We start from the raw sequence: 119,005 nt of genomic DNA, 5'->3' as shown, positions 1-119,005 counted from the left end.
GATCCAATGAGATCATCTCTGTGAAGTGTTTTAACTTGAAGCCTGGCACACAGCAGACATTTCTTACAGGTGTTTTATGTGGGCAGATTAGCCTGCCCAAGGCTACATAGTATGTTGGCAACTTCCGAGCTCCCAGCCCAATGCTCTTTTGAATACCGCCCTTCGTCTTCCCGGTTTTCATGAATATTCACACTAGCAGTGTAAACTGTTCTGGACTTTTACCAAAAGCTGTGGCCAAGGACCCGGTATCCCCTGGTATACCCCTGGTATACCCCTGGTATGGGGAGGATTGTCATCAGTTCCAACTAGAAGACCTTGGTGCCCAGAACCTTCCTGAGATGGGGGGAAGCTGGTGTCCTCCTGTGAGCACCCTACTCACATATTATCCCATACGGCCCAGGCGGCCCCTTCTACTTCTTTGGAATCCTTGCTCTTCTCCTAGGTGCTGGCTGACACCCTGCCCCCTGAATTTGGGCTTAAGAAGGGGATTCAGTCAGAGGTAGGGGAGTCTCAACCTCCTTCTCTCAGCCCTTGGGACCACAGAAAAGCAATCACACAGAGTGCTCAAGGCCCTGCTGGTCCTAATGCTGGCCCTTGAGGGACCAACAGAGAGCCACAGCTTGGACGCCCCAAGCCTTGCATTTGTCCTGGGCTTTGCAAACTTCCAAGGAGCTTTTATCTCCTCTTTTCTCTCCTGACACCCCTAGATAAAAGTAGGGCTGAGGCTAAACTCTGACACCAAGGAGGGTAACAACCACATCTGACCCGCTTTTGTGGGCAGAGACCTTGCTTTGCTGGACTATGGGTCCCTGGTCTCTGGCATCGACCCCAGTACCAAGTTCCCTAGGAGTTTAGTAATGTTTGTGGAAATGAATGATTTTTTAAAAATTAAGGTACAATTCACATACCATAAAATTTACTCTTTTAAAGTGTATAAGTCGTTGGTGTTAACACTGTTCCACCATCACCACCATCTAACTCCAGGACATTTCATCATTCCAAAAAGAAACCTCATACTCAATTCCCTAGGCCATTTACCCCACACCACTCCTCTCTTCCCACCCAGCAGGGCCTGGAACTGAAAATCTAGGCTCCCTACCTAACGAAAGACTTTTGTCTTTGAATTTGCAAGTTCCAGAGATAGTAGGAAGGTATGGTTTGGATGCCAAAACACTGGCAGTTGTATGGGACTTTAATGATTAGTAGGAATGGTGGGCAGATTGTTTGATATCACAGAACCTAAGAGAAGGAAGCATTGTTGGCTCTCAGCCATGATGAGTTCACATCTCCTGAAAGACAACAGGTGGCTTTGCTGCCTGCCGGGTCCCAGGGCTGGGAGGAGCTCCAAGGTACTGGGGTCCATTCAGGGGCCAGGAGAGACAGAGGCAGTACCCCCACTTGAGGAAGAGGCAACCCTTAACCCTGGCAAGCCTGGGAAATACTTTCCTTTTCCACTTGAACTTCCAGCTAAATTTATAAGCTTCAGAGGACACAGGAAATCTCCCTGTTTCTTCTTCTCTCTCCCCAATGTGGTTTGGTTATGGTGCTTCCAGCTAGGGAAAGACTTTATTTCTCAAGGGTAGGTTCTACTGCTGAGACAAATAGAAACCCAAATCTAGGGACACCTGGGTGGCTCCTTGGTTGAGCATCTGCCCTCGGCTCAGGGCGTGATCCCAGAATTCCAGAATCAAGTCCCATATTGGGTTCTCTGCACGGAGCCTGCTTCTCCCTCTGCCTATGTCTCTGCCTCTCTGTCTCTCATGAATAAATAAAAATCTTTAAAAAAAAAAAAAGTGGCTTCCAAAGTCTCAAAGTCTCAAATGATTGCCTCCATTCCCATCAAAGGGAGGGGGGGAGAGCACACAGGTTGTTACAGCCAGGCCTGGAAGTGGTGCACCTCCTTTTTGCTCTAATTTCACGAGCTGGAACTCATGGGCACAGCCACCCTGAAAGTGGCCACCGTGAAGTCTAGCATATACCCAGGGGGAAGAGGGATGCTGGTAAGCTAGGTCTCAGTCTCCCTGGTTCTCTTCCTGTGCCTCTGCTTGTCTCTCCTTGGCCCCCTGGCAGACTCCTGTTCTGCTTCTCTCCTGTAACACTACTGGCCCAGGCCCTTCACTGCACCCACATCCCCAGTGTCAGCTGGAAGCACCCAGCCTCATGTGCAATGCAGATGGCTGTGAGGGGCTTCTTCCAGGCCAAAAGAACCCACCCTGACACAGCCCCAGCCATAGCAGGGCATAAGAAGACGATGGGCCCAATCAGACATCTGCTCTCTTGGGCATTTATTGAGGGAATTTGAAAACAGGGCATGTGATAAGGAGAGCTAGAGGTTAAAGGGCATGGACAGAGGGCCAGAAAGGTCTGGATGGCCAAATGCAAACCATGCTTACAAGGAAGGAGAGACCCTGCGTGCAGAGAAGGCCAGAGACTGGGAACAAAGCAGAGAGGATGTGGATACAACTGGCGCATACCTAGTGGCCCTTGAGCCTCCCTGAGTCAAGGAGGTTTCTGACACCTGTCCAGGAGGTTCTGAACGCTAGCTCTATTTTTATTTAGGTTACAGAAGTGACTCTTTGTTCCTAAAGTGGCACTAAACTGAGATCCAGCTTGGCAGGGTCAGCCAGCTCTTCCACAGTCATTCTAGGCTGTGAGGGTCCTGCTGGGAAGCATCTGCCTAGCTAAAGACATTTCCCACCCTGCCACTTGCTTCTGGGTGGAGCTAAGTTCTCCTGAAGGTACGTGAACAGAAGGGATATGCAACACTTCTGGTCTGAAGCAGTGAAGAAGCAAGGGTGACTTCCTTCCCTCGAAAAAAAAAAAATCATAATAGGCAGGCTTGTGGGGGAGTGGTAATTGTGGCCTGTATGAGAATAGCCTCAGAGCATGGTGACAGAGGCAGGCCAAAGGGGTCAGAAGGTTGGCCACATGCAGGGGATGGAGCAAACAGGAAAATAAACTAGGGATAATGTAACATGTTTCTCACTGACAGGAGGGAGAACAAATAGGAAGAGGGGAGAGCCCGAATGAACCTCGTGGCATTAAATACAAGTCGGTTACTCGGTGGTAACTCCAGGTTCATCATATTCAGAGACAGAAATAAATATAGATGTAGGATCTACTGAGAGAGCCCAGGAGCAGCAATAAGCACCCCTTATACCTAGATGTTGGCTTCTAAACACCATTCTCCAGTAAACAGAATCCTGGAGAAATGTCTGGTTCCAGGGAAAGTATAAGGCAAGCCCAGAACATTTTGTTTTGAAGGCAGGCCTCAGAGAATGATGGGGAGATGCCAAAAAGAAGGAACACAGAAGCTAGTTTGAAGGGCTCTCACCAGCCAATAGTTTGGGCCTTAAAATAAATGACAATAGATTATAATCCACTGAAAAAAATACGAATCCATGAGCCCACACAGATACAACTAAACAAATTGAGGGGAAAGCTATTATAATAGAATGCCAACTAATAAATGTAGGAGAAATAATGAAAATAAAGAAATGACCATTTTGCAATGATTAAAGCTACTCAGCCAAGAGGCATAAACAGGTGGTGAACATCATGGTGAAAGTGGGATACAGAACCGTGTATTTACATTGTTTCATAGTGATTCCACACAAAATAGTTATTAATTACAAAGGAGGAAAAAAAACTTTACAGCAGAGAAACCTCGCAGGCGCCACCTTACTCAAATGATCAACATTATCACCTGTAATAGGACCAATAAACATCACGGGCCACCCAGTGGACACATAAGAAGATGACAGCACTAATGTGACATCACCACCAAAGAGCATATCCTGAATCAAATCAGGAGGAAGCTTGGACAAACCGAGGCTAAGGCGCATCCTCTGTTACCTTCAGGAGGGTCAAGGACATCAGACTCATCCATTTCTCTCCATGTTTAAAATTGTTCCAAAATAATTTTTTAAAAAGAGGCAGGAATCGGGGCCCCTGGGTGGCTCAGTTGGTTAAGCAATGGCCTTCAGCTCAGGTCGTGATCTCAGGCTCCTGGGATCAAGCCCTACGTTGGGCTCCCTGCTCAATGGGGGGTCTGCTTCTCCCTCTGCCTCTCCCCCACCCCCCACACTTCTGCTGGTGCTCTCTCTCTCTCTCTCTCTCCACCTCGGCGTTGCCCCAGCTCCTGTGCCCTCGCATGGTCTTCTCCACGTCTACCAGTCCTGCTCCAGCTGTCTTCTCCCCCCACGTGCCCCCCCCCCAGTGGAGCTGGCTCCCGAGGCTCAGTCCTACCCCTTCCCACTTGCCCTCCACCTGGCACTTGCCAGAACACACAAGCTTTCTCACGTCCTCGTCCCAGCTCCTGCTGCTTTCCACCTGGAACACCCTCCCTGTTTCCAGTCTGTTCAGTAAATCCCTACTTCTTTTTCAGGCTTCAGCTCCTGAGACACCTTGATGAGGCCTTGCCTGAACCCCTCCCTAGGCCCCAGGACACAGCCTTCCATCAAAGCGGACAGAGCCGCCCTACTCGTTGTACTAATGGGCTGACACTCTGGTCTCCCCAGAGTACCGAGCTCCTTGGTACCCACTGGAAGAAATGTTCCCCTCCCACTGCCAGCTAAGTCAGACCTCAGCCTTCACCCCCTCTACATCCATTAATCTACTGTGGGGTTTCTCTCAGGCTAGCTTGGCCCTCGGGACCATTCCTGAGCTGTACAGGGGAGAACAATCATCACAGTTCTTGGTTGCCCAATTGGCACTCAACAGACAGATGCTGGAAACAAAGTACTCCCGGATTCTCTCGGCTTAGAATTAGTACCCCAGGCACCCCCCAGTGGCATTCAGCCTGCCGATGACATCACAGTCATTTCTTGAGGGTCGACATGGGCAGGGCCCTGGATACACAGTGCATGTTCTTGACTTGCAGGGTTCAAGCTCAGCTCCTTGGGGCAGCCTTGGCCTCATCCATACCTCTGAACTCAACCCAGTACAGGCCTGGAGACAGCCTGGGCACTCTGCGAGCCCCTGCTGCTAGGCCAGGACCACCCCCGCCCCTGGGATCTGCAAGCCCGACCCAGTGCTGTCTGGCACCATGACCAGAGTCCAGGCCGAGTCTGGAATGAGAGCAGCCCATGAAGACACACCACCAAGAAAGCAGGACAGAAAAGGTGTGTTTCTGTGCCTGGTGGTTTCTCATTCCCAATTCAACTTCTGAGACAAAAAAAAAACCCAGAACCTGATGTACAGAAGTAGAGTTCTTGGATAACATCCTCTTTATTCCCCACCACCAACCAGACACATTCTACCCCACAAGATCCCTGAGGCCCATTTTATGGGCTGGAAAGTAAAGGCACTGTGTCAGAGTGCCCCTGGAGGTCAGCGACACCCAACTTATGAAGACCCACAACTTTCAGGGACTCCACCTAGAGATGTAGCAGAACAGAAAGCCGTTCTCTCCCTTTGTCTTTGGTCTTCAGAGCGCGCCGCTCCGCCAAGGGTTTCCGAGGAAGCCCCTGCCCCAGTGAAGCCGCTGCTCCGGCGGCCAGTGGCATCAGCAGACAGTGAACAGGTGCAAACCAGGGCTGGGCCGGCCCTCCAGCCAGCACCCGCGTGTCAGGACCGGGATGGCTGTGCACTTGCATGGGGCCCCTCAGAAGGCCAAACAGTACAGCTGAGTCTAGTGCCAGGGGCCAGATGGAGGTGAGGGCTCAAAAAAGCACCCCCAAACAGGCTGCCCGGCTGGAGACCCATGGGGCCAAAGGGAAGCATGGTCCAGATTTCATAGCTGAACGAGAGGTGGTGATGGGGCAGCGGCCCAGCTGGGGTGTGCCCTGTGGGGGGATCCTGGGGCTGCACCCCCGGCGCGCCTGGGGCGTAAGGCGGTGGCTCTTCCGACCAGAGGGCTGCCAGGCGTCAGAGCTTGCTGCGGGGTGCCTGGGTCAGGGGCCGCTGCAGCCGCCACACCACCTTCACTGGCTCCGCGGCCCCGTCCAGCTCCCGGAGGCCACCCAGGTCACCTGTCTGCCTGTACTGCTGCAGGGCCGGCTGCAGCACGGTGACGGGAACGCTGAAGTTCAGGTGGGGGTACGTGGCCCCGGTGTTATTGTCTCTGGTGTTGCTGGCCACGATGCCTGTGCAGGAGTCAAAGAGGAAGCAGGGTGTGAGCCTGTGGCCCAAAGGACGATCGGACCCCCATCTCCAGGCCGGGGGCCCTAGGACTACTGGGGGCTTGAAGCCTCCTTCCTGGCCTCGGGCCCCCCATGCCTCGGGGCCCCCTCCCAGACCGACTTTCCCCTCAACGCTGTCAGGACCTAACACACAATGTCTCACTTACTTTGTGACCTTTCTCTCCAGCTAGTGTCTGCTTTGTGGGCTCTCCGCACACATGGGCCTCACACCTACAGACTGGTGCCTGACCCGGGGGCATCAACAGGAACGTGTGGGCTGAATGAATAGATGAGTTGTGCCTTGTGGGGGTGCGTGTGTGTGCGCGAGTGTGTGCATGGGGATGTGCTTTTTTAGGCAGATTTACAGCAGCATTGCCAAAATAGGAGAGTCCTTCTATGCCCTTCAGCTCCTCCTCCTGTCACCGTGAAACACTGATCAAAACCAGGAAAGCAACCTTGGAACACTATTGACTGAGATAGAGTCACGTGTGTGGATGTCACCAGTCAGATTCTATAAGCACTTTTTCTGTTCCAGGATCCATCCAATCCAGGGTCCCAGAAGCCTCTTGCTGTCATGTCCCCAAGTCCTCTCCAGTCTGGGCCAGGTCCAGTCTTTCCCTCTCTCTCTCGTGGCCTGGACACTTGGAACAGCACAGGTCAGTTGTTCTGTAGAACGTCCCTCAGTGTGGGGTCCCCCGATGTTATCTAGTGGTAAGTGTGCGATTGAGACTAGCGCCCCGTGCCCTTCTCAATGTGGCCTATCGGGAGGTGGCTGATGTCTGTAAGCATGTCCTGTGATGCCAGCTAATCTTGATCACTTGGCAAAGGTGCTATCTGTAGGTTTCTCTCACGTAGGCTTACTGTTTTCCCTCTTGTAAGTACGAAATAATTTAGGATCATGCAAATATCTCATTTCTACTTTCCACTCATCGGTGGGTCCTGTGTGCAGCAATTCCTTCTATGGTCTCCTAATAGCAGTTTTCTACTTCCCTGGTTTCTTCTGCATTTAGTAATTGGAATTCTTCTGTAAGGAAGCGCTGCCACTGGTCTCTGTCTTAATATTTATTCAGAGAAGCCAAGATCTGGGCTTTTGGTGTGCTCACTGCAACTGGGGTGTCACTGCTTCTAACCCTCTCAGCAGACAAAGCTAGATATAGATATAGATATAGATATAGAGATAGATAGATAGATAGATAGATAGATAGATAGATAGATAGATATGCACTAACTCATGCCTACACACACATTGATATTATCACTACCTCCACTTCTTTGTGTATGTATTTCTAAAAGTCCGCCAGTCTATGGAGGGAATAAATGCAGACTGTGACAACTAGCTCTAAGTGTATCACCAGTGAATCATTAACTGTGCTAAAGGGGAAGCGGAAGAGAGGAGTTGACCTAAGAAATGAGGGAAAACAGTGTTTTGCCAGGACATGTTAGGGCTAAAGGCAAAAAGAACTCTATGCACTTGAACGCTGTACTCTAGATGGTAGATCTATTTCATGCAGGGGTGTGAAGTATAGATTCTGCATGTACTTTGTGTCCTACAGTTGAAGAACTAAGGAAATCCATTCCAGCTAGCATGAGCAAGGCAAGGTTTCTCACTAGGTCAGAAGTAAGGGAAGGGGAAGCATCACATGACCTGGTGCAGGCATACAGCTGGAGGTAACCACATGCACTCAAGGTTGGCTTTTTTTTTTAATGTACAGACTGTTTTGTTTTGTTTTTTTAAACAGAATTAGTTACCATAACGTTTAAATCGAAAGGTTTAACAACCACATATTTAGAGGGGGAAAAAATGGGTCCAGAGCTGCTAGTGAACAACTACAGAATCAGGCAATGTTAGCCTCAGAGTCCTATGGGATGAGGCAGCGGGGTGCTGGAGCAGAGTGGTGCTCCCCCCAGTCACCCTTAACCCTCTACTCCGTGCTGTTTTCACTCCCTCATTCATTCACTTGACCTGTGACCCCTGGACTAATCCAACTCCTAGTTTCACAGACCCAATGAGATCAGGTGACTTACCTAAGGTGGTGCAGTGGCTTAGTGGCAGAGAAGGAACCCGACTCAGATCTCTTTCCACCTTGTTGCTCAGCATCTGTCCCTCTCCACTCTCACGAGCACAAGTGCCCGAAAACCTTGGCTAACTACCTCTTGGCCATAAGGCCCATCTCCAGAGGCCGTGGGTGGCTCCCAGGACAGGGTGCCCGGCACTCATTAAATGGGACTGAGACTCTGGCAAGGGGAAGGCTGGGAGAGGGCCAATGAGCTGGTTACCCAGGAGGTCTCCTGTGCAGGTGGAGAAGAGGGGTCCCCCGCTGGAGCCGCCGTGCACAGCACATGTGGTCTGTAGCATCACTGGTGTGTCATCCACCCGCACCACGGCTGACAGGATGCCTGAGGTCACCGAGGGCCCGCAAGCCTGGCCAAAGACGCCAAAGCCCACCACACTGACAGCTTCACCTGCCCGGAAAGAAAGGAGGGTGAAGGTGGGGAGTTGCCTCTGTCTGACACGACTCACACACGCTCCCCAGTCTGCTCCCTGTCCTCTCCAAAGTTCCAAACCTTCTCTGCCCTTCAGGCTGCTGCTCAGATACTTCTGCCTCCAGGGAGGGAGTCTGCCCCAGGTCCCTCTCTGGAAGAGGCTGGGACATCCACTGAGCTCCCAGCACCTGCTCACCCCTTGTTCTCAGCCTCAGGCTGTTCTCCAGCCCTCATTTCCCTGCTGGATGAGGGAGTCACTCTTCAGGGTCCCTGGCACCCAACTCTGTGCTCAATAAATGTTTGTGACATTAACACCCATCTCCTCCTTGGATTAAGAAGTCTCTTGGTGAAAAAAAGTGGTGATGATGACGACCAACTGCCTGCCAACTTCCTTTCCCAAGTGCTTTGAACACACAGAGCATGCATCTAAGTGCTTTACAGGCAACGTCTCACTCTCTCCTCACAATGCCCAGGAACAGGGAGCATATCCCCATTTTACAGACGTGGAAACTGAGGCAAAGAATATGGAGTTGCCTGTCCAAGGACACAGGGCTAGCAAGTGGCAGAAGAGATGGCCACTTAGAGGTGTCGTCTGTCCATCACACTGCGCCTGCACGGTGACACGTCAGGTATCCAAGGCAGCATGCCGTGCCATCGGAGCCTCAACAGGGGACCACCACCCTGGCCAGCCCGCAGTGTTCTGAGGAAACCCCCTGCTCAGCCCCTCCACGTTACACTGCTGCAGGGCTTTGCTAGGGATTCCATCTGCGCCTCCCCCACCCCCGCCCCCCGCCCTGGAGCATGCTGGCCACAAGCAGGGAAGCCTCCAAGAGCAATCCCAGCCGATGCACCAGGATGCTTCACTGCAGCTTCACACTGTCCCGACTCATTACTCCAGCAGGGGGTGGGCAGGGAACCAGCCTAGGGCACTGGCCCGCCAATCTAGAGGGTCAGAGTGCCCAGCGCTGACTTCGCTCCCTGAGGTCTTCCCCAGACCAGAGGACCAACTTTGTCCTTTACCTTCGTGGAAGTGCTCAGTCGGCACAGGCAGGGGGATCCCCTGTAATTCCTCCTCCAGGCTCACGACCGCTATGTCATAGGGAGAGGTCTCCTGGGTGGCAAACACCACATGTCCCCAGATCATGGCACTCCTAGGGGCAATGGAAACAAAGTGATGGGCTAGCTTTCTGACCCTTTAGTGCAGGGAGGATGCCAGGGAATGAGAGTGACAGAAGTCACAGATCTGGGGGTTAACGGGTCTGGCACCAGCCCTGCCACGTACCAGGCAGGCATCTGGGCCTCAGCCACCCTGTGGTACATTTCCAGACATGCTTCGCCGACTACAGCAGCCTTCTACATAAGCTCCCTGTGCCTCCCCACACTCTGAACACCCGGTGAGCACTATGGGCCAGGGCTGGTGTTGATGCTCTGTGAACACCATTTCATTTTGGTATTTAGTTCTCATGAAGCCCTAACAACTAGGCACTGGAGGGCCACCTGGGTGGCTTAGTTGAGCATCTGCCTTTGGCTTAGGTCGTGATCCCAAGGTCCTGAGATCGAGTCCCACATTGGGTTCCACTCAGGAAGCCTGCTTCTCCCTCTGCCTGTTTCTGCCTCTCTGTATCTCTCATGAAGAAATAAATAAAATCTTAAAAAAAAAAAAAAAAAAAGAAAAGAACTAGGCACTGGTGTTATCGCCATTTTAAATGGTACGTTTGAGGGCCGGAGAGGTTGAGTAACTTCCTCAAGGTCACACACTAAGCGGCAGAAGCCAGGGCACACATTCCCAATGTTTTCCTTCATTGCCTCATCTCAGGCAATCAATCCTGCCAGCTGGTGAGGCAGACACACCATTTCGATCCTGTGTCCCTAACTACATACATAAGCACTAGCACTTCTATGGCCCACTTCAGGGGGCCAGGCTCTGTTCCAAGACTTCACAGGTCATCCCAGGGGGAGGCAGCCTACAGACCGGCCTGGGATCACACAGGGGCTTCCCGCTGCACTCTGCAGACATGGCTTCCAGCAGACCTAGTGGGCTCCCTAGAAGCCAGCATGTGTGTTGGCAGGGCCGGGGGATTGGGCATCTCACATACGGGGAACTCTTCATTATCAGTCTTCCTGCCCTGTTGGACACCAGCAGGGAAACCCTATGTCAAGGCCGGGCTGGGTTGACACTGGAAATTCAGTAGAGGGATGTGGAAATGCCTGGGCTGTGGGGCTAGGCTGAGCCAGGTACAGAACCTCAGGCATGAACACCAAGGTGCTACACTGCTCTGCTCCTGCGTGGGGGACCTGGGACTACAGCAGAAACCCAACAGGTACTAGAAACCAGAGCCAGGAAGCCACGGCCACTGTCCCTACTGCCCAACAAATGGAAGCCAAGGACGCCAAGAGCGCTCTTCCCTGCAGAGGGGGAACAAACGAGGAAGCCCCAACCTAGAACCTGGCTGCCAGGATCACCCGAAGATTGTTCAAATACACCAGTGTGCTGGGCCCCACTCCCATTCTAATTAGGTGGAGCCCCACACTTGTCATCTTTAGCCCGATGGGAAGTTCTGTTTAAGACCTAAGAGAGCAATCAAGTAAGAGTAAGAGGCCCGTGTCACGAGCCCAGGAAGGCAGCACCCTGGGCCTCTGGGGCTTCACTGCCGCTTCTAGGGGAGAAAGCGGGCGGGGGAGTCGGCTTTCAGGGGCCCAGTGGTGCGGGCGTGCAGGGCTGGGAGGCCCAGCAGTCGGAATTCAGAAGCTAATGCAGGCTGGGGCGGGGGGGGGGGGGGGGGCTCCAAGATGCCGAGTCGGGGATGCCGGGGCTCCCCCAGGGTCCCCCAACCCAGAGCTGCCGGGCATCTTGGCCAAGCCCCATTCGCCCCTTACTCTAGGCCCGGGCGCCAGGGAAGGGCGGGGGGGGGGGCGGGGTGGGCACTCAGGTCTCTATCCGCCCTCCACCCGCTGAGCAGCGCGCGACCGCCGCAGCCCTGGGGCGGGGGCAGGTTGGGGCAACCCCGCGGGCCTTACTTGGGGGGCGCGGCGCGCACCAGGACCCTGGCCGCCTCCCGGGGGGCCACGTGCCGGCAGGTCACCACGAGGCGGGGCGCCACGGCCACTCCGGAGCCCCAGACGGCGCCGCACTCCACCAGCACGGCCGCGGCTGCCCACGGCGGCCCGGGCGCCCGGAGGGGCAGGCCCCACGGGGCGCCCACCTCCGGCGGCAGGAGGGCGGCCAGGGCCGGGGCGCCGGGGCCCGGGCGGCCGAGCGCGGCCCGCGCGGCGCGGAGCAGGGGGGCGGCGGCGCACAGCAGCGTCAGGCCCACCCACTCGCGGGCCTTCCAGCAGAGCGGCGCGGCCACCAGCGCCACGAGCGCCCCCGCGGGCCGCGCCGCGAACACGCCGCCGCCCTCGGTGCCCGGCAGGCAGCGCGCGTCGGTGAGCAGCAGCGGGCCCGCGGCGTTGCTGAGCACCCCGCGGCTGAGCGTGTTGAGGAAGATGTCGGGGCAGAAGGCGCCGAACGGGGAGCCGCAGGCCAGCAGCGGCGCGCCCTTGGGCACGGCCCCGAGGGGCGCCACGGCCACGGCCGGCCCGCGCTCCGCCGGCTCGGGCTCGGGCTCGGGCTCGGGCTCGGGCTCCTGCTCCTGCTCCTGCTCCTGCTCGGCCGCCGCCGCCGCCGCCGCCGCCGCCGCGCCCCGCCGCACGCGCAGCAGCGCGAACCAGCCCAGCGCCCTCAGCTGGTCCTCCTCCTCCTCCTCCGACACCTCGTCGTCCGGCGCCGCGCTCGCGAAGCGCCACTGCTCGGCCGCCTCGCCCCCGAAGAGGCGCGCGAAGTGGGCCCGGAAGGCGGGGCAGCTCAGCAGCAGCAGCAGCTCGGCGGGCCTCGGCGGCTGCGGGGGGCGCGCGCGGGGGCGGGCCGGCGGGCCGGGCTCGGGGGCCGCGCACTGGGGCGTGCACAGCCCGGCCCGGCCCCGCTCCGCGCCGCCCGCGGGGCTCGCGGCCGCCGGGCCCCACTGCACGTGCAGGCGCAGGTCGTCGCCGCAACTGTCGCCGCGCAGGAAGGCGGCGCCGGCCGCCGTGAGCGCCGCGCTGCCGGCGCGCAGGAAGGGGGTGAAGATGCCCCCGTGGCACAGCACCAGGTCCGGGCCGCGGCTCACGATCACCCCGCTGCAGCTCCACGAGCCCGCCGCCGGCTGCCCGGCCCGGGAGGCGCTCACCACGCAGCCGGCCCTCTCGGCCGCCCTCATGGAGGGCCCCCACTGCCGCGCCATGTCCGCCGCGACGGTGCGCACGGGCCTCCGGGGGAACGCGGGAGCCGCGAGCGAGCAGCGAGCGAGCGCCCCGCCGGGCCCCGCCGGCCCCGGGCAGCGCCCCCGAAGCTGGCGGCCACAGGCGCGAACGCTGACTCAGGCCTTCCTCGTCGGGCGCGATTGGCTGAGCCGCAACTCGCCCGCCCCAAGGGCCGCGCCGGGGCCCGAGCCCTGATTGGCTGCCCGGGCTGGCCCCGCCCCCCGCCCCGCCCCCGTGGCGGAGAGGTGCGGAGGGCGACGAGCTCAGGGACCGCGAGCGGCCGCGGCGTGCGGTGTCGCCCGGAGGGGGAGGCATAGAAACGACGCGGCCGGACTTGCCCAGACCCGGGCGGGATCCTGAGCCGTCGGCCTCTGACCCCTGGGATGAGAAGAGCAAGGAAATCCTGGGCCGCTTGGCCGCCTCGGTTGAGATTTTGTAAATAAACCGCACAGCCCTCCACCGGGTGGCGCGCGGCTCGCAGGGCTACACCTAGGGCCTTCTGAGGCCAAAGCCCAAAACAGAATTCGTGAAAACTGGGTTTGCGCAAAATAAAATTGCCCTTTAAAAACTATGATGGGGCAGCCCTGGTGGCGCAGCGGTTTAGCGCCGCCTTCAGCCCAGGGCGTGATCCTGGAGACCCGGGATCGAGTCCCACGTCAGGCTTCCTGCATGGAGCCTGCTTCTCCCTCTGCCTGTGTCTCTGCCTCTCTCTCTCTCTGTCTCTATGAATAAATAAATAAAATCTTCTAAAAAAATAAAAATAAAAAATAAAAACTATGATGAACAGGGGCGCCTGGGTGGCTCAGTGGTTGAGCGTCTGTCTGCCTTCAGCTCAGGGTGTGACCCCCCGGGGTCCCGGGCTCCCGTCCCCTATCAGGAGGCCTGCCTCTCCCTCTGCCTCTCTTTGTCTCTCATGGATAAATAAAATCTTGGAAATAAAACCATGATGAACAGGAACTGAAGTCAAAAATTTTAATTACACACCCCTGTATTTTTGCAGCATGCACATTTCCTCTAAGATTTAGAACCAGCACCTAGGGATTTATCAGGGCCAAACGCTTTTTCAGTAAAGGGCCAGAACGTCAGTACTTCAGGTTTTGCGGGCCATAAACTCTCAAATACCAAGTGTTTATTTGAAGTAGGCAAAAGCTAAAGGAATGGGTGGCCAGGTGGCTCAGTCAGTTAGGCATCTGCCTTGGTTCAGGTCCTGATCCTGAGCTCCTTGCTCAGCGGAGAGCCTGTTTCATTCTCTCCCTCTGCCAGCTGCTTCCCTGCTTGTGCACTAATTAAAATATTTTGGAAAAAAGATCACAAGATCCTGAGCCTTTAAAAATAATAAATGGGTGGCTCTCTCTCTCTTTCATGAATAAATAAAATCTTTTTAAAAAATTCAAATTTCAGTGTCCACAAGGAAAGTTTTACTGGAACACAGAGACACAGGGAGAGGGAGAAGCAGGCTCCACGCAGGGAGCCCGACGTGGGACTCGATCCTGGGTCTCCAGGATCAGGCCCTGGGCTGAAGGCAGCATTAAACTGCTGAGCGACCTGGGCTGCCCTGAAATTTGAATTTTGTCACAAGACAGCATTCTTTCTTTTCCCTCACAGGCCATACAAAAACAGGCAGCAGCCCAGATTATTTTGGTACATTTTTCTGTCAGCATTAACAAAAATTATTCAGTCAGTACTTAAATCACCTAACCTTTCTGCCTCAGTTTCTGAATAAAACTAATGCCGCTCAGGATATTCCCCAGCACGACACAGGGTAATGTTTGCAATGCCCCCAGTGACACAAAGCTGTCTGAGTTAAATGACAACGCATCATAGTTTGAGATGGGACGGAAATTAGCAGTCTTCCCATCTGTCTTCTTTTGGTTCTGTGACACAGACAATGCCTCGATCGCAGGAAAAACTGTCCCAACTTCCTGGCAATTAAGAGTTTCTTTCTCTCTAGAGTCCCATGATTCTCCCTTAATGACGCTCAAGCCTCCAGCATGAACTGTTTTGCGTCAGGTTTTTCTGTTTACAGCATCAGAGTATAGAGTTCCAAGTCACAGCCAACAGCCGAGGTGAGACCCCCTGAGTGCTGGGCTCCCTGAGTCTGTACTTCTCATGTTCCACTCTAACTCAAACGACGCAGACAATGCATATAAACATAGAACCCATGGCATCATCTTAGTAACAGGGACATTAGTTTCAGCCTCTAATACTTTTTAATACTCGATCAAAAAGGATCTGTTGCATTTTGCTTCCCATTCTATTTGTCATATTACCTTAGTCTTAGAATCTCATTTGGGTTTTCTAAAAACAAGGCTTCCTACAAGCCTAGTAAATGCACAAGCACACGCTTCATTCCTTCTCCTACTTTACCAAATGTAGCATTCAGCTGAATCTCTCCAATTCTGTATAAAATGGTAAATAGCTAAACTGGACCCAGTCCTTGCTAGTATGTTAGTATGAGATTTTGTTAAAAAGTATATCCCTCCCCCCCAAAAAAAAAGCATACCCCCAATCCTGGGATCATCACATGTTCAAAGCTTCTCAAATGGTACTAAATTTATCACTTTGAATAAAATGTGTGAATTGGCCTAGGTTTTTTTTCCTCCTAGTAGCAAAGTCACTTCTCGTAAGTAGGAAATAACTTTTGCTTCCCCACCCCCACCACACACACAACAAACATCAGCGGATGTTCAAACTTGGAACAAACCAATGCAAATACATGAAAAAAATAAATGGAACAAGACAGCAAGTTTGTTTTAACTTTTTATTAAAATGCTTAGATACAGACTGACTTTCTTTTGTAAATGACCGTTTTAACTTCTCCTGATATAGGACATATATGCACTCTGATAAAACAGAATGAAAAGTCTCAATTTATGGGAATTCCTGTACAAAGCTCTGATCCTTACTGTTAAGAGCCAAGCTCCTCACAGCGGCTTCTTTTGCGATCTTATTATAGGAACAGTGTTTTCTGTGGAGCAAGAAATAGACGGATGCCAACTGACTTTTCAATCCCCTCTTTCTCCAGTGGTCAACCACTTTCACAAAGAGCTGATCTGTGTAGAATCCACAGTTTTCTAGCTTGCTACAAAGTGATTAGGGACAAATGGGAAAAAAATGAAAACAAGAAAACTAGCACTGCAATCATACTTCTCATGTCTCTGGATAAAGAAGTATGGGTTACCTTTAGCCAAAGGAATTAAAAGTATGCAAGTTAACTACCTAGTTCATTCACCATTAGCTAGATTTGTTCATTTAAGGCTTTCACCCTCTTTCCACACCCACAATTTTGTTTTAATCCAGCTATGCCTGCTAATAAAGAAAAGGCATGCTCTTCCCAGATTTATCCTTTACTGAGCCTCTGCATTTGGTACCTGGCAGTGAGAACATATGCTTTTCTAATAGGTCAGTACTGAAGACTAACAACGAGAAATCCCTTAAAGAACAATACTCTCACCTCTGGAATATGTTATCCACACTTTCCTTACCCTCACATTAGACACAAGAATCCACTGAATTTAGTTCAATCCTTTGCAAATAAAGCATCATCACCACAATTTTGCTTTGAGGAAACTACTTTTAATCTCTCATTAAATAAAAATGAAGATATCCACTTATCTTAAGAAAGGATCTAATATTGGTTAAGATCATGAAAACCCAATTTTACTTGTGGCACCAAGAAAAACGAATGCTATAAAAATGATCCTCATCACACTACTGGGCATGCTGAGGCTTTTTATACTGAGCTCTTACTGACAAGTGATGCTGGCTCAAAAGGAATAGCACTACACAAAGCTCTTAGAGTTTCCCCAGCTTACTTCTGGAATGGTGAAAGGCAATTCCATACCAAAAAAAAAAAAAAGGTAACTGATAAAAAGAGCCATGAATAGTCCCATAAAGAGACCAAATCCTGCAAGTGAGAATTTTAAAGCCCACTAAGTAGTGCTCACTTCAGCAGCACAAATAATAAAGCCCACTAAATAAATCTTTCCTGGATCCAAGCAAATGCTACAAATACCAGATTTTAAAGTTCTCAACTCATAGAATTAAAAGCCCATCGGCTGTAACTGTCCTGTGGGACTCACCTATTCAAAAAATTTTCCCCTAGAATCTGTGCAAAAGTAACAGACACACCTGCAGTGTAGGACAACATGGGAGATGTTCTCTTTCATGAGGCAAGAGTCATTTATGAAACTGAAAATGAAAAAGGTGCTATGGAGAGAAACGAAGTTTCCCAACAGTATAAAAGCAAAGACTAGCTGAAATTTGTAACTTTAGAAGTAAAAATAATAAAATAACCCCTCTCTAAAGAAGTCCTCCACAGTGAACAATCTGCTCTACATACCACAATGAGGAATGATCCTGGCTTCCGTGGTGGAAACCTGCTACAAGCGCCAGGCCAGGCCCTGCCCTTCCTGGCTTCTCACTGCACAAAGTGGGGCCACCTACTGCGGGGCAGCCAGACACAGGGGAACTTCTCTCACTGACCTGCTAATGCAACAGGAGTAGGTTCATTTCACGGGAGTTCTGGCCTCCGATGTGTTTCTGTGCATAATATTATGAAGTATCTAAATGCCATTCACTAGATCAAAAAAAAAGGAATAGAAAACTTTGGACCAAGGAAATTTTTAACTCAAAAAGTTAGGAGGGACACCAATTACATTAACAACACTTTCTTTAAAAAATAGAATCACTTTCTTTTGAAATCAACCACAGTGGTGAGACGTGTTTTTCTTTTCAGGTGCCCCATGTTGGCACACAGCTTTACTCAGCAAATCCTGCCAGCTTCCAAGTCCCGGGATGCTGACCTGCGCCGGCACGTGGGGCAGCGTCACCTCCCAACAGTGTGGAGAAGAGCACGTATCACCACTGGGCAATGAGAGAGCTGACTGACAGAGACTCTTGGCTTCTCAACGCCAGACACAGTTGAAGAGCTTTCCTTGTTCTATTAGAAAAGTTCATGAGGAAGCTGTGAATAGGATCAGTCCAGAGAAGGAAAACTCTTTTATTTTCACTGTCCAAACATCAGTCAATATACTGGGAAAGCCAGCGGAAGCCCTCGCCGTAGCCTTGCCTCTTGAGCACACTGCACATGAACACTTCCATGGGGCGTGCGTTCAGCTCCTTCAGGGTCACGTTCCCCTAAGGGAGGCAAAACCAAGAAAGGCCTGTTAGCATCTCTGTGGCAGAAAAGCTTGAAAGAGTGATCACCAATCACTGTCTTCATTCCTCAAAAGCAAATGGAAGTAGGAATTCACTATAGAAATGTGGTCCAGGCCATAAAGAGGACTTCCCCAAACTCTCTTTGTAAAGAGCCTTTTCTTTGAACACACTAGCATCTGGCAAGTTATGGCAGCTAACCAGGAAAAAGACCCACAGAATCAGCATGCTCCTTAATGGGCAGAGGTCTAAGACACTTTGGAAATAAGGACATTCTTGGGGGGCCTGGGTAGCTCAGTTAAGCGTCCGACTCTTGGTTTCAGCTCAAGTCATGATTTCAGGGTCATAAGATTAAGCTCTGTATGGGGCTCCTCACTCAGTGGGGAGCCTGCTTGGTTCTCTCCCTCTGCCCCTTCCACCATCATGCATGTTCTCTAAGAAACAAAAAAATCTTTGAAAAAACAACAACAGGGCAGCCCCGGTGGCCCAGGTGGCCCAGCGGTTTAGCGCCGCCTGCAGCCTAGGGCATGATCCTGGAGACCCTGGATGGAGTCCCGCTTCGGGCTCTCTGCATGGGGCCTGCTTCTCCCTCTGCCTGTGTCTCTGCCTCTTATTCTCTGAGTAAATAAAAAAATCTTAAAAAAAAAAAAAAAAGAAGAAGAAGAAGAAGAAGAAGAAAAAGAAGAAGAAGAAAAGAAAAGAAAAGAAAAGAAAAAGAAAAGAAAGAAAAGAAAAGAAAAGAAAAGAAAAGAAAAGAAAAGAAAAGAAAAGAAAAGAAAAGAAAAGAAAAAACAACAAAAAAAGAGGGGCTCGTAGGTGGCTTAGTCAGTTAGGCATCTGCATTTTTGGCTCAGGTAAGGATCTCAGGGTCCTGGGATCAAACCCCTCCTGGGACTCCCTGCTTGGTGGAGAGTCTGTTTCTCCCTCTGCCTCTGTCACTCTCCTCACTCCCCTCACTCGTGCTCTCTCTCTCAAATAAAGAAATAGTCTTTTAAAAAAGGACATTCTCATTAACATAAGTATTCAGGGACGCCTGGGTGACTCAGCAGTTGACTGTCTGCCTTTGGCTCAGGGCGTGATCCCAGGGTCCTGGGATCAAGTCCCAAATTGGGCTTCCTGCGAGGAGCCTGCTTCTCCCTCTGCCTATGTCTCTGCCTCTCTCTCTGCCTCTCATGAATAAAATCTAAAAAAAAAGAAAAAAAAAAAGATTTCTCTGAATTAGATTTAAAGAGTCAAAAATTCTTAAATTGATAAGTATGCCTTTCCTACCAATTTCTTCATCCTCATATACCTGAAGAAAACCTCATCAGAAAACAGTGAAAGAACAAGCTCCTGCCTTCAGAGTGACTATAACTCACCTATGGTAAACCCTAGGCCCAGTTAAATTTCTGAAAGACAAGTAAAATCTAGATAGCAAAACATGAATGCCCCCGCCAAAACTGTGAAATCTGTATGAATTCATATTTCCATTCATATGTATCAATTAATTCATATTTCCTTAATATGTGCCCTGAAGATTTTTCTCTTACCTTTCCTGTGGTCTGTCCATAAAGCCCAAATATCTCCCGGAGTTTTTCTTCACTGATTGCATCTGTTCTGTCTATCTTGTTACCCAAGATCAGGATTGGCACATTGGATATTGTCTCATCAGTCATTAGAGCCTAAAGACAACAAAACAGAAGTAGGTGAGGAATCTACGAATGCCCACCAGATACGAAAACAACTCAGACTTTCACTTGTCTATAAAGTATCAAATGTAAAGTGAAAATCTGATCATTTTTATTACCTAAGTGATGAACTAAGTCTTGACATTATAGAACATTCTTAATATTAGGTAAGCCCTAAAAACTACCTTGACGATAGGTAAAAATAACCAGCCTCAAAACTGCAACTTAAGGCTGTGTCTATTTACAACCTTAACTCACAGATAAATCACTCAGCCACAGAGCATCCTCAGGCTCTCCTCTGAGCAGTCCTAGAAGACTGAATGCTCTGGCTACAGAATCTCCAAGATGGCTACACGAAGTCCCCAAGTATTCACTGAGTGCCCAACGCGTGCAAATCATTATCTCAGGCACTGAGAGGAATACAAAAAGAAAGGCAAGACATATCCCTGGCTTCAAGAAATCCTCACTCTGTGTTTTTACATCTGTCAACAAAGTAAGACAAGTGGATGATTAAGTGTCACAATGAACAGGGACAGAATATAAGTACTGAAAGACATTTGGGGAAATCAAAGGGCAGGGAAAATGGTGAGCTTAAGGAACGTGTTAGCAAAGTTGCAGAATACAAACTAAGCTCTCAAAGATGGACAGGATTTGGATAGAAGGAAAGGAGAAGGAATAATTTAAGCAATGGCTTTACAGTAGGAAACGAATTCAGAAAGCCACATGGACAACTCCCTGTCTTTATGTTGAAACATCATAAAACAGAATGGGAAGCATGATCAACATCATGGTGCCAGTCTAAGAAGCTAGCTGCAATAGATCCTAAAGACTCCAAATCCAGAAATTACTGGATAGAATCTGTGTGTAATGAGGCACCTGGTGGCTCAGTCGATGAAGTGTCTGCCTTCAGCTCGGGTCACAACCTCGGGGTCCTGGGATCCAGGCCCACATCAGGCTCCCTCCTTCTCCTTCTCCCTCTGCCTCTCTCTCAAATAAATAAGATCTTAAAAAAAAAAAAAAAAAAGGAATGTGTGTGTAAAGAAACACAATGAATTCATACAAAGCATCTATGTGTCCTTAGATAAGAGACACTGACTTGACCTAAGATAGCAGAGTCCAAGGAATAGTGCAGCAGGGACTGTGAAGAAAGAAGAGAAGAGACTGATGTCTAGATGATAAGACAGAGAAGAGGGACCTGAGCCAGCACAGATTTTTAAGCCTGGGAATCCAGTGCCCATTCACAGGAAAGGCTTGGAAAGAAGTAGAACTGAAGGGATAAAGGGAAATATGCTTTTGACCATTTTTGGTTCTCAGAAATGCTAGACAAAATCAGAATGAGGATGTCATTCATTGACTGAATAGTAACCAGATACCTACTATATGTCTGATGCTTTGCTAGGTGCAAGGGTTTCACAAACAAAACTAGGTCCCTCCTAGGTTCACGATTTGATAGAGACCTACAAGAAAACCAGTAAAGATCATAGACTCTGATAAGGTGGAGAGTCTAAGACCAAGAGATCAGGGAAGGCTTCCTAGAAGAGGTCGTGGCTGAACTCTGGGATCTCTTAAAGGACATTTTTAAATTTACCAGTGAAAGTGGGTGGGGGTCAGACGAGAAAGTCAGGCAGGGACAGCCTCTTGTGCATACTGAAAGAAGGACAAGTTGTTCTCTATGTTTGGAATGTAGTTCAAGGTAAGCAATAAAGAGAAAAAAAGCTGGAGAAATAAACAGAGGAGAGATCAGGAAAGATCTTATGTGCTAGGCAAAGGATTTCCAGACTTTAGCCCAAAGATGATATCTATTGAAGAATATTAAATAAGCCAATGATAGATCTAAAAACGTTCCTTCTAGCATTATAAAATGTGGCAGGGTGGTAGCAAAATCTACAGTCATTCACAGGACCACATATCCAGGTAGACGATGGGGAAGAGTTCCATTCTGGGAGACCAGAATTGGTAGGTAGAGTTTTCTAGTAGGTAACATTCTGTATGAGGCTAGAGCTAGAGAGGTTTATACAAGAGAAATCCATATGGGAGTCATCGGCATGTGGGAGGACCAGTGTCTGGGAGAAAGTACAGAATCTGGGGGACGCCAAGATTTAAGGGTTAAGCAGAATGGGTGATTGTGAAAGAATCTGAGCCGTATTAGCCAGAGAGAACACACCAAAACCAAGAATGCAAATGGGAGTTCAAAGAAATAAGAGAATGCCAATGCCAAGAGGTCAAGTAAGGGAAGGAATGCCCTATAAGCCACTCTACGTGAGACCAGAGCTATAGATTCAAGAAGTATACTTACAAATAAATGTGTAACAGGTTCAAATTGCCAGGGAACAAGAATGCAGAGAGACAGTTACAAATTAAATAAGAGGTGCAGGGTGACCCACTATGGGTCAACAAAGGGTAGGATTAGCAAAAGGCAACATTACAGAGAAACTGAGAAGCCAAGAAGCAATGTTGAGAAAGGAGAAAATCCAACAGTATCAAATGCTGCCCATGACCAAAACTGAAGGCTGAGAACAGACAGTGAAGGTCTGTGAAGTCATTCAGTGAGAGAGTGGGCAGGCACAAGTGAAAACCCAGATTCAAACACATAAAGAACCCTTAATCTCTCTTAGGGTTTCACTCCGCCAAGGCTTCGGAAACAGACCATCCGTGATCCCTATAATGCTAGGGCAACAGGCACACACTGGGGAGTATATGAACAAACTGGACATAGTCACCCTATGATAGATACAAACAAAGTTAACTTATACCAGTTCAAGCTGAGTTTGCTCAGGACACTGAAAAGCAGGGTCTTAGATTTTAAAACACTTTCTTCCTGTAACTAGGAGTTTCATCAAATGTTAACTGGAATGCTGAAGTACTAGCACTACTGACCTGTATTCCTTAAAAGAAATAGAGGCCAAAAAAGGAAAAAATATAATCATACATTTAGCTCAACTTTGGATTCCATGAGGCGAGGATGATCTGCACAGTCCACCAGAAAGACAATCCCATTAATTGCTGGGAGGTAATTTTTCCAAACCCGGCGTGCTAAAAGACAAAGTTTGTAGTTGCATTAAAGTTTTTTTTTTTTTAAAGTATTCTGAAAATTATATCTATTTTTTTGCCCTAAAATGGGCATACCTTGGCTCAGTTTCAATAGGATTCAACTCCATGTGGATTCTCTAAGCCCTAATAAGTATTAAATCAGAACAAAGGGTATATACTGATGATCCATGAATTGAATCTGATTTTTTCAAATTAAAAAATCAAGGTTTTCTGCCTGATTTTAGGAAAAACTGTAACATCTGGCAACCCTACACATACCTACCCACACATCACTCATCAGCTGGAACTGAATGGTATCCACCCCTTTAGAAGAGGTCTGGGCTCTTCCATTTGGCAGTTTCCACCACTCCCTATGGACACCTAGTCACTTTTACTCAGTTGAATGACTTACCTCAACCCTGAAGCCATTTGCAACCTGAGTTAAATTCATCAGGATGCAAATGACCTGTCCATATACCATCCATCCTAAGTTAAATCCTAACTAATCAGTATGTCTGTGTACAACACACTAACTAGCTCCATCCATTTTCAGGGGATTGGGCTTCACAGCTGGTTTAAGTCCCAGGCAATTACCCCAGTCTGCCAATATTTAACCCAGGAGGACTTATAAATTTTTGTTTATGACATGAAGTGATAACGGTTTGGGAAGTGATGCTTTAATTATAATAAGCCATTTAATTATATAAGCCATTCATTTCTGGCACTTTCAATGGATGAATAAACAAAGAATCTCTACATCAAACAATTAATAATGGTTACCTTCGAAAAGTGGGATGGGGAAGGAGAGGCTGGGGGAACTTCTACTTTTACCTTCCATATTTATACGCTGAGTGTGTACTCACTTTGTTACATGGACCCTGAACCAATGGAGTTTTATTTTGTTTTTTGTTTTTTTTTTTAAGTTATCTCTGTACCCAACATGGGACTCAAACTCACAATCCTGATACCAAGAGTCCCATGTTTTTCTGACTGAGCCAGCCAGGTACCCTGAGCCTGGCCTACTTTAATAGGCTAGATTTTTAAAGTTTTTTTTTTTTAAAAGACAATCTTCGGGATCCCTGGGTGGCGCAGCGGTTTGGCGCCTGCCTTTGGCCCAGGGCACGATCTTGGAGACCCGGGATCGAATCCCACATCAGGCTCCCGGTGCATGGAGCCTGCTTCTCCCTCCGCCTGTGTCTCTGCCTCTCTCTCTCTCTCTCTGTGACTATCATAAATAAATAAAAATTTAAAAAAAAATTAAAAATATAAAAAAAAATAAATAAAGACAATCTTCAAATACATAGTATTTTAGCAACTTCTGTAAAATGGTGACTAAATTATAATAAAGTATTTCTATGAAATAAACTTTCCTCAAACAAAACAAAACTACATATAACACATTCTCCCTTATAATCTATCAAAACCTGAAAGCTAAATTTATCACACCAAATAATACGTAAGTCTCCTTTCAGAGGTCTAAAAACCTCAACTCTCATAATAGTATTATCTCTGAATTTAAATTTGTAAGCAGTTACAAATCCTTATGAAAGAAGCAGAAAAGCCACCATACACCCATTCTTACCCAAATGAAAACAATACAAGCTCATTATACAAAAAAGGATGCAAGATCATCTATCTAAAATCCTCCATTGAAACACACCTACTGCTGGTTTTGTATATATTCTTCCAATCTTTTTTCTGTAGTTATTTTATGTGATTATGACCACACTACATATGATTTTGCGGGATATAAATATTATGTGACTAAAACAAATGTAATTATATGTTAATGAAATCACTGACTATAAAATCATTTGGATCACTCCTTAGATTTTTGGTTAAAATTACTTAGCTAGGGGATCAGCGGTTTAGCACCTGCCTTCAGCCCAGGGCGTGATCCTGAAGTCCCAGGATCGAGTCCCACATCCAGCTCCCTGCATGGAGCCTAATTCTCCCTCTGCCTGTGTCTCTGCTTCTCTCTCTCTCTCTCTCACAAATAAATAAATAAAATATTTAAAAAATAAATAAATAAAATTACTTAGCTAAAAAATAAAAGCTATCAATATTCTGTTCTTTTACCTATTTTAAAAAGCTATAATAGGGAGCATCTGGGTGGCTCAGTGGTGGAGCATCTGCTTTTGGCTCAGGTTGTGATCCCAGGGTCCTGGGATTGAGTCCCACATCAGGCTCATCAGGCTCCCCACAGGGAGACTACTTCTCCCTTTCCCTTTGCCTCTGTCTCTCTCATAAATAAATAAAGTCTTTTAATAGTTTCTATTTCCTACTTTCCACAATATTCCCACATCTTAAATGTTTTACTTCTAAAGCCTAGAATCTTGCCAAATGGAAAAGTGTCCATCAGAAAAAGGTGCCCCGGGATGCTGTGTGGCTTAGCAGTTGACCGTCTGCCTCCGGCTCAGGGCCTGATCCCGGGATCCAGGATCAAGTCCCACATCAGGCTCTCTGCATGGAGTCTACTTCTCCCTCTGCCTCTTTCTGTGTCTCTCATGAATAAATAAAATCTTTTAATAAAGAAAGAAAAAGATGCCCCATTATACGTATCTCCAAAACCCACACAAGATACCTGACAGGAGTCTAAGAACCAAATGGAGATGACTTGCATAAGACAGAAAGTACTGTGAGAACAATAAGATAGAAGGAAATCTACCAACCGCCCCACATGGATAGAGTATACAAAACAGATCAGAGTGGTCACATGTATATCACTGTATTATTTTTGCAACTTTTAACATATTTGAATTAAGTACAAATAATAAAATATTCTACCCACTTATACTCCACTGAATAAAGGATATAAAAGAGATAAGATTAAATTTGATACTATACTAGATCTTGTTCCAGAAGAAAAATGCTATAAAGATTATGGAGACAATCGACAAAAAGAGAAATACATACTACAGAGTAGATAAAAAATAAAACTTCCTAGGTTTGATAACTTAAATATTAGTATGTGTTACATAGAGAAGGAAACTAATAAATCGGGGCAAAAGGCATAAAGGAGTGGAGTTCTCTGTAATTGGGGCAAAAGGGATAAAGGAGTGGAGTTCTCTGTATTTATGCAACTTTGGACAAGTTTGAAAGTACTTAAGAACAATAAGTAAATAAAACAACTTTAAGATCTCAATAATTTAAAAGGTAATAATGTCACACTACTTTAAAAAAAAAATAAGAGGGTATAAAAGAACCATAAGTCAATACCATTCTTCCACTGAATTGTCCTCTTACCTTGCTCATGCCCACCAAGATCAAAAGTTGTAAAAGTCATTCCAGCAATTGTCAGCTCTTCTGATGCTGAAAAATTGTCAAAACAGAAAAAAGAAATAAACTCCTCCAAGCAAAAAAGACCCAACTCCCAATACTGTAAGCCAATATAAACGCAAAACTTAATGAAGCTTTTACCTTATAAAGAAAAGGATACAAGGGTGAAAACATTCTTAAATTATTCTAAAAAGTCATTTCTTTTTCTCCAATATGCCTGCTACTTCTTGCAAGTAGATATGGGAAATGTGTCCCCTTACAGAACTAGTGAGAATAGATACTGACAGAGTCCTAGAGGGTTAGATTTAGGGGCATGTGACCTGAGTGTGTCCTACAGGGAATTTTTTCAAGTGAGCTGTCTTTTGGGACTTCAGTTAATACAAGAACTGCATCAACTGAGGATTCATCCCCAAACTATGACACTGACCTTCAAATATCAAAAGGTCACCTGGTATTTTCAAACTTACTCGGATGTAATGTCGGAACATGTTGGCCCAATCGGTCATCTTTGAGCATGTGTAGGAGAGTGGTTTTGCCCGCATTGTCCAAACCCAAAAATACAAGTTTTCCAGATTTCTTGTAGAGTCCTAAAAAAGAAAAAAATTTTAACATAATTTTGTTTTCTACTTACCAAAGGCTGCTTGTATTTTTATTGAAATGTACAAAGTTTGAAACCTATGATATTTATTTCAAGGAAACGGCTTTACCTAGGAACTGGAGCACACTGCTGAAGCCATTGTAGATCCACTCAAAGATGAAAGACATTATTAACGGTTACTACCTGTATAAAATATGAAAGCAGCAAACATTAGCTTTCTGAATGTTAATACAGTTCTGGAGAAGTTAAGTCTTATTCTGTAACCCTGATGCATGTTTACTGTCCCATATTTTCAAGTATAAGAAAATAAAGGATTTTGTACTCTGAAGGGAAGTCTCTGGGGTCCTCAGATCTGCACAAACTCCTGGTTTTCTAACAATTTTCAATCTATGATACTCTAAGGACTAGGAGTTAAAGCTATACTTTCCTCTTTTAATGTGTACTCCTCCAAGCAGCTGATCATCTACATCCCCTGGATACACTGTCAACCAGTTAACAACACCTCTAAGAAATCAGTCACATCAATAATCTAGATAAAAATGTCACACTGGGAGCGCCAGGGTGGTTCAGTTGGTTAAGCATCTGCTTTCGGTTCAAATCATGATCTTGGGGTCCTAGGATCCAGCCAAGCCGGTATCCAGCTCCTCCATGAAGAAGTAAGAGAATCCTTTCATAAAGTGAATAATCAAGATCTAACCCATTTTACAAAGAGGGATTCTCTTAAAATAAGAATACTTGCTCAGGGCGTAGAAGTAGATAGCTAGCCAAGTACACACGTTAATTAGTACTAATATTAAGACCACTTTTCCTGTTTTCCATAAACCTAGACAAAACAAAAGATGCCTCAAAGCTACTAAAAGATCTACATACATATATTGGCAATAAGCAAGATCTCTGAAAGAAAAGGGTAACATCTAAAGCCAGTGGTGGTGTCAAAGTTCTCAGGGTCAGCATTTTCTGGTCACTGAACTTTTACCTAAATATCTCATTTGGCACAGAAAAAAAAAAGATCCCCCACTTTCACTCCTCTCCATCAGCAAGAACATGTGAGCACAAGGCTACACTAAATGTGATCAACTGCTATCAAATACAATTTTCATGAACTTTTGTTTTTTTAGGGGGGCCTGGGTGGCTCAGTGGTTCAGTGTCTGCCTTTGGTTCAGGTCGTGGTCCTGTGGTCCTGGGGTCCTGGTATGGAGTCCCACATCAGGCTCTCTGTGGGGAGCCTGCTTCTCCCTCTGCCCATGTCTCTGCCTGTCTCTGTGTCTCTCATGAATAAATAAAATCTTAAAAAAAAAAGGGGGGGGTAAACAAACATTTACTTTTGTTACTCTTAGTAGTGACTTTAACAGGGTTATCCACAAAAACCCACCTATATTCTTCATTCAAAGAATGCTAGATAAAGAAGTTGAAAAGTAGGGACAATATGTTAATTTGGGAGCTCTTGGCTGACTCAGAGGAACTTGTGACTCTTGATCTTGGGATCAGGAGTTTGCACCCCACATTAAGGGTAGAGACCACTGAAATAAACCTAAATATATATATATTTTTTTCTGTCCAATTACTGGGTTTTGATTTTTTTTTTTAATTTTTATTTATGATAGGCACACAGTGAGAGAGAGAGAGAGAGAGGCAGAGACACAGGCAGAGGGAGAAGCAGGCTCCATGCACCAGGAGCCCGACATGGGATTCGATCCCGGGTATCCAGGATCGCGCCCTGGGCCAAAGGCAGGCGCCAAACCTCTGCGCCACCCAGGGATCCCTTGATTGTTTTTTTAAATCAAGCCTGACCTATTGGCTTTAGGGACTGTTTAATACTTATTTTCTACGGCTCTTATCACAGAAGACCAAATGAGGCTTGGGAGTTTGGGTGAGAGTCTAAGGCAAAAGCTTTCATAAAAAGATACTATGGGGGGATCCCTGGGTGGCGCAGCGGTTTAGCGCCTGCCTTTGGCCCAGGGCGCGATCCTGGAGATCCGGGATCGAATCCCACGTCGGGCTCCCGGTGCATGAAGCCTGCTTCTCCCTCTGCTGTGTCTCTGCCTCTCTCTCTCTCTCTCTCTGTAACTATCATAAATAAAAAAATATAAATAAATAAATAAATAAATAAATAAATAAATAAATAAATAAATAAAAAGATACTATGGGGTTGGGGTTTTTTTTGCTCTTTTCAGTAACATTAAAATATATTTTGGCAGCAACCAATTTAGCATGTTAGATAATTTGTCTTGAAACTTAGCACTTTAAGAAGTTTAATGACTTAAATACACGTAGAAAGCTCCTGCTTTTAAGTTCCCACTGTAGGTAAGTAAAGGAACAATGTGCCTCTTCTCTACAATTCTCCCAAACCAGGCATCTTTCCCTACTTTCCTCAGTCTACAACTTGGAGAAACGTGGCTCATCTTTACAGAGACCTCTGATTAAGATCACTCCCACTCCCATCACTCCTTTAAAACCCATTGTTACATATTTACTTGTACTACACTGGTTTGTGGTCAATACCGTAAAGTTTTACCACATCATTTTAGAATTCTTCCAAACCCAATGAATTCTCCAAGGGTGACAATGGGAAAACCCTCCTTTGAGGAATTTTCCATGGGAACTGAGCTGGTCTGATTTTCCAATTTATCTTCCCTTGACACTTCTGCTTTAAAGTCCTATAATTCGGGGCGCCTGGGTGGTTCAGCAGTTGAGCATCTACCTTCTGCTCAGGTTGTGATCCCGGGGTCCTGGGATCGAGTCCCACATCAGGCTCCCACAGGGAGCCTGCTTCTCCCTCTGCCTCTCTGTGTCTCCCATGAATGAATAAATAAATAAAATATGTAAAATAAATAAATAAAAGTCCTATATTTCTTCCCTCCAAAATGATCTATGGAAAAATGCTTGAAGAAACTCTTCAGGTGATGCTAACAGAATCATAAAAACTATTATTGGACCCAAAGCGTTGCACTGTATTGCCCCTCAAAGTCAGAGAAATGGCTTTGAGGCTCCTCCATCCTTGAGACCTTAGGATTTGTACCCCTCGTGAGTAGTTCTACACTTTTTTTTTTCTTAAAGATTTTATTTATTTATTCATGAGAGACACACACAGAGAGAGGCAGAGACACAGGCAGAGGGAGAAGCAGGCTCCACGCAGGAGCCTGACATGGGACTCCAGGCCGGGACTCCAGGATCACGCCCCCGGGGGGAAGGCAGGCGCTAAACCGCTGAGCCACCCAGGTGTCCCATGGATGGTATTCTGATAATTAGCACTCTATTTATTCCCTGTCCTTGATCCACTCTATCACCTTAAGGCACTTCATGGCATCTTATGGCAAATCAGCATACTCTACAACTTAAGAACTCTCAACTACCACAGAAGCACTGCCAATGTACCCCAAATTAAAATTCGCAAATTTTCAGGACTGAAGTAGATAAAAAAGAGGAGGGGATCCCCGGGGGGCTCAGCGGTTGGGCGCCCGCCTTGGGTCCAGGGTGTGGACCTGGAGACCCGAGATCGAGTCCCGCGTCGGGCTCCCTGTATGGAGCCTGCTTCTCCCTCTGCCTGTGTCTCTGCATCTCTCTCTCTCTGTGTCTCTCAAGAATAAATAAATAAAAATCTTAAAAAAAAAAAAAAAAAAAAGAGGGTCACCAGCCATCACCGACCATCAGCCACTAACAGTGTATACGTTCCTTCCTGTACACGCTCGCTACTTCCTCCACGTACTCGTCACAACTTTGAAACACCGTTCCAGGCCGACCCGGGAGGGACAGCAGGTTTTCAGCTAAGAAGCTGTGCCGAGCTGCAGGATAACTAGTAAAGGTCAAGCCCCCAGTCACGGCCTAGGCCGACGGAGGACGGACGAGAGCAAGGGGGAGACTCCGGCCGAGGGCCGCCGGGCGCCAACCCTCGCAAGCGCGCTCCCGGCCTCGGCGACGACCCCGACCAGCGCGGACTTCTACCGAACGCGCGGAGGAATTTTACCACGCACCGAAGTGAGGGAAGAAAAGAGGAAGGTGGGGGGAGGAAATACCGGGCTCGACCCGGGGCCTCACGGACGAGAACTCAGGGCTGAAGGCGGGGAGGCCGGACGCGCCCCGGAGCGACCCCCCGAGCTCCTCCTGCGACCCGCGGGGCCGCGGCCAAGGCACAGCCTCTGGGGCCTCGCGATTCCCCCTCGGGCTCAGACCACGCACAGTCATCAGGACGCCCGCCCAGGCTAGGGGCTCGCCGGGCCGGGCCGGACCGGGCAACCGCTCCGCAAACCCGGGCGCACGGGACACACAACGGTCACCCGCCCGGCGGCTGCGGGACCCCGAGGAAGGCCGACCGGCCCGCAGCCCGAGCGCTATCGGAACGCGGCGGCCCGGCCGGGGCGGCCCATCCCCGCCCAGAACCGGCCCCGCGGCCCCGCAGAACCGCCTGCGTGTCACTTCCCCCCCCCAACTCCGCCCGCGCCGGCCTCCGCCCCGACCCTCCCCGCCGTCCGCGGCAGCCCCGCCGGCCCCCGGCTCCCTCCCCTGCAGCAGCCCCCCTGCTCACGGCCGAGGCGGGGCTGCTCCTCCGGCGGCGGCGGGCGGCGGGCGGCGTCGACCCTCCCTCACAGCACACAGCCCAGCAGCACTAGGGACCGCCAGCTACTCGCCGGATATACGCAACACGCCCCTCCCCGGGGACTTCCGGGCGCATCTCGACCCCGCCCCCTCGTGGCGTCACGGCGCTCCGCCACGCCGGGGCCGCACGGCGATCCCGGGGCGGGCCCGCATTTGGCCACGCCCCCTCCCGCACGCAGAGCGGGACGCGCGAGACGTGGCAGCGCCGCGGCCCCGGGGGCGGGGCGGGAGCCGGGGGGGGCGGGGTCTCGCTCCGGATCTCGGGTTCGAGTCCCGCTGCCGTCGGACGGAGTCGGGGGCTGGGGGGCGAGGGGGCGGCGACCGGAGGCTTGGTCGGTTCTCGGAAAGAAGCGTTTCCCCGACAGCCCTCCACCCTGGGTGGGTCCCAGAAAGCCCGTCCTTTCCGTCGCGGTTCTCTGGGATAGCCTGTGTTTGGGAGGAAGGGCTAATATTCTGAGCGCCTAGGGTCCAGGCGGTGCTCCGAGCCCTTGGCGTGGATCCTCCCTCCATTTTTTTTTTTTATTTGACTTCGATTACAGCCCTGATGAAGCAGATACTGTTATTATCCTCATTTTTTGCAAATGGGAGGACCAAGGTTCAGAATAGTCCAGTAGCCGAGCCCGAGCTCGTAGGCGAGCAAGGCGCAGAGCAGCGCGCTGGCTCCGTCGCTGCGGCCCTTCCCTAAATGAGCATTTCCTCACTTAATTCTGAAGACACAGCCCTACGAGTTTGGTATTATTACTCCAATTTTACAGATAGGAAAACTAAGTCAAATAATGGGATGGATGATGTTTTTGGATAGTTAAGGCCCAATATAAACATCTTAATTCTCCTTAAATACAACTACAAATTTAACATAATTCCCATGAAAGTAATAATAGGATCAGTAGGTTGTGTGTATGTTAAACCACCCTGTTTTGTTCCCGCCTAAAATTCAAATGGAAAAATACGGCTATTCAGGGAACAAACAGGATCTGAAAATGAACACAAGGACGGGGAGCTAGCACTGTCAGATACTCCAATATATTATAGATGCTCAGTAATTAGAACACCTTGGGGAGGAGCCCCTCGGTGGTTCAGTCGGTTAAGCATCTGCCTTCAGCTCAGGTCGTGATCCCGGGTCCTGGGATCCAGCCAAGCCGGTATCCAGCTCCTGGCTCAGCGGGGAGTCTGCTTCTCCCTCTGCCCTCACCCTGCTCCTGCTCTCTCCATCTCATAAATAAATAAATAAAATCATCAGGTGGCCATCTGGCAACTCCAGTAATATTCAGAGGGCACTGGATGAACAAGCTCACCCCTTTACCCCTTCTTTTCATCCTGTGAGTCTTCTGCATTGAGTTTGAATCCTGTCCAGATGCAGAAAGCCATGTTCTGAGGCTTCTCACCAGCTTTGGTGAAACCAGGGCAACTGTGTCCACAGGACTTGGACCTCCAATGTGTGTGCCCTGGAGGTATAGGGCTCTCCTAACGCAAGCTGTTGCATTAGATTACTGGCCGTGACTGAAGGCTGGCTGCAAGAGGTGGAGGTGGGGGGTGTCCCAAATCACAAGGATGGCTTGGGGGGCTCAGGAGGAAGGAAGGAGAACACAGGCAAATTATCAGGAGAGCTGCAAACTCTCCTTACCAGATAAGCAGCTTTGAGCAAGTTGACAGATGCCCCAGGCTACAGGATACGGCACTTCAAAATGGGTGAAAAGATGTTGCACATGTAAGCAATTATTTCTTTCTGCTCAGTGGTAAAAACCAGAATACCATCTGTGTCAATATGTACAAGTTTGTTCAAATCTTGCGACAAATGTAAACATTTGATCTTTGTCATCTGGAGGATTTCATACAATGTTGATTAGAAAAATCATCCTGAAAAGCAATCTTTTGTATTGTATTTTTATTTAGAGAGGGAAGAGGGAGGGGCAGAGGGAGAGGGAAAGAGAATTTTTTTTTTTTTTAAGATTTTATTTCTTCATAGAGAGAGACAGAGAGAGGCAGAGACATAGGCAGAGGAAGAAGCAGGCTCCATGCGGGGAGCCTGATGTGGGATTGGATCCCAGAACCCCGGGATCACAACCTGAGCCAAAGGCAGGGGCTCAACACTGAGCCACCCAGGAATCCCAGTAAAGAGAAAATCTTAGGGACGCCTGAGTGGCTCAGCTGTTGTTTCTGTTCAAAGCCATTGGAGACACATCAAGTTCTTAGTGAACTCCCCCTGTGGGCTCAGTGCTGTGCTGGAGGACAGGCATGAACACGGCCTCTGCCTGTGAAGAAATGGCAGAGAGTCTAGGGATCCCACTTCCATGCTCGCAATGTGTTTTAATAAGCTAGGAGGAGAGACAGGGCGGCTAGGGAAGTAGACTTGAAGCTGGAATGCAGTGCAGCTATGCCATCTGCCTCCACAGGGAAGGGGCAAGGAGACAGGTCAGGGGACAGTGGCCTCAGGTGCATGAGCGCAACAGCAAGGAGCCACAGGTCACCCTGGAACATCCACACTACCGCTCTCAGGTGGAGCCTTGGATGTCAGACTAGAAGAGGCCCTCCCAGGGCAACCAGGTCAAGCCCCTTATTTCCCAAGATTGGGAGTTGTACATTGAAGGTGACCCAGCTGGTTAGCCTCTTGAGACCACCTGATGTGACTTGCCAGGTGAAGGAGACCAGCTTGTCACTGTGGGAAGAGCCATGGGGCTTGGGATGGTGTCACATTCCCAGCCCTTTGCAAAGGGCCTGGCCCAAGGCACTCAGAGACCTCAGGGAGGTCACTTGGCCTCCCTAGTTCCATGTTGCAAGTGCATTAAATGAGATGAATTACATAAAGTATATAGAACAGGGCCTGATATTTACTTAGCAAATACCAATTGGAGCTACTTATTTTTAAGATTTTTTTTTCGAGTAATCTTCTGCACCCACCATGGGGCTCAAACTCACAACCCTGAGATAGAGAGGCAGATGCTCTATCAATTAAGCCAGCCAGGCGCCCCACAAATGGGAGCTATTTTTGTTGCTGTGGTAGATGTTTGCTGATTATCTCATGCTGATTATATTACAACCTGCTGAGAACTCTTTCTCTGATTTATGATTAGAGTAGCGGTTTTCAAACATTGAGGAATGTTAGGATTACCCGGGGAGGGGAGAACTGGTTCAAAATTAGATTTCAGGGCCTAGCCACACCCAATTATAATTCAGTAGGTATTATATGTATATACTACTGTTTTACATATATATAAGGCTATCTATCATCTATAATATGTATATTGTATTTACTTCTTTATTTTTCACAAATATCTCAGGTGATTCAGTGCTCGTGGTTCAAGGACCACCAGGAGGGAGGCTGCCTTGAGCCGGGAGCCCTCTGCCACTAGCTGTGCTAAGCACTGTCCTTGGTGTTCTATTTCATTTGATTTTCTTAAAAAAAAAAAAAAAATTAAAATAAGTCACACATGCTTTTAGAAAAGCAATTTAAAGAGCGCAGAATCTCATCAAGTGGAAGGAAACTCGCTGGACCCCACATCTTCCATGCTCTTCTCTACATTCCTACCTCCTGAGATAATCATCATTAACTGTGGTTGGTTTTGTTTATTTCCAGAAATTGTGCCCATACAAGCATATCCACTAATGTAGCTCTTTTCCCCCATGCTTACTTTGTAAAAAAAAAAAAAAAAAAAAAAAAAAAAAACCAAGAAGATCATAGGATAGAGCAGGGGTTGGCAAATGACTTCAGTAACATGTTGAATAGTAAATATTTTCGGCTTTGTGGGCCATATGGTCTCTGTCCCAACTACTAAACTCTCCCTTGTAGCTTGAAGGCAGGCACAGCAATTTGCAAATGAATGGGTGTGGCTGTGTTCCAAAGCAGTTTTAGTTACCAGACCAGACTGGCAGCAGGCAGCAGGCGGGATTTGGCCCACCGGCCATAGTTGGCTGCTAGAGTACAAGGTTCTCTTATCACTTGTATATTTTGAATATCTTTTCCATATCAGCCCATGCAGTGACTATTCTTTAACTGCTACATGGTACTGATAACATATTTAGCCACTTCTGAACTGGACAATTAGATGTTTTTCCGGGTTTTGCTGGACTAAACAAAGCCACCATACACTATGCACTTGGTTGACTATTCTTAGTCAACTGGAATGAATTCGCAGAGCAGAATTGCTGACTCAAAGGGTGTGAGTTTAAAATTTTGATGGACACTGCCAAATTGATCTCAGGCTTCTTTTTAAATTCAGATTGGCACATAACCTTGTGATTTTTTCATTGCTTAATCTTACTTCTGATGAGTATTTTCTGTTAATTTAAAGGTTTTGTAATAACTAAAGGAAAGATTCCAAAGACTAGCAGAGGGAACAATGAACTATATAGTAGTGAACTCAAGTTCCTAATTCTTAAATATTTGCCCACCACAAAGCAACTTATATAGCATTCTTGTCATTGTAAAAGCTAATTCCCTTCTGCCCAGACTCCCAGAAAGCAATAGGGGCAGCTCTTTTTAAATATAAGGAACATTCTGTGTAAAAGAACAGTTTAAGCCCTCACAGAGTAAATATACTGATCAAATAGGACATAAGTGCCTTTATAGCTGTAGCACATGCAGGCTTAGGTTCTGATGGTGAAAATGAAATTTGAATTTCCAGTGGGAGTTCTCAATCAGACTCTTTACACAGCTGGGCCTCTTTCAGATTCCCTTATCTGGAAAAATGCATTGCTCACACTCACTGTTGTTGAGATTACAATTATGAACAACCAGCCTCCATCGAGCAAGCCTCTTACCACTTTGGCACTCTGGAAATCCTTCATCTACATTCCTTCCATCCTGTGATGGCTTCATGATCATCTTACAGATGGAAAAACTAAAGCTCAAATAGGTTAAGTAATTTAACCATGGTGATATAGTCAGATTTGACTTCTAAGTCCGTGGGAAAAAATTCAATCATTTGCTGCATTGAAAACTGTCAAAAACCTTGCTGATTCCTAACTAGTGGGCCAATTTTTTTTTTTTAAGATTTTATTTATTTATTTATTCATGAGAGACAGAGAGAGAGAGGCAGAGACACAGGCAGAGGGAGAAGCAAGCTCCATGCAGGGAGCCTGACATGGGACTCGATCCTGGGTCTCCATGATCACGCCCCGGACCGCTGAGCCACCGGGACTGAACTGGGCCAATTCTTATGAAGTCTTGCACATTGTATAATCTTTCTTTATATATATATTTTTTGTTGTTTATTTATTCATGAGAGACACACAGAGAGACAGAGACACAGGCAGAAGGAGAAGAGGCAGGCTCTGTGCAGGAGCCCAACGCAGGACTCAATCCTGGAACTTCGAGATCACGTCCTGGGCCGAAGGCAGATGCTCAACCACTGAGCCACCCAGGTGTCCCTATACAATCTTTCATTACAAAATCTATTTCTCATCCTGACAAATAAATCACTTAAGAAATCACATAGGATCATGACTGAGACAACATTTAAAAATACACTTAAAAGGGAGTAAGAGAAACATTGCTAAAATCTGAATGCTGATGTTTCTGATTCGGGTCCAAACAAGATAGCATACATAGACCCATTTTTCCCTGCCCCTCATGGCTAAGCACAGCTTCAATCCTGGAAATGGCAAAAGAGACAATCAAAGGAAAACTCTGAAAGGTGGCAAAAAGGTGAGCTGATTTGGGACCAGGACCAAAAAACAGCACAGTGGCAAGAGCACATACATCCTACCACCCAACTAGAGAGTCTTTCTCAACTCTTGACCTAGTAAAATAGGCTCACTCCTCTCCTTTAGAGAATGGGAGTCTCTCTGGTCGGCATGATACCACTTGGCAAGGGTGGGAAGACTAGCCAGGAATAAGCCACCAATAAGTCTGGAGGTATTTTCCAGACTCCCTGTTTCCATCAAGAGCCTCCTAGGTGGGTGGGCAGGCTGAGCCCAAGGGAGAAACCCAGCTATAGCAGGTAGACTAGTCCAGGAAGCCTCTTTATCCTTGTAGGCTAAATAAGACTCCTCCCCAACCCAGGGACACTTGCCTGAGTTGGGAGGATCAGTTGAGGGATCCACATGCCCTTCCTCCAGAGATACCCGCCAGTGCCTTGAAGCAGCACCTGCAGGAACCAACAGAAGCCCCACAGCACCAGAGAAAACCAAGCACACCAGAGTTAACAGTCCGAAGCCACTGAAAATTAAACCACCATGAAACCACAGTCCATAAAGTAGGCTGAGCCCCATGTGCTAGGCCTTGGTGGAGGATGCCTGCTAAAATACAAAATTTACGTAAAATTTACATAATAGACAACATGTCTAAGACACAACTAACCCATCATATCGTGAACGAAGAAAATCACAACTTGAGTGAAAAAAGACAACGGACGTCAACACAGTAATGAATCTTGAAAAGGATTTTAAAGCAGCCATCTTAAAACTGCAATTAGACTGTCAATTAGAAACGCCCTTGAAGTAAGTTAAAAAATAGAAAATCTCTGCAAAGAAATAGAAGTTATAAAAAAGAACAGAATAGAAACCATAGAATTAAAAATACAGTAATCTAACAGTTCCATAATAACAGGAACACCTGCTGGCTAGGTTCACCATGAGCTTGGAGATGACAGGACAGGTTTCACAAACTCAAGGACAGAACACAACACAACTCATCCAGTCTGAAACAAAGAGAAAATAGGTGGGAAAAACAAAACAAGAGCCTATGGACTCATGGACAGCAGCAAAAGATCCAACCCTTGTATCATTAGGGTCCCACAAAGAGACACTGCTTCAAGGCACTGGCGGGTATCTCTGGAGGAAGGGCATGTGGATCCCTCAACTGATCCTCCCACAAAGAGAGGAAGAGTACGGTTGGGGCTGAAAGAGTATTTGAAGAAATACTGCTAAAAAATTCCCACAACTGGTGAAAGACACAAATTTACAGGATAAACACCAAGCAAACACCAAACAGGATAAAAAGCAAAATAGCAGTAATTATCTTACATGTGAACTAGTACAGCCTTTTTGGAGAACAATCTTGCAGCTTCTTATGAAACTAAGCATGTGGGATCCCTGGGTGGCGCAGCGGTTTAGCGCCTGCCTTTGGCCCAGGGCGCGATCCTGGAGACCCTGGATCGAATCCCATGTCCGGCTCCCGGTGCATGGAGCCTGCTTCTCCCTCTGCCTGTGTCTCTGCCTCTCTCTCTCTCTCTGTGTGACTATCATAAATAAATTTAAAAAAGAAATTTAAAAAAAAAGAAACTAAGCATGCATCCATCATTTCACCTAGCAATCACAGTGATGGGTGATGCTGACACACCTATGTGTCTGGGAATGTTCACAGCAGCTTTACATGTAATAGCCAGAAACTAGAATAAGCCTACTATGGAATACTACTTAGCAATAAAAAGGGATGAATAAAAAGCTATGAACTATTGATACATGCAACAATTTAGAAGAATCTCCAGGGAATTATGCTGAGTGAAAAAAGCCAATCCCACATGGCCACCCACTGTGTGGTACCATTTATATAGTATTCTTGAAATGACAAAATTGTAGAAATAGAGGACAGATTAGTGGTTGCCAAGGGTTAAGGATGAGGGTGGGGAGAACCTGTAAGAGGAAGGTGTGGTTGTAAAAGGACAAGACGAGGGTATGCTGTCAGAACTGTTCAATGTCTTGGGGCACCTGGGTGGCTCAGTGGTTAATCAGCTCAGGTCATGATCTCAGGGTCCTGGGATAGAGCCCTGCTCTCTGCTCAGCAGGGAGTCTGTATCTTCTCTTTCCCTCTCCCCCTACCCCCACTCATGTTCTCTCACACACTCTCTCTCAAATAAATAAAATGTTAAATAAAACAAAACAAACCTGTTCAGTGTCTTGTAGGATGCCAGAACATACATGGGAGATTCAGTTGTACAGAACGATTTGCCATACAAACGAGCATAGGTAAAACTGGAAAATCTGAATAAGATCAGCAAACCATATCAAAGCTAGTGTCCTAAGTGGTCATATTATACTATCGTTTTGCAAAATCCTATCTTTGGAGGAAATGGGAAGGTATAGAGAGACTCTCTTTCTTACAATTGCATGTGGATCCACAATCATCTCAAAAAATTTCAATTAAAAAAATTTACTTAATACAGGCCATTACATGAGTAACATCTTATTTACAAATGAGGAAACCAAAGCTGGGTAGTGGGTTAACTGACCTAAGATTACAGAGTTAAAAGCAGATGGGCTAGGATTGAAAATTCAGGTCTGTACAGCTCCAAAAACCACGACCTTAATCACAAAGCTATTTGGAGTGGATATCTCAGAATACAACACAAATGACTTAAGAATCCAATCTGCTGATTCAAGAAGTAAAAAAAGTAACTATATCATTTCAAAAGGTGAGCAAAGTTTTGCTTTTCACTAGGATAGAAGTTTAAAAGCTTTTGCTTTATAATGAGATGCTAGGAATCAGTAGGAATATAGTGTCAGACTACTGTAAACATAAGGGATTTTATTCTCAGGTTCCTAAAAATAAAGTCAGTTTTAGTCTAATAATTTTGAAATTAAATTATAAGATCATGGATAGAAAACAAACACCAAATAGCACGCATGCCTGTTTGGTAATGTCAGGCTTCAGATTAAAGTAAAAATATTATAAATGAAGTTTCAGCAAAATAATTTTATTTTCTAACAAATGGTAAACATATACATCCAATATGCACTCATCTTGCACATTTATTCACAAATGACTTCCAAATTACAACTGCTTTGATATTGAAGAGTGTACTAACAGTTATCTTAGTTGAGATATGAAGAATGCTTTTAGATATATAACATCCTGAATATATTGGTCACAGCAGAATTTTGCTTTAGTTAGATTAGTTCTATGAATTTAAAGTTTTGAAAAGCTACTACTTTGCATCTAATACTCCACATGAATAGGATGCAGGAATATCAAGCTTGTATTCCACAGAATATTCCTTAGTTTTTCTGGTGATGGAACCACTTATCCACTGCATTCAGAGAAAAAAAAAAAAAAAACAAATTAGAATCTCTATTAAGATTCAAAAATTTTTAAATAATAATAAAAAAATCAAAATACAGTCAAACTATAACAAAGAATACCATACTTGCTTTAATGTATCCTACCATGGATTACCTTAAAACAAACTTACACCTAAGTTTCACCGCAGCAAAAATAGGTAATTTAATCACAGTGTTTTGGGCTTTCTCACTCTTGATACTAATCAATATATATGTGATTCTCACCAGAAGACTCTTACAGAGAATGCTTTTTCTTTTTTAATTTGAGAGTGAGCGAAGTGAGAGGGGTCCTGACAGAGTTGCCCCCTACAGAGAACTCTAAACATAAAGGGAGAGAAAACTGCTTTCTGGGTGAAGCAGCTGGTGGCCTGATGGGGATCCAGAGCCCCACCTGCTCCAACATCCATAAGGCATCTACCTGAAACCCAGAGGGGAACAGTGGGTCATGGTTTGGGAATTGCTGTGATGGGGGGTGGCGTGAAAGGTGGTGTTACAACCATCTTTCTTCCCACATACTTATGGAACTCTAAAAATGTTTCTTCCCCTCCCCCTTCTCTTTCTCTGTGGATGTGGTGTGTAATATGTATCTGTAGATAGATATAATTTTCCCACACATACACTGTTTAGTGTAATTTTACTAGAATATAGATCTTACCATCTGTTGGTACTGTGCAGGCAGATTCGCATGGTGGCGGTAACTAAAATAAAATATTAAAATATATTAGTCTAATTCCAGAAAACAAGTAAGCTAAAAAAAAAAAAAAGTATACCAATAAAAAAATTAAAAGGAATCTGAACAGAAGAGAACTTTCCCAATTTTTAGGTCCTAAAAATAATTTATAACATATAGGAGGTTCATTTGACTACCAAAAACCAATTCAGGCCTCTTAGCTTTCAATTGCACACGGGAGAATAAATAGAGATGTTGCCTGAAATAACTGATTGATGCTTATATAATGATTTTATATATACATACATATACATAGAAAGTAGACAGAGTATTCTCATTGAAAAGTTATATTAGCTAATGGTTTTTGTCTTCCAATTTTTCTTATTCACCTCAACTTTGTCAGGATTCATATATAAAGATAAATCTAAATATACAGGCTTCAATGTTTTTTCCTTGTACCATACCCCATTTACAAGGCAGTACAAAGTCAGACTTCATTTTCTTTTGTTTTCCTTATTGGATATCATAAATGAGAATAAGATTACCTCGTTCAGTCTTTTGGTTAATCTAAATAAAATAATTAAAAATAATACAAGCTAAAATTCTTTCCTTCATGAATAGTCTACTACCGTACAAGAAAGCCTTTTCTAGCATTATGAGCCACTCCTGCATGGTGCCTGAAACTTGGCCACTTTCTTAGTCCTTGCTATAACCAAGTCCAGTAAGTTCTGGTTAATTGGTACACAGGTATTTGGGTTAGTTAGTACATTCTGGAATCATTTTGATTGTTATAATTGTACTATTTTCCCATTTGGAATTGACTGGGGCCCTTCCCAGCCTCTCCCTTCAGTCCACTGTCTACTTGGGTCCACTCATGGTTTGTGGTTTCAAGACCTCACACAATAACATGCATGCAGGAGGAACTCCAATATTTGTTGAGAGAAGTACTTTCTCTCCCCATTAGCATCATATTTTTTTAGCCACCAGGTATGCTCTCGTTCAAACAAAAGTTTTACATACAGCATCCACAATAGCTTTGGCAGCATCAGGATCACACTTGAAGGGGCTCTCAGACACCGTAGTATTCATGCTATCAAACAAAACAGAAGTAGTCATGAGTCACAGTAACAAAGCTGGTCTCTTACTAGTTAAAAAACAGTAGGTTGAGATGGTAGACCAGATGAGATTCAAGTCAGGTTTTCCTGAATCTCAAGTTTACTCAAGGTGCAGGACACAAAATCAGTATATACAAAAATCTGTTGCATTTTCCACACACAGTAATAAACAATCAGAAAGAGAAATTAAGAAAACAGTAACATTTACAGTTACAAAAAGAACAGAATATCTAGGAATAAATTTTTAAAAGTAATCTCTATGTCCAACGTAGGGCTTGAACTCATAACCCCAAGATCTAGAGTTGCATGCTCTCCTGACTGAGCCAGCCAGGCATCCCAATTTAACCATGGAAAGAGCTGTAAGCTGAAAACTATAAGACCTTAATAAAAAGAAATTGAGGAAAATACAAATAAATGGAAAGAAAGTCCATGCTCATGCTCATGGACTGGAAGAATTAATAAAATATCAAAATATTTATACTACCCAAAGCAATTTACAGATTCAATGCAATCCCTACCAAAATTCAGTGGCATTTTTCACAGAAACAGGACAAACAATCCTAAGATTTATGTGGACCCACAAAAGACCCTGAATAGTCATAACAATTTTGAGAAATAAGAGCAAAGCTGGAGGCATCACACTTCCTGATTTCACGCCACAGCGATCAGAGCAGTATGGTATTAGCATAAAAACAGATACATAGGGATCCCTGGGTGGCGCAACGGTTTGGCGCCTGCCTTTGGCCCAGGGCGCGATCCTGGAGACCCGGGATCGAATCCCACATCAGGCTCCCGGTGCATGGAGCCTGCTTCTTCCTCAGCCTGTGTCTCTGCCTCTCTCTCTCTCTCTCTCTCTGTGACTATCATAAAAAAAAAACAAAAACAGATACATAGATCAAAGGAACAGTATAGAAAGCCCAGAAATAAAATCCATCTGTATAAGGTCAATTTTGTTTACAAAAAAGGAGCCAAGAAGATACAATGAGAAAATGGCAGCCTCTTCAACACATGGTGTTGGAAAAACTGGACAGCCACATGCAAAAGAATGAAACTGGACCGCCGTCTTCTATCATACACAAATGCTAAGTCAAAATAGGTTAAAGACTTGAATGTAAGACCTGAAACCATAAAACTCCTAGAAGAAAACATAGGCAGTAAGCTCCTTGACATTAGTCTTGAGGATAAATTTTTGGATTTATCCAAAAAGCAAAGGTAAAAGCAAAAATCTGTAAGTTGGGAGCACTTCAAACTAAAAAGCCTTTGGCACAGCAAAGGGAACCATCAACAAAATTAAAATGCAACCTACTAAATGGGAGAAAATATTTGCAAAGCATATATCTGATGAGGGGTTAAGATCCAAAATATATAAAGAACCCAAACAACTCAATAGCAAACAAAATCTGATTTAAAAATGGGTAAGAGGGATCCCTGGGTGGCGCAGCGGTTTGGCGCCTGCCTTTGGCCCCGGGGCGCGATCCTGGAGACCCGGGATCGAATCCCACGTCGGGCTCCCGGTGCATGGAGCCTGCTTCTCCCTCTGCCTATGTCTCTGCTTCTCTCTCTCTCACTGTGTGCCTATCATAAATAAATAAAATTTAAAAAAAGAATAAAAAAATAAAAATAAAAATAAAAATAAAAATAAAAATAAAAATGGGTAAGAGGATTGGACAGGAAATTTTCCAAAGAAGACATACAGATTACCAATAAATACAAAAAAAACATTCTCAACATCATTCATCATCAGGGAAATGCAAATCAAAACCACAATGAGGTATCACCTCACACCTGTTAGAATGGCTGTCACAAACAAGGTATGAAATAACAAGTGTTAGTAGGATGTAGAAAAAATGAAGCCCTTCCGCACTCTTGGAGGAAATGCAAACTGGAGCAGCCACTATGGAAAACAGTATGAAGAGTTCTCAAAAAAATAAAAATAGAACTACCCTATGATCCAATAATTCCACTTCGAGTATTTATCTGAAGAAAGCAAAAACACTAAATGGAAAACCTCATGTTTTGTAGCAGGATTTACAACAAGACACGGAAACGACCTAAAGGTCCTCCAATGAACGAACGGATAAAGAAAATGTAGTATATACACACACAATGGAATATTACTCAGCCATAAGAGAGAATGAGATCTTGCCATTCATGACAACATAGATGGAACTTGAAGGCATTATGCTAAGGGAAATAAGTCATACAAAAAAAATAAATACCATATAATCTCACTTATATGTGGAATCTAAAAAAAACAAACAACAACAACAACAAAAAACCGAAGTTCATGGATATAGAGAACATATTGGTGGTTACCTGAGGTGAGGTGAAGGGTGAGCGAAATGGGTGAAGGGGGTCAAAGTTGCCAATTATCAGTTATGACTAAGTCATGGGTATGTAACGTACAAGCATAGTGACTATAGTTAATAATACCATATCGCATATTTGAAAGTAGCTAGGACAGTGGATCTTGAAAGTTCTTATATCAAGAAAAAAAAAATGTTGTAACTATGTACAGTGATGGATGTTAACTGGACTTACCATGATCATTTTGTAATAAATACAAATCGACTCATTACACTGTATACCTGAAACTAACACAATGTTATGTCAATTACATCCCAATGAAAAATAATTTTTTAAAAAGTTGAAGATGGTAGACCAGATGAAAGTCAAGTTTGATTTAGTTGAAAGCTTTCTCCACCTATATTATATATTCTATTTATTTTGCCACGGCATAGTTATTCTTGTTGCCACTTTTATTCAAGTACCCAAAACAAGTTCAAATTTAGAAATGCCCTGTAATGACTGAATGCCCTGTAATTCTCACTGAAATAACTAGAAATGCAAATTAAAATGAGAAACATATCCTTCCTAATTAGACAAAAACAAAAAACTTATCAGTTCCTATCAGTGCTAGTGAAATATCTGAGATAAACTGTCCTAGTGGGAGCAACACCTAGTTCCCAGAGAAATATTTCTGGAAAATACTCTGATAAACTGTGTCCATGTGCTTTGATAGAAAAGTTTCACCTCTTAGAATTCAGAGATTTAAACAATGATCTAGGGATGCCTGGGTGGCTCAGCGGTTGAGCGTGCCTGCCTGTGGCTCAAGGCGTGATCCTGGAGTCCCAGGATCAAGTCCCACACCGGGCTCCCTTGATGGAGCCTGCTTCTCTCTCTGCCTTTCTCTGTGTCTCTCATGAATAAATAAATAAAATCTTAAATTAAAGAAAAAAAAGAAAATGCAGACAATCATAAAATGAAAGCCTTCCTCTCCTCTCCAGGTGACTGTCTTCAAAGGCAATTTATAGTTCTTATTTCCCCCAGAAGAAAAAAATTTAGATATAAATACAGATGCTGGCATGTGGGTGGGTGGGTGTTTATCTTGCATAAATGGGATCATATTAAATATACTACTAGGAACTTTGCTTTTCTCCCTTAACATATTTTGGATATCATTCCATATCAACATATATAGAGATTTTTGAATGTGCTAATTACTATTCTATTACATAGATGTACATAACCATTATATTACATAACATTTTGTTATTATAAATGACACCATTTTATACATGGATCTTGGTGAACTATGGATATATTCCTAGCAGTGGTGGTATGAAGAAATACATGCAATTTTATTTTATTTTGTTTTATATTTTAAATATTTTATTTTTTATTTATTCATGATAGACACAGAGAGAGAGAGAGAGAGAGAGGGAGAGGCGCAGAGACACAGGCAGAGGGAGAAGCAGGCTCCATGCAGGGAGCCCGACGTGGGACTCGTTCCTGGAACTCCAGGATCACGCCCTGGGCTGAAGGCAGGAGCTAAACCGCTGAGCCACCCAGGGATCCCATATATGCAATTTTAATTTCTGGGCTGGATCCTGTCAAACTGCCCTTTACTAAGATATCTATAGCTTAGCAGCTACATATGTATGTTCTTGGTATCCCTAGCTATCATCTATTTTTTTTTTTAATTTTTGCAAGTCTAATGGGTGATACCATCATCTTGCTGAATTGCATTTTTTTCCCCAAGATTTTATTTATTTATTTTATTTGACAGAGAGAGAGTGAGCAAGAAAGAGAACATGAGCAAGGGCAGAGGGAGAGGGAGAAGCTCATCCTCACTGAACAGGGAGCCCGATGCAGGGCTTGACCCCAGGACCCTAAGATCATGACCTGAGCTGAAGACAGACAATCAGCTGGGCGACCCAGATGCCCCTGAATTGCTTTTTAAATTATGAGTCAGACTATATACCTTCTTCTATGTAAACTTCCTTCTCTTACCTTTTTTCTCTATCGAGTTGTTAGTCTTTCTTACCAACTTGAACAAGCTATTTAGCCCTTTGTTGTGTTTTGTTCAAATAAAAAAATACAACTGGGAAAAACTGTCTCTTGATACATAAAAATATCCGTATCTTGTATGGATTTTGAGTTTGTGCTCTGTTTCGAAAGGCCTTCTCTGCTATAAGCTAATAAAGAAATTCAATTATACTTTTTCGAGAATCTTTTCACATCAAAATTTATGTGTCTGGAATTGAATACTGATATAAGGGCTGCAAACTCAAGTACTAACAGACCGCACCCTGTTATCATAAAAGTGGGGAAAAGCTAAATGTAAGAAAGGTGCTGAACTACTTCTGAGGGGCACTCAGGGAGCCACCTGCCCAGTTACAGCACCTTTGAGACACAAAATGAAACAGCCAGGGGCACCTGGGTGGCTCAGTCAGTGAAGCAACTGCCTTCAGCTCAAGTCATAATCTCAGGGTTGGGCCAGGCCTGCATCAGGCTCCTGATTCTCCCTCTGCCTCTGACCCTCCTCCTCATTTGTGCTCTCTCTCTCTCTCAAATAAATAAATATAATATTAAAAAAAAAAAGAAAAAGAAACAGGCAGCACATGGTGGCAGATGCCACTATGCATCTCTGATAAAAGGATATAGGAGGGCAGCCCTGGTGGCTCAGCAGTTTAGCGCTGCCTTTGGCCCAGGGCCTGATCCTGGAGACCCGGGATGGAGTGCCACCCACATCAGGCTCCCTGCATGGAGCCTGTTTTTCCCTCTGCCTGTGTCTCTGCCTCTCTCTCTCTCTCTCTGTATGTCTCTCATGAATAAATAAAATCTCAAGGAAAAAAAAAAAAAAGAGTATATGAGCAAGATCGAGATCTAGCCTGTTTTCTTAAACAGCCAGAGGTCCAAAACCCTCCACCTGTAATACTTTGTTATAAACTAAATTCCCCTACCTCTGTGGGTCTACCAAACTCTAAAGGACTGAGTGATCTGACTTTCTTCTTCAACATCAAACTTTCAGGAAAACAATATTACTAAACAGGACAAAGATAACTCCACCCCACCACCACTACCTCATTTTCCCCCCCAGAATTTTCCTGGCTATTTTCACATGTAAATTTCTTCTAATGAAACGGAAATGTTATTTACAATGTTATTTACAAACATAGCTTCCTTTTCATTCAACAGATTTTATATTCTTCAATAGTCTTAAAGTTTTCTTCTTCTGGGTCCTACCGATGTCTTGTTTATACCGTGGTATGTTTTATTTCTTAAATACTATATTCTGTATGGGGCCTTTTCCTCCACTATAGTTTCTGTTACCATTTGTATATAGAAAGCTATCAAAATGAATACACATATATTCATTTTGTAGTTGGTCACCTTGCTGAATTCTTTACTTTTCCTATTGTTTTCTGGTTACAAAATCATATACCTGTGACAGTTTGCTCCTCCTTTTCCAATATTCCTGCATCAAAACACGTCATTTCCCTTATATACTTCACTGACTACTATTTCAAGAACATTAGTTAAGTGGTGATAATGGGCATTCTCTTGTCAATCTTTACATACCCAAGAGGAAGTATATGATCCTGACCATGGTTTGGGGGCCAGACAGGCTTGGATGTGAGTCCTAACTCTAAAACACTTATCAGGGGAGGACATTGGTTAAGTTTAATTTCCCTGCTACGTGCTTGGCAAATATTCAACTGCTCACCAAATATTAGCTATTATTATTAGCAGTAGTAAATTTTGTGTACGTGGTAGATACTGGTTTTAGCTGCAGCATATCTTACATATTTATATCAGAAAAACTTTGCACTCAACATTGTTTTATTCACTACATTCGGAGCACCCCAATATGAGGAAGCCTTTCGATACCCTCATGAAGCTCTGATCTCACTCTCCCTTTATGGTTTTAGTTTGTACTTGTTCAGAGAGTATCTTACGAGTACTTTTCAGTTGCTTTCATATCTACCTTCCCACTCACTTTAGCACTGAATGACAAAACCAGTTATCTCTGTTCTAAGGGAATGTAATGATACAGCGTGCTTATGTCATTGAAACCTTTGGAGCAAGCTGATGTGCTTGTTGTGTTAAACATGCAGAGAAGAGTTACTACTTACCAACTGATTCCCTTTCCATCGATTTTCTTCGTCACTAATGCTCTCCAATGGTCATGAGTGCTTTTAATAATATCAATTGCAAAATCCTGTAATTTGAAGAGATATGCCTTACAACGACAGATAAGTGTTCTTTCCTTGTTAGCAGTTTCCCAAAGCCTGATAACTCTGTCTTTTCTGAATTCACTTCCTCATGTCAAAAACAGAAGAGAACATTTAAATGAATAAATCAACATTAAGGCTGTCTCACTTATGTCTTTAAACACTTGTTTTATGATCATATAGTCTTTAAATGGTTAATAAAAGTTACATTAGTCTCAATACAAACAGGCCTAAAGCTATACGTCAAAATGATGCATTACCTTATCTTTAAATTCTGCATTGAAAGCAAACTGATTCTCTGGTTTTCCATCAGGAACCTTGTACCTTCTAAACCAGTCCACAGTAGCTTCCAGGTAGCCAGGTTTCAGCCGCTTGACATCATTAATATCTAAGAAGAGAATAAGCAGGTTGCAAGATGCATATATAATTATTCATGCAATAAAAATCTCAAGTATGTACTTTGAGAGAGCTATGAGATAGATTATCAACAAAGTAAAAGATAGCATAGCATTAGAACTAACCACCATGTTATAAAGAGAACACATACACATAAAAAGGAAATCATCTAGTGTATTAAGGGATCAATACAATAGTAACTTCTATTAAAAGAGAGGGAGGAAAAATGACTGAGAGGGAGGAAAAATGACTGGGGACTGCATAAGAAAGGAACTGGTTTGGCAAGTGTAGGTAATTTCTATGAGAAGGGCAGCAGATACTAAAACAGACAGCCTGAGGGCTATATTCAGAGGCACACACCCCAATTACCAAAGATAAGAAAAAAGGGATTATACTGAAATCCCTTGACCAGTGACCTGTTAGATAAGGCTAGACTTCTCACTCTACAGGATAGGCATCTATATCACAATGCTGTGGTTCTGGCCAACAGAAAAATGTCCTGTTTAAAAAACTTTTCAGAGTGCCTGGGTGGCTCAGTCAGTTAAGCAACCAACTCTTGATTTTGGCTCAGTTCATGGTCTCAGGGTTGTGGAATCCAGTTCCGTGTTGGGTTCTGCGGTTCTGCAGTTAGCACAGAGTCTGCTTGAGATTCTCTCTCCTTCTGCCCCTCCTCCAACTCACTTACTGGTCTCACAACCTCTCTCTCTCTCTCTCTCAAAGAGGATCAATGTATTCAACCTAGTTGCTTTAGTGGATAAGCAGTCCTCTTCCATGGCTCTGTGTCTATCTCTCCCAAAGTTGTGGCTAGTCAAGAGTTCTCCCCATCTAGAAACTCCAGTAAACTCTTCAAATTATAATGGATGGCAGACAGATACTGTCTTGAGTTGACATTGTAGGAAAGCATGCTACTTGCACCATGGGGCAGCCACCCAGAGAAAATTTTCAGGGTTCTAATAGCTTCTACTGCAGGGAAATGATGCCCTAGCAAAATGCCACTGACACACTGACAGTTGTGGGTGGCTTCACTAACTGTGGCTGGAGCATGCCACTTAGCACAAGTGCTCTTATGTAAGTAGCACATATGAAAATAGACATATTGGGGATCCCTGGGTGGCGCTGCGGTTTGGCGCCTGCCTTTGGCCTGGGGCGCGATCCTGGAGACCCGGGATCGAATCCCACGTCGGGCTCCCAGTGCATGGAGCCTGCTTCTCCCTCTGCCTGTGTCTCTGCCTCTCTCTCTCTCTGTGACTATCATGAATAAATAAATAAAATCTTTAAAAAAAAAAAAAGAAAAAAGAAAAAAGAAAATAGACATATTGATCATGAGAATCACTGTACAAAATTTTTTTTTTGTACAAAATTTTAATACAGAACTATCTGAAACTATATTTATCCTTTTTCTGACTCTCTCTGACTCTTCTTCTGTCATCATATTACCTTCTGACTATAGGTGAGAAAGGTTCTCTGCTTTCAAAGACTCATGATTAGATGGGGCCCAGCTGGATAATCCATGATACTCTCCCCATCTCAAGGATCTAACCTTTTTTTTTTTTTTCAAGGACCTAACCTTAATCACATATGAAAGTCCATCTGCCATGTAAAGTAATCTATTCAGAGTTTCTGGGGACTAGGAGGTAGACATCTTTAGAAGGGGCGCAGCCTTATTCTGCTACTATAAAATCCTAGAGGTTTTGACAAATGCATAGTATCATATACCCACCATTAGTGTCACCATTTGTGGCAAGCAGAAGACTGTCCCCACTTAAAGATGTACATACTCTAATTCCCAGAACCTGTGAATTTGTCATGTTACATGGCAAGGGGGAATGAAGGTTGCAGGTGGAATTAAGGTTGTTAATCAGCTGAACTTAAAACTGGAGATAATCCTGGGTTATCTGGGTGAGCTTAATCATAAAGGTCTTCATGTGGAAGAGGAAGGCAGAAGAATCAGGGAAGAAGAGATAAATACTTGACTTGCAATTGCTGGCTTTTAAGATGGAGAGAGGACATGAATCACAGAATGTGGGCAGCCTTTAGAAGCTGGAAAATGCAAGGGAAAATATTTTTCTTTAGAGCCTCCAGAGAGAACACAATCCTGTGACATCTTGATTTTAGTCCAGTAAGACCCATTTCAGACAGGCAAGAGAAGGCCAATTCAATAACTAAAATGGATTTGATTATTAACTAGAGGCAAGATTAATATAAAAAGTGGTCGGGATCCCTGGGTGGCGCAGCGGTTTAGCGCCTGCCTTTGGCCCAGGGCGCGATCCTGGAGATCCGGGATCGAATCCCACGTCGGGCTCCCTGCATGGAGCCTGCTTCTCCCTCTGCCTGTGTCTCTGCCTCTCTCTCTCTCTGTGTGACTATCATAAATAAATAAAAATTAAAAAAATATATATATAAAAAGTGGTCATGATACGGCAGCCCTGGTGGCTCAGTGGTTTAATGCCGCCTTCGGGCGGGGTGTGATCCTGGAAACCCAGGATCGAGTCCCAAGTCGGGCTCCCTGCATGGGGCCTGCTTCTCCCTCTGCCTCTCTCTCTCTCTCTCTGTGTCTGTCGTGAATAAATGAATAAAACTCTTAAAACAAAAAAAAATAGTCATGATAATAAGACACAGAGTTATAAGGTATAAACATTTCTTTTTCAAAAAGGACTCAATCAAATTATAGCACTAACCCATACATTTTTGGCCAAGTGATTCCCAATAATGGTTCCCAATGATTCCCAAGATAATTCAATGGGGGAAAGAATAAATGGTCTTTTCAAAAAATGGTGCTGGGACAAGTAGATATCCACGTCCAAAAGAACGATGCTGACCTCCTAATCCATAACATATACACAAATTAACATAGAAAAGATCAGGGACCTAAATGTGAGAGCTAAATTTATAAAAGTCTTAGAAACATAAGTATCAATCTTTGTGACCCTGGACTAAGTAGTAGTTTCTTAGATATGACACTACAAGCACAGGAAACGAAAAAAAAAAAAAAAAAAAAGATAAATCAGACTACACAAAAATGGAAAACTTGAGTGCTTACACTAAGAAAATTCAAGGACAATCTACAAAATGGAAAAAAATATAGGTAAATTATGTATTTCCTAAAGGTCTGGTGTCCACAATACATAAAAAACTCTTATAATCCAACAATAAAACATACCACTAGAATGGCTATAATAATAATAATAAAAGTAACAAGTGAGCAAGGAAGTAGAGAAATTGGAACACTTATAACAAGCTGGCAGGACTGGTAAAATGATGCAGCTGCTTTGGGAAAGAGTTTGGCCATTCCTGAAAAGGTTAAACATGAGAGTTTCCATATGATTCAGCAACTCCACTCCTAGGTATCTGTATCTGAGAAGATTAAAAACATTTGTCCACATAAAAACTTGTTCAGGCATGTTCAAAGCAGCAGCATTATTCCTAATAGCCAAAAACAAACCAAATGTCTATCAACAGATGAATGGATAAACACAATGTGGCATATATCAATGCAATGTATAGAATTCAGTCAAAAAAAGGAAGGAGTACTGATACGTGCTACAACATGGATGCACCTAGTAAGAATTATGCTAAGTAAAAGAAACCAGACACAAAAGGTCACAAGTATATGAAATTCCAAGTATACAAAACATGCAGGATGGGGAAATCCATGGAGACAGACTTGCAGATTAGTGGTTGCCAAAGCCCAGGAAGAGCAGGGACTAGGGAGTAACAACTTAGAGGGAAAGTTTTCCTTTCAAGTGATGAAATGTCCTGAAACTAGACAGTGGTGAAGGCTGTACAACCTTGTGAATGTACTATATGCCACTAAACTGTACACTTTAAAATGGTTAAAACGGTGAATTTTGTGTTAAGTGAATTTTACCACCAAAAAAAAAAAAAAGAAAAGAAAAAAAAAGGGTGGGGGGGGCAGAGGGAGGGGCGGCAGATGAAAGAAGTACTGATATATGTTAAAATGTAGATGAGCCTTGAAAACATGATGCTGGGTAGCCCGGGTGGCTCAGTGGTTTAGCGCTCCCTTCAGCCCGAGGTGTGGTCCTGGAGACCCGGGATCAAGTCCTCTGTCGGGCTCCCTGCATGGAGCCTGCTTCTCCCTCTGCTTGTGTCTCTGCCTCTCTCTCTCTCTCTCTCTAGCTCTCATAAATAAATAAATAAAATCTTTTTTAAAAAAAAAGGAAGAAAGAAAGAAAAAGAAAACATGATGCTACGTGGAAGAAGCCAGCCAGGCACATTATCATACGATTCCACTTGTGTGAAATGTTCAGAACAGGCAAATCCATAAAGACAGGCAATAGATTAGTGGTTGCCAGGGACAGCAGGAAGTGGAAATACTGAGGGATTGCTAATGGATATAGGGCTTCCTCTTAGGGTGGGGAACTTGTTCTGGAATTAGGTAGTAGTGATAGTTGTACAACCAAGTAAATATATGAGAAATCGTAGAATTATATACTTTAAAGCTGCAAATTTTACAGAATGCAGATCATGTCTCAATAAAAAAAAATTTTTTTAAGTAAATAAATAGAGCAACTGAATGCTAGTATGTGTGGAAGGAAAAAAGAAAACAGTAGACACAAACTACCAGATTTTTCCTTTCCTGGAACGAAGGAGAAAGTTTAGTTAACTACTAAGAAGTTCACTATGTAAAGTAACAACGCTTTGTTGAATATTTTGCTTCTCCATTCTTTAACAGTCTGAAGGCATGGGCTTATTCTTTATTGCTTACTGAAGCCAATTCTGTCATTATAGGTTAAGTTTGGTGGTGCATAAGATTTGGATACAGACTTAGATCTTCAGATTTCCTTACCATTGTAATTGGCTGCATCAGGATCATCCACATTAATGGCAATGACTTTCCAGTCAGTTTCTCCTTCATCAATCATAGCCAGTATGCCCAGAACTTTCACCTTAATTATTTCACCTCTTGCACATACCTAAGAGTCAATACCCACAGTTAGGACCATACTACAGAATGAACCTTTGGAAGAAAAGTTTTACTTGGTAGTTAACAGGAAATACAGAAGATGCTGAATTTCTGCAAACTTACCTTAAGATTGTTCCTTTAAGCAATTTTTAAAAAGCTAAACAAGCAAATCCCTGTCAGTCCTATCAAAATTGAAAATAGGTACCTTATCACTTATAGGCCCTAAGAAAAGCAATAATATGGTTCAGGATAATTCCTACTTTTTGAACTGCCACTGTTTGTGCCAAAGAATAAATCCACCATAATGTCTCAAATTCATATTTAAATGTGTTTTCTTAAAATAAATCAGTCAGAGAAAGACAAATACCATATGATCTCACTCATTTGTGGAATTCAAGAAAGAAAAAAGATGAACAGGGGATCCCTGGGTGGCGCAGCGGTTTGGCGCCTGCCTTTGGCCCAGGGCGTGATCCTGGAGACCCGGGATGGAATCCCACATCAGGCTCCCGGTGCATGGAGCCTGCTTCTCCCTCCGCCTGTGTCTCTGCCTCTCTCTCTCTCTCTCTCTGTGACTATCATAAATAAAAAAAAAAAAAAAAAAAAAAAAAAAAAAAGATGAACATATAGGAAAGGGGAAAGAAAAAAAGGAGAGAAGGAAACAAATCATAAGAGACTCTTAGAGACAGAGAACAAACAGGGTTGCTAGAGGGCGGTAGATGGGGTAGGGGATAGATGGGTGATGGGGATTAAGGAGGCACCTGTGTTGAACACTGGTTGTTGTATGTAAATGATAAACCACTGAATTCTACTGAAACCAATATTGCACTATATGTTAACCAGAAAATAATAAATAAATAAACAAACAAACAGACAAGCTTTCTCAGCTTTTTATTTTATAGAAACGACTGAATTAGGCAAATCATATATGACTTAACTTTATGAGTTAAAAAAAATGAATGACAGCCTTCTTTTTGGTTAACTATTTCCCTGAGCCTGAGAAAAACCATAAAGAAATAGAATTATAGTCATAATCTTAGAGCAGCCCTACTTGATAAAGAAATTCTGACCAATTGTCTCCAGCTCATGAGGTTATCTGGCATGAGTCAGGTCGCTGACTGCTCCCAGTCATTAGGTAAAGTTTGCCCCGTATTGAGATGAAATTTGCCTCCTAGTACTCTTCACCTACTGACTCACCATCTGCCTTCTGAAGCAATGAGGACACAACCATTTCTCCCACATGTATGTACAATCATGTGTGCATATATACAAACTTTTCCACACTAGTTTTAAATGCACAAATTGTAACATACAAATGCTTCAATGAACCAGAAGCTTTTAATTTATCAAAGGGACATCATTATTTTGCTGATACTCATATATTTTATTAACAATATTTTTTGAAGTATGAACTTTGTATACCTCATTACTATCTTGTTGACTCTACAGAAAAATATTTCAGATTCCATTACCTTACTTCCAATTTCACAAACATCGATGGGGTCATTGTCACCACAACAGCCAGTATGTTTGTCATTGTGTCCTGGGTCTTCCCAAGTCTAAAAAAAATAACAATAATAAGGCTGAGAGTATATCACTCTTCTACATGTCACTAACAAAGTGGATCATGTTTGACATTAAAAAGTAACACCAGATGAGTCTGCAAAAATACAAATCCAGTCAACAATACTCAAAAAAAATTTTTTTTAAGATTTTTATTTATTTATTTATTTATTTATTTATTTATTTATTTATTTATGAGAGAGAGAGAGAGAGAGAGAGAGAGAGGCAGAGACACAGGCAGAGGGAGAAGCAGGCTCCATGCTGGGAGCCTGATGCGGCACTCGATCCGGGGACTCCAGGATTACGCCCTGGGCAAAAGGCACGCGCTAAACCGCTGAGCCACCCAGGGATCCCCCCGAAAAAATTTTTTTAAATATGAATCTTTAGCTATTTTCTTCTCATTTTTAAGTTTGCAGGTTCCTCACAGGGAGCCCACCCAATGCAGGACTCGATCCTCAGACCCCAGGATCATGCCCTGAGCCAAAGGCAGATGCTCAACTGCTGAGCCACCCAGGCGTCCCTATTTTCTTCTCATTTTTAAGAAATTATTTCATTTTTTTTAAAGATTTTATTTATTCATGAGAGACACACATAGAGAGAGAGGCAGAGACACTGGCAGAGGGAGAAGCAGGCTCCATGCAGGGAGCCTGATGTGGGACTCGATCCCAGGTCTCCAAGATCACACCCTGGGCCGAAGGCAGCACTAAACCACTGAGCCACCCGGGCTGCCCAAATTTTTATTTCACATCTAAGAATCTTCACTATATACAATAATTTTAATTAAATGTTGGGGCTCTATTATGCTACATATGCTATATATGCTCAAAAATATGCTAAACTAAATTTAAAACTTAAAGAATAATCTTTTCTTAAGTTTATTTATTTGTTTTATTTTTAGTAATCTCTACACTCAACATGGGGCTTGACTCCCCACCTGAGATCAAGAGTCACAGGCTCTACTGACTAAGCCAACCAGGGTCCCGAAAATGAACCTATTTAAAACAAGCAAAAACAACCACCTAATAATAGCTCAGACAACATGCAACACAAATACAGACCCAAATATTTACCTAAAAAACACACTGAAAGTAAAATGCGTTTGATGAACTCTTCATGTTCACTATCTTCTACTAACTAGATTTTCTTAAGAATAAATTTCCAAAACAGACGTAGGTAGACAGTAGTACTAAAATGGAAATGAAGGGATCCCTGGGTGGCTCAGCGGTTTGGTGCCTGCCTTTGGCCCAGGGCACGATCCTGGAGCCCCGGATCGAGTCCCGTGTCGGGCTCTCGGCATGGAGCCTGCTTTTCCCTCCTCCTGTGTCTCTGCCTCTTTCTCTCTCTCTCTCTGTGTCTAACATAAATAAAAATAAATAAATAAATCTTTAAAAAATAAAGTAAAGTAAAATAATAAAATAAATAATATTATTTATAATATATAATATATATTATATATTATATATTATATATTATATATTATATATATTATAATATTTATAATATATATATAATATATAATATATAATATATAATATATAATAAAATAAAACAAATAAAATAAAATTTAAAATAAAATAAATAAAATAAATAAAATAAAATTATAAAATAAAATAAAATAAAATTTAAAATAAAATAAAATAAAAAATAAAATAAATAAATAAATAAATAAAATAATAAAAGAAAAAATAAAATAAAATAAAATAAATAAAATGGAAATGAGAGGCTCTTGTGGTAAAAGTGTCATCACTGACCAGGAGCCAAGACTGAAAAGTTTAATCAGGATTTTTCTGGAGCTTTCAATTGCTGGCTTTATTTCCTGAGTCCTCGTAAAGCGTCTCACAAATGAACGGATAGTCTACGCACTACCAGAAGTTTAAAATGTAGCCATTGTTCTAGTTCTTTTCTCCCCAATCTAGAACTTATATCTTGGATTTGTTTGCGTACTCAACTGGAGTAAAGGCAAAAACATCAAAGTGAAGAGGCATAAAGGGCAACTGGGGGATCCCTGGGTGGCTCAGTGGTTTAGCACTGCCTTCAGCCCAGGGTGTGATCCTGCCTGTGTCTCTGCCTCTCTCTCTCTCTCTCTGTGTCTCTCATGAATAAATAAATACAATCTTAAAAAAAAAAAAAGGGCAACTGGGTCCAACAAAGCCAAATCCAACCTCCAGAAGAGTAAGTAGTTCAACAGTGTTTTCCCAGAGGGATCGTTTTTTGAGACTAACGACTAAAGCCACTGAAGTACAAGGTGAAGTGCTATAATTAAGGCAAACGACTCTGTGATTACCTGACAAGCTAGAGGAGTTTGATCTATGTTTTCATAACTTACAGATTGTTTCACAGCAGATTCCACTTAGTAGACTTAATGGTTAATAAAAACAAACCATTTATCAACAGGAAAAATTAAACTGAGTATTTCATGTAAAAATCATAAGTACCACAGGCATTAGCCTGCTAAATCAGAATTAAATATCCATCATTTACTTATAACAGACACAATTCTAGTTATTCTTCATTCAAATATTAAAAAAGAACCTACTATGCACACTGGGATGGTTTGGGGATAAATTGGTAAGCAATGTGGATATCCTCCCTCCTCAAAGTGCTGGCTGTTTAGGAAAACAGAACCCAGGGCACCTGGGTGACTCCGTGGTTGGGCATCTGCCTTCAGCTCAGGTTGTGATCCTGGTTGTGATCCTGTGAACCTGAGATCAAGTTCCGCATAAGGCTCCCCAAAGGGAGCCTGCTTCTCCTTCTCCCTATGTCTCTCTCTCTCTCTCTGTGTGTCTCTCATGAATAAATAAATAAAATCTTTTTTTCTTTTTTAAGGGAAAACAGGGGCAGCCCAGGTGGCTCAGTGGTTTAGCGCCGCCTTCAGTCCAGGGCATGATCCTGGAGACTCAGGATCAAGTCCCACGTCGGGCTCCCTGCATGGAGCCTGCTTCTCCCTCTGCCTGTGACTCTGCTTCTCTCTGTGTCTCTCATGAATAAATAAAATCTTTAAAAAAATAAAATAAAGAAAAACAGAATCCCATTTACTACTCTACCACAAAAGAGTGGCATTAAGAAGAAGAAATCAGGACTCTTAACATAGGGTAGCCCTGGTGGTGCAGCGGTTTAGCACCGCCTGCAGCCCGGGGTGTGATCCTGGAGACCCGGGATCGAGTCCCACATCGGGCGTCCTGCATGGAGCCTGCTTCTCCCTCTGCTTGTGTCTCTGCCTCTCTCTCGCTCTCTCTGAATGAATAAATAAATAAATCTTTAAAAAAAAAAAAAAAAAAAAGGACTCTTAACATAAAAGCATACAGGCGCTAGGTTCCTCACAACAGCCTGTGAGCTAGGTGCTAGTAATATCTTGGGGAGATAGGTCTTGGGAAGGAAGAAAGGCAAGTTAGTCGAGTGAGCTAGCAAATAACAGACTTGAGATGTGGTACCAATACAGAGCTTTCAACCACCAGGCTATACAGGCTCTCCTAACAGGTTTGCCACTCATTATGTAAAGAAATAGTGTGTATGGTTTATGACCAGTCCATATAGAAAAATAAATATTTCAGAAAAGAAAAACTTTCAAATGTGAATTTAAACACTGTAAACAGGGACACCTCAGTGGCATAGCGGTTGGGCATCTGCCTTTGGCTCAGGGCGTGATCCCAGGATCCAGGATCGGATTCCACATCGGGCTCCTCGCATGGAGCCTTCTTCTCCCTCTGCCTCGGTCTCTACCTCTCTCTCTCTCTCTCTCTCTCTCTCTGCCTCTCTCTCTTTCTCTCTCTCTGTGTCTTTCATGAATAAATAAATAAATAAAATCTTAAAAAAATAAACACTGTAAACATTTATCTTTCAGTTTATTTTGAAAATAACTTGTTCAAGAAAGTACTGAAATAATTACTCTTCTGTTGTTAAAATCTACCATAGCGAACACTTTCCACAGGTGTTTAAATCTTTTTCATTAACAGCAGCGGGTTAACTTTTTGTAAGCTAAAAAGTACATTTCGAGCAATCACACAGGGACATACCTGGGGGATGGCACCATAGTTCCAGATATATCCTTTATAAGGGAACAAATTTGCAACATAACGGAGTTTTCCTTTCTTCACATCTTGTTTAATTGGATTTAGAGGGTCCTTTGTAGCTATCTGAAATAAAAAATTTCAAATCAGAATATTTGGATATAAAATACTATTCAAATAAGGATTTGAGGAAATGAATTGTGGAATACATAGCCCCTAATTCCACTTTAATGACATGCTTTACCTCTAACATTTTCATGATTTGATATGTTTTTCCGTAATCAGCCTTTAAGTGGAAAACTTATTTGAGGTATACAGAAAGGAAAACAAACAAAAAACATTTACTTACTCCAGAAAGCAAAAACTAAAATTATCTGTAATAAATCCTAACACTGGAGAAATGTTTTAAGGTTTCTTTTAAACAGGCAAAATAAATATTATCCAACTTAAAATTTTCTTTAAAACATTTTAAATTATTCAAATATTTCAGTATATAACATATACAAAGTGGGGTTACTGTCAAAAAGCTTAATTAACTGATATAAAATGTGTAACAAATAACCACAACAAAAAGCCAAACCTATTAGGTATCATCAGAAAGAAATTAACAAAATGCAACAGAAATTCTAATAAAATCACAGGTGGCTGGGGTAACTAAAGAGAGCCCACTGACTCTGTGGAGGCATCAATGATGGACTTAAGAGGACAAAAGAGGAGAAAAAGGTAATTCTAGGCTTTCAGAATGCCAGAAGCAAGGGTGTGGAGATGGAAAGTCCATAGCATATTTGCAAACAGTAACTGGTTGGGTTGGAGTCTCAGTGGGAGATTGGCAGGCAATAGGGGATCCAACTGGAAAGCAGATTGCACTAACAAGAAGGGCTTCAGGTGTTGAACCCTTAAACAAATCAGTGTGGCTAGGTCAAAGTTAGTACCCTAAGTCTAATTATGAATATAAGGGGAAACATACCTCCATTTTTGCATTAGACCAGCGTGGTACTTCAACTACCATGTGGAAAACGTCCTGGAAAAAAAAAAAAGAAAAAAAGAAAACAACAGAATTCAGATGGTCCTAGGAGCTAATCTATTCTCTTACTTCAGTGAGCATGCTCTAGTTCTTCCAGAATTAAATTGTTCATTGTTTTGGACTTTGGAAGTCAATGGGCTTTCAGTAAAATTCATAAAAAAAAATCAGATAACTGATGAAGAATGAAGAGATAAAGCAAATATGCAAAATAACTGTAGAATCAAGGTGGTGGCTGTATGCCTGTCCATGGTGTATATTCTTTCAACTTTTTTGTATGTTTAAGTAAAGATAATAAATTTTTCATAATAAAATGTTGGGGGGTGGGTAAGAATGTTCCTATAAAGAAACAGTTTTTATTTTATTTTATTTTTTTTTAATTTTTATTTATTTATGATAGTCACAGAGAGAGAGAGAGAGGCAGAGACACAGACAGAGGGAGAAGCAGGCTCCATGCACCGGGAGCCTGATGTGGGATTCGATCCCGGGTCTCCAGGATCGCGCCCTGGGCCAAAGGCAGGCGCCAAACCGCTGCGCCACCCAGGGATCCCAAGAAACAGTTTTTAAACATAACAGAACTTCTATCTCTGAGGAAGCCCATCTTCAAAGTGATCATTTCCAAAGGCTACTTACTTCATCCAATGACAGTGCAATTGCTGAGGATGTTTTCGGAACTCTGATTTCAGAGGCAGTTTGTAAGACAACCCAAGTCCATTTAATTACTTTGTCATACTTTAGTTTTAGCCTCATACAAAATCAATCAGCTCGATTACCCACATCATTCTCCCAACTTGGCTGTTTTTAAAATATCAAGTACTCCTTGGAAAGACAAGAAGTTTGACACTGAAGAGCACATAAGTTCCAAAAATATTTTGATTCATGGCAGTGCTACTGTAATTAGTTTACAGCCTTAAACTGAGCTTTATTTTTTTTTTTAATTTTTATTTATTTATGATAGTCACAGAGAGAGAGAGAGGCAGAGACATAGGCAGAGGGAGAAGCAGGCTCCATGCACTGGGAGCCCGACGTGGGATTCGATCCCGGGTCTCTAGGATCGCGCCCTGGGCCAAAGGCAGGCGCCAAACCGCTGTGCCACCCAGGGATCCCTTAAACTGAGCTTTAAATGGTCAAATTTATTTTTACCAAGAGATCAAACTTTTTTTTTAAAGATATTATTTATTTATTCATGAGAGACACAGAGAGAGAGGCAGAGACACAGGCAGAGGGAGAAGCAGGCTCCATGCAGAGAGCCTGATGCGGGACTCGATCCTGGATCCTGGGATCATGCTCTGAGCCGAAGGCAGATGCTCGACCACTGAGCCACCCAGGCGTCCCGGGATCAAACTTTAAATGCAGTTTTCCAATTTATAGCCTCTGCAAAAGGCTTATATGAAGACAAATCTGCAATTATTCTTTTATAAAATGTATATTTTTAAAGGGAGATTTCAAATGAAAATCACTTAGTTACACACTTCTTAGGATTACTTCTCTGCTACTTTGCATCACAAATAGGGACTGGTAAAAAGAGAGATAAGCGCTCTATCCCTGTAAGGTAAATACTATGTGGTTTAGAAAAAGTAACACATTGTTCATGGGTAGACCCAATCTTTGATTAAATTTCATTCTACCTACTACACGTTTTCAAGAACTGCATCTATCTTGTACACTACTCAGGTAGGTATTAAAATGGAAGATCTTGGGACACTTGGGTGGCTCCGTGGTTGAGTGTCTGCCTTCAGCTCAGGGTGTGATCCCGGAGTCCTGGGATCGAGTCCTGCATCAGACTCCCTGCGAGGAGCCTGCTTCTCCTTCTGCCTGTGTCTCTGCCTCTCTCTGTGTCTTTTATGAATAAATAAATAAAATCTTAAAAAAAAAAAAGATTTTTACGAACTAATCATACGAGTCATACGAACAAGCAGCAATATCTTAAGGGTCCACAAGATGGCGCTGCTACCACGTGAAAGTGAGAAGCAAAAACCAAGGAGACTGGTTTTTGTTTTTTTAAGATTTTATTTATTTATTCATGAGAGACACAGAGAGAGAGAGGCAGAGACACAGGCAGAGGGAGAACCAGGCTCCATGCAGGGAGCCTGACGTGGGACTCAATCCCGAGTCTCCAGGATCAGGCCCTGGCCCAAGGCAGGCAGTAAGCCACCCAAGGATTCCCAGAGATTGGTTTTTTTAAAGAAAGCGTTACCAAATAAATAAATTACCTCAAGGGAAAAAGTAGCAAATAGAGGTAAAATATATGATTTCAAAATTTAGTAACTATATTTATAGAACATTTTAATTGGATTACAAGATAAATACGATGATAAATATAGAGCCTCAAAATACATGATAAATATATGATATATATAGATCCTCAAAAACCACATTATATAATGATACAAAAACCCACATAACTATATATAATGGGAAGCAAGCAAGCAAGCAAAGAAAGAAAAGAAAGACCAACATTACAGGAAAGAAAACATCTTTCTGAAAATGGTAAGATAACTACTGCAAACAGAACTCCAAAACCGTGAAGGTTTGATGCTTTTTAGAAATTAGGTAAGCCAAAAAATAGCAAGGAGTATCCTTAAAAAGTCTCAGAGCTGATTCATTCATTTTCTTTCAACAAATAATGAATCACTGATTGCCACTGTTCTGTTACTTTCCCAGGCCCTGAAGACTAGTGGTGAACAGAAATAAAAGCTCCTTTTACTCCCTAAAAGTTGGATCTCCAAATTGGGTTGTTTCTGTGTGGAGTCCTCAGGCTACAGCCGGGGAGTCCACAAACCTGAGTGAGGGACCTTGTCTGTAAAACGAAATGTTTAACACATTTTCAAGTGTTTGGGATGCTGTAGTGATTATTGTATCTTTCTTTTTTTTTTTTTTTTTAAAGACTTTATTTATTCACGACAGACACAGAGAAAGAGAGGCAGAGACACAGGCAGAGGGAGAAGCAGGCTCCATGCCGGGAGCCTGACAGGAAACTCGATCCTGGGTCTCCAGGATCACACCCTGGGCTGAAGGTAGTGCTAAACCACTGGGCCACCGGGGCTGCCCATTTATTATATCTTTTTTTAAAGCAATGAGCTTGGGATGCCTGAGTGGCTGAGGTTGAGCATCTGCCTTTCGCTCAGGGCGTGATCCTGGAATCCAGGATCAAATCCCACATTGGGCTCCCTGCATGGAGCCTGCTTCTCCCTCTGCCTGTCTCTGCCTCTCTCTCTGTTTTTTTGTGAATAAATAAAATCTTTTTTAAAAATTATTAAAAAAATAAAATAAAGCAATGAGCTTATAGCTTTTAGTCATTATTCTCTCCAATTATTATCACAATATAGGTGTTACTTAAGTATTTTGATATACAACAGAGGAGCTTCATTCTTTAGCAGGCACTACTACTACAGAATAGTTTATTCCTCCTAGAAAACCATGGCTGCAACTCAGAGAGTTGTTCAGGTGACCAGTAATCCTTAGGATTTTCAGGGTAATATAAGTAATCCAACCAATTACTCCATTGCCAGAAGCGCTTTTACTGTTAAATTATGCATTCTAATTGGAACTCCTATGCACTGTTTGTAGGAATGTAAGATGGAATAGCCACTGTGAAAAATGGCAATCCTCCCAAAAACTAAAAACAGAATTACCCTATGACCCAGCAATTCCACTTCTGGGTATTTACCCAAAAGAACTGAAAGCAGGGTCTTGAAGAGGCATTTGTACACCCATGTTCATAGCAGCATGATTCACAATATCTAAGCCCAAAAGAGGAAGAAAATTCTAACATGCTATAACGTGGCTGAACCCTGAAGATGTGATAAGTGAAAGAAGCCGGTCACAAAGGACAAATACTGTATGTTTCCACTTATCTGAGGTATCTAAAGAAGCCAAATTCAGACACACAGAGTAGAGGGTAGCTGCCAGAGGATTGGCAGGAGGGATGGGGAGTTAGTGTTTAATGGGAGTGGAGTTTCAGTTTGGCAAGCCCAAGAGAGTTCTGGAGATGAAGGGTGGTTATGTTTGCACAACACTGTGAATGTACTCAATATCACTAAACTTAACAATGCTTACGACTGTCAATCTTATGTGGATTTTACAATTAACAATCAGAAAAAATTACGCATTCTCACATTTCCAATGTTTACGCATTTAAAATACTGAGGACAAGGGGTGCCTGGGTGGCTCAGTAGATTAAGTATCTGCCTTCGGCTCAGGTCATGATCCCAGGGTCCTGGGAGCAAGTCCCACATCAGGCTTCCTGCTCTGTAGGGAGCCTGCTTCTCCCTTTCCTGCTCTCCCTGCTTGAGCTCTGTGAAATAATAAAATCTTTAAAAAAAAAATAAAAATAAAATAGTAAGACAAGTTTTTAGGATATTTCGTACCACCCAGTTATGTATTCATGCCTTCTTTCACTAATCCCAACTGGTTTCAACTATGATTTAGTTCAATCCTAGACTTATTATCTTATTATCCCCATTTTTAGGGCTTCTCAGAACTCTGTTCTCCACCTCTACTCTGCTTTGATTCTCATCCCTGCTCTGGCATCTAGGTCCTTATTTATAGTTTCAGAGGAAGGAAGGAAGAGGTTAGCATCCCTTGTAGGAGGATTCTGACAAGCCTGTGGGAGGCAGAGGAAAGGCAAACCATAGCTTTAGCTCTGACTTCCCAAAGTTAGGCATATCAGTCTTACTTCTCAGATTTGTAATCATTTCATCAATAAGAACGTCAATGTCGAAGGTGTCCAGATTCCAAGGAGATTAGAAATTTAAGGATAAAATTAATTACATCATTCCATTAAATTAAAAAGACTTTAAATAAAAGTATTTTAGGGACAGAAGAAATGTAACCTATATTTTGCTTAGTCTTTTCATTTCATTCATTAAATAGGGATATTATAGTGGTATGGTGATCATAGGTTTCATCTCCAAACTGGTTAGTTTTCTTGTGGGTCAAATTAGTAGTCTAATGAGTTGTTGGCTAGTGAGCAGGCTATAGCTATTTGGTAGGCTATTATTACTAATGTAGTTAAGTATGTGTATATAGGGACCATGCTCTTAATATAATTACATCCCATTTCTGAATCTTAGTAGTAAAGTTAAATGGGTCTTTACTGGGGGACCTGTGAACACCTCATGATTTACAATCTGTTTCCAACACTGCATCTGAAGCCTAGTGAACATGACATGCTATAATGCAAAATTATGTCAGTGGCTTAAATTAGCATTTTCAAGTTGATCCATCGCATTTCTCTGGATAACCTCAGGAATCAAGGAAGAAAGACTTAGGAAAAAATACAAAATCAGTCTCTGATTCTATCATCCTTCCTTTTACTTTTCTGTTTTGCACTAAAATTTACAGAAAAACAGTGGTAGTTAGGATTCTCTTCCAAATATATCTAGAGATTAGACATGAAGCAAGAGGCTAATAAAAAACAAGGGCAGCTTGCCTTTTTTTTTTTTTTAAACCTCTAGAATAGTTTTGGAGTATAAAATCCCTATCAGAAGAGTTCACATAAGGAAATGTTCCACCCCCATAGAGGAACTTTTGAAAAGGTATACCAGATTTCATCATTTCTAAGGTATTATACCTTACTAAGTACTCACCAAGTGACAAGGGCTCTTAACTCTTGATTTTAGGTTTTGGCTTCAAAGTTGGTCTTTTGATTACAGGATATACTCTAAACTATTATATGTAAATTGATTCCTCCTTGTGCACTGTCGGTGGGAATGTAAATCAGGTGCAGCCATTATGGAAAACAGTATCCTGGTTTCTCAAAACTCTAAAACTCGAACTACCATATAATCTAGCAATCCAATTTCTGGGTATATACCCCAAAGAAATTAAATCATAATCTTGAAGAGCACTCCCATGTGTGGGAATCTTATTTAGTTTTAAAAAAGGAAATCCTGCCTCTTATGACTACATGGATAAATGTGGAAGACATATGCTAAGTGAAATATATCAGTCAGGTAAAGACAAATACTATCTGATCTCCCTTGTAAGTGGAATCCAAAAAAGTCAAACTCATAAAAACAGAGTAGAAAGGTGACTGCCAAGGGCTAAAGAAAAAGTGGAAATGCTGGTACAACTTTCCATTATAAGACAATTAAGTTCAGGAGATCTAATGTACACCATGGCTTAATGAAATTTGCTAAAAGAGCAGATATTAAGTATTCTTGTCACGCACACACACAAAAAGTAAATATGTCAAATGGTGAAGAGATCTATTTGCTTAATTGGGGGAGATCATTTCACAATGTACACATATATAAAAACATTATATTATATACCTTAAATACATGACTATTTGTTAATCCTACCTCAATAGAGCTGAAAAAAATTTAAAAATTTTTAAAACAAAAGAGTAAATGGGTTCCTGATTATTTCAATGACAAAAGATGTCTATTTGAGCAGCTGATGGAAAAAAAAATGATAAACAAAGCTCACACCCTATTCATTTAGAATTGTAACTTCACAAAGGAAAATATGATTTATGCCAACCAAAAAACTTTGCTCACTAAATTTAGTATTAAAAGTCCAGAGGAGGGATCCCTGGGTGGCGCAGCGGTTTGGCGCCTGCCTTTGGCTCAGGGCGCGATCCTGGAGACCCGGGATCGAATCCCACGTCGGGCTCCCGGTGCATGGAGCCTGCTTCTCCCTCTGCCTGTGTCTCTGCCTCTCTCTCTCTCTCTCCCTCTCTGTGACTATCGTAAATAAAAAAAAAAAAAAATTAAAAAAAAAAAAAAAAAAGTCCAGAGGAGATGGTTAACCTATTAAAATTTAAAACCCAAGGGCCCCTGGGTGGCTCAGTGGTTGAGCATCTGCCTTCAGCTTAGGTCCCACATCCAGCTCCCTGTGGGAAGCTTGCTTCTCCCTCTGCCTGTGTCTCTGCCTGTCTCTCTCTGTCTCTCATGAATAAATACATTTTTTTAAAAAAATTTAAAACCCAAGAAACACCTTACAGTAATACTCATTTAGGTTTCCAAAAACACAGATTTCCTATTCCCGGCAATTCCAACAAACTCTATGGTATGTATCTATAGAAAGTAATAAAACTGGGCAGCCCCAGTGGCTCAGCGGTTTAGTACTGCCTTGGGTCCAGGGCATGGAGACCCAGGATTGCGTCCCACTCCCTGCATGGAGCCTGCTCCTCCCTCTGCCTGTGTGTCTGCCTCTCTCTCTCTCTTTCTCTGTGTCTCTCATGAATGAATAAATAAAATCTTTATAAAAAAAAAAGTAATAAAACTTAATTGACATGCCATAGCTAAAAATAAGCTCCTTTCCAACCCTATCAGATGAGCTTTAAGAGAACTAAATTTTAAAAACAGATATTATAATCTGTTTACTTTCTTCTCTTTATAAAATTAAGCAGATGACTGCATTTTCAGGTGTCAAACTTTTCTATGATTTTCAAAAAAATCCCTGCTCATCAGGGAGCCTGCTTTTTTCTCTCTCTCTCCCTCTGCCCCACCCTGCCCACTCACTCCCTCACTCTCTTTCTCAAATAAATAAAATAAAATAAATCACAGGTTCTAAGCCAGAATGCCGGGGTTTCAAGCCTGTCACTGCAACTTATGAGTTCTAGCTGCTGATCCTGAACAACGGGGCTAATTAAAGAACCCAGCTCAGAGAATGACATGATCACTAAATGATATAATCCACATAAGGGCTTTAGCATAGTACCTAAGGTACAAGAAGCATTCAATAAATAGTATAATATACTTTTCTAAAGATTTATTTACTTATTTGAGAAAGAGAATGCTCATGAGAGGGACAGACAGAGAGGGGATAAAGGCAGACAGCCCCCTGAGCACAAAGCTCAATCCCAGGATCCTGAGATCATGACCTGAGCCGAAAAGCCAAATGCTCAATGGACTGAGCCACCCAGGCACCCCAGTAACAGTATTTTTTTTTTAAAGAATGCAATGATCTTTATGAGGTTTCATCAATAAGCTATATATACAGAACCATGGGACATCATCAGCCTAAAATGTAATCTAAAACACTCACTAAGATTAACACTGCTCAGGGGTGAAGTAATCTGCTCAATTATCATAAGTGGTAAAACCAGGACTAAAAATAAAATCCAGATTCCTTACTCCTGATTCAGTGATTTTTACTCTATAAAATAGAGCTTTGAAAGGCTAAAGAAATAATCAGTCCTTGTGCTCAATATCATCATCCTATTTGTTTGGTTATTGTTTACTGAGACTTTCCTAAAAAGCCAGGCATTGTGGCTGTGTTACATGCATATGCATCCATCTCAACTCTATCTTTTTGATTAATAGACCACAGAGATTATGGTTAGAATATCTCTTTTCAAAATTTAGTCACCTGAAAGCTCATTTGAGGGGGAAAAATGAGTTTACTCTCAGTTATGACAAGCCAATTAAGTTTAATTGTCATCAGTTTTCATCTGTTCCTAGTTCTAACTTTGGCTTAGGAAACATGAAACCAAAAGATAAACAAAACAAAACAAAAATCCAGAAAACCCATTCCATAAACATACAAAGTGAAGGAAGAAAACAATGTTTAAATTATTAATTCAGTGACATTTTAAAAACTTCCATTTAAAGAACTGCCTAAAATAAATAAATAAATAAATAAATAAAGAACTGCCTAATAAAAAAGAAACAGAAAATTCAAAACAAAACAAACCCTGTAAGGAAGTGAGTAATCAAAAAAGCATCCACTTGGGTATATCTCCTATATAAAGGAGATATACCTATATCTCCTATACAGGTATAATACCTATATAGGGCATATCTCCTATATATCCCAGATACCTGGGTATCTTCAGGTACCATGAGATGGTATCTTTAAGAAGTTAAGAATGATAAATGAGGGACGCCTGAGTGGCTCAACGGTTGAGCGTCTGCCTTTTTGGTTGAGGGTGTGATCCCGGGATCCGGGATCGAGTCCCACATCCAGCTCCTCTCGGGGAGCCTGCTCTCCTCCCTCTGCCTGTGTCTCTCATAAGTGAATAAAGAAAAAAAAAAAAAGATAAATGACGGCAGGTGTGCCTGGCTGGCTCAACCAGTGGAGCATGTGGCTCTCGATCTTATTCAAGCCCCATGTTGGGCTCAGAGATTGTTTAAAAATAAAATCTTTAAAAAAGAAAAAACTGAGAACGATACACAGGTGCAGAAAAGATTCTGTTAAATTTCTGAAGCATCAAGGTATTTGATTACAAGTTTGATTTTTTTTTTTAGAAGAGGAGAAAAGAAACATACTTCCATATTTATATATCCTCCCAACAGTCACTAATGGAAGCCTATATTGTTAGAACAAATATGTAACACTGAAGCTTAAGATACAGAAAAATATCAAACTTCTAAATGTAAATATCAAGTCATGATATTTAAGCACTTTAAGATTTAGATAAAGCTTAATCTACTCAGTGTTTCACACTTTTAGGCTATGTTCTGGATTTTAAAATTTCTCTTATCGGGATCCCTGGGTGGCGCAGCGGTTTGGCGCCTGCCTTTGGCCCAGGGCGCGATCCTGGAGACCCGGTTTCGAATCCCACATCAGGCTCCCGGTGCATGGAGCCTGCTTCTCCCTCCGCCTGTGTCTCTGCCTCTCTCTCTCTCTCTCTCTCTGTGACTATCATAAATAAATTAAAAAAAAAATCATTAAAAAAAAAATAATAAAATAAAATAAAATTTCTCTTATCTCAGAGGTTTTATGTCAGAAGATAGTCTGAGCTACAGGTACTTTTACATTTGACCCAAAAGAGACCTAGAGCAAATGACAAAATCCATCGAGTCCTTCCCTTTGCCTTCTTCTACTCATGGACTTGGAAATAATCCAAGCAGGGTGTTTGAGTCACAAGGATTCCCAGAACTCTCTGGGAAATATATACCCTCAAAAACTGTCCACATGTGGATGGACCTAGAGGGTATTATGCTGAGTGAAGTAAGTCAATCAGAGAAGGACAAACATTATATGGTATCTTATTTATTGTTTATTTATTTCTTCAATTTATTAATTAATTAATTAAATTAATTATTTATTATTATTATATTTGGGGAATATAAAGAATAGTGAAAGGGATTAAAGGGGAAGGGAGAGAAAAGGTGCCGTTCTTGTTTCTTGTTACCACAATTTCCCTTTTTACAATACAACTGGCAGTTGCTCAAGTTGTATTCCTTTATGTATAAGATGACCAGTAAACTGTAAACTTTCCCATCCGGAAATATCAGTGAGGGTGAAAAAAACATAAAAGATACCTAACTCTGGGAAATGAACAAGGGGTGGTGGAAAGGGAGGTGGGCGGGGGGGTTGGGGTGACTGGTTGACAGGGCACTGAGGGGGGCACTTGACAGGATGAGCACTGGGTGTTATACTATATGTTGGCAAATTGAACTTCAATTTTAAAAAAAAGGAGGTAGCCCAGGTGGTTCAACGGTTTAGCGCCGCCTTCAGCCCAGGGCGTGATCCTGGAGACCGGGATCAAGTCCTGTGTCAGGCTCCCTGCGTGGAGCCTGCTTCTCTCCCTCTCTCTGTGTCTCTCATGAATAAATAAATAAAATCTTTTTAAAAAAATTTTTTTAAAGGGCAGCCCGGTGGCTCAGCGGTTCAGTGCCTGCCTTCGGCCCAGGGCATGATCCTGGAGACCTGGGACAGAGTCCCACATCGGGATCCCTGCATGGAGCCTGCTTCTCCCTCTGTGTTTCTGCCTCTCTCTCTCTCTCTCTCTCTCTCTCTGTCTCTCTCTCTCATGAATAAATAAATAAAATCTTAAAAAAAAAAAAAAAAAAGCTGTCCACATTAAGAGGTCCTGACATGGAGCAGAATAGAAGTCTTTGGGCATTTTCCCTTAGCAGAGCCAACAGAGTTGTGTGAAAGGTACATTCCTTCATCATCACCCCTCAAATGACTGACCATATTAGTGATAAAGTCTACAGCCAGGGATCCCTGGGTGGCGCAGCGGTTTGGCGTCTGCCTTTGGCCCAGGCGCGATCCGGAAGACCCGGGATCGAATCCCACATCGGGTTCCCGGTGCATGGAGCCTGTTTCTCTCTCTGCCTCTGTCTCTGCCTCTCTCTCTCTCTCTCTCTCTATCATAAATAAATAAAAATTGAAAAAAAAATTAAAAAAAAAAAAGTCTACAGCCATACACATAACAATGTTACATGAACTTAATCACATTGGAATTAAAAAAAAAAAATCACACTCTTCTGTAGCCAATGGAATTAATCAGATCCTTTATTTAGGCTATAATCCAAAATAATTTCTGGGTACCACACCCTTTTTTGTGTTTTGTATATACTAAACTTCCTTAAAAACAAAAGAACTCTTCCTGCTTCTCAGACAGGAATCTGAAGAGCTGAGGTTCACTGAGCTCTGGATCACTGGTAAAATCCAGAGTTGTTACAAGAGCTTGTGTTTTTTAAGCCAGCCCAGGGTGGTACAAAGGCTGTGTCTTCATTTGAGTAATCCCAGATTATCACCACAATCAGTCCCATACCAGACTTCAAGGAGTAGCAGAATAATCTGAGTGAAGATGTTTTACACGGCACCAAAATACAGTCTCCATTTCTTATTTTGGGGGTAATGAAGCAGTATGAAAACTAGGCACTGCAGCTGCTATAAGCATCTGATCGTTGGCTAGAAAATAGTCTGGTTACTTATAGCTATGGTCTGAAAATTCGTGTCCCCTCCCTCTCAAATTCATTTGTTGAAATCCTCACCCTCAATGGCATTGCACAGTAGATGGGACTTTCGGGAAGTATTTAAGACATGACTCTGGAACCCTCATGAATGGGGTTAGTACCTTATAAAAGAGGCTCCAGAAAGATCCCTAGCCCCTTCCTCCACATAGGTACATAGCAAGAAGTCCACGACCAGAAATGGGCCCTCACCCAACCATGCTGGCACCCTGATCTCAGACCTTCAGGCCCCAGAACTGTGAGCAATAAATTTCTTTTTTAATTTTTTAAAAAAAATTTTTTAAGATTTTATTTATTCATGAGAGACAGAGAGAGAGAGAGAGAGAGACAGAGACAGAGAGACAGAGAGACAGGCAGAGGGAGAAAAGCAGGCGCCACGCAGGGAGCCCGGGAGCCCGATGGGGGACTCGATCACCGGACTCCAGGATCACGCTCCGGGCTGAAGGCGGCGCTAAACCGCTGAGCCACCCGGGCTGCCCGAGCAGTAAATTTCTGCTGTTTATAAGCTACCCAGTCTACAGTGTTTTGTCAGAGTAGCCCAAAAGGACTAAGACACATACAAAAAACCCTGCTCTAGGGACACCTGGGTGGCTCAGCGGTTGAGCATCTGCCTTCAGCCCAGGGCGTGATCCCGGGTCCAGGGATCACGTCCCACAACAGACACCCTGTCAGGAGCCCGCTTTTCCCTTTGCCTGTGTCTCTGCCTCTCTCTGTGTGAATCTTGTGAATAAATAAAATCTTCAAAAGAAATTTTTAAAAATCTTGCCCTATGTCAAGAAAATATTTTTTTTTCCTTAGCACATCTATATGCCAAGTTGATAAACTTTCAGTCATCATTTTATACTGCTTAACTACTCAAAATGCTGTGAGAGGGTATTGTGAAGTACTTTGATATTTATTTAATTATACACCAAACAGATAATCAAGCCAACCAAATGATGCCAATTCAAGAGGAAGGAAGGATCCTGCAGTTCATATCAACTCCCAGGAAATCATATGTAACAAATTAGTTTCTGAATAAATACAACTTTGAGAATCCCACAGGAGAACATGTGCCAATTAGAGGTCCCTGCTGTAACGGTGGCACATAATTGGCCTCTGGCTATTTGCTCCACTGTCTCCAGTTGGAGCCCAGCTCACGTAGGCTCCTCAGTAGCAACATGAGTTGGATTTTCTGCCAATGTCCAAGTGTCAATCTAGAACTGAAGCAAATTTCCTGGTAGTTCAGTGAATTCACCTATTTTTCTCATAGTCAAATACATAAAAGTAGCACATACAAAGACAAGATTTAATCTTTAATGCTATTCTAGGCATGCACTGGAATGAGATGTTCACATGTATTATGTATGGATTATCTAGCTAAGGAAGATTAATAAAATTTGCAGCATTTACAAGTCAAAAAAAATTTGTACTCACTGTGAATCATGCTTCCTGGTTGAACAGTAAGAATTTTTTTTTTTTAAGATTTTATTTTTGAATAATCTCTATACCCAACATGGGGCTCAAACTCCCAACCCGAGATCAAGATTCCCATGCTGTATGGACTAAGTCAGCTGGGTGCCTCAAAAAGAATTTTTTAAAAAAAATTTATTTATTTATTCACAAGAGACACGCAGAGAGAAGCACAGACATAAAGGAGGGAGAAGCAGGCACTCCATAGGGAGCTCAATGCAGGACTCAATCCCAGGACTCCAGGATCATGACCTGAGCCAAAGGCAGATGCTTGACCACTGAGCCACCCAGGTGCCCCAAGAATTTTTAAAGATATAAAAAAGCAGCAGATATTTTTCCTTGTGTTGGTTCCTAAATACTGTATAAGTTCTCCTATTGGGAAGGCATCTAAAACAAGCTATGAATTAAAAAAATAATAACTATTAAACATTTGTACAAGTAATGCATACTCTGTAAAAATACTAGAAAATATAAAAAGGCAAAAATGAAAATACAAACAGAAAGAGACACTAGCAATTCTACTTCCAGAGGATCAGACTATGTATATAGTTGTAGACATTTTTTCCTAGCCAAGTAAGATTCTTACCAATCTGTGGTAAACCTATCAATTTGTGAGGTTTCTTCAGCTCGCCGGTGTGCAAAGGAACAGACCTCTCTTTTTAGAAGTCTGTAGACTTAGAGTGCCTGGCTCAGTTGGTTAAGCATTCAACTCTTGATTTCGGTTCAGGTCATGATCTCAAGGTTGTGTGATGGAGCCCCACACTGGGCTCTGCGCTGGGCATGGAGTCTGCTGGAGATCGTCTCTCCCACTTCCCTCTCTTCCCTGCTCTTGTGCACTTGCCTTCTCTCTCAAAAAAAGTCTCTAGACTTAACCTTCTTATTAATACTACTTGTATCTTAAGTCTACCAATCCATTAAAAGTACTGCATTTTCCGGTAGTTACTGAATACTCTAGTTTATTTTTGCTGTTTAATAAATATCCCATAACCCAAATATTATGCTGGCTATCTGGTTAATTTTAAAACCACTTATGAAGTACTAAGATTTTAGTTCCAAATACACATACAGAGAAGACCAATGTGATTCCTTTCTTTAAACCAAGGAAGCTGGCACCCAGGTGGCTCAGCAGTTTAGCACCACCTGCAGCCCAGGGTATGATCCTGGAGACCTGGGATAGAGTCCCATGTCAGGCTCCCTGCATGGAGCCTGCTTCTCCCTCTGCCTGTGTCTCTGCCTGCCTCTCTCTCTCTCTCTCTTTCTCTCTTTCATGAATAAATAAATAAAATCCAAAAAAAAAAAAAAAACCAACACCAAGGAAGCTTAGCCCTGCTAAGTGCAGGGCCTGAGGTGGGGCCTGATCCCAAGACTGTGAGATCATGCCCTGAGTGAAAACCAAGAGACAGCCACCTAACCAACTGAGCCACCCAGGTGACCCTAAGCCAAGACACCTTTAAAACATCTGTGTCTGTTCCTCTACTCGTTCTCCAATTTATGGTTGCTTCTTTAGGCAAATAATCTGGATTTAAGACTGATTTATTTAGTCAATGTATATTTAACTCATGGCACAATGAGGCATTTTAAGCACTATCAAGATATATAAGAAAATCCATGTGGAACTAACTGATCTGAGTAAAGAGACTATGTTTAAATGATGAGGACAGCTTACCTTATCTGCATAAATTGGAACATCATGAAATGGAGATATATATTGTCCTTTTTCATTTTCTGCAAAATGAATTAGAAAAAGTTATCACCAATTTTTTGTTAATTGTGTTTCCAGATGCATTAAGCACACATTTTTAAAAATATTTTTTAGAGTAATTCTAGGTTTACAATAAAATTGAAAAAAAGGTAGAGATTTACCATATCCCTGCCTGCTCCCACACGTGCAGAGCCTCCCCACATTATCAACACCATTCACCAGAATAGTGAAGTAGACATTTTTTATTCCCACACCAGAAAAACTGGTTGTATATTTTACTTTCCTGACCCCTCCAAGATTGGGCTAAGTTTTCATCCTATGCTTTCCTTAGGTGTCTAACAGATACCAACCTCTATAATGAGGGCAGGGGCTGCCTTACATAATTTTGTATACCCAGAGTCTAGCAGTGCCTGGTATACAAAAGGGGATCAAACTGTTTTGGACTGATCTTACAACAGTTAACAGTTTACAGAACTAATGAAACAGTTGGGCTGGGAGTGGGGTGGGAGACAACGGAGGGGACCAACTTGCTGAATTACAAAACCCTATTGTTTTAAGTATAATGTTCCAGGAAGACAAAGTCATCTTAGATCATTATATTTCTTAAGGACAATCAAGTTGCAACAACACTTTCACAGGTAATTTCTATATTCTAGAGACCTAACTCCCATATCCAAAAAGTAATTTCAAAACTTCCTTACTGTTCTTTAGGTAAACCTCAGAGTTAGTCCACGCTGTATCCCTTCACATTTAAAAACCAAGGTACGGGACGCCTGGGTGGCTCAGCGGTTGAGCATCTGCCTTTGGCCCACGGTGTGAACCCCGTCCCACATTGGGCTCCCTTTGAGGGAGCCTGCTTTGCTTCTCCCTCTGTCTGTGTCTCTGCCTCTCTGTCTCTCATGAATAAATAAAATCTTTAAAAAAAATAAAAATAAAAACCAAGGTAGAAGAGCAAAGACTGAGTCCCATCTCCAGTTCCACTATGATCCCTTCAGACTCACCTGTGACTCTGCAATCCTATCCACTATCAGTTTTAAAGAGACTGGCAAATATAATATTACAGAGGTTAAAAAAAAAAATCCTCTGTTAAGGAAGGTGCGAAGAAATCTATGGCTTTAAAAAACTCTTAAAGTTAATTACATACTGCTAATTACTGGCATTTAAGTCCCAGAAAGTTCTGATAAAAAGCTCCTTCAGCCAGTGCCAAAGCCAAGGAGTGGCTGCAGTCTTCCACAATGGCCATCAAACACTCGCTACCAACACGTAACCTAAGTAAAAACTGCTGCACAAATACTGCTTGAAGGCAGTTACCTAAACCTCCCTCCACCTTCCAACTCTAGGGGCACCTCTCTAATTCCCTCTTACAGAGGAATTCTGGGGCAACACTAACTGCAACACAAACTCCGGGGCAACGAAACTACTTTTCCGTGAATTATTCATCAGAAGTTCCCACACTGCCTGATTTAACTCTGAAATTAAATAAAATGGGGAGTCCTAGCCACCCTGGATTTTACAGGAATCGTCAGCTCCGTGCGTCAACCTGAGTTCACTTTGTTTCCTCCCACAGCAGGAGCTTTGTGCAGATTCTCTCCGTATTCCCATTTGCCCCCTCCACCTCGCTCTTTCCTGCCCTGCACACATCACACGCAACGACCTCGCTGCACCTGCCCTGTTCCCTTCCCTCCGAGTAAAGCTGTTCTTTGCAGTTGAAATTGAACGCCTCTGGTGACACATTACCAAACGCCTCCGTCGTCTCCAATAATCTATTCCCAGAGGCTTGGGCGGTGGGCGGTGGGCGGTGGGCGGTGGGCGGTGGGGGGGGGCGGGGAGCGGTAGGTAGAGGTAAGGCCGAGGTAGCCTTCCTCCACCTGCAGGACGGAAAGGTCGTGCACCGGGTGAAAGCGCAGCTCGGCCGGCCCGGCTCTCAGCGCAGCTCCAGGTGCAGACTCGGGGTGGGTACCCCTCGGATGCCGATGCCCTGCCCGGGGGGAGGGGGGGCAAGAACTTGGCACTTTCTCACTCGTGCTTCCCAGACTGACGTCACCTGTTTGACTCGAGGGGAACAGCTTTCCGTTTCGCAAGCCGCCTTCCCAGCATCGCTGCTGCGGGGGACACCCCAGCGGGAGGGGAAGGAGCGCTACCGCCCCCCCACACCCCGGGGGGCTCGGGCCTCCACTCATGTGGCTCCTGATCCGAGCCTCAGTTTCCCCGTCTGCAGAACCAGGGGGCGGATGCGATCCTGCTCGGTGCCCACGAGCGGAGCTACGGCTCAGGAATTAAGGTCCTTAGGGAGTCACCCGCCGCGCCCCAGTCCTCCAAACCCAGCAATCCTCTTACGAGGGTTCGTTCACCTCCAGACCCCGTCGGGGGTGACTCGGTGGTTTCCTGTCCCGCCGGGCGGTGCCCGCCGAGCAGGGCACCTGCAAGACCAGCCCGGCCGGGGCCGGCCCCACCGCGCGTGTGGAAGGGGAGCGCCGGGCCCGCCGGGCCGCCTGCGGGCGCCACCTGCGACCCGGGGAGGCCCGGCCGCCCAGCCCCGGGGAGCCCGGGGAGCCCGGCCCGCGCCGGGACGAGGGGCGGAGCGCGGCCCGCAAGCGCCCGGGCAGGAGGCGAGCCGCGGCCCGGGAATGAATGGGCGGGCGGGCGGGGACGGGCCGCGGGCCGCCGACACTCACTGAGGAAGACCCGGTACTCGAGCGTGAAGGGCGCGGCGCGCTCCTCGCTGCTGAAGCCGCTCATGGTGCCGAGGACTGGCCGCCGCCGCCGCCGCAGAGCCACCACCAGCACGCGGCGCCGGCTGACAAGGACGAGCCTCCGCGCCTGCGCACCGCGGCCACTGGACCCGCGAGCCAGCGGGGAACGGCTTTAAGCGGCCGGCCCGCCCCGCGCGCAGGCGCACTCCGCCCCGCCCGCGCGTCCCCGCGCCCCGGCCCCGCCCCCGCCCCGGCCCCGCCCCTCGGGACCGCCCGCCCGCTGGCTCCCAGGCTGGGCCACGTGGCTGGCGGCGAGCGCTGGCCCGGCCTGCCTCCCCCCTCCGCCCCGAGGGCAGAGGGACCCTGACCGAGGGCAGTCACGGCGCAGGTTCTCAGCTCGCACCGGCTAGGCGTTGACCGGCACCCATCCCCCACCTTGCACACTGGGAACTGGCACCCCCCCTCGCCCCCCCTTCGCCCCCCTCGCCCCCCCTTCGTCCCCCTCGCCCCCCCTTCGCCCCTCCTCCGCCCAGAGTAATTCCTGGTCTCAGAAGGAGTTCCGAGGTCACGTGCTTCATCAGGCCCTGCCTTTGATCTTAAAGATGCGCATTTTAAGCAAATCCGAAGCATATTACTGACACACACACACACACACACCCTCCCATGGCTACCTGGTGAGTAACCAGCTCCACCACTTTCTGGTGTGGGACAGCGGGCAAATTGCTGCTAACCTTTCTGACTCGGTTTCTCATCTTGGAAACGGAGATAATAATAGTAGCTATTATGAGTCGTTGGGATGATTAACTGACCTGATGCATGTCAGGACTCCGAGGAAGAGCTGGCTCCCTGTGAGCACTATGGAACTGTGACTTGTTATTTCTACCCTCCCCGGTGAGGGAGGATTCACTCTGCCGCCCTCCTTGCTCAACTCACCCCGGAGTCCCAAGGGACTTTTCAGTTGTAAGCGTTGGGAAGGTCCAGGCATGAGCTCAGAGTCCCTTGAGCACGTTTCTCTCAGGCATAAGTTCCTTGGAGCTTGTTTTTCAACTTCTGTTCTATTGAGTCAGGCCAGACCCCAATAGCTAAAATCTGATTGAGGCTATGGTCAGTTAATTGCATCATTTACTTCCCCAATCCTACATATATATTTTTTAATGTATTTCAAAATCCAAATTATAAATTAGGAACTGATTATTCACTAATTTGATTATATAATAATGAGTATTTCAAAGAAAGCCTAGTTTGATGGGCTGGGTTCCTTTAAAAGATCTTGTTTTTCTGGGCCATTAAAGATAGTATGCTTTTGTTTTTTCAAGATTTGTTTATTTATTTTTGAGAGAGAGTGTGTGTGTGTGAGTGGGGGGAGGCAGAGGGAGAGAGAGAGTCAAGCAGACTCCAGGCTGAGTGCAGAGCCTAACACAGGACCCTGAGATCATGACCTCAGCCGAAATCAAAAGTTGGATGCTTAACTGACTGAGCCACAAGGTACCCCAAATATAATATGGTTTAAAGACATTTTGATTTAATTTTTTTATTTCAAAGCAATGACTACTATATAAACGGAGATGACCCCTGTATTAAATGAAAACCTAGTGGGATAATTTTCTAATGAGTTAGAATGTTACTCCCTTGTCTCCATCCAGACTCCAGTTAATTTTCAGAAAGCCATGACTCACTGACCTTTTGAACAGTACACCACACTATTTTACTGCAGTTGGAACACAAGGCAGGCAAAAAAAAAAAAAAAAAGAGTCAAGCAATAATTTAGTCAGTAATACAATATATTACTGGAAGTTAAAGGAATCTCTGCAGAATGAACACTAAAGTAGGATTAACTTCAGGGAGTTTCTTAAGGGGATGTTCTTTGGGCTGAGTTGCTCTCAGTTTTCTGCTTTTGAGCACAGGAACTAGCTTTTTGGAAAAACACAGAATCTTGTCTGTGGCTGACTTATGAACAAATGGAAATGATGCAATTGTGTACTACATACACTTTCCCTTTTGCCTCCTGCCAGCTCAGAGCAAGATAACAAAGTCTTGCTGACCTCTGGACTTGCACACCAACTTTTATTTCATTGAGTGTGTTTGGAAGGCCAGTCAGTAGCAACTCTAATAAAATGCCACGCCCTGGTTTTGCTGGGCCACAAGTCAGTGCTTTGGAACTTTTCCCTTGCAGGCAATGGTGGTGAGACCCACAGGCTCAAGTAGATGTTGTTCTATTTCTTTTTTTTTTTTTTTAATTTTTATTTATTTATGATAGTCACACAGAGAGAGAGAGGCAGAGACACAGGCAGAGGGAGAAGCAGGCTCCATGCACCGGGAGCCCGACGTGGGATTCGATCCCGGGTCTCCAGGATCGTGCCCCGGGCCAAAGGCAGGCGCCAAACCGCTGCGCCACCCAGGGATCCCTTTTTTTTTTTTTTTTTTTTTTTTAATTTTTATGTTGTTCTATTTCTCATATCTCCCTGAGCCTAGCATAGTACCTGGCCTAGAGGAGATATTTAGTGAATCTTTGCTGGGCTAATGGATAGAGGAATTAATGAAAAGGAGGTAACAATACCTTCATAAGTATATTAGTTTGACAAAGGATAAACCCAACGGCTGCCAAACGTTATATAATCTTTCTTGCTCTGTAACAACTCCAGTGGCACTTCTCTTCAATCTGTATCGTGTCTTCTTTGCTGTGCTTGACCCTAGCAGGTGCCTCTAATTTTCTGATGGCCTCTCTTCTTTGACTTATGACCACATTCTCCTCTGACATTTCTCCTACTTCTCTGGCCACTCATTTCACATTCTTCCTCTTAGCTTTGTCTTCATCTCTTTATCTTAATCATCATTGTCTTTCTTCTCATGTTCTCTGTCTCTAGAGATACCATCTCCCTAGATTGTCTCATGTATATATTTGGTATTAACTACCACCTTAGGTCTTGTAACATGAAAACTTTCAAATCTACAACTAAGTTTTATTTAACACTTATTGTGGTCATTGTCTCTGCTAGGTGGTAGGGATGTGGCACTTAGACAGACCCTCAAAGAAGGTCCTGGCCCTCAAAGAAGGTATAGTCCAAAGGGAAAGCAGACTTCAGCAAATAATTACAATAAATGTGGATAAGTAGAGTGATAGAGTAAGTACAAGGCATTGCATTATGGGAGCAGGGAGCCCCTTCAAGGCAGTGATCCTTAATCTATGACCAGGAGGATGAGAAGGGGTTAATAAAGCAAAGAGAACAAGGCAGAAGCCAGAAAGAGAATATTAAGAGATGAGACCAGAGGGACACCTGGGTGGCTCAGCGGTTGAGCATCTGCCTTTGACTCAGGGCATGATCCTGGGGTTCCGGGATCAAGTCCCACATAGAGCTCCCTATGGGGAGCCTGCATCTCCCTCTGCTTATGTCTCTGCTTTCTCTCTGTGTCTCTCATGAATAAATGGATAAAATCTTTAAAAGAGAGAGAGAGAGAGAGAAGACCAAAGAAGTAGGTCAGGGTTAAATGGTGGAGGTTCCTTGGAAAGCATGATGTAGGGTCTGAACTTTTCCCTAAAAGCAATGGGCAACTTAAGAGTTTTTAGCAGGAAAGGAGCATGATCAGAATTGCTTTAGAAAGTGGCTCTGTTATGGGCAGCCCCAGTGGCCCAGTGGTTTGGTGCCACCTTTGGCCCAGGGCGTGATCCTGGAGACTTGGGATGGAGTCCCACATCGGGCTCCTGGCATGGAGCCTGTTTCTCCTTCTCCCTCTGCCTGTGCCTCTCTCTCTCTGTCTGTGTCTCTCATGAATGAATAAATAACATCTTAAAAAAGAAAGAAAGTGAAAAAAAAAAAAGAAAGAAAGTGGCTCTGTTAGCAGCATGGAGCCTGGGTTGGAGTTTTAGCAAGACTACATACAAGGAGACCAAGGAGGCGGCTGCAATAGTGACTGAGGTTAAAGATGCTGATCAGGTCCTGAACGTACGTAGCAAAAGAGAAGAGCAATGATGGAGCTATGTTTAACATAGAATCAATGCAACTGGTTTCATTGGTTGGATGGAGTGGAAGACAAGGGACTGATTGCTTGAAAAAGGAAGGAAATTCTGACACACGCTACAACATGGATGAAACTTGAAGACCCTATGCTCGGTGGAATAAGTCAATCACAACAGCACAAAGGCTGTGTGATTCCATTTGCATAAAATACCTCGAGAAGTCAAATTCACAGAAACAGAAAGTAGAATGGTAGTTATCAGGGGCTGGGGTAAAGGGGGAATGGGGAGATAATGTCTAACGTTATGGAGTTTCAGTTTGGGAAGAGAAAAAAGTGCTAGAGGTGAATGCTAGTGATGGCTGCATGGCAATATGAATGTACTTTCTGCCACCAGACTGTACACTTAAGAATGGTTAAAATGGGGGGCACCAGGGATCCCTGGGTGGCTCAGCGGCTTAGTGCCACCTTCTGCCCAAGGCCTGATCCTGGAGTCCCAGGATTGAGTCCCACTTTGGGCTCCCTGCATGGAGCCTGCTTCTCCCTCTGCCTGTGTCTCTGCCTCTCTGTGTCTCTCATGAATAAATAAATAAAATCTTAAAAAAAAATGAATGAATATTTATTTCTTGTTCAAGTTTCGTGGTGGTGCTATGAATCACCTGTGGCTCTGACCCACATGCCTTCTCATTCGCAGACTGAAGCTGAAGTAGCATCCCCCAGCCTGCCCTAACAAGACCAAGCAGAGGGGGGAAGAAATGGCCAAACCACATAATGGCTCTTTAGCTTTTGCTTAGAAATGATGTATGTCACTTCCACTCACATTCAATTAGCTAAAGAAAGTTTTGTGACCTTGCCTGATGCCAGTGGGTTATGGAAATATACTCCTCCTGTATGAGACAATGCAAATGGTAACCGTGTCAAGGACTATATGATTCTCCTATAGGGAGAGAAGCAAATAGATAATAAAAATAATATTCTCTTATCACAGTCTACCTTCTTGATCATAAATACTCATTTCTATCCTTTTGGTATGAAAAATATACTCATTCTTCCTAACAAGAGTGACACCCAAAAGTTTCAACCAATCATGGAGATCCATGAAGGCCAAAGTTTAATATCTCATGATAGTCTCTGCATTATGTCCATATATAGCTCCTCTTGATCCAGAGACTAATGAACTCAAAGACAAACAAATGTCATCTACTGTCCCCCACATCTCTACCTAATACAAAATGGTTGAACAGAGACGGAATAAACACTTCTGTTCATCTAAAGAAAGAATGACAGTCTCACAACCATCACTGGTTCTTAGAATTCCCAAATCCTGCTGGGTGTAAGAAATATTCCTTGATTAAGTTCCAGTGCAGGTCCCTGGGAATAGTTCCTCGTAACTTGTGGCTGATTGGGACCAGAGCAGCTTTCTCAGCTTCCTTCCTATGCACAGAAATTTGGAAGCCCAAATGTCTCTAGCAATCACATCTTTTAACCCAAGCTGATATGTCTTGGCTGTACACCTCTCTTTACACCTTAGTAGCATTTTACCAACTTTGGACAGTCAGCTCTGTGTGCCAAATACCACGCTTATGATTCTTTTCAACAAACCTATCTCTCTAGGCATAACTGCTAAGGTAATGAACTTACCAAGCCTCCGCTGGAGAGCCACGCTCTTAGTCTGTTTTCCCTGGGTCACTTTATTCAACCAGGGACTTGTTGGCAGCCACTGCTCATGACCTTGATCTGGTCTCTGTCCAGAGGCTGAGTTTTAAACTCTGTTTACAAAACAGTTCTTTTCTGAGCTCATCTATTTCTTGTAGCAGCCCTGTCAAATGCAGCTAAAAACAACCAAGGCACACTCATGACAATCTGTTCCCCAACCATTTTGTCTAAACTCACAAGCTGCTTAATAGTAATCTGCCTTCTAAATGACCAAAAGCCACACCACTTGCTGCCCACCGCTGGGAAGCAATGGCACATACTTAAGGACAGCATTCTGCAACTTACACTGATTATTCTATCAGTCAGATTTTCTAGATAATGTTGAGTTAACAGACAGCCGTCCCCTGCTGAAATCTCACTACATTCGTTTCTCAGATTACATGTCAGGGCTACAGATTGGTTTGGCTCTGCTCCATGTATCTGTTATTCTAGAATCCTGATGGAGGGAACAGCTCTTATCGTGGTCTTATGTAGAGGGAGAAGAGAAACTTCTGAGTCACACTGTGGTTCCTAAAGCTTCTGGTTGGAGTTGATATAGAGCTTCTGTTCACTTTCCATTGGCCAAAGCAAGTCATGTAGCCAGGCCGAAAGTTAAGCGGACAGAGAATTATATTTATCTGCAGGGAGACATTTAAAATGCACTTGGTAACAAAGGGTTCTGTGCTCCTATTTCAGGGAAGAGAGTGAATAATTGGAAACAATAAGATAATCTTGTATTCCTCTGACACAGGAGTTTGGGAAACCTAGTCTATAGGGGACTACTGCCCCCAGCCCCTGTCCACAACAAATACAGAAGAGCAGGGAAAGAGAGTAAAGAATGGATGGATATAACAACAGTGACTTAGGACAGCAGTAGAGCTGGATGAAGAGGCAGCTTGAAGTCACAGTGGTGTAGTCTATTATATAAGACAGAGGAAAAAAATGTCCAGAATTGTCAGTAACACATAATGGAGAAAATCTTATAGAGATTCTAGGGGGTGACAAGAGATAGAAGTCCAGGTTGAGAAGTTCAGTAAGTGGTTAGATATGAGGCCTGGAACTGAGAAGAGAAAGGAAGGTTGGCTAAAGTCATTGATTTGGGCAAATAGAGCCACAGGAGAAGATGAGACTACCTAGCGGAACTATATATATTAATGAAATAAATATTTATATATAAACATGTAAATATTTAAATATAAATATATCTATATTTTTAAAAGATTTATTTTTATTTATTTATGATAGACATAGAGAGAGAGAGGCAGAGACACAGGCAGAGGGAGAAGCAGGCTCCATGCCAGGAGCCCGACGCGGGACTTGATCCCAGGACTCCAGGATCGTGCCCTGGGCCAAAGGCAGGTGTGAACCTGCTGAGCCACCCAGGGATCCCCCGAATATATATTTAAATATAAATATTTATATTTAAATATATATATTTAATATATATTTATATTTTATATATTTGTGTGATTGTATATTTATGTTTATTTTACATATATATATACATGGTTTACATATATATATATAGTTGTTGTTGTTTTTTAAAGTAGAGGGCCCAGAACAGAACCCTGAGAAATCTCAATATTCCAGGGATGGACGGCAGAAGAAAAGCCAAGAAAGGGTCAAAAGAAGCCATGACAGAGAGGTGGGGGCTAAAACAAGGAAGTATGGTGTCTTGGAAGCCAGAGAAAGGGGAGAGGGTTTAAGAAGAAGGAGATGAAAAAAAAAAAAAAAAGAAGAAGGAGATGATCAAGCCTTACATAGACTTCTCAGCATAACTGGTGCATGAGCATCTCATATTCACCAAATCCAAAAATCTTTTCTCTTGAGATAGACTCAGTTGCCAGTGCCTCAACTGCCCACTCATCCTACCAAGAGGTCCTTGTGGGTCTCTCCTGGTTAATCTCTGTGGCAGTCACTGGTAACCCACTCAATACCTGTTCACTCCCCTTTCTTTTTCCCAACAGGACTGTGTTGGTCAGACATGCATCCACTCACCCCTGGGTGGCCATGTATTTCGGGAAATGTGGTGCCATCCCAGCCCCAGGGGAGGGTCCGGTTAAGTTTATCACAGTGATTCTGTTCCCCCTTGCCAATGACTAGTTTGGTTAGAAATATGTGACACAATGCTGCCAATGCAGTCTAAGGGGAGGTTCTCTTGCTTCTATGAGAGATGCTCTTCTTTCTTTACACATTGTCATGGAATTTGCCAAGCACAGCTGTCTTACAATCTGGAGAGGACATAAGCTGCAGGTAGTACAATATACCCAAAAAGAAGATGCCAAGTGGACAAATCTTAGGTCTTGATGTCACTGAGCTGCTGACTTATTAAAACTGGGCCCTTCCTGCCTAAGGCTTTTTATGAAACGATAATAAATTGACCTTACTAATAGTTAATGCATGATGTAAGATAATAAATTGACTATGTTGTTGTGTAAAAACTGGTGTGATTCAGAGTATTATGTTTCTTGCAGCTGAAAGACATTCTAATGGATACAGCTTCCCATCAGTCACCTCCTCCCCAAGATTACTTAGATTGGGGCAGCCCCGGTGGCGCAGCGGTTTAGCGCCGCCTGCAGCCTAGGGCATGATCCTGGAGACCTGGAATTGAGTCCCAGGTCAGGCTTCCTGCATGGAGCCTGCTTCTCCCTCTGTCTGTGTCTCTGCCCCCCCCCCCCACCTCTCTCTGAATAAATAAATAAATCTTAAAAAAAAAAAAAAAAAAGATTACTTAGATTGGAGATTGACTCTGGTTCCAGGGAGGGGCTTTGATTCGTCTAAATCAATCATTGTAATCATATGCCCTTTACCTGTTCAGGTAAATGCTCCATCAAAGAGCATGGAACTCAGAACATGGCATTCTCCTAGCCACAGGGACTGGTTCAGGAATGGACACCTGATCTAAATAAGTTCCCTGCTTCCTTCTGAGAAGCTACTTTGTTCTCTTAGGCAAAGGTCACGGGAAGAGATAGTGCTTCTCAGGGCGCCTGGGTGGCTTAGTCAGTTAAGCATCTGCCTTCAGCTCAGGTCATGATCCTGGGGCCTGGGATCTGGCTCTCTGCTCAGCAGGGAGTCGGCTTCTCCCTCTCCCTCTGCCCCTCCCCCTGCTTGTGCTCCCTCTCCCTCTCTCTCTCAAATAAATAATCTTTTAAAAAGAGAGAGAGGTTCGTTCTCTCTCTTTCTCTCTCAATGTAAATAAGAAAGCAGGTAGCTCTGATTGCTGATGGCTGCATTCTGCACCACGAGGGAAGCCAGGCTGAGGACCAAGTTCACACGGTAGATGGCAGAGCAGAGGAATGGAGACAGTGTAGTGTGGTCCTTGGGAACATTGCTGAGCTTCTGAATCAACCAATCACCTGCACTTAACTATTTTGTGAACCTTCCATTTAAGCCAGTTACCGGCAACTAAAAGTATCCTGGAATGATGGCCCATCCTCCCCCATCCTAGCAGTTATGGGATAATACCAAATTGATCTCTCAAACATCTTGCTGTCTCTTCTCCATTCCTACTGCCTTAGCCAATCCCAGGATCTCTAACCAAGATCCCTCCTCCTACCTCACTGGTCTCCAGCTCCATCTCCCTCTACGTCACTGTCTACCCACTGCCAGGAGAAGCTTTAACAGATGAAGATCCGAGTGCATCACTTCCCTGCCTCAAACCCTCCTATCTGGCTGGCTCTAATTCCATCTTTAAGACTTACTTCAAGCCTCTTACAGGAATTCAGCTCCTCAAGCTGTCCCAGCTCTTCTTTGGCCAACCATGGTTGTTCCCTTGTGAAAAGTAGTATGCCGGCCGCATAATAGTTTTTGTCTTTTCTCTCTCTGCCTACTGGGCTGTGAGAGGTCCGTGTTCCCAGAGTCAACGGACACTAGGTTTGTTGAGAAGGAAACATGCCAGAATTTAAGTTTTATCTAAACTTGTCACATAGGCCTAAAAGGAGGGAGCTGACCAAGTAAGAGACTTGCTGAAGTGTCAAGAACACTTGATCGCAACCCACAGAGCCTGAAGCTTCCTTTCGATTTCCCCCACTGACAAGATGTGGGGGCCTCAGGGAAATTCCTGGGCCCCTATGCAACTCAGTTTCCCATCTGTAAAATGGGAATCCTGCCTTTTTGTCGGTGGTAACATAGCCTGCTGTCTGCCTTTTTGGGGAGGATGGCTACTTGCCTGGAAACTTTTCATTCACAGTAAAGATGCAAAAGAGGGAAAGCTACACATGCAATGAATGTAGAAAGTAAACACTCAACGCTTTCGTAATGAGTTTATTTTCCATGATTTATAGCAGAGGTAACTGGATCATTTTCCAAAGACATGGACTCGAGGAGAATGAAGGGGTGATTTTGATCATGAGAAGTGGCTTCAGAGGACCTCCAGACAGCACTGTGAATGAACAAATTACATTATGTAAAATACTCTTCCTTGGGGGTGGTCAAAACATGGAAATGTAGGTTGCTCTGCTACTAACACAGCTTGACTTTGGCTGTTCTAACCTCTCCGTGGAGAGGAAGACAGAGCGGGGCGGGGAGTGATTACTCCTCAAACAGAGAGTGATTTAACACCACCACTGGCTATGTGACAGATAAACTAATTTACCCAAATCACTAAGCGTGGGTTTTTCCATCCACATTAATTTGGTTGCTTGCACATGACAACAGCAGAATTTGTTGGTGACAGGGATTCAAAGGTCTGGGCATTGCAGCTCAGCAAGAGAACACAAACAACTCAAGGCAAGATACTACAATCACTCGGGCAGCTTTCGCCCCATCATGGACTGCAAGGCACAGGAGTCACAAGGGTGATTTCTTTCAGCCGGTGAAGGCTTGATGTGGTGCTGGATCAAACTAAATTTTCACCTTCTAATTAAACTGCTGGTATTCCTTCCATCTCAAATTTTTGGAAGCCACTGAATGTGATGGAAATGTGGTCTTCCGGCCAACACAGCAGTCTGGAGCCTGTGGCTGGCTGGTTTTATTTTTGGATTACAGGGGACCTCCATCAAGCCTCTTTGTTTTATTCTGAACTTCACTTTCCCAAATATAGGAAGGAGAATCCACAGCGGGTTGGGGAGTTGCAAAACCTGTGCTTTCTGGTCAGTTGGATCAAGACATGAGTCCTAGCTTCACCACCATCTAGTTATGTGACCTTCAGGAAGTTATTTAACTTCTCCAAGACTTGGGTTTTCCATCTGTAATATGGGAATAGTAATAAATACTTGCTTATTTCATTACATCATCTATTCAGCAGACATCTACTGAGTGCCTCCTATGTACCAGGCAATGCCCTAGATCTGAGTCTACAAAGGTGAGTGAAGCAGACATAGCTCCTGTCCTCATGGAGCTTATGGTCTGTTGGGAGAAATATATAATAGGCAAAAGCACTTACTAATGTCCCTGGCTTTTAACAGGTACTCATGTTTTCAGATGACCAGAAATGTAGTTCTTGAAATTCAGTGCCATTCAATATGCATTAATTCCTTTTTCACCGATCCCTTCCTATCTCAAGGGCTTTACAAATGATATTCTCTATCTGTCTTGTTCTTTTCTCAGCAATTCACATGACTTTCTCTCTTGCTTTATTTGTAGCTCTACTCAAACATCACCTCCCCAGAGGCCTTTCCTAATCACCTATTCAAATAACCCTCCCCCCTCTATCATGTTTCATCTACGTATCTTGCTTTAAACCTATTCTTGATGGGTTTAAAAATCACCTATTAGGGCAGCCCCAGTGGCCCAGCGGTTTAGCGTCACCTTCAGCCCAGGGTGTGATCCTGGCGACCCAGGATCAAGTCCCACATCAGGCTCCCTGCATGGAGCCTGCTTCTCCCTCTGCCTGTGTCTCTGTCTCTCTCTCTCTGTGTGTGTCTCTCATGAATAAATAAATAAAATCTTAAAAAAAAAATCACCTATTAGTGGGAGTGCCTGGGTTGCTCAGTCGGTTGAGTGTCTGACTCATGATTTTGGCTCAGGTCATGATCTCAGGACTGTGAGATCGAGCCCCATGTTGAACCTCCACTGGGCTCCACACTGGTCATGGAGCCTACTTTAGTTTTTCTCTCTCTCTCTCTCCCTCTCCCCTGCCCCCAGCCCCTCCAAGAATAATCTATTAATGAAAAATTTCTCTTAGATTTAGGGTAAATTTTTGTACTAAAGTCTGCAGTATAATTACATTTTTAAAAGATAGGCAAATTTGGAAACATTTTACAATAAAAGATTTAAGAATGACCAATAAGAAAAAAAATTAAAAAAAGAAAAAAGAATGACCAATAAGCCTAAGAAGAGATGCCTAGCATCACTAGTCATCAAGGATAGTTTTTCAAGACTGGTACTACTAAGCATTGGCAAGAAAAACTGGAACACTTGTACTCTGCTGATGGAAGTGCAAAATGGTGCGGCAACTTTGGACAATACTTTGGTGGTTTCTTACATGGTTAAACTATACACTCACCATACAACCCAGCAAACCCACACCTACACATTTACCTAAGAGAACTGAAAGCATATATATACTGTAAGGACTTGTATATGAATTTGTTGATAGCAGCATTATTCATAATTCATACTTGAATAACAACTCAAATGTCTATCAACTGATGAACAGAGAAATAAAATGTGATATAGCCACACAATGGACTATTAGTCAGCAATAAAAAGGAACAAAGGCTACAACACAGATGAATCTCAAGAACATCATGCTAAATGAAAGAAACCAGATTCCAAAAGCAACACACTGTATGGTTCCATGTATATGACATTTTGAAACCAGATGGATGGTTATCTGGGGCCAGGAGTGAGGGACACGGTTGACTGCAGTATGGCACAAGGGAATTTTGGGGGGATGCTGGAACTATCTTGGGTGTGGTGGTGCTTACACAACTGTACACAACAGCTAAAACTTATGAAAGTGCACAATTCAGATAGGCAAACTTTGTTGTATGTGAATTATGCCTTAATAAAGCTGTTACGAAGTTTTAAAACACATTGCTATATATCTCTACCAAATGACTTTATGCTTATCTCTTGTGATGGGATTTAGGTGCTTTTTATCTAAATGCTATAAAATTTCCACAATGATTATGGGGTATTTGTGTCAAGAGAGAAAAAACCAACAATAAAATGCCATAAACATAAATAATCGTGTTATTCCACAAGGAATCTATTGTCGATTCAACATTGTTTTCTTGTAATGATGCCCATTTGGGTTACCTCCTCCTCATCTATCTTTCCTCAGTGGCACTTTTCAGGGGTGAGCTGAGGAAACAGATGCAAAAAGGTACAGAGCTTAATAGCAATGCTTTGTCCACCCAGCTCTGGGTTTGGCTCTCACCTGGATTTCTGGATGAATACACAGTAGACTAATGATAGGGGGCTCTCGTCCTACTTTGCCAGCTCTCCGCCCTCCATTCCAACCCAAATCAACTCATGCATCTTCCAGGCCCCAAGAGAAAGTTCTTAGCATAGGACTGGGCAGATTGTGGTTTGTGGGGTCCAGGCCAGGAGCCTGCCTCCAGCTCCCATTGGTCTATTGAGTGCTGCATGGTCTTGGTGAAGTCAAGAGGCCATTCATCAGTGGAAACCCATGCTTAGATGACCGCTCATGCTGCACGTGGCAAGATGGGACACAGAGTCCCTCCAAGAGTCTTCGGGGCTGGAGGTGCTCAGTGTCAACAGGTCTCTGGCACTTTTCACCCATCACACATCCAATTCGTCTTCAGGCTCTCTGCCTGTGGAAGGGCAGTCACCTTAGGAGACCCAACTGGCCCGTAGACGAAGGATGGTACATCAGGAGAAGCATTGTTCACTCTATGTGCCTCGGGAAAGCTGGACAAGACTCCTGACAGGGTCCAGGTATCGGGACACAGGATTCCAGTGAGGACATTGAACCTGTAGCTATAAAAATAGTGTCATAAGATTTTATCCCATGGAGGAAACAATCAATTTTGTAGCCACTCTAGTGAAGAAATAAAGCCCATGAGATGCTCAGAACAGCGGGGTGGGCACAGAGAAGTGAGACGAATCACAGCTTTCCTTGACCTCTGCTTCGTCACCCATCGATGCTGAGCTGGGAGAGATCCTGAGTTTCCAACCTGGGGTCTCTGTCCCCAGGCTCACACAGGCATTATTTTCAGGAACTACTTCCAATATCTTAAAACTCCACAAGTGATTCACAATAATTAACATGAAGATGCAACCCAAATGCCCACCAATGGATGAATGGATAAACAAAATGTGGCATACACATACACTATAATGTTATTTGGCCTTAAATAAAAGGAAATTCAGACATACACTACAATACAGATGAACTGTGAAGACATTCTGGTCAGTGAAATAAGCCAGACCCAGAATACAAACACAATTTGATTCCACATGTGTGAGGGACCTAGAGTAGTCAAATTCATTGACACAGAAAGAAGAATGGTGGTTACCAGGAGCAGGGAGAAATGAGGAGTTAGTGTTCAATGGGTATAGTGTTACAGTTTGGGATGTTAAAAAAAGTTATGGAAATCTACGGTGGTGATAGTTACATACCAGTGTGAAAACACTTAAGGCCACTGAACTGTACACGTAGAAATGTTAATAATAGTAAGTTTTATGTTGTGTATATTTTACAACGTGTACAAAAAACAAATATTCTGCACATACCCACAAGGCCTCACCCCCTCATGAAAGCATAAAGTCATGCCTGTTACCATTCAGATCAAATCTGTGAATGGGCAGGCACAACCTTTGATTGATTTTCAAAAAAGAAAAACAACAGCAAAATATACGAACTACGACCAAGTGCAGTTTTTTGGCAGGCCCAATCTTTCAAAGCATGGCATCTTTCGGAGGAAATATAACAAAGGGGCCTTGGTGGAGAGGTTGGCTGGGGTGAGCACTCTGCTCTCCCCTCACTATAAAGGCTGTGATTTTGTGGTTGCAGAGGCCATGCTAAAGGAGAAACACACCCCGGAGGAGAAACCACAAGGTGTCTCTGGACAGATCCCACCCAGCCACAGGGACAAGCATTTGGGTTTGAGATGGCCCTTTCTCTGGCCAATTTTTAGAGCCTGGAGACAGAGTTCTTCGCAATAAGCAGCCAGAAACTCTGTGCCCTATGTGACACTCAACACAGAGCACCAGAAATGGGGCCCATATGTGTATCAGCTAATGAGGAGCAGGATGGCATATCCTCTCCTGAGACGCCCCCCTTCATGACCCCCAGATACCAGGACCAGTGTGGGGTCACGATGGGTCTCGAGGGCCTGCTCAGCACATGGGTTCTGGATATTTGTGCACAGAACAGCTCAGTCTGGACATCACAAGAGTAGACATAGTCCCGCTTCCCAGACTGACAGCTTGAAGAGATCCTAGCTCCACGAGTGTTCTGGTTCACTGTCAGGCAGAAAACCTTTGTAGGAACTTCAATTCTCCTCCCCATTATGCTCCAGCCACTTCCCTGAGAGGCAGACTGCATCTGGAAAATACAACAAAGGGGCCTTGGGAAGAAACCTCAGAAGACAAATTCTAATCCAAACCCTGCCACTCTGTGGCTGGTGACCTTGGCCCCTTGCAGCCTCGCTCACATGGATCCAATGAGACAGTGTCTGAGGACATGCTCTCGGAGATCGTACTGTACAACTGCTCTGGAAGTTTCCTCTGCTCCTATGTCCAGTACTTAGAGTGGAGTAAAACAGGGTTAAGTCGTTGTCCATTACAGAAGCCATCAAGCCTCAGAGCTGCGTTCTCTGGCCTGACCCCTGGAAATAGTTATTTGCTATGCACTACAGTCCTAGCAACATTGTGTTTTCTGTAGAGATGAGGGGGAAATGTCCAGTGAGCTGCAGATTATCGGGGCCTTGCGGAGATCACACTGAGGCAATGCCATTTCCTCCCATCTCATGGAGAGAAGCCTCATTTCTTTGAGGTGATGCAGGTACACTGGGAGACAGCCAGAGAAAACAAAGGATCTCTGGTTGCCACCCCTTTTCAGAGGACTGGAGTTACGTGTACCAAGGAAGGATTTGGTGGTGGAGCTCCAGAAGGCCCCGAGGGCACCTGGACTTTGACAAGCCTACCCACTTCTGAGCCCTGAGGCAACAGGGAAGCGAGGCCTTGGGAAGGCTTTGTACTTGCAGCTCCAGTGGGCAGATGTGTTTCCAAAAGCTGAAAGGTACTGTGCTTTCCCTCCTGCCCTTGAGTAAACACTGTGGCCTTACAGCTGCCGGTCGCATTGTAAATTCTTGCCCGGGCCTGAGTGATGGCAGTGGGCCCTGTGAGGAGAGGAGGGAGGGCCCTCCTCTTTTCTTGGGGCTCCGGCCCAAAGGGCAAGACCCAGAGTGTCTGCAACTGACAATCCTGCAGCTGCTCAGACACGATGTCCCATGTAGTACTCTGGGAAGAAGAGAACGGCCCAGAACCCCTCTCGGAACAAGCAAAAGACAACCCTACAGGGAGTCGGCAGGAGACAACACCGTGGTCTCCCAGGAAAGGGCGAAGCAGAGGCGCTTCAGTAATACGTGAGGGACTCCAGCACATGGACACAAAGCATCAGAGGGACAGGACAACTTTGCTTTTTCTCCTTCCCAGCAGCGCAATTAGGATTTACCCATTTCACTGTGCTCCACCTTAGGGGGCTCTTCTGGGGACAGCTGGAGAGGTCCACGCAGGCTCTGAGTCAGGCTCCTGGGAGGTGTCCAGCTGAGAGCCCAGGCTAGTCCCCTCGTCTCCGGTCCTCAGTTTCTCCTCTGTAGGAGGAGGGACAAGAGAACCTACTCCCGCAGCGTGGTGAGGATTCCGGGAGCCGGCGCGTGTGCGCAGTCGGCCACAAGGAAGGGTTTGGTGCAAAGTGGCTTCCTTCCGCCCCGCCCCGGGAGGGGGAAGGCCGCAGAAGAGCAGGTGCCCCCAGCAGCTGCCGCCGCCTGTCCGGTCCAGGCTGCCGCGTGCCGCCGGGGCCCCGGGTCCAGGCCCGTCCGGGTGCCGCTCAGATATCCCAGGCGGGGGTGGTGACGGGCAGGTGGCCGCAGCCAGGGCCCTGCCCGGCCAAGCCGTGGTGGGCCACCCGGCCACCGCGCAGCGGGAGGCGGCCCGGCCGGGGCGCCCCGCTGCTCTGGCCCGAGTCGCTGGGCGGCACCTCCAGGGAGGGCGGGGCGCGCAGGAGCCCCCCGGGCCGCTCCGAGTAGGCCTCCCTGGGGCGCGCCCCCTGCGGCGGGCACGGGCAGAGCTGCGCGCGGAAGGCGGCCTGGAAGCCGCGGCGGAAGTTCTCGTTGAAGTAGCCGTAGATGACGGGGTTGGCGCTGCTGTTGCAGAAGGCCAGCCAGTGCGCCAGGGGGAAGGCGTAGACGGTGACCAGGTGCAGCTGCGGCTCGCTGAGCTGGCCGTAGTCGGTGAGCAGCAGCAGCGCCCAGAGCGGCAGCCAGGACAGCGTGAAGACCAGCGCCACCACGACCAGCATGTGCACCACCCGCGCGCGGCGCCGGGCCCCCCGGGCCCCCCGGGCCCCCCGGGCCCCCTCGGGCGCCGCCTCCCCGCCCGGCCGCGCGGGCCCCGACGCCTTGCACAGCTTGCGGGCGATGCGCGCGTACATGAGCACGATGAGCGCCAGCGGCGCCAGGTAGATGTGCGAGAAGAGCACGGTGGTGTAGACCCTGCGCATGCCCTTCTCGGGCCAGGCCTCCCAGCACGAGTAGAGCGGGTAGGAGCGGTTGCGGGCGTCCACCATGAAGTGGTGCTCCTGGCGCGTGACGGTCAGCGTGACGGCCGAGGGGCACATGATGAGCAGGGCCAGCGCCCAGATGACCGCGATGGTGACCAGCGCCTTGCGCAGCGTCAGCTTCTCGCGGAAAGGGTGCACGATGCAGCGGAACCTGCGGCCGGGGAGGAAAGAGAAGTGGGCTCGGGACGGGTCCCAGGGGTCCCAGGGGTCCCTGTCCCCCACCCCCACCGCCCCGGGGGGAGGGTGCCAAAGGCTACGCCTGGCTGGCGGGGGCTGGCAAAGTGCAGGCACTCCGGGGGCAGCATCATCAAGGGCAGCTTCCAAGAGCAGCTGGGGGTGGGGGCGGTTTGGGGTTTGGGCTCGTTCGCAAGCAAATTGGTTCACACCTGCGAGGGAGTCTGCAACTCCATTGGCTGCAGAGCCAAGGAACAAAGGCAGAACCAGGAAGGAGGAAGGAACTGCAGGCAGCGTGGGAAACAATCCTGTGCACTTTGGGGATGGAGGGGAGGGGGGTAAATTGATTAGCTGGCAGCTAGCAAAGTGATCAGTCTGCACATTCTGTCCTTTGAGTAGGCTGATTAGGTAGGTGTATCAAAGAACATTTTTAGCTGTTTAAGGATTCTTCAGAAAACTCTGGGGGTTCAGGTGTGGAGTCTACATGACAAACTGTCCCTATGTCATCTTGGCCAGCGTCCTTGCCTGCCTCCCATGCTCTCTTGGGAAGAGTGCCCTGGGGGAACCCTTAGTGCAAGAGCTCACTGAGGGGGAGGAGGGGAGGAGGACCTACTGCATGCATTTGGGTCAGTTTTGTTGTTTGCAAAGCTTCCTTGTTCCCTGGCTCCATTCTATTAGCCAAACTCATGCTTATCAGAGAATCTGATGGAATCTGAGGCTGAAAGAGACCACAGGTAGCTTGAGGTAGGGTAGAGATGAGGAGTTAGTAAGGCCTGGGATGCCAGGGAACAGCAAGTAGGGAGTAGGAGAAATGGGAGGGCTGTGAAGGAGCAAGGCCATGCTCTGTGCACCCCACCCTGAAACTGGCTTTCCTTGCTCAGACTCATGGGTGGCAGGATTCCTACGGCTCAGGAAATAAGGACTGCTGTCAGGCTCTCACAGGACCCAGGAATCCCTAGTAAACCTCCACAGGAGCTGCCTTCAGGCCTCCCAGAAGAAGGTGTGGTGTTCTCTGTAGGTCCCCCAAGTGTAGAGGGCAGCCAGCCCCACAGTCCTTCCCTTTATAGCTCATGATTCAGCCCCAGCCTCCTGGTCAGTGTAACAGTGGAGACGGTGGCTCTTTCTAGTGCTGGTCCCCCGTTGGCCAGGGATAACTCTACCAGGAGCCCTCTCACCTTTCCACAGCAATGGCCACCAGTGTGAACACGGAAGCCGACACAGACATGCCCTGTACCAAGCCGCTCATCTTGCATGTGGCGTTGTCAAAGGGCCACCCTGCAATGACAGAGTCCACCACAGAGTGAGTGCCTTATCCACAAAGAGCCAGAGATCATGGGCTATTTAGTCCAGTCCCCTCCGTGACTCGGATCTATCCTCCGCGTCCTGCTAGGTGGTCATCCTGCCTCTGCTCACACACTTCCAGAAATGATGAACTGACCTGTGTATACCACCATGGTCATAGTTCTCACGGTTAGAGAGACAGTCTTTGTATTCACCAATGATTTCTCTCCAGGAGCTTTGTATCTGTCCAGGCCTGCCTGGCTTTCTGCCCCCATAGCCCTGCTTCAAGTTCTAGGCCAGCAGTTCTCCACCCTGGTCACTCACTAGAATCACCGGAGGGCTTTGAAAAGAGCCAGTGCCCAGACCCATGCCAGGCCAATTACAATCAGTATCTCTGAGGGTGGGACCAGACATCAGTACTTTTCAGATCTACCCAGGGGATCTGAGTGGCAGCCAAAGTTGAGAACCACTAGGACAGAGCAAACCTGACTCCCAGGTCAGGGAGACATACGCAGATTTAGCTTTGATTCCTGGGCTGCTCTACCCGGAGACCTGGGCCCCACCTGGCCTCAGGACTGGAAGCCAGATCCACACCTTGGTTCCTTGAGGCCATGTGTTGGTAACTGCCCTGTGTCTCTGCCCTTCTAGGCCTGGGGGTCCCACCTGTTCTTGTCTCTCGTGCCTGGCCACAGGAGCCCTCTCCCAAGGCTGGGCCCACCTTCAGTGGCAGCCACCCCCAGTTGACTTTCTGCCTGCACAATTACTGAGTGTCGGTCACTGTCTTGTTCCATCCTCCCAACAACCCTAGTGTAATATCCTTTTCATGGAAGAGAAGACTGAGGCGAGATGAGTTGGTTTCGTCTCTTTGCCCCCAAATCACTATGGGTTAGTGTGAGAGTTTGGTGTGGGTGCTGAGGAAACTGGAAACCTTTTCAATCTTGAACCACGTGAATGTGTTATTCAAACAATTGTTAAAATTTAGGCAGGTGAAAAGGGCTGGAGACACCACCTTAACCAACTAGTGACTTCACCATATCATTATTAACTGGTGCATGTGTATGTGCGTGCCTATAGGTGTGTGCACACATGCATATGTGTGAGTGTAGGTGTGCTGGGAAGGAGAGGATGAGCATTTTATGTTCAACAGCCCTGATGGAACCTGAGAGCCAGCTGTGAGTGAAGTTCCCACCAGGCAGAGCCAGTGCAGCTCAGGGACAGGTGACTGCCCTGGCTCTACTTCCCAGGGCCTGAAACCTGTAGAAACACAGACTGTGACTCCCCTGCCCCAAGTCAGGTAAGTCATTTCCAGTGGAGCTGTCCAGGCTCTGGAGCCAAGCTCCTGGGCACTTTGAGCTCAGAACCTGCAAGCTCAGACCTCTAGACATCTCCACGGCTCTGGAAGCCAGTCCAACTAGAGTCTCGGGGGTCCATGGAAACTTATTCTGAAACAAGAAAGACAAATCACCTGGGAGGGAGTAGACGAGAGTGTGATCCTTTTGATGTTTGCGGGATGAAAAGGCAGGAATTTAGAGGTCAGATGGTCTAGTTCTGCTTGAATCCCTTCTACCAAGTCACTGTTAAATGGCTGGCCAGTCCCTACTTTAGACACTCGTAAAGGGAGGTCACTACCCGTAGGATAGAATCTCTTTGGTTGGAGAACAACTCAAATAAGTGGATCATTAGGTCCTTATTCAGGGGAAACCTATGGGTTCTAGCTCTGCCCAGGGGAGCTACTCAGAAGAGTAAGACTTAATGGTGTAATGGTTAGAAATATGGGTGTGGGGACGCCTGGGTGGCTCAGCGGTCGGGTGCCTGCCTTCGGCTCGGGTCGTGATCCTGGGATCCAGGATCGGGTCCCGCATCGGGCTCTCTGCGAGGAGCCTGCTTCTCCCTCTACCTGTGTCTCTGCCTCTTTCAGTTTGTGTCTCTCATGACTAAATAAATAAATCTTTAAACAAAAAACAGACAAAAGAAATATGGGTATGAAGACATGGGACTTGACACTTAGCCGTGTAACTACAGACCTGTGTCTCGTCACTCTGAGCACCAGTATCCCCATCCCAAAAATCAGGACAATAACAACAATGCATTGGACTGTTGTGAGCATTAGTGAAGTTAATGCAGGAAGAGTAAGTCATACAATTCCTGGAACCAAGAGAAGAATTAGTTCATTGTATCTATTATTTCTAACCCAATCCCTCAGCCACAAGAATGGAGAGTTTGAGACAATGACATCTTGGCCAAGAGACCAGGCCAGCAATGCTTTTGGGGGCGGAGGGGACTCCCACTGCCTCCATGGCCTACACTCACCAGTGATGAGGTTGTCCACGAGAGTAGTGGGCATGCAGAAGATGCCCACCAGCAGGTCACTGACAGCCAGGTTGAGAATGAACATGTTGGTGACGGTGCGCATGTGCCGGTTCTTGAGCACAATGAAGCAGACCAGGGCATTGCCCACCATGCAGAGGAGGAAGATGAGCACATAGGCCACAATGAACATGGCTGCCACTGGTGAGGAGTGCTGGTAGTAGGAGGAGAAGGTGAGGTTTACTGTAGGCGTGGCCTTGGTATGACTCCCATTCTGGCTTGGGGGCCAGCTGCTGTTAGGAGGCTGGGAGGGCTCCCCTAGAAGCAAAGGAGCATACAGGTCAGGATCCTAGGCAAGGAAGAGATGATCGATCTTGCCACTGGTGAGGCCCTTCAGTGCTCCAAATCCTGACCATGACCTAGCACCTCGATCGTATGCTTGACTCTGATTGTGACTAGATGCACATTCAACCCACTGCACCCAAACCCTGATGTCATACCTTCATCTCATCTCGTCCACAACTCATTTCCCAATGTTGGCTATTCTCCATTCACGTACAGCCCAACCCCCTGCCCCATCTGGGCTCCACCCTTCTTAGTTAGCCCTACTGTCTGCCCCAGAGGCTGACCTCCAAGGACTACCACAGCCAGGTTCCCTCACTCTCTGGTTTCTGACCAGGTTCAGCCAATGGAAAGCACTGAAGGAGACTGAACGACTGGAGAAGCCAGACCTCAGGGTATTTCTCTTTCCACTCCCTCCCTGCCTGACCCTCTTCTCCTGTGGGGCTTGTCCATATGGATACAGCTCCTGTTAGGTGATGCTCTTCCAGGACTCTAGCTCTTTTGGGACCAGACTGATACTGTTTTCTCTCCTTGCACCCACAGCTTCCTGTGATCGCCACCAGTCCCAGTGCTTGTTCATCCCTTGCTGGTTCTCTTACCCTCCCCCTTATAAAGTCCCTCTATTAAACTCTCAGGTAAATGCTTTCTGGGTGCACCACTTGTTTTTTCCTGGGGCCCTGCCTCTTGTACCCTCAAAATCTTGTTGTCCCTCTTCCCCTCCTCCAGAGAACTTTAGCTGGGAAAGGCAAGAAGGCAACACAGAAAGGGACAATGGAAGAGGACTCTGAATGAGGGTAAGGAGCAAAGGCCCACATTAAATTTACCAAAAGTCCATCCAAAGCCAAGCCAAGGCTACCATGCGTCCTTCACTCTCTCCCATCATAGTACCAGCTGCTTCATTTGCACAGCATTTAACAAAGCACTTGTTATGCATATGCACTTGCATATGCATTATTTTTTTTTATTTTTAAGGAGATTTTTATTTATTTACTTGAGAGAGAGAGAGAGAAAGCATGATCAGGAGAAGAAGAAGCAGGCTCCTGCTGAGCAGGGAGCTTGACACAAACTCAGTCCCAGGGCCCTGGAATCGTGACCGGAGCTGAAGGCAGATGCTTAACCAACTGAGCCACCCAGGTGCCCTGCATATGCATTATTTTATCTCATCCTCCCAATCACCCCCTGATGTAAACATGTTAGGTATTAGCCCCTTTTGAAATAGGAGAACTGAGATCAGAGGTGTTCTGTGACATTCCCCAGGTGGCTCAGGAGTATGTAGCAGAGGTGGTCCTGCTCTGTGCATCTCTGAATCAGTTCCAGGCTTCAGCGTGTGCTTCCCCAGCCACCTTTGGGAAGGAGCAGCTCTGTGTCCAACCACAGCTCCTCTGGGAAGCCATTAGTTGTGGTGACTCATGATGTTGTCTCATAAACTCTCCTCCTGTCTTCCGCTGGGACTGAGTGTGGCCTGTTCCAGGGGATGAAGAGTCTTTGGGGAATTTTCTGTCACATCCAGAGCTCAGCCACTAGCCTGGAGACCCACCGGAGGCTTGGGATCTGGAGGCTAGTGATGCTCTAGGGGCAACGAGCTGGCATGACCAGGGCTGGAGGGCCCAACAGGGGCAGCAGGTGCACTCGGGCTGGGTGGAGGTGGAGACCTGGCAAGCTTCAAGTGCATAGTGAGAGGAGGAGGTGCTAACCCCCTGTTTAGGTGCTCTTGGGTGTCCAGTTGCACCCAAATATCTTTATTTTACTCTGGAAGACGTCAAACATGCACAAGAGAGAACATTATAGTGAACATATACAAGAGTATATCGCTGGGACACTGGGTGGCTCAGGAGTTGAGTGTCTGCCTTCAGCTCAGGGTGTGATCCTGGAGTTCCAGGATCGAGTCCCACATCGGGCTCCCTGCATGGAGCCTGCTTCTCCCTCTGCCTCTTTCTTTCTGTGTCTCTCATGAATAAATAAATAAAATCTTAAAAAAAAAATTTTTTTTTTTAAAGAGTATATCGCTTAACAAACTATTCCAAGAGAGGAATATAAAGACCTCCTGTGCATACATCCTCCACCTTCAACAATAATCAACTTGGGGGCAGCCAGGTGGCACAGCAGTTTAGCGCCGCCTGCAGCCTGGGGCATGGTCCTGGAGACCCAAGATCGTGTCCCGCGTTGGGCTCCCTGCATGGAGCCTGCTTCTCCCTCTGCCTGTGTCTCTGCCTCTCTCTCCTCTCTGTGTTTCTCATGAATCAATAAATAAAACCTTAAAAAAAAAAAAACCAATGATCGACTTAAGGCTAATCTGGTTTCACCCATACCCACCTCTCACCTCTCTTTGGAACAGCACATCACTTTCTTTTATCCACAAACACCCCAGTTTGTATTGCTAAAAGATAGAACTAAAAAAAAAAAAAACAAACAAAAAACAAAACCCTCACGTAACCACAGGATCAGAATTATACCTAACAAAATTGACAATTCTGTCTAATACGATCACTGCCCCAGCATCCAACATTCAAATTCCTTGATCACTAGATAATTTTTAAAAGTTTGTTTGTTTGTTTATAGTAATCTCTTCACCCAGGCTCAAACTCACGACCCTGAAATCAAGAGTTGCATGCTCTTCCCAGTGACCTGATGCCATTAGCTGTTCACCAATGTTTTGAGCAGCAGCCCCTAAGGATTATTGCCTAGACCCCTCATTGTCTTTCAGATACAATCCAAACTCTGTCCTCAGAGGCATCCAAAACGCTCTGTGCTCTGACCCCGTCGCCATCTCTGACCTCACCCCCTGCCACATTCCTGTTTGCCTGTTCGGCCCTGACCACCTTGCCCTGGCTCCCACACGCTCCATCTCTGTCCAACTACAAGGATTTTACCCCTTCCTATTGCTCCTGACTCCTCCTCCCCTTATCCCTCAGCTTAGACTAGGCTGTCTTCTCAGAGAAAAGCCTGACCTGGTCGTTCTATTTCAAGTAGTTGCCCTCCTATTTATTAGCTCTCACAGCATTTTCTTTAGTTTCCTCCATCTGTCCATATATTATTTGTTTTTGGGTTGATTGGCTTTTTACTTCCCCACCCTTGAAAGTCAGGTCCTGGAGAGCAGTTGGCACCAGCATCCCCAGCATCTCATCAGTCCCTGCCCATGGTCAATGGTTCAGTAAATGGTTGTTGGATAGGTACATATTTGCTTGAAAAGAAAAAGGAAGGAAAGGTGGATTCTGACATCGGGGGACAGGGGGATGTTGCTGGTGTTGGAAGGCTTTCACGGGCTCTTCTGGAAGGAACCCCATCCCATGTCTGTTGGGAGCCTCCCTGGGCAGCTCACCCTTCCTGAGCCCCAGATCAGCTCTGAATCAGTCCCCATGACATAAGAAATCTGTGGGTGTGCATGGGTAGAGGAAATTGCCGCAACCTGCCGGGCCAGACTCCAGTCTGTCTTTCTTTGCCCTTCGCTCAGCCTCGGAGAAGTGCTTAGTGAGCTCCTATTCTGTAGTCCTTGCCCGGGGAGTGCCCAGGAGTGCCCCTGCCCATCTCCAGACCCTCGGCTGCACTGGGCATCTCTCCCCACCCTCACTGCAGCTTCCAGCATTGCTGAATGATCCTTTCTCAGGGAGGATTCCTGGCAACTCCCCTGGGTAGGGGTGAAATGAGTTGGGAGTGGGCAGGCCTCCCACCCCAGCTGGGCTGCGCTAGTAGCCAGAGGCCTCATTAACACCCTGGACTCGCCCTTCCTGCGATCTGCCCAGTGCCCTCGTGGATACATTAAAGTCTGTGAAAATCTTATCCGCTGAATCCAGTTAAGTCATTCCCTTACTTGGGGAGCTTCCTGGAGGTCTCAGGATACAATAACGGTTGCTTCCAAGGCATTCTGATGATCTCAGAGAGCAAGTCCAGGGCCAGAGAGAAGATGAAGGTATCCTGGTTCTCACTGTGATCCTGGCCAGCGGCATCAGCATCACAGACTTGTCAGAAATGCACATTCTCAGGCTTCACCCTGCCCGAGGGAGCCTGAAGCCCAACTGTCTTAACACATCCTCCAGGTGATTCGGATGCAACACGAGTTTGAGAACCACAGATTTAGGGACATCTGGGTGGCTCAGCAGTTGGGTGTCTGCCTTTGGCCCAGGGCGTGACCCTGGCATCTGGGATCAAGTCCTGCATCAGGCTCCTTGCAGGGAGCCTGTTTCTCCCTCCGCCTGTGTCTCTGCCTCTCTCTCTCTTTGTGTCTCTCATGAATAAATAAATAAAATATTTTTTTAAAAAAGAGAACCACAGGTTTAAAGGACTTGGCCCAAAGGCCCTGGAAACAGTGGACACACACAGACTGGGAGGCCCCAGCCCTCCTTCCTGGCACTTCAGGTGTCCCCTCAACATTCACAGATTGAAACCTAATCCCCAGTATGATGGTATTGGAGCTGGGGCCTCGTGAGACTAGATCCCCATGGCGAGCTGTCATGAATGGAAACAGTGCCTTTCTGAAGGAGACCTCATCCCTTCCACAGTGGAGGACACAGCAGAAAGAGGACTGTGTGCAAAGCGGGAAGTGAGGCCTCAGCAGGCATCATCGTCTGCACCTGGATCTTAGCCTTCCCAGCCTCCAGGACCGTGACAAATAGGTTTCTGTTGTTTCTAAGCCCCGCCCCCCCCATGGTGTTTTGTTACAGCAGCCCTAAGACTGAAAGACCGCCTGGCCTCTGTAGGAACTCAGTGTTCTCATCTTGAAAGTGGAAACACTTGATTCCTGGCTGTGACCTAGCATAACTCACACCACCTCTCTGGAATCCAGGGTTCTCAGTGGTAAGATGGGGATAGGGAGGTGCAGTGAGGGCCATTGGGTGGAGGGGTGGAGGGCTGGAGGCACCTTGGCACAGTGCTGGGCACACAGTGCTCCATGCATGTAGCTCAGTACCAGCCAGACTGGCAGTGTTAACTACACAACGGATGTGAGGGTGAGACCTTCGTGATGCTCTTGGTCTGGGCCTTCCCGCAAAGCCTGAAAGCTGTGTGAGAGAGAAAACACCACCAGAACCACCGCCCAGAGCACAGAATCAGGCTGGGTATTTGTTTCTGGAGTTTCCAGCAACTCCCACGAATGCAGTCGTCGTTACTGCCACCTGCTGGTCGGTCCTGGCAACACGGGGAGCTTGGCGCGCCCCCCACCCCCAAGGACCTGGGGTTCACCATTCACCAGCCACTTCCTGACAGCCTCCAGGGTCAATGTGACCTGCTGGAGAGGCACTGGGGACCTGCTGAAGAATACAACACGAAAAGCACAAATGGCTGATAAACACATAAGACAAAAAGGTTAAATTTGTTTGTGATCCAAGAAATGCCGTTTTCAAAAACTTTTCCATCCGTTAGATTGGCAGAGAAGAAAAGTGCTCAGCGATGGCCATGGTGTGGCTCTGCTCTGGGGGAGGGGAGGGTGGGCACATCCATCCAGCACCCTGACAAGGGACCTGCTCCAGGATCCAGCCGTTCCATTTCTAGGGACCTATCCTAGGGGATAAGATCTAATGCTGCGGGAGGAAATACCGACTGTGGGCTGTAATAGTTACAAAACAGTATATATATAAATCTGCATTCTGTATAAAAGGGTGTGCGTGTGTGTGAACAAGTGACAAAAAATAGTATTTATCCACAGGGATGTTTCAAGTGATTTTCATATTTCTGTTCACTAACTTGCATTTTGACCTTTCTAATCAGAAGGAAGCTCCGATAAATGTGATTTTAAACCGACTACATCAGTGGTTCTGAACTCTGACTCAAATCAAAATCACCTGGCTTTTAAGGATACAGCACCCCCTCCAAATGAATAGAAATCTCTGGGGGGGGGGGGAATCCCTGGGTGGCGCAGCGGTTTGGCGCCTGCCTTTGGCCCAGGGCGCGATCCTGGAGACCCGGAATCGAATCCCACGTCGGGCGCTCGGTGCATGGAGCCTGCTTCTCCCTCTGCCTGTGTCTCTGCCTGTCTCTCTCTCTCTCTGTGTGTGACTATCATAAATAAAAAAAAGAAAGAAAGAAATCTCTGGGGGCGGAGTCCAGGGACTGGCATTTTTCTCAAAAGCTCCCCTGGTGATTTCCAAGTGCAGCAGATTTGAGAACCGCTGAATTTCATAATTCCTTTTCAAGCACCTTGAAAAGGTGCTTGTGGGCAGTGAATGTTTCACATTGTGGGAGTCACCAAACTCTTTGAGCCTCTGATGCATTTGAATTCATTTCACAGATGCTTTCCTAGAGCTTTGTCTTAGTATGTCAAGAAGAAATGACCCCTGTCCAGATGGAACTCACAGTCTTTGAAAGCTTTGGATCCTCTCTCAAAAAGTGCACTTGATAATTCACACACTTTCAAGGGAATGGTGGACAGTTGGGCTTGTGGCTCACCCTACACCCATTACCTCTGCTGGCCTTTAGGAGTAAGCCCTCTTTGTGTGTGTAACTAGAGGGACTGTCAATCAGGAGTCTACACTGCCCTGTGGCCAAAGGATAGCCAATCAGACCTCTTCTGTGTTGGATTTGACTCTAGGTCTCAACAACACAGCTTTTCTTTCCCTTAGATGACTTGCCCATACTCTTCCAATACATTCCCATTGGTTAAATTAGCCAGAAAATGTTTCTGTTGCTTGTAGCCTATTGTCTTGACTAATACAAAGGGATCAAAGTTGATCATCCTTGGGCCTCTTTGGAATCTGTGGAGTCCAGGTTCAAAATCCCAGGGTCTTGGGGCACCTGGGTGGTTCAGTGGGTCAAGTATTTGTCTTCGGCTCAGTTCATGATCCCACAGTTCTGGAATCGAGCCCCACATTCGGCTCCTTGCTCAGCGGGGAGTCTGCTTCTCCTTCTCCCTCGGCCTGTTTGTCCTCTCTCTCTCTGTCAAATAAATAAATAAAATCTTTAAGATTTTACTTATTTATTCATGAGAGACACAGAAAGAGAGGCAGACACAGGCAGAGGGAGGTGAAGCAGGCTCCATGCAGGGAGCCTGATATGGGGCTCAATCCTGGGAATCTGGGATTAGGCCCTGAGCCAAAGGCAGACACTCAACCACTGAGCCACCCAGGCATCCCAAATAAATAAAATCTTAAAAGAAACACCATAAAACAAAAAAACAAAACACCAGGGACAGCTGGAAAAGGGTAGGGATAGAGCAAGATTCCTGCTCCCCAGGTTAGATATCAGCCCTCTCTGTGCTTCCTCTAACAGGCCATGTGATCTTCCGTGGAGTCTTTGCTGGTACAGACAGGAAAGGATACTGATTTAGGAGTCAGCTAACATGCCTTTGAGAGTTGGCCCAGTGGTGGTCACTCCAAAACTTTCATATAGAAGGGGCTGGCAGGGAATAGTCTGGTTTGAAGGCAAAGCTTAGCTTAGGAACTTGTCTTAAAGCTGCTTATGCACTGTTTTTATAGGGAGGTATATTTAGTTTGGGGTCGTTTGAGGACTGCTGGTGGGGGAGCTTCATCCTGCATGCCCCCCCTTGGTATTACTCTGTGAACTGGGGAGGTCCACTTCACCTCCTTGTGTTCTCTTTCAAAGGTAAATGGCCTGGGCTTCTCGCACCTCCCCACCTCATGGGGTTGTTACCAGGCTCAGGAAGATACCAGAGTAAATTATAGAGGACCTCTTAGACCTAAGGGCTGTGTCTCCGTATTAGCTATCTGCCAGGCAGCTGCAGGGAACTGGGGGGCTCCAGTGAGGTTCCAGTTCACTGGGATTTGTCCTCAAGGAAACCAGGCTGGCAAGCCCTGTGTTAGGCCACACAGATGAGTGAAATGTGGGTGTATGGGGGTGTCATTGCTGAAGAGGGAGGCTTCCTGAGACTGCGACCTCCCTTCTCTCCTCCTGGCAGCTGAGCTAAAGCCCATCACATCCCAGGCACCCACCACTGCAACACAGATCCTGCAAGCCTGGCCCTTTGTTAGTAAGGAGGAGTGTGGGCCTCCCAAGAATCTTTTGAGTCCACAGAGGCCAAGGCCAAGGGCTGATGAGCTCCCAAGGCAGCCAACAGGAGCCAAACTAGCCTCTTTCTGCACTTTCCGTTTTACTCTGAACTCTTTTCATTTCTCCTCACTTCCTCCTGGAGCTCTACAGTTTTCTGTTTTACTCATCAAAACCTCAGGAAAGAATGTTCTTTTTTTTTTTTTTTTAAGATTTTATTTATTTATTCATGAGAGACAGAGAGAGAGAAAGAGAGAGAAGCCAACACACAGGCAGAAGGAGAAGCAGGCTCCATGCAGGGAGCCCGATCTGGGGACTCGATCCCGGGACTCCAGGATCACACCTTGGGCCGAAGGCAGGCACTAAACCACTGAGCCACCCAGGGATCCCCAGGAAAGAAGGTTCTAATGCAAACTGTTTACCTCTCAGTAGAAACTGAAGTTAACTGAGCTGCTCTTTACTGGCATCTTAGGCCTATACTCTCAGCACGTTCAGAGGAATTCCAGACCTTAGAAAAATAAGAGAGGGAAAGACTTTCCTCTGTCCTGCTCTAGGTCAGGCCAAGCAGATGCCCAGGAGCATCCTTTCTGGGTTCTATGATTGCTTCCTCAGGGTCTACCTGTAGCACTGGTCACATTCCCTTTCCTACTTCAACTATGTATATAGATGTTTTTTCTTCCATTAAGCTGGAAATGCCCTTGGGGCAGAAGCTATGCCTCTTTCATCTCAGAATGATCTCCACTATCTGGCACAGGCATAGGACATGCAGACAATTAATAAATTGTAGCAGTTAATATAGGTCTTGAAGGCTATGAATTTTCCTCTAATCACTGCTTTAGCTGTATCCCATGAGCTCTGATATACTGTTTACATTATTGTTGAAATGCTTTTTATACAGGGATGCCTGGGTGGCTCTGTTGGTTGAGGGTCTGACTTTGGCTCAGGTCATGATCTCAGGGCCCTGGGACCGAGTCTCACAAAGGACTCCCCGCTCAGTGGGAGGTCTGCTTGTCCCTCTCCCTCTGCTCCTCACCCTGCTCATGCTCTCTTGCCCTCTCAAATAAATAAATGAAATCTTAAAAAAATAAAAATACCTGTTATACAGCATCAAGCTATCTCTGACAAGGAAAGGAGAATTATTGATTTCACAGATAGGCAATCAAAGCTCAAAAGCAGGGATGCCTGGGTGGCTCAGCGGTTGAGCATCTGCCTTTGGCTCAGGGCATGATCCCGGTCTGGGGATTGAGTCCCACATTGGGCTCCCTGCAAGGAGCCTGTTTCTCCCTTGGTCCATATCTCTGCCTCTCTCTGTGTGTCTCTCATGAATAAATAAATGAAATCTTAAAAAAGCAGAGACCTACTCTTAAACACAGGAGGCACTTGGCTCCAGGATTCAGAGTCCATCAAGTAAGCCAAGGGACCTAATCTGAGTTTAAGCCCTGGCTCTGGTTCTGCTACCTCCAATCAGTTTCTCTTTGCTCTTGGTACCATCAGACCATCTATTAAGATCTCTAGTGTCCCTTTGCAGCAAATGGGGATCTCTGATTTGAGGGGTCCCTGCCTTTCCAAGGCTCTAGCTGCAAAGCTGACACCATGAATACTGCATGGGTCATCTGAAACCTCTCCTGAGGAAGCAGGGACATGATGGCCAGAGGCAGAGCCAGGGCTCAACTGAGAAGTAATGGGCGTGAACACCTAACTCCTTTTGGATCCATTCTTCCCCACCCCATACTCCCAAGTAGGCATCGTGGCCGGGAGCCTCAGCATCCCTGTCCCAAGCTACTTATGCACTCTCTCTCCCCATTCCTAGCATGATCTTTTAGGAAAGATTTTGATGGATTTGTTCACACAGATGAGGAAATGACTCATAACAGCTTGAGGTGTGGTGTCTCTTTTTGGTGTTTGCATTTCAAAGGGAGTCAAACCTTAAATCAGGATTTTAAAAAAAAAAAAAAAGCTCCAGTGATGTAATTTCAGTTATTAAAGAGAGAGTAGCAAAAGGTTTTTGAGAAGGCAGGACTGAATTTAATTCTTTTATATTTGTATCTTCAGTAGATCTTATAGAAATGAGCTGTGTGGCCAGTTCCACTCTCTGTGCCTCAGTGTCCTCATTCCAAAAACCAGGGTTGAGCACCTGCTTACCCAAGCCTCTCCCGGCTCTAATAACCTGGCGCCTTTGCAAAGGAATGGCCACCCAATGATTGGAGCAGAAATACTTAATGGAATTATTTCCTCAACTTGCTGCTAGAAGCAGGACAGACTGCCAATGAGCCAGATCATGGCTCCAGTGAGGACCGGATATGCATCTACCTGGCCTGTGCTTCCCCAGCAGCAGTTGAGACCCCTCCCATTCCCCACTCCTCGGAAGACGGGAAGGTGCACATGGTCCTCAGGTCACAGCTGGACCGCTGGACTCCATGGAGGCTGCAGCCTTAAGTGTGGCCAGAATCTGGGTCGTTTGTACAGAAGCCAGCAGACCTGATTTAGTTCAAGCCAGGGAGAGGCGCACCTCCCAATTTTATCGTCTGTTAAATGGGGGGAGGGGGTGTGATCCTGTCTCCCTGTGCGCTTCCCAGACTGGCTGAGCAGCTCCAAGGCAGCGAAGGGCTTTGCATAGAACACAGAGCACAATGCCTCCGGCAGCATTTCCAGAGGCTTAGAAAAGCAGAACCCACCTGGACCTGCGAGACACTTCTGTGGCCTGCACTGGAGGGAGCCCAGCTGGCGTTCTGCTCTCTCTCGGGCCGCTTCCCCGCAGTACCCCAACCTCCATACATCGTCCTCTGGGCCTCCCTGGGCCACAGAGCTCCCGGGCCAGGCAGCAGCCACCGAGGGAGCCACCAGGCTGGGGTGGGACTGGAAGTGGGGGTGGGGAGTAGATGTGTTCTGCAGCCCAGTGCACCATAACCAAGGCCAGTGGGAAGTCGGACGGAGGTTACTGGCCGGATGGGGGTTACTGGACTGCAGTGTCCATCTGCAGATGCCGGGAGAAGGCTTTTGACCCTCAGTGAGCTCTCCGGGCCCTATTTTTGGTCCACACCCAAGAAGTCCCCCCTGGGGACCCTGCCAAACCCGGGCCCCCCACCCCCGCCCGACCCTCGTCTGAGCTGGACAATGAGATCTGGTGAGGAGATAGCTTCTAGGCCAGTTTGGAGAGCTAGAGAGTTCTTCCTGACAGTTGAGTTGAACTGTCTTAATGTAACCTGCCCCCTGGAGCCACATAGACAGGAGTGAGCCCCTGTCCCCAGGGTCGTTCCCCTTCCGCCACCTTTGTCCCACCAGAACCACCAGGGGCTCTTCGGTGAAAGGAGTTCGAGGCCCATCTCATCATCATCATCAGTTCCCTTTCATCTGCCCAGGAACTGGCCTCAGGAATCCAAGCCAGAGCTCTGTCATTGTCACCACGTGCAACTGACTGGACCTTTGGACCGAAATTCAGGACTCTGCATTCCACTTACATTTACCTTTCCTTTCCTTAGCTTTGATCTGAAGGTTGAGGTAGCCTCAAATCTTGAATCTGTTGCCATGTGGGTGCTGTGGCTCTTATCCAGAGATTTGATAAGCACACCTTTTATTTTCCCTCTAAATTACTTAATGTCAGGACAAGGTCAGAGCCCAAAGGGACCTCTGGGCTACATTTCCCGAAACCCCTCCCCACATTTCCCCATGAGTTTCCAGGGCTTCCATGAAAGATCTTTGCTGTGTCCTGCTGAAATCCTATGATCTGTCTTTGTCCCTCTCAGAAACCCAGTCTGAAAGAGGGAATTTGGTGGCTTTGGTCTGATTCAGTCTTAGTGAATGAACACGGGGATACTGGCTCTTCAGGAGCACCATGTCATTCTCTTTCTTTTTGGGAAAAAAAAGTTTGTTTTTATAAAAAAGGATGTGCTCCTGATAAAACAGTTCTAGGCACTACTGAAGAAGAGGATGGCCATCACTGAACTCTTGCACACACAAGGGTCACCCACAGCCAGTGTGTTTGTGACACCTTTTGCCACATCCCCTTGGTCTGAGGATCCCAGTCCTGGTGGACTATTCCTTGTGCTTCCTGCACCCCACCAAGCCTGCACTCGGGTCTTTCTGCTCTGCTTTCTTTGAAGCTAAGTATGGGAAGCTTCTAGGAGTGCAGGGAGGGCAACCCTCAGCCAGCACAGGAGGCAGCTCCCCTTCTCGAGTGAAGCAAATTCTGGGTGCTTTCTGCACGCTTCACAGAGGGTCCAGAGAGGGACAGAGCCCTCAGGTGCCTACAGCTAAGCCCCATTCATTCCTGCACCTGTTTTTCTCCCTCTCTCATCTCACTCTCTTCACTTCTGCTTTCAGGCATCAGATTCCCTGGACCCGAGCCCTTGTCTTAGGGTATGCTTTCAGGAGCCAGGGAATCCAAAGGAAGAGGTCTCTTGGCATGCATTTTACATACATATCCAATAATAAGCCTATATAATTTTGCATAAAGGGGATCATACTACTACTGTGTTCTAAAACCTGCTTGTAAAAAGTTACTCACAGCAGGCAGGGAACATATATCCCTGCCTGTAAATAAAATCCTAAACGCAGTTCTTACTGTCTACACAGTATGCTTGCAGATGCGTTTCATCATTTAATTTACTTTAATTATGGGCATCTCGATGGTTTCTGGTTTTGCATTGAGCTGAAAATGCTCATGCATATCTCTTTAAAAGTGTACAGGAAGGCATCCTTTGAAAAAATTCCGAGGTGTTCAATTGCTTTATTGTCTCTTAAGTATTCATTATGTGTTTGATAATTTATAGAGGCCAATATTGATCTTAGAGTCTTTTTTCTTTTTTTAATCTATCTTTACTTCCTTTTTTGGAGATCAGGACATTTGCCCATCTTTAGTTTTCTGGTTTTCCTTCATTCTTTGTAATTTCCTTTAAGGCACTGATTACATCAGCAAGCCTCCACGTCCCTGGGATGTCATTTTTCTGGCCTTCGGTGCCTTCTTCCCATCACCTATCTTGGGTTTCAATTTCCAACTTACGCTCTTTATTCCATCATTTGAGTAAAATTGCCTTGTGCCCTGCTCTGCTACCCTCCCTTGTGAGTTAAGCTTACACCTACACCGCATACCTCAAGCCCTGAGCAGATTCCTTCGTGTTATCCTTACTCAGACTTTGAAAGCTCTTTGCTCTGTCTTTGTTCATATCCCCTAGCTTCTGTTCACTCGGGCTTTGGTGTTTTGCTAACACTCTTTTTACAGATCGATCTTGCCAGTCCTTCAGATTCGTTTTGGGTTATGCGATCTTCATCGCATCTTTGTATGTGTGCAGTTTTCAAACCCTACAAGTGCAGCCACACAAGGGGTTCTGTGACACTCTCTTTTCTTTCTTGCCAGCAGTGTTCGCAATTACCTCCTTGGAATTTCAGGGTTTTATCATCTCCCGAAGCACCCTTTCTTACTGGTGTGGATTTGTTCAACACATTTTGTCTTACTTTACCCTCCTGGCCACCCGGTGAAGCCAACTAAATGTAAATTTCTGCATTCAACAGATAGGTAACCACCAGTGGCACAGGGGAGCTTAGCCACCCCCCCCCCCCAAAGACACCCAGCAAGCCAGCGGACCAGCCCTCAGTCTTCCACTTTCTTAGCCTAAATTTGGTTTCCTTTGCTCGCTTTGGCTGAGACCCACGGGGGTCTGGACCCCCACATGGTAAGGCTGAAGCAAGCAGCTTTATGCCTGGGTCTTAATACCTTTGAGTCCTGGAGGTCGGGTCCATAAATGCACCTTTCCTCCAGGGAGAAAAATTTGCTCTGCATGGAAGAAATCTTGTCTAGAATTTCATCTCCCCCAGTGCTCCCACTCTTAGCAGGCAAAGTCAGAGGGTGACCATTCCACTGAGGCCAACAGCCAAGCTCCCCTGGTTTCAGAGGATGCCCTGCCCGGACAGGAGCAGCCTGCGACCGCACAGCGACCCGGGGCACCAGGTCTTCTCCCGGGCTCCCCGGCCCTGCGTCTCTGTCTCTGGCACACACACGCACACCACACACAGTACAGAGCCCTCTAGGTCTTTCGGCCTCTGCCAGGTCTCTCTGTCTCTGGCACACGCGCACACACATTGTCACACCCCAGCCCCTTTGCTCTCCCCCCCCGCTCACCGCTGGGGAGTCCGTGCCGACCCGCTCCCACTCCCAGCCCCCCGCAGCCCCAGCCCCGGGGGCTCACTCACCCTCCATGCTGCCCACTCCGGCCGGCTGGGGGGCACAGCGGACCCCTCCGCCCTGGCAGGGGAGTGGGGCGGGGGCGCTCGGGCGCCGGGCTGGCCTGCCCGCGCCCCTACCTCTGCATTCCGGGGATCGAGTCCGGGGCCGGGCGGAAGCGGGGCGGGGGGGGCGGCGTGCGGCCGCGGGGCCCAGCCGTTCGCGGGGTCTCGCTCCCCTCGGGGCTCCGAGCCCGCCCCGCCGCGGCCCGGCCCCCGCGCGGCGCCGCCTCCCGCCCGCCCGCCGCCCGCTGCCCGGCGGCTCCCGGGGCGCCAGCGAGGGAGGGGGCTCGCGCGGCGCCGTCGCCACGGCAACCGGCACGCCTGTGCCCGCCGCAGCGCCCCCTGCCCGCCGCCCCCCGCGTCCGCAGGGGCCCTCCGAGTGGGGGGCACGGCCCGCTCCGGCCCCGCGGCCCGGCCCGCCCCTCCTCGCCCCTCCTCGCCCCGCCCCGCTGTCCCGGACCCCGGCCCTCCTGAGAAGGGCGGGAGAGGGGCGAGGAGGGGGGAGGGGTCCCCCGTCAGCCCGCGCCAGCCCCGCGAGGACGGTGGGACACTGTGTCCCGGCTTGGGGCGCGGCGGCCCCTCCCCCGCCGGCAAGTTTCTAGGGCCGCACCCGCCTCGGGCTCCGCGTTCGTAACGAGGTGCAGAGCTCCTGCCCGGCACCCAGCAGATGCCCCACAGGTGGTCCCTGGAGCTGCACGGGAGGCACCTCCCTCCCAGTACCCGAGCCGCCGTCAAGCCCCCAACAGCCACCGCCAGGGACTTTTGTCACTGGAAAGAAGATCCCAGGTTCCAGGCAGAGGAGAGGGAGTGAATGGCCCGTCGGCCTTTACTGGGGGTGCGGCTTATATCCAGAGTTCTGAAGAAAAGCTTGGAATCCAGCTTGGGCCCAGGTTCCCTCCAGCTCCTCCTCTGCCCTGAGTGGGGGGCAGTCTCAGAGCTCCAAGGCCCTAGAGGGGTCTAAGGGGTCTAACTCCACCCTGGGGTCTGGATCCTAAAGCCCAGCAGTGGGTACTTCTGCCTCTAATCACCCTCTCTTTGCCTGGGATGGCCCAGAGACAGCAGGAGGGAGTCCACCCTTCTGCAGGCCAAACATCTGATTTTCTTTGGCCTTTTTTCTTCCCGTGGCCTCCCTCGGGATTATCTGTAAAACGGGACTATTTTTTTTTTAAGATTTTATTTATTCATGAGAGACACAGAGAGAGGGAGAGAAGCAGAGACACAGGCAGAGGGAGAAGCAGGCTCCCTGCAAGGAGTCTGATATGGGACTCGATCCTGGGACCCCAGGATCACACCCTGGGCCAAAGGCAGGTGCTAAACCGCTGAGCCACCCAGGGATCCCAAAATGGGACTATTAATAGTCCCTATCTCCCAGAGTCACTGGAAAGATTAAAGGAGTTAATCTGGCACATAGTAAGTGCTCTGTACATCTTGGGTATTCATACCATGACTGTCTTGAGTCCACCACAGTTCTTAGGGTACCTCTGACAGTCAGGACCCAGACCTGTGACGGTCATGAAGCCCCCTTGACCAGGGCAGAGTTAGAACACCGCCATAAAATCTGTATAGCCCAGCACTGCCATTCGTTGTAGGTATGACTTTGGGAAAGTCATATAACCTCCTTGTGCCTCAGTTTCCCCTGATCTACAAAATAGGGATAATAATAGTACCCACCATAAAGTCAAGTACTTAAACAGTGCCTGGCACATAGTAGATGCTCAAGAAATATGAGCTGTAAGTATGTGGGCACTAGGCTTTGAATAATTCAATCTCACTTTTTCGCTTTTCTCCCCCTCATTCTTCCCTATTCTCCTGCCTTTCACCTTTCCTTAGCAGCCACATCATCCTAGGGCATTGACTTAGGCTTGTGGCCAAGTTCCCTCGCTCCTTTTTTAATTTGAATGGTTCTAGATCATAAAGCCTCTTTTTCTTCCTTCTGCCTCCCATTCTACAGACTTCTCTTTCTTCCACCTTTACACAGTGCCCAAGTACATGGACACGCCCTAGCACCACACAGGACATACTCTGTGGGTCTAGCCTCTGAGGAGCAGGGAGGGCAGTGGCACGGATGGAAAGACCTGCGTGTGAATTCTTCCTCCACCACCTATCACCTGTGTGACCCAGGTGACAAGCCCTCTGCCTTAATTTTCCCCATCTATACAATGGGATTCCTGTTCCTCATCTCAAGGCTGCTGTGAAGATTGAAAGTCAAGTTCCCCTAATACAGTGCCCTTCCTTATTCCCCAAAGCTATGGGTAGAGTCCAGATAGACTGGGTAAGATCTTTCCATGCAGATTTTTTTTTTTTAATTGTCTCCAGGGGATCCCTGGGTGGCTCAGCGTTTGGGAACCAGCCTTCGTGTCTCTGCCTCTCTCTCTCTCTCTCTCTCTCTCTCTCTCTGTGTGTCTCATGAATAAATAAATAAAATCTTAAAAATAATAAAATAAAATAAAAATTGCCTCCTTTCACTCTCCTCCTTATCCCAAAGGGGCTCCCAGGAAACCTGAGGGATCTCAATGTCCTATTTTTTTTATTTTTGAAGATTTTATTTATTTGACAGAGAGAGCACGCACACAAGCAGGTAGAGCAGAGCAAGAGGGAGAGCAAGAGGGAGAAGCGGGCTCCCAACAAGGGGTTCAATCCCAGGACCCCGGGATCATGACCTGAATCAAAGGCAGAGGCTGAACCAACTGAGCCACCCAGGTGCCCCTAAATGATTTATTTTATTTATTTTTTATTTTATTTTATTTTTATTTTATTTTTAAACGATTTATTTTAGATCACGCCTTCCTCCTGGGTTCACCTGACTGCAGGGCTGGGGTACTTCCCAATGCTGAACTGTGGATCCAGAGCCCTTCGGACAAGCAAGGCACCACTGCTCCTATTTTGCAGGGGAAGGCATCGCACTACCCAGTGGCTGACCCAACACCGCACAGCTGGACGGTGGCAAAAAGAGGAGGAACTCTCTTCCAGACTTCCTGGGCATTTGCCCTGCTGCCCCCACCCCAGCCTGCTCTCAAAGTTCTTCGCCCTCTGGGAGCATCTGAGAAACTGCAGGTGTAGTCACCCAGGGCACAGAAGGTGGAGGTGTGGAGGCCGAGAAAAATTAAGGCCATTCCACCTGAAGTTTAGCATTAGCACAAGTACAGCCATCTTAGGCCCCTGGGAATAAGAGCTGAACTTAACAGGAAAAACTGCAGAATGTCCTCAGCAGGGAATCCCATATCGGAAAGACAATAAAGCTCAGAATGCCCTCGGCAGAGAATCCCATATCAGATCTTAAGAAACTCCCCCACCCTTTCCCCCATATTGGAATGGAAAAAATTCCTCCACCCCTTCTGAAGATCCCCTAGACCAGCCCATAAAAAACCCAGCTGTAACCCACTTCGGGTCCAAGCCCCTGCTCTGCTGTGTGGAGTACACTTGGACCCAAGCTCGAGCTTGTAAATAAACCCTCGTGTACTTGCATGGGTGTCGGTTCCTGGTGGTTTCTCAGATTCGCAATCTTGGGCACAACAGAGGTCCACCCCCTCCTTGCCCTGCAGAGCTCTGACTGCCCATTCTGGCCAAACTCTAGTCCAGGTGCCTCATCCTCATGGGATTGGTCCCCATCCCAACCTACCTCCATTAGCTGTGACCTGGGGATTCTTCTCCAGAAAGCCCCACTATCCAGGAAACTGATTTGCATCTGAAAAACTGGGAACCAAGAGGTGGCTGGAGGGCAGTGGGATTGCAAAGGGCCTTGAGGGCAGTGGGATTGCAAAGGTCCTTGACCTGTGCTGAAGAATGGATGTAAACACCTGCTTGGAGATGGGTCTAGAGGGAGCAGGGGAGGAGGTAGAGGGCGATCTTCTTAGAATCAAGCTTTCTGGGGGGCAGTGAGGGAGGTCAAAAGGGACAATTGCATGATTCGAGGACTGCCTTTCTCTTTGGAGGTTTAACATCTTGGTCACAGGCCTTCGGTGGGTATGGCTGGAATAGACATGAGCCCCTTCTCCTCTCAGCCCGGTCGGAGGTATGTTTGGAGATGCCTGAGAGGGTTGGTAGGAGCTGAGGGAGGGTTGGCATGAAGCCATGGAGGGCCCTGTGGCAAACCTCCCCGGTGGTGGGAAAGCCAAGTGTCTCCGATGGGAGGCGCAGTCTCTCTCCTTGGCTGGAAATGGAAAGGCACTTGGGCCTTTGAAGCAAGGAAGGCCGGTGGCAGAGCCATCAGTTTCAAAAGGCTCAAATCCACAGGGAAGGGGAAGGGGACTCAGCCTGGTGGCGATAGGGTGGCTGGGAGGCAGAGCCCAGCCCACTGCTGGAGTCGTCAGCATCTATTTGGTGGTAATGGGCGTCAGGAGGTGCCCCTCCTCCCCAGCCAGCCTCCGAAGAGCACTTCCTCCAGAATGCTTTCAAATGCTTATTAGTGAGCTCTCCCCAAGGAAGGAGGCCAAAGTTGTTATCTGCATTTATAAATGACAAGGAGGGCTCTGAGGACTGACTCACTTCCCCAGCACAGCCGGGGCAGCGCTGCTGTGGAGGAGAGGCCGGCAGGGGGGAGCGCTAAGCAGAAGAGCTCCCCAATGTCAGGGCCCTGTGGGGGCCCCAGAAAGAACCCAGGGGCAGGAGCCAGGAAACCTGCCCATTGGTCTGGGCCCTGCCCCTGGCTCCCTTTTCGTTCTTGGGCAAGTCACTCTGGGTGCCCTTTGCAATAGTCCCTCTGGAACTCCGTGTCCTTCCCCATCCCTAACACAGGAGGGGTTTGGGCCAGAAGAACTTTCTCACTCTGACCGTTTACCTTGTCCTCAGGAGAACCCCAGGTAAGAAGTCTCTTCCTGAGTAGGGGGGCTGGGCGGCACCCCCAAGCAGCTCCAGCTCTCTGGCTGGGGTCCTGCATTCCTGGGCTGTGGTGCTGTAAGCTTCTGGATCAAAGTGGGGTTCGGGTGAGGCTCCCCAGGGACAGGAAGGACACATGTTGGGGAAAGGTGTCGAAGCCTCTTGGGAAAGGTGCAGCTTTCTGGAGGCAGCGCCGGGAGCCTCCTGGGGGTCAGGTGGGGACTTTATAAACCATTTCCCCAGGGCCCTGGACAACAAGTCTAAGAAACATGGACTCGGCTCAAAAGGCGTGGGTTTGACGGCCAATGGTTCCTTCTGACCTTGGCCAGGTTCCTGGCTTACTCCTGCCCCCTCAGTACCCTCCTCTAGAAAAGGTACAAACAGTAGCTAGCTCATGCAATGTTGTGGGGATTAAGTGGACTGAAAAATGGGAGGAAGCACCTGGCATAGTCACAGACCCGGGGTAAGCTGGTAGCGTATATTTTGATTTTACTGCTTTCACCTCCTCTGTTCCTCTCCCCACCTTTCTGTTCCTTTCTTGCAGCGCTGGTTACTTTCCTTTCCCTCGAGCTTTGGATCCTTTCACAGAAACCCAGAGCTGCAATCCTCTTGGTTCTGGGAACAGTCACACCCTCCCAGGGGAATCCGTTATTAGGAAATCTTACCCA

At 45.7% G+C, this 119,005-nt stretch overlaps 4 protein-coding genes across 5 annotated transcripts; all 4 read right to left on the bottom strand.

Moving 5' to 3' along the window:
* Positions 1-5,205: 5,205 nt before the first annotated feature.
* TYSND1 (trypsin like peroxisomal matrix peptidase 1) lies at positions 5,206-13,011 on the bottom strand. Its single transcript, XM_041749681.1, has 4 exons — positions 11,625-13,011; positions 9,627-9,757; positions 8,400-8,585; positions 5,206-6,086 (listed from the first exon to the last, which is right to left on the bottom strand). Exons 1-4 carry the CDS (start codon positions 12,863-12,865, stop codon positions 5,869-5,871), a joined length of 1,776 nt encoding a protein of 591 aa, XP_041605615.1. The 5' UTR covers positions 12,866-13,011; the 3' UTR covers positions 5,206-5,868.
* Positions 13,012-15,631: 2,620 nt separating this feature from the next.
* Positions 15,632-31,277, bottom strand: SAR1A (secretion associated Ras related GTPase 1A). The gene is made up of 7 exons (XM_041749824.1): positions 31,138-31,277; positions 26,725-26,798; positions 26,485-26,604; positions 25,985-26,050; positions 22,638-22,741; positions 19,571-19,702; positions 15,632-18,023 (listed from the first exon to the last, which is right to left on the bottom strand). Exons 2-7 carry the CDS (start codon positions 26,780-26,782, stop codon positions 17,907-17,909), a joined length of 597 nt encoding a protein of 198 aa, XP_041605758.1. The 5' UTR covers positions 26,783-26,798; positions 31,138-31,277; the 3' UTR covers positions 15,632-17,906.
* Positions 31,278-39,820: 8,543 nt separating this feature from the next.
* Positions 39,821-78,807, bottom strand: PPA1 (inorganic pyrophosphatase 1). Of its 2 annotated transcripts, none has more exons than XM_041750663.1 (11): positions 78,736-78,807; positions 75,198-75,256; positions 60,363-60,416; positions 59,402-59,521; positions 55,298-55,384; positions 53,712-53,838; positions 48,769-48,896; positions 48,410-48,495; positions 41,896-41,965; positions 40,861-40,903; positions 39,821-40,174 (listed from the first exon to the last, which is right to left on the bottom strand). In XM_041750663.1, the coding sequence occupies exons 3-11, from the start codon at positions 60,402-60,404 to the stop codon at positions 40,143-40,145; spliced, it is 735 nt and encodes a 244-aa protein (XP_041606597.1). In that variant the 5' UTR covers positions 60,405-60,416; positions 75,198-75,256; positions 78,736-78,807; the 3' UTR covers positions 39,821-40,142. The 2 variants fall into 2 exon arrangements, with proteins under 2 accessions (XP_041606597.1, XP_041606596.1); XM_041750662.1 differs by lacking the exon at positions 78,736-78,807 and adding an exon at positions 77,909-78,084.
* Positions 78,808-94,490: 15,683 nt separating this feature from the next.
* On the bottom strand, positions 94,491-99,535 carry NPFFR1 (neuropeptide FF receptor 1). The gene is made up of 4 exons (XM_041748490.1): positions 99,530-99,535; positions 99,033-99,378; positions 96,617-96,716; positions 94,491-95,418 (listed from the first exon to the last, which is right to left on the bottom strand). The coding sequence occupies exons 1-4, from the start codon at positions 99,533-99,535 to the stop codon at positions 94,536-94,538; spliced, it is 1,335 nt and encodes a 444-aa protein (XP_041604424.1). The 3' UTR covers positions 94,491-94,535.
* Positions 99,536-119,005: the final 19,470 nt, after the last annotated feature.

This window comes from Vulpes lagopus, chromosome 3 (genome assembly GCF_018345385.1).
Source record: "Vulpes lagopus strain Blue_001 chromosome 3, ASM1834538v1, whole genome shotgun sequence".
NCBI lineage: Eukaryota > Metazoa > Chordata > Mammalia > Carnivora > Canidae > Vulpes > Vulpes lagopus.
The sequence above is the reverse complement of the archived record's forward strand: the minus strand, read 5'-3'. Positions and strand labels throughout refer to the sequence as shown.

What these genes read in the sequence shown, in the direction of transcription:
- TYSND1 (XM_041749681.1), bottom strand. Translation starts at nt 12,865, where the DNA reads ATGGCGCGGCAGTGGGGGCCCTCCATGAGGGCGGCCGAGAGGGCCGGC. An exon ending in GACTGAGCACTTCCACGAAG is followed by an intron (nt 8,586 to 9,626) that starts GTAAAGGACAAA and finishes CTTTCCGGGCAG; the next exon opens with GTGAAGCTGTCAGTGTGGTG. An exon ending in CTGCACAGGAGACCTCCTGG is followed by an intron (nt 6,087 to 8,399) that starts GTAACCAGCTCA and finishes ACTCCTGCACAG; the next exon opens with GCATCGTGGCCAGCAACACC.
- NPFFR1 (XM_041748490.1), bottom strand. An exon ending in CGTGGACAACCTCATCACTG is followed by an intron (nt 96,717 to 99,032) that starts GTGAGTGTAGGC and finishes CTGTCATTGCAG; the next exon opens with GGTGGCCCTTTGACAACGCC. An exon ending in GTGGCCATTGCTGTGGAAAG is followed by an intron (nt 95,419 to 96,616) that starts GTGAGAGGGCTC and finishes CCCCGGCCGCAG; the next exon opens with GTTCCGCTGCATCGTGCACC.
- SAR1A (XM_041749824.1), bottom strand. Translation starts at nt 26,782, where the DNA reads ATGTCTTTCATCTTTGAGTGGATCTACAATGGCTTCAGCAGTGTGCTC. An exon ending in CAGTGTGCTCCAGTTCCTAG is followed by an intron (nt 26,605 to 26,724) that starts GTAAAGCCGTTT and finishes TTTCTTTTTTAG; the next exon opens with GACTCTACAAGAAATCTGGA. An exon ending in AATCCAAAGTTGAGCTAAAT is followed by an intron (nt 19,703 to 22,637) that starts GTATGATTATAT and finishes TGTTGTCTTTAG; the next exon opens with GCTCTAATGACTGATGAGAC.
- PPA1 (XM_041750662.1), bottom strand. Translation starts at nt 77,972, where the DNA reads ATGAGCGGCTTCAGCAGCGAGGAGCGCGCCGCGCCCTTCACGCTCGAG. An exon ending in CGAGTACCGGGTCTTCCTCA is followed by an intron (nt 75,257 to 77,908) that starts GTGAGTGTCGGC and finishes TTCATTTTGCAG; the next exon opens with AAAATGAAAAAGGACAATAT. An exon ending in GGTCTAATGCAAAAATGGAG is followed by an intron (nt 59,522 to 60,362) that starts GTATGTTTCCCC and finishes TTTTTATTTCAG; the next exon opens with ATAGCTACAAAGGACCCTCT.